The 144,179-nt window shown below is 39.0% G+C and overlaps 4 protein-coding genes and 1 long non-coding RNA gene across 9 annotated transcripts; 4 read left to right on the top strand and 1 right to left on the bottom strand.

The window, feature by feature from the left end:
• The first annotated feature begins 25,723 nt into the window (after window positions 1-25,723).
• LOC143850807 (cuscuta receptor 1-like) lies at window positions 25,724-52,654 on the top strand. Of its 4 annotated transcripts, none has more exons than XM_077360064.1 (8): window positions 25,724-26,219; window positions 26,504-26,581; window positions 26,799-26,939; window positions 35,833-35,985; window positions 37,177-37,329; window positions 41,657-41,803; window positions 42,186-42,338; window positions 48,678-49,302. In XM_077360064.1, the coding sequence occupies exons 1-8, from the start codon at window positions 25,847-25,849 to the stop codon at window positions 48,944-48,946; spliced, it is 1,467 nt and encodes a 488-aa protein (XP_077216179.1). In that variant the 5' UTR covers window positions 25,724-25,846; the 3' UTR covers window positions 48,947-49,302. The 4 variants fall into 4 exon arrangements, with proteins under 4 accessions (XP_077216179.1, XP_077216178.1, XP_077216180.1 ...); XM_077360063.1 differs by lacking the exon at window positions 48,678-49,302 and adding an exon at window positions 44,955-46,899 and having other exon boundaries at window positions 25,726-26,219; XM_077360065.1 differs by lacking the exon at window positions 48,678-49,302 and adding an exon at window positions 44,995-45,261 and having other exon boundaries at window positions 25,727-26,219.
• A 1,628-nt stretch (window positions 52,655-54,282) lies between these two features.
• LOC143851599 (replication protein A 70 kDa DNA-binding subunit B-like) lies at window positions 54,283-111,217 on the top strand. Of its 2 annotated transcripts, none has more exons than XM_077361074.1 (9): window positions 54,283-54,942; window positions 108,828-109,092; window positions 109,236-109,332; window positions 109,424-109,548; window positions 109,624-109,702; window positions 109,783-109,927; window positions 110,322-110,407; window positions 110,516-110,696; window positions 110,786-111,217. In XM_077361074.1, exons 1-7 carry the CDS (start codon window positions 54,715-54,717, stop codon window positions 110,334-110,336), a joined length of 954 nt encoding a protein of 317 aa, XP_077217189.1. In that variant the 5' UTR covers window positions 54,283-54,714; the 3' UTR covers window positions 110,337-110,407; window positions 110,516-110,696; window positions 110,786-111,217. The 2 variants fall into 2 exon arrangements, with proteins under 2 accessions (XP_077217189.1, XP_077217187.1); XM_077361072.1 differs by having other exon boundaries at window positions 110,012-110,407.
• A 12,009-nt stretch (window positions 111,218-123,226) lies between these two features.
• LOC143850603 (uncharacterized) lies at window positions 123,227-123,722 on the top strand. Its single transcript, XM_077359835.1, has 2 exons — window positions 123,227-123,600; window positions 123,686-123,722. The coding sequence occupies exons 1-2, from the start codon at window positions 123,227-123,229 to the stop codon at window positions 123,720-123,722; spliced, it is 411 nt and encodes a 136-aa protein (XP_077215950.1).
• A 3,926-nt stretch (window positions 123,723-127,648) lies between these two features.
• Window positions 127,649-134,454, top strand: LOC143851513 (uncharacterized). The gene is made up of 2 exons (XR_013236369.1): window positions 127,649-128,182; window positions 131,137-134,454. It is a non-coding gene; the product is annotated as an uncharacterized LOC143851513 (long non-coding RNA).
• Window positions 134,455-139,252: 4,798 nt separating this feature from the next.
• LOC143850602 (uncharacterized) lies at window positions 139,253-140,763 on the bottom strand. The gene is made up of 4 exons (XM_077359834.1): window positions 140,373-140,763; window positions 140,117-140,302; window positions 139,953-140,042; window positions 139,253-139,879 (listed from the first exon to the last, which is right to left on the bottom strand). The coding sequence occupies exons 1-4, from the start codon at window positions 140,430-140,432 to the stop codon at window positions 139,253-139,255; spliced, it is 963 nt and encodes a 320-aa protein (XP_077215949.1). The 5' UTR covers window positions 140,433-140,763.
• Between the last annotated feature and the right edge of the window lie 3,416 nt (window positions 140,764-144,179).

The raw sequence follows: 144,179 nt of genomic DNA, 5'->3' as shown, positions 1-144,179 counted from the left end.
TTTATATATATATATATATATATATATATATATATACACATATATATATATATATACACATATATAAAATATAGCTTCAGCTAAACAACTTAGGACATACCAATAGATTTTGTGGCTATGTTTGAGCCTGATCCGGTATAATTTTGTACCATATGATATTAGTCCAAATTAGATTCGACGGATCGAACTATTGTGCCTAGGTCTTGAACATTGAAGTTCGGACCTTTTAGATCCATCGGACCATCTAGTCCACCGACACTTCTACTAAATATGTGAAAATAGCATCCTAGAAGATAACGCCATATAAAGTATATCACCACGTTTCAGCGCATGCCATTATCTTTGCCAGATATTGTTTGGTTGTCATATTTATTAGTGACACTGAATGTATCCTCAATTTCAAGGTCATTTTCCCTATAAAACAAGCCCCCTTACCCTACTTCTATCTAAACCTTTTCTAGTTTCTTTGGATAGCCGCCATAACCAAACTCCAAACCAAGCTCTTTTTAGTATCGTCGTCCATTGCCATCAACGCCATAGAAGTTGAGATGCTATGGCAGGGCCATTCCATACGAGGTTCTTATAATGATAAAACTCCAGAAATAGTCCTTACCAAATAACATTATGGAATCAGAGATATAGGAAAACAAAACGTGGGGATGCTGCAAGCAAGCCTGAGATCTGGAGGTCTACTTCCATGCATGGTTGTCTCAACTGGCAACTCGATCAACTTGGAGGTAATCACAAAATATTCATCCATTATTTGTATTTTTATGCATATTTATATGTTTGTGTCTTGATGTACGCCCGTATGTTTGCTCATACATTTATGAGTGCATGTATGCAGAATTTTAGAAAGGGATTTTTACCTATAAATATTTCATTTATAAAATATACTCTGCTTAGCCATTCTAAAATATGATTTAGCCAAAAAATAATTTTTAGAAAAAAAAGTATTTCTACTAAGTATTTATTTATGTTCCATGCATTAGACATTGAACATGTTTTCTTCAACATGAACTTTTAAGTAACTCTAAAAAGGCAATGTTTTAGTCTGAAGAGTTTGTTGTTATATTCCTCTGATGTTTTTAATAATTTTTATTCAAAAAAATTGTGTACATATATGGGCCATGTGTCCAAGAGAAAAATAATCGGAGACCAACATCGATCAAAGCCTTGTCCTCTAATTATTATGGCTCAAATTGGAAATCTGCCAGACGAAATTTGGTCAGCGGCAGGACTCCACCTGGCATTGAACACATCTAATGGACATACTACTAATTAAACTTAACATTTAGTTGAAAATGTAATCCTCTATCTTTTTCTACTTTACCATTTCGACTTTTATTGGTAAGAAACTAGTGAGGGCATTTCAAGTTATTTTTTTGGAAAATTACTGAAAACCCTTTACATAAAAACATATCTACAAGAGTCTGCCCAAAATTTTCTTTATTACCAATAGCATAATATTGTGTCCTAAATAGTTTTTAAAATTTTTCTCTACCAATTTCAACCTTAATTATATTAGGGAAAACTACTAAAAACCGACTACATCACAACATATCTATAAGAATCTCCAAGTAATTTTCTTAATTACCAATAGCTTAATCTTGCACCTTAGATAGATTTTAATTTTTTTCTACCCATTTTATCCTTATATTACCTAATTAGATAATGTTTACTTTTCCTAAGAAGGGGCAAATTCTTAAATATCTCTCCCTATCAATAATCATTTGGAATATATATATATATATATATATATATATATATATATATATATATCTAAAAAAGATAAAAATGCAACGGGAAGGAAGAAACACCGCAAAGAGTCGTCTTTCTCCTCCTCAAAGTGTCGTCTTTGTCCGCTATTTCAGAACAGAGGCTCCTTTGAAAAAAGAGACTCTCCAAGGGGGGAATTGCTTAGTAAAAAAAGATAGCTAACCGGATACATAGGTCCCATAACCTTTTGAGTTGAAGGATTACTAAGGGGGGTGAATTTATTGTGAAGGGGGTGAATTTATCAGTGCCCTTTCACTTTCACCTTTATTTTCCAAACAAATTTCTATTTTGGAAGTGTTTTCTAGTCCTTTATGAGATGACCTAATTATTGTCAGTCCTACGCCACATGAAAATCAAATCCATAAGATAGATCAACTTTCGATCACCTATGATCGAAAAAATTCTTTATGGAAGTTGGAGCAGGCGGTTGTTTATGGATATTTTGGTTTTAGAAAGAATTCTTAAGAGGATAAGGACGATGACCTATGATGAAGAGAAGGCTTCTATCAATGACCCAACCCATAAAGAGATGTCGGGAGATCTTCTCCGTAAGCAATGGAAACTATTTAAGCTAAAGACCCAAGATTTCCCTTGGACACTTTATAGCCTCTGTGGGACAGACACGGTCAAAGACACCCACTCGCCATTGCATAAACATCCTTTCTTCAAACTAATCTTGAATGAAGAAAGAGTACCGAGGAGGCAGAATTGGGAAGCTAACAAGGTGGTGGGCATCCGGCTGGTGGTGGAAATGATTGCTAGCATAAAAATTCCTAGATTCTTTGATCGGGTTCCAGAGGATCTCCTGATTGAAATGCCAGATTTCCAAATCCAGCAGATCATGGAGGAGTTGGAGAAGTGCTCGGCATAGGTGAGTCGTCTAAAGATGAGTTGCTGCTATAATTTTATGAAAGTAGGGTGGTTTCCATAGCGTTTGCGACATTGTTAGAATCTTATGTCTTTTTGGTACCATAAGTACACGTGCGGAGGTTTAGAGGCAGTCTTTGTGTATTCGAGGTCATACTTTAGGATACCTTTTGTTCTGTACTTGGGACTCCTGGTCCCAACCCTTGTAAAGATGTTTGAAAGATTTAAAATAAATTGTCATTTTTCAAAAAAAAAAGAAAGAAGACTTTCGATCACCAGATAGATCAACATTATTGATCACATGCAGAAGGTACACGTGGGAGCCAAAAAAGCGATAGTTAGGAAAGATTCATCTTTTAGCGAGATAATAAATGCACCTTGTCACGCCTCGACCCCACTTTGTAAATATTGTTCGGTTCTTGGTCTTCTACCCTCCTCGGTTTTGTTTTCCAATAGCACTAACCGAATCCGACCCACTCCGCAGGGCCCGCCCCTTGGAGATATTGAAAAACGAATCCACACATGGAGAAGGAGAATCCACATATATAGCCTAAGAACATTCTCTCCCTTTCCGATGTGGGATCTTACACACCTCATTGTTATAAGAGGGACAGTCTTAGATCTCTATTTTGAAAAAAAAAGAGATGATGGTGGACATTGATCGAATGGAAAAGAGCGGAGCATGGGCCCACCGTTTTGCACTCATGCATAGCATGGGCCCCCGAATGCTAGTCTAATAAATGTTAGAATATATCAGATCCATTAAGATCTGACTGTTGGATTATCCGGTACTGATTAATTAATTATTTAGATTAAGAAACTTAGTTGATTAGGAGTACCTCGCCATAGTTCTTATCCTTATTACTTACCATATTTATCTATTAAATGCGTTATACAAGAACTCCTTATTGTCGATGAAAACCAACCAAAATTACTGAAAATATTCTTCCTTTACAATACACATATCAAAGGAGGGGAGTCTTTAGTGAAAATGAGGGCCTACATCATCACAAAGCACTCCGGTAAGAATGGAGGAAATCAAACCAGCAAATGGAAGCAGGTACAGAGTTTTTACATGGGTTGTTTTACTTCAAACCCACTTCTAGTTTTATATTAGATGTCACATAGAATGAATACCATTCGGAAGAGATTGGCGAAGAAGAAGTATCTGTGATTCTCCACTATGGCAACTAGGGGTCTATGGAAAGATAACACTTGCTCAACTTGTTTACAATGATAATTAGATAGATGGGCATTTCTCAATTTGAGCAAATGTCCATTTGAGCCATCTTTATACTTTAGTATAGACTAGAGTAAGTGAGATAATGATCCAAAAAGTAGGATTCAAAAATCATGTGATGATGCAAATTGATATTTTGTCAATTCTAAAATTATGTGAGGAAAGGAGCTATTGTTGGGTCTTTTTTAAAGTCCGACAAGGGGAGACCCACTAAGAGGGAGGGGCCTATGATTTCAACCTCGTCCCTAATTTGATATTACCACCACTATAACATGTGGGGCTCACCTCGTTCGTATCTCCACTTACTATGGGAGAGATTTCTAATCCACCAGATCAGAGAGAGTTCCCTTTGGCATAGAGCAGTGTCCCCCTGAAACAGAGTGGTGTCTCGCTCCATAAGTGGTTGCAGAGTGGGGTTCTCAACCAGCAATGGGGGTTAATCCCAAGAAGGCCACAAGGGGTTAATGCGACCCATGTCACGTTCGAACTAAGCCATTTCTAGTTGGCTCAGTTCTGTTGTGCAGCCCACTTTATAGGATGATACAAACTACTCGTTTGTTGGGCCAAAATACCCCGTAAATCAACTCTATAGGATGATCCTAACCCTCCGATCGAAAGACAGCCTCAATAGATCCTAACATTAACCGTAAGTTCACGGTCAATGTTACTAATGTTCAGTGTTGGAGACGAAGAAGGGGTGCGTTCGTGATGAAGATGGGTCGGATGAGAGTTTTCTGATCGAAGTAGAGGAGATGAAGGTTGATAAGCTTTGGGAACAGAAGTCACAAACTGTGAAGCTTAACAAAACAAAGACCAGTAAATAGCAAAAACAATACGAGAGGAAAACGGAGTCCAGGTAATCTCACCATGGCGCTGAGAGAGAGAGAGAGAGAGAGAGAGAGAGAGAGAGGAACTGGTTACTCGGTAACCGGCTACATAGGGTCCCCTTCAACGTTTTCTGTAAAAAAGACCCAAATAATAGCTCCTTTCCTCACATAATTTTGGAATTGACAAAATGTCAATTTGCATCATCACATAAGTTTTTAATCCTACTTTTTGGATCGTTCTCTCACTTACTTTAGTCTAAAGTATAAAGATGGCTCAAATGGACATTTGCTCTAATTGAGAAATTCCCATCTATCTTCTTATTGTTGTAAACAAGTTGAGCAAGGCTTATCTTTCCATCGGCCCAGAGTTGCCATAGGGGAAAATTACAGATATTACTTCGTCATCAATCTCTCCCAAATGGTATTCATTCTATGTTCCATCTCATATAAACCAGAAGTGGGTTTGAAGTAAAACAACCCATGCAAAAACTCTATACCTGCTTTCACTTGCTAGTTTGATTTCCTCCTTTCTTACCAGAGTGCTTGGTGATGATGTAGGCCTCCATTTTCACTAGAGACACCCCTCCTTTGATATGTGTATGATAAAGGAAGAAGATTTTGACTAATCTTGGTTGATTTTCATTGACAATAAGGAGTGCTTATATAAAGCATTCAATAGATAAAGACTATAAGTAATAAGGATAAGAACTAATGCGAGGTATTCCTACTTAACTAAGTTTCCTAATCTAAATAATTATCTAATCTACTAGCCAATAATCCAACGGTCAGATCTTAATGGATCTGATATATTCTAACATATATTATACTAGCATTTGGGGCCCATGCTATGCGTGAGTACACAAGGGTGGTTCCCATCCCATCACACCATCACCGTGCCATCCATTGAAATTCCAATCACATCACCTACCAATCCTTACCAAAGGAAGAAATAGAATCGAATAATCTACAATCTTTCCTTCCCGTTAATTCCCCCCGCCAATTGAGAGAGAGAGAGAGAGAGAGAGAGAGAGAGAGAGAGAGAGAGAGAGAGAGAGAGAGAGGATCGCCCAAGGTGACTTTGCAGATGTAAACTGATGCCCCCAACCCATCCATCACCTTGCCATCCATAGGTGTAAACGTGTTTCAAAAATTACGGACAGGCTGACTTTTTAGGGTAAAGCGTTCCCCCATAAAAAAAATTCTCTGAAAGAAGGCAAATGACACGAAAAAGAAAGCTGCTTAGTATATTCTCTAAACTGATAGGTCTTCTGCTGACGGACCACCTTTTACCATCCAAGCTTTCCCTTGACGCTGCAAAGCCCAAACGACAAATGGTAGTCCTCTTGCCACCATAAAATAGATCTAAATTTATGATATATTATTAGATAATCTTTCGATAGTCAGCAAACCACCTTTTTTACCTACCATAATTTTACCCGACGTCGTAATGGACAAGAAGAGACCTTTGTCAACAAATATAGCAGAGGCCCAGCCGTAGTAACATTTATTTGAAAAATTAAGACTAGAAAACGAGCATTGTAATCAAGACGGCTTCTAGCAAAACAGAATTTCGTTTAGAAAATAAAGACGATGCCCTAAGTTGTGACACATGCGGAAGTGAGCACGAATCACCACTAAATGGAAAAAAAACACTATATGGAAATGATCAAATTGTAGGTCTATTCCACTTTAGTCTTTACTTTTCAAATAAAATCCGGTTCTAAAAGTGCTTTCCTTTTAATCAATGTCCACCATCATCTTTCTCTTTTTCTCGGAACAGAGATCTAAGGAGCAACGTCCCTCGTATAACAATGAGGTGCATTTATTATCTCGTACAAGATAAATATTTCCTCGTGGATGGGATCAATAGTGTTGGTCCATCTTGTAATCACAGGTTGATCGGATGATCTTACTCTCCTCTTGATCCATGAAGCCTCATTTAATGTTATACGAATAAAAGCTAAATCAATGATTTTCTTTTGCTTTTATCTTATGGATATGATGAATAAATAGCTTTTCTCATAAACGACCAGAAAGCACTTTCAAAATGGAAATTTGTTTGAAAAAAAATGATGAAAGTGAAAATAATCGATAATTTGTTTTTCCCCATGTTTTTAGCCTTTGGTGGGCATTCGAGTTCACTTCCTTGTCTTCTTGGGCATGTGTCAAGGCTAGCCATGCTATACGGCTCAGAATGTTGGGCCACCAAGAAGCAACATGTGCATAAGATGAGTGTAGCGGAGATGCGAATGCTTAGATGGATGTGCAGCCACATAAGGTTAGATAGAATTAAAAAATAAGACATTAGTAAAAAGGTGGGGGTGGCGCCAACTGAGGAGAAGATGATGAAGCATCGCTTAAGATGGTTTAGACATATCCAATGTAGGCCTTTGGATGCTCCGATGAGAAGAAGAGACTCGTGCCAAATTGATGGAGTAAAAGAGGTAGGGGCAGACAAAAAACAACTTGGGTAGAAACAGTGAGGAAAGCATTGATAGCTAGGAACATAACATAGAACATGACCTTGGATATGATAGAATGGAAGAAAATGATCCACGTAGAAGAACCCAACTAGAACCAGGATTAGAGCCGGGTAGATTCCTTTTACCTTCTGCATGAAATTTTTCTAAAGGATTAATTTAGCCGACCCCAACTAGTTTGGGACAAAGGCTTTGTTGAGTTGAGTTGAGTTGAGTCCTCAAAAAGATCAAAGGTCTTGATTAGATATATATACCCATCATGGGACCAAAATTGAACATTTTAGATTTTCGGATAATTCGTCCAATCATACTCATGTAAAGAATATTTCTTAACTTGATTGAAGTTAAATATATTTTTTCAAAAGAAATAAAAGAGAGTGTTCCTACCGAAACCTCTGACAGCCTAACCGAGTGTGGAAGTGAGCAAATCCCTACAACCCACATAGCATAAAGGGAGTAGTAGTTCTCCACTAGTTAAGAGCTCAAAAGTGAATTGTCTAAGTGCTCTTCCTTTCAGGTTTGGGTGAGTGATGATGAATATGGGCCTGTTAAAAAGATCTATTTTTGTTTTTTGACTCAAACTGAATTCTTTAATATCTCTCTCTTTCTGCTTTCTCATTGCCTATCTCCTCGGTCAATTCCACCCAAATTCACTCATTTTCTTCTCCAAGATTTTGGTTGGTCCTTCATTTGTAGTAGAAATTTCAAATGCACTTATGTCCTCATCTTTTGATTCACCCAAATTCGTTCATTTTCTTCCGAAGCTTTTCATTGCTTGGACCTTCGTTCATAGTGGTAAATGCAAATAGGCTCTAACGGCTTATGAGAACACAGATGTCGACATAATTAATGCCTTGTGAGTCCAATAATCAGTTTTGGACCCACAATTAGTTCTCAAAATCCATACCTCAACTCAACTCAACTCAACTAAGCCTTTGTCCCAAACTAGTTGGTGTCGGCTAGTGAATCCTTTGGAAAATTTTCATGAAGAAGGAGAAAGAGTTTACCCGACTCAAATTGACTAAGTCTAATCCTGACACTAGTTGGGTTGGTCTACATGGATCATTTTCTTCCATTCTCTCCTATCCAAGGTCATGGTTTCTGTTATGTTCCTAGCCATCAAGTCTTTCCTTACTGTTTCTACCCAAGTTGTTGTCGGTCTGCCCCTTCCTCTATTTACTCCATCAATTTGGCACGAGTCACTTCTTCTCACTAGAGCATCCAAAGGCCAACATTAGATATGCCCAAACCATTTTAAGCGGTGCTCTCTCATCTTCTCCTCAATTGACGCCACCCAAACCTTTTTATGGATGTCTTTATATTTAATTCTATCTAACCATGTGTGGCCGCACATCCATCTAAGCATTCGAATCTTAGCTACACTCATCATATGCACATCTTACTTCTTGGTGGCTCAACATTCTGAGCCGTATGGCATGGCTAGCCTCACAGCTGTCTTATAAAAATTTCCCTTCAACTTGGTAGGTATTTTACAATCGCACAGAACTCCTGAAGCATGCTTCCACTTCAACCAACCTGCTCTTATTCTTTGGTTAACATCCTCTTCAATCTTTCCTTCCTTATGTAGGATTGAACCAAGATAGCTAAAGATAACCCTCTTGGGTACCTCCTGTCCAGTCATATTTACTACACCCTTGCCCTGCCTCCTTACATTACTAAGGTTGCACTCCATATACTCTGTCATAGTTCTACTTAGTCTAAAACCTTTGGATTCAAAAGTAGTTCTCCATAACTCTAACTTAGCATTAACTCCTGCTTTGGTTTCGTCAATTAATACTATGTCAACTGCAAATAACATACACCATGGCACCTCATCCTGGATACCCTCCGTAAGTTTATCCATAACTAGCGAAAAACGATAAGGGCTTAGAGCTGATCTTTGGTGCAGTCCTATCATAAATGGAAACTTGCTAGACGTGCCATCCGTAGTTTTGGGACTTGTTACTGCTACATCGTACATATCCTTAATCACATCAACATATTTAGTAGGCATTTTTTCCCTTTCAAGGACCCACCACATAACGCTCCTGGGAACCCTATCATACGCTTTATCCAAATCAAAGAAAACCATATGAAGGTCCTTTTTATTTTCTCTAAATCTCTCCATTAATCGCCTAATCAAGAAGATAGCTTCCATAGTCGATCGTCCAAGCATGAAGCCAAACTGATTCTCTGACACCTTAGTCTCTTTTCTTAGTCTATGCTCAATTACCCTCTCCCAAAGCTTCATGGTGTGACTCATTAGGTTAATTCCCCGGTAATTGGTGCAACTCTGAATATTTATTTTTATAAATAGGTATTAATATACTCTTCCTCCACTCATCAAGCATCTTCTTAGTCTTCAAAATATTATTAAATAATTTAGTTAACCAAACCAACCCCACATCACCCAAGCATCTCCTAGTCTGAAAAGGAATACCACCAGGTCCCATAGCCTTACCTAATTTCATATTTTTCATAGCTACTCTTACCTTTAATGTTTGGATCCAATGAGCAAACCTCCGGTTTGTATCATCAAAAGCGTTATCAATAAAGAGAAGATGCGGTCTAACCTATGTCATGGCTAAACTTGGTCACACAAAAATTGAATTGAATTTTGGTGGATGACATTAGGCAATTTATCAAAAAAAAAAAAAGCCATTCCACAGCTCGTTGAATGACCAAGTTAGTTGCAAAGAAGCATCGACCAACCCACTAAGAGAGATTTGCTAGGCAATTTCATAAAAAATCCATTTCGTGACTCACTTTTGAGAGAGAGAACAGCCACATAAAAGCACATTTTGTCTTATTCATTTAATTTATATGAGGCATTTGTACTCTCCTGTTCAGTCTAAAATGCCCAGGTGTAGTCAGTTAGTACAACCGTGTGTGGGGAGTGTGTATGTCTGTGAGTGATGTGAGGGCATGCCAACAAGGAGGTAAGAAATTGGAAACTCAATTCAAGGGTTCGGTGACCGAAATGTTTTCGTCCCTGAGATTGGATTTCAGGTGATTGAGATGAAGAGGGGAATAAAACTTTGTTCTTGGGCTCCTCTACCTTTACACAGATGGAAATGACATTTTCAGTACAGACACAATGCCAAATGAGGGGATGTCGACACACGCAGAATGTCAGCGACATGTCATTTGATCCTCTCTTTTCCAACTCCTCATCTTCCTTTCTCTTTCTCTGGTTAAGTTTTCATTTGATCCTCTCTTTTAGATCTCTCATCTGTTCCTTTTCTTCCCTTCAGAACCTCCCTGATCCTAATCTGACAAAAAGTCTGAAGGTTTTTGATGAATTCTTGAAGATCGCTAATGTAGCTTATTGCCCCCAAATCTTTTCCATCGTTCCAGATTCTTCTGCTATTACCCTGGGGCGTTATTGTCTGAAAGGTTCCTTAGATGAATATCGGGCATTTTCCCCCAACATGCTAAAGAAAAGCTTCCCATCGAGAAATCTGATTCTGCCACTCTTCATCAGTCTATGCGGTCATGGTCGCATTCGAAAAAAGGCTGGCCAGCATGACTGGATTGAATGGCATCAGTAAAAGCTGATTCTTGGAAAGTTCTTGTCATATATGAATCCATATATTTATTCAAGCTTCCAATACCTGAAAAGTAGTCCTTTTCCATCCGCGGCCTTATATTTCTAGAGTCGGACTATGAACTCTTTTCATTTCAAAGTTGGTCCAATGAGTCCAACTCTTCTCGATGTAACCGGTTTGACAGGTCTCCCCCCACATGTGAAGAATTCTCTGCGAGTTTTGATAATGCGGGAGAGACTTTTGGCTTAGAGCTCGACAAGGCCTCAATTTATTCCAGATTCATTACCATTTACCAAAAGTTTGATGGCAACATTTCTGACCAGGTGTATTTCCTCTTTCTCTTGATTGGGTGTGTAATTTTTTTTCTTTACACCAAATCCATTAAGGTTAGTAAAGCCATGTCAAAGTTAGCAAGAGCCATGTTTCATGGTCGTAAGCTAGCCTTAGCGCCTCTTGCCTTGTCGCCATATATCGTCATTCCCACGACTTTCTATCTACATGGTCTACTTATTTTCCAGGGCTTTGCCCACTCTTGAAAGATGTCACCTACCATTTCACTATTGGGTTCGAGTTCGCATTGCTAGAAGAGGACAAGAATCCTTACTTATTTAGGGATTGTCTCTTGTTTTCCTTCAATGTTGAATCCCGTTCAATGTTTGGTCCTTTAATCTCTGATCTGCCTGGTCCTTCCTGGTTTCGGCACTCGCTCAGTTTTGCTCTTGATATTGATCCAGACCTTCTGACCATCATATGGGCTTCTTATTTAATTTGTGGCTCGTCAATTTGGTTTGATTCAATCCATTCCTTTTCCAACAATTTACTCGACCAACTTGGACTTCTATGAGAGACAGATTCTCAATTCTCCAGCTGAGATGACTACATTTTCATCTATTTATGCTATGCTGAAACAAACTTTTCACTTTAGCCCTTCACAAAACTCTTTTTTTTTACAATATGAAGGATATTTTCATATATATCCACAAAACAACTTTTGTCTCCATTCACGAGGTGGCTGGTCTGATGTGCTACTGACCAGCCGCGAAAAGCCTTTAGTGATGGATCCTAGCAAATCCCTATATATATATATATATATATATATATATGTGTGTGTGTGTGTGTGTGTGTGTGTGTTATCAGCAGTGCTGTATTTTGATGAGGGCACTCCTCACTTTATTAAAAGTACGTATGGCCCGCACCATAGGATGATCCAAACTGTCCATTAGATGGGCCACGGCCTAAATAGGTTGTGCCCCAAAAATTATTTCCATAGGTTGATCCTAACCCTCCGATCTGTAGAGGGTTAGTATCAACCCTCTAACATTCAGATCGGAGGGTTAGGATCAACCTATGGAAATGATTTTTGGGGCACAACCTATTTTGGCCGTGGCCCATCTAATGGACGGTTTGGATCATCTTATGGTGCGGGCCATACCGTACTTTAAATAGAGTGAGGAGTGCCCCCATCAAAATACAGTAGTGCCGATAACATTTCCCTATATATATATATATATATGGGGAAAAGTGAATGTACTTGGTCGAGTAGATAAGCTTATCTACTCGACCGGGCAAAAAATAGTGGGGCCCGCATTGTTTGGGTGATCCTAACCACTCATTTGAAAGGCCCTTACCTAGATAGGGTGCCCACAAAAAATAGGATCCATTTGTGAACTAGAGCAAGTCCTTTCTGATCCTATGACATAATGGTGAATCCGGTTCAGTTTCAAATCTTTATATTATGTCCAGTGGCGTGTTTAGTATATTTGTGATCTGCTTTAGATTGCGTGATGTTTAGGTGTTCAAAAGACAGGACCATGTTGGTGTCTCGGTTATATTTCACATATATTCTTTTCTCTGTTAATAGGTTATAAATAGCTAATGATTTTTCTTTTGATAGAATTGGCGGAACATGCCATTTTATTTTGTGATCATTTGAAGAGCCAAATGAGAATTTCATTTCATCATGATTTCTTGAGGTCTTTGCTGTAGATTTCCTTTATAGCTGATTATAGTGTTTTGACTTTTTGCTTGATTCTCCTTTTGATTGTGGATGTTATGATAAGGGGTGTAGGATGAGAGTCATCTTTAAGATTAGAGTTTATGAACTCTATTAGAGATTAAACCAACAACATTTTTTTATTATTATTTCATAAATGTGATAGAAGCTGGTATTTTGACTTATAATTTTTCTTATTAAGTTCTTCCAGAATATACTAGAAGACAAAGCTTTGAACTTATGATTTTGTTTGAATTAAGCTACTGGAATGTATTGTTGTTTGTGTGATGTTTCAAATAAAAATTACCGAGATGGATATCTGAAAATGATAAGCTCTCTTTATTTCTATGGTAATTTTCCTAGTTTCAATTGAATATTGTAATACAAAATCCTTTATTTCATAATCTTTCACACATCCTATGGATATAAGATAAATGTTGATTAGTTGAGAATTTTCTTGATTACTTTAGGTTACCTTGTTTTTTACATGAGTTACTTTGATATGAAGGTATTCAATGCACGTATTTCTTCCCCTCCCAAAAAAAGGGTAGCATTTTCATGATATGTGATGAGTGAATAATATTCTTAATGCAATAGGTTATACAATTTTTTGTCTTATTAGTTCATCAAGCCTTGAAGTAAGGTTGAAATAAAACTAACTAAAAGTTCATGGTATACATATTGGGTCATATTCCTTTGTGATATATAGGCGAGTTCCAAGGTATTTGATGACTATTAAAGCATTGAGTTTTTTATTTCATTCAAGCTGTTAATATGTTTTGGGAAATGGCTTTCAATTGAGAATTGGTTGAGACCTCTTCCTCTGCTTCCTTGAGTGAATGGGCTAAAATTGATTCTTTGTTTGTATTCCTTTTTATTATTTCAATAGTTAACCACCGTAACTTTGGTCTTTGTAAAGCTGTCAAGATGAATAGAGAAGGTGTAAAATTTGTGTGCCTTGTTGATCCGTTTAACATACTACTTGTGGTGGCACGAAGTTTACAAGCTTCAATTGGTTGGAAGCAGTTATAGTTTTGATAAATACATGAAATTGGCTTGTTCTTAAATGGATATATACTTTATTACAGCAACTTTAGCACAGAATTTGCATGCTAACTGACCTGACTTTCACTTCGCACCAGGTGAAATGCCTAAAACATTAGCCATAATTAAGAGAGACATTTATAGAAATATTGGCTTGTGTTCTTGACTCCATATGTGTAGAGGACTACTTGAATGGAATTTAGGTTGCTTGAATGACAAATTCTTCAATTGGATAGATGGATAGATGATTTGGGAGGGTATATCTGACCTATTATATTCAATTTGTTCCATGATTGTTGTGAATTAAAATTATATGTGATTTCCTTTCTATTAACTTGTTCCAATTTAATCATCCATGGTATGTCATGATAATATGTTCATATTGTCTGTGTAAAGTCTTACCCTTCTTCATTCTATAGAAATGAATGGTTTAGACCATTGATTTTATTATATCTTATCGGCACTCTCTTTTGCAAACAGATTCTGTTCAATTAGAGTTAGTTCCATTTCATTTGTTTTGTAAAACTAGTTATCATTTGTCATTTTAGGTAGACGATGTTTACATTTTTTTTGAAATCTGTATAAATATTTAAACTTTAGGGGTCTGAGGAAAATGTGTCTATTTGATGATTATTGGTCAGTTGTACATTTCATTGAAATCATGTGTTTACTTTTCTTTAGGAACTTGAGGCATGTTTTGGGTGTTCCATGTATTTCATTTTCAGAAGGTTTTTCAAAAGAATATAAAGGCATGTGTATACTCATTGGATTGGATAACAGGTGGTAGTTATCAAAATAGAGCAATATTTACTTGAACTTTCATAATGATGTTATTATATCTTAGGCAATCATACGTAATCTGTTCATCTTTTTCAAGGTAATTGTATCCTTCCTCGGATTCTTAGTTGTCCTATGAAGTATACTTTGGTTTAGGATTTATCCAAAATATTTGTTAGTCTTTAGGATTCCAATTGGTTTAGGGCAATGAAAGAGTCATCTAAAGCCCCCTATAGGAGACATACTTTATCTCTATAAGAAGTTATTCTTTAGGAGACAAGCCTTGTCTCATTAGAAAAGTACCCACCTTTAAGTACCCACCTTTACGAGACTATCAAAGTCTCATAACTTGCACCCCTAATTAAGTTAAAGAAATCTTTTAGTTGCCCTATCCTATTTATCTTTGCAAGGGAAATGATAGGGATACTTGGAGCCCATCTCAGTGTCTAGGAGACTTGCCCAGTCTCACTAGCACCCTTCTTTGTCTCCTCTTCTTCTAGGAGACTTGCTTTAGTCTAATTAGCACTTCCTTTAGAGCTTATAGACTAGGAATCAACTCCATAGCATAGGAGTCTACCCTCTAGGTAGGAGTCGGTTCTTCAGTAGAATTATGTCCTACTGTCGTAGAGAGTTAGGATTTTGTCCTACTTTCATAGAGTCATAGGATTCTGTCCTACTGTCAAAGAGTCATAGAATTTTGTCATACCCTTGCAGAGTTTAGGAGTCTGTCTTACCTTTACAGAGTTTAGGAGTCTGTCCTTTCTTTTGGGAGTTTGTTCCATGATTCAAACGTGAATTCCCAAGATCTAGAGCTTAGCCTCAATATCCAACTCTAGAATTCGAAGGATGAGGAACAATGTAAGGGAAAAAAATCTAAACTAGGCCTCAAATTTTGGGATATGGATAGTTTTAGTCGATGTGGGACTAAACATTATATAATATATATGTAAAACAGAATCCTGGACGACGTGGGGGCATCACATGGCACCCCTTCTATACCCAGTTTCCTTTCTCCATAGAATTCACGATTAGAAAAAGTAGCTATTTTTTTGCCTAAATATCCTACGGGAATAAATACATGCAAATTGGTAGGGTTTAAGAAAATAGAAACAAAAGAGTCCTCCAGCTGTGGGATTTTAGGAAATAGAAAGAAAAAAAAAGTGACGATAGTATCCAGTTTCCATAGGGGTGAACCAACCTTTTCGGTATGTATATTGTGTAACACACAAATTAAGGTCCTCCAATTACAAACACGTTATTGGAGGCTATTTCTTAAGATTTAATTTAAGATTTTATCGCTAAGTTGCCATTTTAGTTGGTTTAATATAAAAGGCCCGTGCATCGCACGTTTCCACGACTAGTTCTACCTTAATTTCGAAATTGCATAATTTTGGAAAGTTATGCTAGAGTTTCAACCAACTTTTGAAATTGTAGTTTTGATAGTCATAGAGGACATAGGATTCTGTCCTACTGTCATAGAGTCATAGGATTTTGTCATACCCTTGCAAAGTTTAGGAGTTTGTCCTACCCTTGCAGAGTTTAGGAGTCTGTCCTATCCTTGCAAAGGTTAGGAGTCTGTCCTACCTTTACAGGGTTTAGGAGTCTGTCCTACCCTTATAAAGTATAGGAGTCTGTCCTTTCTTTTAGGAGTCTGTTCCATGATTCAAACGTGAACTCCCAAGATCTAGAGCTTAGCCTCAATATCCAACTCTAGAATTCGAAGGATGAGGAACAATGTAAGGGAAAAATATCTATACCAGTATATGGATCTTGCCCAAGGAATTGAAATTAGAAGGAAACTCAGTTTCCTAATGTCATAATGGAAATTTACTATGAAAACACGGCAAATATACTTAGAGATATAACTAAATATGGGCTTATTGTTGTAGTGACTACTCCGAAGATTTTTTTTTTCTACAATTCACAATCCAAAAATGGGGAAACATTTCTAAAGATCGAGTGTTATTTAACTCTGTTCCAGAAGAACGCAGGCACTTTCTGTCCTGGAAGGATGAAGGAATGCTCTTATACAATGAATTCTCTTGTACAATGTTCTGAATTTTATTGTAGATGGAATTTTCTTATATATCTAATTTTATTGATTTGAGTGCAATATATATGCCTCAAATTATGGTATATGGATAGTTTTAGTCGATGTGGGACTAAACATTACATAATATATATGTAAAACAGAATCCTGGACGACGTGGGGGAACCACATGGCACCCCTTCTATACCCAGTTTCCTTTCTCCATAGAATTCACGATTAGAAAAAGTAGCTATTTTTTTGCCTAAATATTCTACGAGAATAAATACATGCAAATTGGTAGGGTTTAAGAAAATAGAAACAAAAGAGTCCTCTAGCTGTGGGATTTTAGGAAATAGAAAGGAAAAAAAAGTGATGATAGTATCCAGTTTCCATAGGGGTGAACCAACCTTTGGGGTATGTGTATTGTGTAACACACAAATTAATGCCTCCCAATTACAAACACATTAGTGGAGGATATTTCTTAAGATTTAATTTAAGATTTTATCGCTAAGTTGCCATTTTAGTTGGTTTAGTATAAAGCACGGGTCCACAACTAGTTCTACCTTAATTTCGAAATTGCATAATTTTGGAAAGTTTTGCTATAGTTTCAACCAACTTTTGAAATTACAACTTGCAGTGATTAGAGTTTCTCACATGCAAGAGCTAGCCGTGAAATGGCTTTCCGCGAAATTGCCTATCCAAAAATACACTTTTGTCAACTAAATATGGATCTATGCTTCTTTTTTCTTTTTGGAACTACCATTTGTACGGTCTTAATAAGATGGTTTCGGTCATTGGCTCTATGTGCTTTTTTGGATGGTTACATGCCAAGGTGGGCCTATGGCCGTCTAGATTGACCGAGGTGAGCTGTAATGTTATTCTAATTTATAACACGTGTAATCTTCATAGTTTCCTTACATAATTATTTTGGGAAATTATATTTTCACCCCCTTTTTTCCCAAACTCTTTGTGCATTTAGGACTACTTTTTTTAAAACTAGAAGGGGTGTGGCCCAAGGACGAAAAGGGGGTGAAAATATCACTTCCTTTAAAAAATATGGGATACACCAAATGCCAGTTATTGGGACTATCACCCATGAATGTATGCTGAGAGGCAATATAAAAAGTGATGGGGTTGCTAGCAAGACGGGATCCGTGCTGGAAAAAAGCACAGGATCCTCTATCGTTACACGTACTCAAGAGACAAAAAGAGAGAGAGTGCATCCCCACAAATCGAAAAGAAAAAGGGTAAAAATATCCAAATCCTTCGGTTATTCTATCCCTTCTTTATTTTTGGCACAAGATCTCGTTTTGAAGTGTTTTCCAAGAGTGATTGAGATTGTCAAGTGGAGTGTGTAGCATGCCATAGAGAGATTATCTTGACTCTCTTGGTTTTCAGATCCCACATGGATAACTTTGAATTGTTAGCTGGATGGATAAGTAAAATACATTTCTAACATACATGCAACTTTATCTATTTCTTAAATAATTCAAAAATGATAATTAGTGGAACTATTTTCTATGAGGGTCTGTTTGGTTGCGTGGCATGGACTTGGAGAGTAGTGGAATAAGTAGTCAACATGGAGGAGACAAGCATTGGATTTGCCTGGAATTACCTCGAAGAATAGTCGTTGAAAGTTTTCGGTTGCGCAGCATAGTCTCGGAGAGTAGGGGAATAAGGAGGGGGTGTCATTACCAATGCAGTGAGAGAGAGAAAGCACTGCTCCCAAGAAATTTAAAGCGAAATTCGACCTTTTTGGGTGTGTTTGATTGCACAAAGCCAGGATAGTTTAGGGGTTTTACTTTGCATTTGGGTTCCACATCAGCAAAATCTCTTGTTTGGTTGCCAATGTAGCATCGAAATCTCAGGATACTACAAGACAAGATTCATAGGTCATTATTGCATGTCTAGTGACATGGCATCCATGTCCATCCTTATACCTTCCAAGCCATGTCTGATGACATGGCTCCATCTCCCCTCCTTATAACTTCCAAGCCAAATTTATCAAAAGGGTGGATTTTGGCTTGGAGAATAATGCCTTTTCTCTTTCTCTCTTTCTCTCTCTTTCCTTTTTATACTAGTAATGACACCCCTCCCACTTCTCTACAAGGTTGGCAACCAAGCACTACTTATCACTATTCTAGGAGGTAAATTCTAGGTAAATCAAATGTTTGTCTCCTCCCTACTGAGTAGTTATTGTTGGAGAAAATATGTCGGTGGTGATGGTGGGAAATAGAAAAGAAAGAGATACTTCAAAGCGCGCTGTCGCTTTCCTTAAGATAATATTCGCCCCCACTAGTTAGTGTGCAAGGGGTATCACAAATTTGCCTCAAACATACAATGAAGCCCGGTGTTATCTATATCTAATGTTTGTTGAAACTTTGCACTAAGCGGAAACAAACTCTAAATCACTTTTGGATAAACAAGTATTTGAGACACCGGTTACTGTTTCTGCAGAAAACAGTACACTAAAATGGATTTGTGAAAAGCAAGCAAAGAACAAAGTTGATAAACTTCCAAGAGAGTAAGTTTGGGTATGGATTTACTCAAACTCAACTCCCACAAGTGTAATTTTTGTATTTTATTCCAAAGGCTGTTATCTACTCTTTTAATAGAGTATTTGGCAACCTGTCTATTTGATTTGCACCCCTACAAGGGCACCTTTTAAAAGAAAGTTGAAATCTGGCTGTTAGATCGCGCAAATCCACGATTCTAAAGTCCAAAGCAATCTTGGAGTGATTATTAGTTTGTGTAAAACCTTCGTCCTCCCCTGTAACTGCTAGATCAATGATCCACGGTGCGGATTGCACGCTTTGTCTTTTGATCGTTGGGACGTGACGGGACATAATACAACAGTCCTCATCACACCTTATCACCCACTAGCCGTTACACCACGATCTGACGCTTTGGATCGTACCCGCTCAAGCACTAGCCATTGGAGCGTGTTGGACCAAAGATCGACCACCCATATGACCAAAACCATGGCCCAACCCGACCGAGTGAGACCTTGACCAATCCAATGGTTCATTCGGCCACCTACGCGACCGATCCATGGTCAGTCCGACCGATCAACTGATCTTTATCAGACGGCTCATATCAAATCTGGTAAATTTTAAGCGCTCCAGTCGCTCCTAACGATGATGCAAAGTGTGCCAAAAAAACGCCACTAGCACCCTACAGACCACGCCGTGCGTGCGGATAGTCGTTGCACCGTCTCGTGGGTCCACCCGTTGTGAAACAAAACAATAGCGAGAAGTGGATAACGCTATATATACCCTTTTCCAACTCTTTGAACTTGGAATGTGGGCCTATCCTCCCAAAGCACTTTTAACCTCTTTTCCAAAGTACCCACTTTTACAAACCAAATGCACTTTTCTATATAAAACCTTTTCAAAACACTTTTACTTTGAAAATACACTGACAGTTATACGACTAACCTGAAGCCAAGAGCCACATCTACGAGCAAAATTCTTGTATGTTACAATGCACAAGAATGTCATATCAACATACATGCAATAATTACCCAGGCGACTGTTAGGGAGTCTCCTAGGAATTCAATGCTATATTGGCCAAGGTTTTAAATTTTGGTTTCGGTATGCGTTTCGGCCCTCACCGAGATAGACCGAAATTTCAAAATTTCGACCGAAATCAAGTACACGATTAAAAAACTATATTTCATTCGGTACCAAATTTCAGCGAAATTACCGAACGGATGAAATTTCAGAAAAACCACTCACTTTTCAAAAGCCGTGTGCATTGTGCAACAAGGTTTATTCTTCCTTTTACTTTTAAAGGAGAGGTTGTGAATAGCAAAACTTGGGAGTGTTATTTCAATTAAAGAAGACTTATCTTCTATCTACAATCGTAAATGGTTCATCTTCCTCATTGCGACAACGAAGGAAGGATGGGGCTTTGACCTGGAAAACAAACGGTCAAATACTTTTGTTCGACGAGCCGATCGCCTACCACCACAAATTTTCTCGGAAGTCCATCGCCACCAAAACAGGACCAGATTTACACTAAGACCTCTGCCTATTTTGGGCGAAATTCCGGATTGAGGTTGCATGCGCAACCAAGAAGCAGATCCTATCCAACGGCTAAGGGCAATTGGTGGCACAACTGGCGGGGTTTAGATGGATCTTGTATAATCCATGCCTGGCTGTGGAAAATTGCAAACTATTATTGAAGATAAGGATCTAGGGATTCAGGGAACCGCCCCTCTGTAACAAAACCTGGCCTCATAAATGGTCAAATACATAGAAATACAGATTTTCTCCAACCGAAATAAAGTGGTCTCAGCTGAAATCTTGTAACGTTTCGGGTATTGGTGATTTCGATTTCGGGGCTGACTGAAATTTTGGATTTCGGTCGAAATTTAAAACCTTGATATTGCCAACAAAAAACGTAGAATTTTGCTGACATGACACCTAAATGCCAAGCACAATCCCTAAGCCTCCCCGGCTTTTGTGCAACCAAACTCACTCTGAATGTAAGGATGTGGAGATCGACGGGTACCATTCTTCCCTCGAGGGTCCCACAGACTGGAGTGAATGAGACCTAGTAATGAGTGATTGAGATGGTCATATGGAGTATCTGGCACGGCATAGACATTTGGTGGGGTGTTCTTTTCATGAAAGGAACATAATGGAAGAGAAATTATATGGTGCCCAACCGTCAAGTAGCGTCAAGGTGGTACTTCAAAAGTACTACCCTTGATCTTTGATCCAACAACAGCCTCTTAAAAAGTGGGCTGTTGTTGGATCAAAGATCAAGGGCGGTGCATTTTTTACGCTACTTGACAGTCGGGCAACATATAAAAACTCATAATGGAAACTGAGGAAAAAGAAAGTAGATGGGTGAGAGAGAGAGAGAGAGAGAGAGAGAGAGAGAGCAACCATGCTCTTTGAAATTGAGAAAAGTAATAAGAATAAAAAGTCGAACCGACCCCACTCCTCCCTAACTACAATCGCTAAACGGCCTAAAAAATCAAATTGTAAGGTAAACAAAATAATTATACTTTCTTCATCATATCCAAAATATCTCTTGGATTTTAGATCCTGTGGAGACTACTTTAAGTAATGTGGGCCTGTTATCAATGAATGTAAGGAGAGACTTATTTACCAGTGATTGTATATACTCTCTTCATCATACCCAAAATATCTCTTGGATTTTAGATCCCGTGGAGACTACTTTGAGTCATGTGGGCCTGCTATCAATTAATGTAAGGAGAGAGTTACTAACAAGTGATTGTGATGGTCATGTGGCGTATATGACACGACATCGACTATTAAATTTTAATTGTTTTAGTCTCTATCAAGAAGACTTGTTTTTCGCTAGTAGACATTAAAAACAGTCTGACCTGCACTCCACACTAGACACAACCTTCTCAATTACTCATCATCTTCCCTCCAAGGATGATAGGTCCCACAAATTAAGATTTTGGATCATCTGGGAGATGATAAATTCGCACCCCTGGCAGACTATAACGCTTTTTTACGTGTAACAGGGGTGCGAATTTATCATCGCCCTTCTCTTATCCTTTTCATAGGAGTGAGAGTCGTCCACAGGAGATGTCCTTTCATTTTCAGTTGTGTCCCATATGCTTTTACTAGTCATAAGCCATCAACGAGGGAATACTTGCTAAATATTTTATAAAATAGTACTTATTAAATTTTATTGAGTCGTCCGCAGGAGATGTCCTTTCATTTTCAGTTGTGTCCCATATGCTTTTACTAGTCATAAGCCATCAATGAGGGAATACTTGTTAAATATTTTATAAAATAGTACTTATTGAATTTATTAAAAGTTAAAATTTAACCATAAGGAATTAAAAAACCTAAAATACCTTTCACTTTAAGTTTTGTCATTTCGTCTCTTCCCTTTTATCTTCGAGTTTGAGATAAAGATCTGCTACATCTGCTTGGCCCCATCCTGCTAGCTGGCACTTGTTTTTGCTCTGCCACAAACAGTGGAGGAGCCAGGATTTATACATAAGGAGGGCAAAATAAGATAATATATTTAATCAAAAGCACAAAAATAACAAATAGTGGTAACTAGGACAAATTTCAACAATCAAATTCTTTAGTCCTCAGAAATACAAAAAATAAAAGAAAAAAGAAAAAATCTGCCCTTACCTTCTTCTTCCTCTTCTTCACTTCTTAGATGAGAGTGCGAGGGGCGAAGTTCAATCGAACGGCTTGGGAGTTGCCGAGTTGGGACAGTGGGAGTGGGAGGGGCAAGTAGTTTCCAAAGAAAGGAAAAAATAACTGTGTTTTTTTAGTGTGAAGCTCAAGTTAGGGTTTACTTTAGGGCAGTGATATTTTCCCAACTCCCCCCTCCTCATGGATAAAATCACCCCCCTTGATTCCTTGACATTTTCCTTTAAGTTTCAGAGGTAAAGGAAAACGTCAAAAGTGGAGAATTTATCCTCGTGGAGTGAACCAATCTCACGATTATCATTGCCCTTACTTTATTTTTATATTTTGCTACTTTTCAACTGTTGTTTTCTAGAAAGGCATAGAAAAACTTTTCCAAAACTTTTAAAACATGTACTTTATTTAGTTTTTTATTTGGAAAAATTACATTTACTCCCCCTCTAGTTTCTGACACGTCCACTTCTACCCCTATAGTTTAAAACGTGACAAATACACTGTATAAGGTAGGCCCCCTCGGTTGACGATTCATCCACAGATTGAAGGGTTAGGATGATCCAATGGAGCTGATTTTTTGGGCGCACCCTATCTATGTCGGGGCCCATCAAATGAATGATTTGGATCATCCAAACAATGTGGGCACACTGTATTTTTGGTAGTGTTTGGATTCGGGTATGGGCCCACATTGTTTGGATAATCCAAAGCGTTCATTTGATGGACCTTGACATAGATAGGGTGTGCCCAAAAAATCAGCTCCATCGGATCATCCTAACCCTTCAATCCGTGGACGAACCGTCAACTAAGGGGGCCTACCTTATACAAATTGAAACTACATGGGGTGTAGTTGTCACGTTTTAAACTATAGGGGTAGAAGTGGATGTGTCAGAAACTAGAGGGGGTGTAAATGTAATTTTCCATTTTTTTTCAACTCATGGGGGCAGCTACCCCTTATTACATACGTGGCTCCGCCCCTGGCCCCATACAAATCTTGTGTAACTCAACAAATCGGAAATTTAATATGAAAACATAGTTCTAAATTTTAAATATGATGTTTGTTCTTGATATGAGTCTTTTTCAAAAAAGTTGGTCCTGCTCTGTTAAAAGATCCAAACCCTTCATTTGGATTACCATAACATAAATATGTTATGCCTAGCTCAATAATCATCTCCACGGGGTGATCATAACCCCGGATCAACAGAACAACGACATTACAGAAAATGATACAGATCGGAGGGTTAGGATCATCCTAAGGGGATGAATTTTGGGGCAGAGCCTATTTACATTAAGGATCAATTTGTTTTGCCATAAAATGGGCGTAAAAATTTACAGTCGTGAATTGTTTACTTTAAAATTTTGCACCTTATTTGTTTTTAGCTATGCATAACTCGTTATCCCCTTTTGAAAAATGCCCAAAGCAACTCTCTCACATAGAAATGACAAAAATACTCATATCTAATAAAAATAACCAAAGTACAGCTCGTTAAAAAAATGTAAAACCAGGTGGGTTGACCTCATTATCAAAACACTGTCGTGGAGATATCAGTCCCCTCATTTTTAAATATGCAATTTGTAAGAAGGCTATTGATTTTGGCACTACTGTGTTTTGATATTCGCACTAAGTTACTTTGTCTTTTATTTCATAATTTGCTTCTATATCATTTTTTGAAATTGTGATAACCTTAGACAGCTGGTTGGATAGTAAAAGACAATCTGAGTTAGTGAAATTATCAAAACATGGTGTGCAAATTTCAGGAGCCTATAAAAATTATTGAATGTACAACAACAAAGTCTGTATCATATCACATACTTAAAGAGACGTTATTTGGATTGTGTAAGAGGGTAAACTTTTAATACAATTTGATCGACTTTAATTTTAACAATCAACTTTTGGGTTTTGCATACAGACATGTATGTGTAATCCAAACCATTCGATCTGATAGATTCATGGATCTGAAAATTAATGTTTTAATTTTTCTCCGCTCAACTCTAAACAACGATGCATGGATCACCAAGGCAATTTGAGAGGACAAGATGGGGCCCACCCTAATGGATGGTCTAGATTAATCAAAGGTGGAACTCACCCCCATGCACTTTTCCCAACCGAAATCTTTCTTGCATGCATGTATTACAATATGTATATGCCATCCACCTTGTTCAATCTGGACCATTGGACCAAATCATGATGGCCGGTTTGGATTGCAGGAATTTTAAGAAAAATGAGAGGAGACACTTATCCAATTTTTCCTTCTTTTCCATTGTTTGATTTTATATGGAAAAAAAAAAAAAAAAACTTGAACCCGTTCAAGTTTTAGTGAAAAACAAACTTTCAATTTATGAGGGTACTCTTCTAAATTAGCCGTAGCCATATCATTTTCCACTATTTTCCTGAAAGGAAAGAATTCCTGCAATCCGAACACAGCCTATATTCAAACAATCCTAACGGTCCCTTTTTTGGATAATCTATTGGCAGGGTTTAATAGTTTGGATCATTGTCAGCTCTATAGTTTTTTTTTACAATCTAGATTACCAATAGTAGCATACCTACGTCTTCACCTATTCTTTTAAATAATTAAAAATTAAATAAAGATTACACAAAATAATAACGCATGGGACCTACCATCCTTTCAATGTAAGGTGAAGAAATTATTGAGTGATTGAGATGGTCGTCTAGAGTGTATACCACGTAATGGATGTATTCTCTTGACTCTCATGTTAGATGGATAGAGAAAGAGATGACCTTTCCTGTCACAGTTGTGGTGATTGAGATGGTCGTCTAGAGTGTCTACCACGTAATGGTCGTCTAGAGTGTCTACCACGTAATGGATGTATTCTCTTGACTCTCATGTTAGAGGGATAGAGAAAGAGATGACCTTTCCTGTCAGAGTTGTGGGTCTCACTCTTTATGAGATGTCACAATTAGTACGCATTTTTTCTTTATTTATGAGCTGAGCTTCTACTTTAGACATTTTGGACGGTCGATTTATGAATGGGGAGGTGGCGGGAAGACTTTGGATCCACCTTCCACCTTTCCTTCTCTACATATATCTATGTTTAAGCATAGAGTGAAACTACAACCGAGCTTTTAGTTTGGAGAAAAACTTGTTAAAAATATGAGGGGTTTACACGCGTATAGTATTGTTGGGGTGTTGTTGTTTGTGAGTGTGTGTTGCTGCTTTTACGGGGGCCAAGCATGTTTGGAGGACGAGAGAAAAGCTCTCTTACAATTGAAAGACTCCATCAATGACTATTCAAATAATGCTACTTATTCTAGCTTGGAAGATTGGGTTGGAGAGGATTACTGTCAATGGGTGGGTGTATCATGCTCTAATTCTTCATCTCACGTGATAGGAATCGACCTTTACGGCTTAAGGGATCCTTCGTTTGGAGTGTGGTATCCTAACGCTACTCTGTTTGCTCAATTCAAAGAATTGGAGTCACTAGGTTTGATTTATAATCAGATCGGTGGATGGGTTATGGGAGAAGGTAATGCTCGTTTCCTCCAATTTTATAAAATCCTTCCTCAAATTGCATAAAAACCCTCAAGCAATTCAAAGATATTGATAGATGTTTAGCAAATCAGGTTTTTATTTTAGTTCAACAAATACCTAAAATGGATTCACCGTCTATTTATTTTTCTGGAATTTGAAAACAGCGGTATCCAACAATCATTACCGGCATGAGGCCCATATATTTTTTAGTATTATTATAAAGGGGGAGGAAATATAGTCATCAGCACATCACTCTCTCATCGTCTTTCCTTTTTGCAGGGTTCATTCAAATGAAAAACTTAAAGGAGTTGTCTCTTTGGGGCAATATGCTCAACCAAAGCAGCAAATCCTTGTCAGGTATCGAGTCTAGATCGAATTTTACAAACTCACACACATACAAAAATTCAAATAAATATTTAGTGGAATAATAGTCGATAGAATCATATTCTAACAACATGCCTTGGATGGAAATTGAATCACGTTTATGATTTGTATGAAACATCTTCTCTTCTTTTCTTCTTAGTTTTCTCATTTGTAAAAAGCTTTTTCACTATAATTTGCCCATTTCTTGCAGGATTATGTGGTTTGAAAAACCTACAATATTTGGATCTTAGCTACAACAATCTTGAGGCACTTCCATCGTGTCTGCTGAGCAATCTCTCTGCATTGGAAGGCTTGTCCTTATATTGGAATCACCTGAAAGGAGACTTACCTGGTATTCTGCATTTTTTCCATTTCATTTCTGTGTTTGTTGAAGCAGTGTGAAAAACCAAAGAGTAAATTTTCCATTTAGAATTAGTGATGTGGAACAGGTGAGTAGGAAACGGGTCTTAAGCTGAATAACTTTGATCTCTATGGACTGAGGTGTTTTAGGCAAAATTCAAGTTTAAACAACACACTCTATCTTGGAACAATGTTATGAATGAGGATTTATCAATAACAACTCAAAACCGATCGGCTGAAAAGAAAGACTTAAAACAGAACGTTAACTCAAACTCATTAAAGAACATGTTTCTAATTTTCTTAGCCTATAGATCGCTTAGGAAAAATGATCAGATCTGATCACTATGGATGCAGAACTGATTTAGTAGGTGAAAGCTATGGAGATTCCTTAATTTCTCTTCACACTCGTCATTTGAATATAGAGATAACATGAGATGGGAAAGACCCTTGCAGATTCAAAGTTGACTTGAAAGAAAAATTTTACAAGATTGGGACTGATTGAATTCAAAGAAATTCAAGATAAAGGAGATGAAATGGAGCACCTTACTCGGAAGGGATCTCTCACTACTTTTCCTCGGAGGGATTCTTCCACTCCTTAGAGCTTGACGCTCTACCCAACTCTTACCAAAACTTGCAATCTTACCTACGACAAATGAAACTCCTCTCCTCTATTTATAGAGGGAGAGAAGTCTACTAGAAGCTGCTGCCATCTTGTGACAGCTCAAGCCAGCTGGCTTGCTAAGGTGGCATGCCACATAGCTTCTTGTAAGGCTCCCAATCATGTGGTCCCTTCTTGCCCAAATGGCCCCCCTTCTCTAAGCTCCCAATTGAGTTACCCATGGTGCATTCTTGTGCTTTCAAAGCAGTCCCAATTCTTCATGACATCCTCTAGTTGCCACATGGCTGGTAATGTGGCAAACTTGTGGCCTCCAAAGCCTTTCAACCGATTATGCCCTACCATCCTTTCTACCCTATATTGCATCTCATATTACAGCAATGGCATTACTACATTTAACAAAAAAAAAAAAACTTAGCTATGCAACGTTGCGCAGGAGGATATTTTTCACACCCCATGTTTAATATTTCCACACCCCCTGTTTCCTCTTTATTTTAGGGCGTTGCGCAGGAACCTCCTGCGCAACGTTGCGCAACCAAGTTTTGTTCACCCCCTGTACACACAAAGGAAAGTAAAAATATGACTATTGTATGCTAAAAAGAAACCCGCACTCCTCGAACTCTCCCCCTTCAAAAGAGCATTCCCTCAAGCTCGCATCTTTCTCCAGGTAGACTCGACACAGGTTCTAGGTCTTTAGGGATTCCGTCCCCTTTGTTCGGCCAAGGAGGCAATGAATCCAATTCCCAGGTCAAAGACAAAGCTTTCTTTAGCAAGGCCCTTCGCCAGGGGCCGATCCGTGTCAACACCTTGCCTCGTTGCCAATGGTGTATCGTACCACCAGGCTACTTCTGATGGTGCCTTGGCTTTATCTCCATCTTGAATTTCAAGTAAGTTTTATGCCCCAAGGCTATCCTCATGAATCAAATGTTTCTGCCTTAATGATCTATCATGATCTAGAAAAGGATGGTGAAAGAAAAGCTCTATTAAGTCAAAATGGTCCCTTGTCATCTCAAAATCTAGGCCATCAACTGCCTACACCTCTGGGCACAATATGGTCGTCATTTGCAAATGCCATCGACTCTTCATCATCCTCTATGAAGTGTTCCTTGTATACACAACGTCAGACTGACAATCCTCCCAAATCTCAACTTGTGTACCACAATCCTCACAAATCTCACTTTGTGTGTCAAACTCCCCTGTCTCCACACAAGAATCTATCATCAACCTGCTCATATACACGCATCAATCGATGTAGATTGCCACTTTTAGATCAAATTGTCATGCTAGTTCCCAAAGGTTAGCGGAAAACTCTGAAGATCTGATCTTCAAGATTTGGATCTAAATGCAAAGCTTTCAAGAACAGTGATGAAGTTCGATCTACTCACTCTCCAGAAATGAGTTTTAGAATTCTGGTTAGGCTGAGGCTTCGCTATCACTATATCCTTTGTGAAATTAATGCTCTCGAATCTCTATACTGCTGCTCAGATTCTTCTAACCAAGGACTTTTGATTCTTTAGGATTCAGTTGTGTTTCAGTGTGGAAGCTGCAAAGCAATCTCAGTTTTGCAAGCTCCAGGTTAAAAGAAACTCCTCCAATGATTGTTCCTTAGTAAACTTGATTTGGCGCCTGACTCTGGAAAAATTGGGGCTTGATGATATATGGAATTGGGCTAGAAATCTATGGAAAATTCCGTCCCTAGCTAAACCGGGCATTCTTGGTCCTAATAAGATTCCCTTTATGTTTGAAAGTGGGGATATGGCTTTAAGGATTTTGAAGCTAGAAAAAAAGGCACACTGCACTTTCCTCCACTCTCTACCAGAGTGCAGCCTGGAACACAGTCAAGGGGAAAGGACAGTCTGGGTCAACTTCATCGGGATTCCCCTTCATGCATGGGCAACCTCGACAGTGGAGGCTTTGGGCAGCCTATTTGGGAAGGTCCTGGAAGTTAGAATAGAAGGAAGCCATGGTCAAGGTATGACCTTTGCGTCAGTGCATATCCTCACCTATGATTGGCACCTAATCAAACCTTTTGTCCATATCCGAATACATAATATCTATTTCAAGATAGGAGTAGAAATCTAGGCTCCTTTGCCCCCAAGTCACAGAAGCAGAGTATAAAAACACATTTATAAGCCCAAGAAATCTTCGGCCATGGTCTCCTCTTCCTTGGTAGATCCTCCCTTGGGGCCTTGCCTGGGAACTCTTAATCAGCCGCCGGCCGTTCTCAGTGATCTTGGGGTCTGTCCATCGGGTCAGTGGAAGCAGACCCTGGTCCAGAAATCAGTCATTGATGGCGATCTCGACCGGAACAGTGTTGGTGGACCCTCCGTAATCCAACTGGGCCGCTCTGATGTGTCAGACCCGTACAATTTGCACAGGCAGTTTTCAAATTTGAGATTTCAAATTCTCGAGTCTATTCGGAATGGGTCTTCTGAGGTAATTCCATTAGAAAATGGTTGTTTTCCTGGTGACATTGACCCATCACTATCAAAATCATCCTAGAAAGTCACTTATAGGAAGAAAGTGGATACTATCCCTAAGGAACCTGCTCCACCTACTGTAGATATTTCTGGGAAGCAGGGTCATTATGGCAGAAGAAATGTTAGGCACCGAACCTCGACTCATCTGAGTTGTGTAAATTCAGTCGCTAATAAAAAAGCAGAAAAGGTGCTTCGCATCCTTGCAAGGGTATTATTGGGCGTAAGTCGGCCTCAATTACAACTCTTTGAACATTTGAGACGTGCAAATTCTTGGAACAAATTTTTGGTCAACAAGCCTGGAAGAGAATTTTAACTTCTCCTTCTTTTAAGGCCTAGGGTATTTTAAGCATTCTGAGACATGGCGCTCTCAGGACGGAAATTATATGAAATTAGTAGTATCTAGACTTTGTATGGGGAAGCGTTTCTCTTGGATGAACCTAAGTACTTTTTGCACGGCGGCAGCTGGTATCATCCCCACCTACATTAATTGGGAGGCGGTAATTTCCTCGATAATGAGACCCTCTCCTATACCTTAGCAAGGAAGAAAACCAGGGTTGTATCTTTTGCTTCTACACGTTATGCATAAATTGTGGGGCCCATTTTTTGGCAGTTATGGGCTGTAGAGTATCCAACATAGTCTCTTGGGTTTCAAAGGAAAAGTAGAGGATCTCTTATTAGAAAGGACGGGAAAATGGAGCCAAGGCTGTCTACCACCCTGGAAGTTCTCACTTTCAAAAGGAGGAGGATGGAGATTATAGATTGCTCTTTGTGGATTGAGAGTCTATAGATGGTTAAACTCTGGAGGTATAATGAAAGCAAAGCCTCTACTGAATCACCCACTATTAGAGAGATTGCCAAACGCATTATCAAAAGACAATGGCATCAATTTAAGGAAGATTATATGCAAAATATTGAGGAGCTCTTTCCACTAACGGGCACTCGCAATGTCAAGGAAATTTGTTTGCCGATTTACAAACTCCCCTTCTTCAAGACCCGTTTGGAGGATGAGAAAATGGACCGGCAATACAGTTGAGAGGCGGATCGTCTTCTGTGCATCAGAAAGCTTGAAGAACTTATTGCTCTAAAATCGGATCTGATGGAGGAAGTTCCCACCGCATAGTTTGCCACTGTTTTCTTTTCCAAGGAAAAGGAATTGGAAAATGAAGTGGAGTTTCTATTGAGGGAACTTAGAAAGTGTATATAGGATAGGGAGTGTTTTAAGCCAATATAGATATAGTTAGGTTTCGGTGAATTGGCCTCATTTTGAAGCTTGGATGTTTTGAGAAAGTAAGGAGGAGAAAAGTCTCTGATGAAGGGGATTCTCAGGTGTTGTGGATGCAGAGTATGGAAGATTTCGGGTCATACTTTGCAGGCATTTTAATAGAATTTTGGAGAATATTGCACACCTGCAAGTATCTACGTAAGGGTTCAAGGAAGGGTTCTCATGATCTTCATTGAAGATCACAAAGATGTTGGTTGTTTCAACAAGGTTTCTCTATGAAGATCTTCTGAGTAGATAGCAGAAATTACATCTTTATTCTGTTTTATATGGGGATTTAGAGTGGACAGTAATGGGGGAAATGAACTGAATCTTTCTGTTAGGGACTGGGAGTATCTCATAGGTTCTCATACGATGTAATTTCATGCGGGACTCCTGGTCCCTCTCTTATGTAATTCTCGTATGATCTACCAATATATTTTGTCATCTTTCAAAAAACAGAGTGCCGGTGGTACTTTGTTTCTGTGTTCTTGTAGAATATAAGAAACAAGAGTTGAATCCTACAAGATCAAGTGGATTTGTTGTTTTGTAGAGATGTGAGAAGATAATAAGTATAGGATCCACAATACTTGTTGTTAACAGTTAGCACTCTGTATTCCATTAAGACGAATGATCAGTTTTCCCAAAGACGAATGAACTGCCATGAAGTAGTTTAACAACACAGTGGTTTCATTGCCTCCTAGATGACTCCTTTCTCCATTTCAATTCTGTTCAAGGAAGGCTTTCGAAATTTCATGAAAAACATGAATAGATTCATCCATTTTCTATTTGGATCTATTAGATCTTTATGAGGAAAGATCTCAGAGATGAAGTCCAGCAATGAAGGCAGAGAGGACCGAATTGATTGCACGTCCAGAACAAAGCGAAAAAGAACACTCAAGGATGTGGAATCAAACAAAGCGAAAAAGAACACTCAAGGATGTGGAATCAAACAGCGAGGCTCTCCTCCAATTGCTAAATCTCAATAACTCTAAGTCTCATGAAAACAAAGAGAATTCCTCAAGTATCCTAATAAGCTGCAGTTCGTGTGATGGGGATAGTTTTCCTGGTATGATCCAAGGAAAGAAAACAATGGAGGCAGAGCAATGTGTGATGCTCTGTTTTTTTATTCTGCGAATAAATTCAATGGAAAACTATAAAACTCTCAATGGACGGAATATGATCGACCAAAGAAGAAGGTCTTTGTCACTCATTGACGTGCTTGTCATGAGGCTTTCCATTTGAGTTGCTTGTGGAGTAATCTCATATTGACCTGAACTTAATCCACAATGCTAACAAGCAAATCATTAGATTATAAATTTCAATCAATTTGGGTTTGGGATCAATCAAAACAAGGGTGATCGTTGAACCATCGGGCTTACAAAATTTTCGCAAATTTGGTGGACTTTTCGATAATTTATGTGGAAATTTTGGTGGACATCTTTAAAATTTCAATGAGAATATTTAAAATTTGGGTGGAAATCTTGTAAATAAGCATGAAAATGAAATTTCGGAATTTCAGCGAAATTTCCGGGTAAAATAAATGACTCATTGTGAATTTTGTTTCTGTCTTGGCCGAAATCTGAAATTTCGGCCGAAATTTAAAACCATGCCGCTAGTCTGATGTCTTGGAAAGCAGCCCTCACTTGCGCTTTGTTAGATTCCTTGATACCAAAAGGCCGAGAGAAGGCTCGCTTAGTATACGCTTTGTTAGATTTCTTGATACCAAAAGGCCCAGAGAAGGCTCACTTAGTATCACCAATCTTGTATCTAATAAGGTCTCTGATGCCAGTTGGAACCGGGTTGCCAAAGCTAGAACCATTGAAATTTAGCTTCAAACAACCGGGGTGTGGGTGACATTTTAAGTATTTTTCATAGAAGTGATATAGAAATTTGTGTTAGTATCTAAGTCAAATAAAAAATGTGGAAAATTGATAATACCTCTTGCAATGATGATCATATTGACATTGCTTTATGATATGTGCTACTATTGAAAATGCTCCTATCTTCGAGTATTGTTGATCACTGGAATGATTTTGCAATATAGCCAAGTCGTGATGGTCAGATCAATAAAATCTTTGGCCTTACCTTTGGTATATCAAAGAAAAATCATTAGAAATCCTGAGATCTGAATATCTCTTGCTCCCATCAATCAGAAACCTATATTAATAAAAGAGATTAGGGTTAATCCTCCCAGTGAAACACAACTTCCTTCTTAAAGTTGAACTTCTAATAGATTTAATCTTTAATTTATCTAAAATCCATTTTAGCAAAAATCCTAAACACGGATTACTAAAAAATCTAAGTGGCAATGTCGGCTACCCTATTAGATCTCATGAGAGATTATTCCAGGATTCTCCCAGTGGTCCATATTGACACTTCTATGTTCTGGGTAAAAAAAGACCGGGCTTTGGACACTTTAAAATTTTGAAGTATGGGCATACATCATTTCCTTTAACAAATAATCTCTTTACTCTAGTCTTTTAGGGAAAATATACATTCATGTAAAGAGAACTAAATATATAGATCATGGCAGCAAATACCCAAATAATGAGCATTACATTCCATATATCACAGAAATAATGATTTCCTTTTATGTGTACTTAATGTGGTGCACTCTTTAGATGAGACTAACTAATATCCATTCCATTCCAACTTTATTTTGTGCTCGTGGTTAATCTTCCTTTGACTATATCCAAATGTATACACTTTACCTATGATACGAATCACCAAATTTAGTTTCAACATTAAATTTAAAAGTGTCTCGTAATCGTGATCAAACACTAAGGCCCTGTTTGTTTTAGATTTTGAGAATGGATTGTTAGTTCAAAACTGATTACTGGACTAAAAAATAAATGTAATTTTGAGTCCAATAATCAGTTTGGGACTCACGAACGATTCTTAAAATCCAAAACAAACAGGGCCCAAATGAACTAATCAATCCCATATGCTCTACATGCCTCTTATGTGATATGTATGGAAGCATTTTTTGTCACTTGGTATGCAACTATCATCACAATGTATATGTGCTTAACAGCCACCGAATGATCCCTAATGTTCACTCTAACAATATGATACTATACGTAATTATGCCTACTTTCATTGTCACCCTTCTTTCTTCTTAGAGAGGAAACCTACTGTAGAATTATCCCAATAAATAATATATAGCCTAGAGATATGAGTGCACGACTCCAAGCCTTGTGATAAAATTCTGCAACCATATAGCCCGTATCGCAGTCTTGTAGCATGGAACAAACTCTACCTCCATACTACAAGAAAAGATCTGACACTAATGCTTCATGTTTTCTATGAGATGAGATTTCCCTCCTTACACATAAGTAGGAGGACATACCCTAAAGTAGACTTCATATAATCGAGGTATTCAATTTATAAGAGAAAATTAGCAGGTTAGCCTTTTGTGACTGATCCTTAAAGAGAAAATTGCTCAAACAAAACCTCAAATGAGTCTTATGATCAAGCCTAGGGTCAACATCATGTCATACATAGGGACAAAGGTGTGGAATCAAGATCATTGATCTGGTGAAACATGATGAGGAAAACCCATACGGTTCTAGTCTCGCACCTAATGGACATCCCATTCACCCAATTAACTGCTATAAATAATTAAAAAGCTTTAGCTTCTGATAGGGAAAACCTTAACGAAGCCTAATACTCAAGTGCTAGTATCATTTAATCAAGGTTGGGCAAACAATAATGGGCCAGGTTTGTGTTCGCCAGTTAGTTAACGAAACAGATCACGTCCACAGGGCACAAGTGGCGGGCCCAGGATGTGAGCCTAGGAAGTGATATGTCTTCATGGATGCGAAGATTTGATAATGACTATTTATCTCGTAGACTATGAAAATATAATAATACAAAGTTAACCTTTTTTTATTGGAAACCTTAAAACGAGGGTTGGTTAAAGATCCTAGTATCATGTCTCCTGGCAAAAGTAACAAATTTTCCTTCAATTGTCTATTTGGTTTGAGCTAAAACAACATACTTTTGGTTTAAGGTGGGGTCCATTTTTTGGCTATCCATGTCATTCAACTCATGCTCATATGTTGGTAGATCAATGCTATTAAAAGGAATTTTATTCTTGGACAAATTATGCAAAAAAAGAAGAAAAAGGGAATAAAAGGGGAAGAAATGGAAAGTGGTTCCATTGGCCCACACATAATCAAAACTACTATTGAGGCATTTTATGTTAAACTTGGGGGCATTGATGCATGCAGGCATCATCGCAGGGAAGTTGGTGGTCATGAGAGTCACACCTTTGATTGATCTAATCCGTTTATTTCGTTAGCATTGCTTTGGATCTCCAAAAACCCAAGTGTCACTCCAAACGAACACTCCTAACATCTCACAATGTGTCTATCCAAAAGAAAACAAGGCCTAAGAATCATTTTTTAGCTTTTTTCTTATAAGTAATATAGAAATTTGATTTTTTTCCTTTGCATTGAAAGGAATTTGGTTTTTGGTAATAAATGAAATGTGCTCATACTTTTTTGTCTTCATCATTTTCTTGTAGGTTTATGCAGCTTGAAAAGACTGAAGACTCTAGATCTCACGCATAACCAACTTCATGATCGAAGTCTTCCATCATGTCTAGGAAACCTTTCGTCCCTGGAAGATTTAGATTTATCAATTAATAATCTTAGAAACCCAATTGGCATCTCAACAGGTACGGAGTGGCAATAGTATTTTTCTCATCCGAAATGTATGGAAGCCTAACTAATATCCGTTCCATTCCAACTTTAATTTGTGCTCGTGGTTAATCTTCCTTTGACTATATCCAAATGTGTGCACTTTACATATGATACGAATCACCAAATTTAGTTTCAACATTTTTTTTTAATGTTAGTTTCAACATTAAATTTAAAAGTCTCTTGTAATCGCGATCAAACACTAAGGTCCTGTTTGTTTTAGATTTTGAGAATGGATTGTGAGTTCAAAACTGATTACTGGACTAAAAATTAAAAGTAATTTTCAGTCCAATAATCAGTTTCGGACTCACAAACGATTCTTAAAATCCAAAACAAACAAGGCCTAAATGAACTTATCAATCCCATATGCTCTACATGCCCCTTATGTGATATGTATGGAAGCCTTTTTTATCACTTGGTATGCAACTATCATCACAATGTATATGTGCTTAACAGCCACCTGATGATCCCTAATGTTCTCTCTAACAATATGATACTATACGTAATTATGCCTACTTTCATTGTCACCCTTCTTTCTTCTTAGAGAGAAAACCTACTGTAGAATTATCCCATTAAATAACATATAGCCTAGAGATATAAGTGCACGACTCCATGCCTTGTGATAAATTCTGCAACCATAGTGCCCGTATCGCAGTCTTGTAGCACGGAACAAACTCTGCCTCCATACTACAAGAAAAGATCTGACATTAATGCTTCATTTTTCTATGAGATGAGATTTTCCCCCTTCCACATAAGTAGGAGGACATACCCTAAAGTAAACTTCATATAATCCAGGTATTGTTTTTATAAGAGAAAATTAGCAGGTTAGCCTTTTGTGACTAATCCTTAAACAAAATATCGCTAAAAAAAAACCTCAAATGAGTCATACGATCAAGCCTAGGGTCAACATCATGTCATTCATAGGGACAAGGGTGTGGAATCAAGAGGTTCTTTTCATGTCACACCTTTGATTGTCTAATCCGTTTATTACATCCACATTGCTTTAGATCTCCGAAAACCCAAGTGTCACTCCAAACGTACACTCTAGCATCTCACACCGTGTCTATCCAAAAGAAAACAAGGCCTAAGAACCACTTTGGTAAGGAATTTGCTTTTTGGTAATAAATGAAATGTGCTCATATTTTTTTGTCTTCATCATTTTCTTGTAGGTTTATGCAGCTTGAAGAGACTCAAGAGTCTAAATCTCTTGGGAAACCAACTTGATGATCGAAGTCTTCCATCATGTCTAGGAAACCTTTCGTCCCTGGAAGTTTTAATATTATCATCTAATAATCTTAGGAATCCACTTGGCATGTCAACAGGTACGGAGTGGCAATAGTATTTTCTCATCCGAAATGATGATGGTTAAATTAGTTTTTCTCTTCACTTTCACTTATCTCATAATTTCAATGATAAGATGATGCATATAATACGCTTTTGGTATAGGCCTTAGGGTATGTATGGATCTTCAGCAGTTGCACTTTTTTTCAATTTTCAAAAGGCAACTGATCACGGCACAAACTTGTTTTGACAATAGAGCAAACTCATCTTGTCCGCATGGATGGGAAGATCATATAATGACTGTCATAGGCCTATGAAAAATATAATAATTAAACGTTAACCTTTTTTTTCTTTTTGGAGAAACCATAAAAACGAGGATTGATTGATCAATAGGCTAGCATCATGTCTCTTGGCAAAAGTAACAAATTTTCCTTCCTTCAATTTTTAAAATAACACAAATACACATTAGATTAATTGTCTATTCGGTTTTAACAAAAACAACATATTTTTGTTGCAAGGTGGGGTCCATTGTTTGTTGGAAAGTTGCATTATTTTCCATCCACCGTAGCTTGCTTGGGTGGGAAGGCAAGAGGCAAAAAGAAAATCTACTTTTTTAGATTTTGGGGAAAACCTAAATACCAAAAGAGAGTGGGTTTTCTCTTGTGAGAAGGAAAGCAATAGAGGACGAGCGAGAGGCTTGGGGTGTGACGGCTATCCTAAGGGAGAGAGAGAAAAAGAGAGATAAGAAGAAGGAAGAAAAGGGTTTTTTCTTGGGTTTCTTTTTGGGTTCCTCTTGGGTTTTCTTTCGGGTTTTCTCGGATTTCCCTTGTATACGATCTTGGGTTTGAGAAGCGAGGAAAGAGTTGAGGGTTTTGGGTTTTGAGATTAATCCATTCTAATCCTTGTATTTTGTTTTTTCTCATAGTGGAAGATTGTGTTTCTTGCCCGTGGAGTAGGCTTGGCCGAACCACGTAAAATCTCGATTTTCATCTTGTGGCTTGTTTGGTTTATTTTACTTTTCTGTTTAATTTGTGCACGATCGGATCGGATTGCCCGGCGGATTTTCTTAACAAGTGGTATCAGAGCTCAGGTTGAGCAATCGTCGAGAGCGGGTGGAGTGATCGTGAGTGTCGTGGTTGGATCACGGTTAGAGCAATTTTTGGGGTAGAAAGATTGTCTACGAAAGATTCTTATTCGAGGTGAAGCGCTACACCGAGAAGTCAAAGTAATCTGAGATGATGGTAAAATTAAGTTCTACTCAGTTCAACATCGACAGATTTGAAGGAAATTGCAGTTTCACCATATGGCAGATGAGGGTGAAGGACATTCTAGTTCAACAGGGCCGTGCTAAGGCGTTGAAGGGAAATGATGGAAAGCCGGAGAAGATGACGGATGCAGAGTGGGAAGACATTGAGTCGAAGGCGGTCAGCACGATTCGACTCTGGCTGGCAGATAGCGTTATGTTTAACATTATGGAAGAAGAAGATGGGCCTAAATTATGGGAGAAGTTGGAAAAGCTTTATATGTCAAAAAGCTTGGCTAATCGGTTGTATCTGAAGCGACAATTGTATGGGTTGAAGATGTAGAAAGGCATGGATCTTCTGGAACACATTACGGTATTCAACGGGCTTGTGGGTCAACTCCACAAGGTTGATGAAAAGTTGAAGGAAGAAGACAAGGGCCTATTACTTCTTACTTCACTTCCTGATTCGTATGACAACTTGGTGACGACTTTATTGTATGGCAATGAAACGATAAAGTTGGAGCAAGTCACGTCGTCGCTCTTATCGAATGAGATGCGAAAGAATCATGTTCTTAGTGGAAGTGAAGAACACGGGTTGGTTGTTCATGATGGGAATCAAAGAGGAAGGTCGTCTGACAGGGGATCAGAAAAATGCAGGTCAAGAACTAGGGTCGGCGGAAAGGGTGTGCAATGTTACCATTGCAAGGAATATGGCCACATCAAGCAGGATTGTCCGAAGCGAGCTGACCAGGGGGACAATGGTCGTACAAGTATGGCGGTAGCGGTAACGGATGAGCAGGGTGAAGTGTTTGGAGACATTCTCACAGTCTCCTCAGGTAATCACACTTCTCATGATGAGTGGATTTTAGATTCAAGTTGCTCTGTTCATGTATGCTCCAGGAGGGAATATGTTGATACATTCTAGGAGACAAGGGCGGGTGTAGTGTCCTTGGGTGACAAGTTTACTTGTGACGTCATAGGAGTTGGAACGGTGAAGATCAAAATATTTGATGGAGTAGTTCGTACTTTGGGTGGTGTGACGTATGTTCCAAAGCTACGGAAGAATCTAGTATCTCTTGGCTGATTGGATTCCAGGGGTTGTAGTTTTTTAGCTGCAGGTGGAGCCATGAAAATCACACGCGGCTGTATGATTCTAATGAAAGGAGAGAAGTGTGGTGGATTATATCGTCTGGTGGGGACACGGTGACTAGTGTTCCTAAGATCTCGATGGTTAGTGGGAAACAGAGTGGTAACGCTTGCAAGCGTAGGGACTCTTTCGCAGTTGGTGCAGAGATGGGTTTCCAGGTTGCAGACGATTGTAAGAGGATGACAGTACCTGCGTTAGGGAGGATGGATCGAGATCCCTCTCTAAGGTTGACTGGGTGAGTCAACGGGTTGGCAGCTACACATGTGCATTGGCCATGTTGATCGAATCGGGAGGAGTCAGAACCATGGTGATTCGAGGGTGTGTAGTTGGTACTTCAGAAGGCCAATGGTGGTTTGCAGTAATAGCAGACCAGTGACAACATCAACAAAAAATCTTCAGGTGGCTGGGAAATAAGCCAAGGTGGAGATTGTTGGAAAGTTGCCTTATTTCCGACCCACCGTAGCTTGCTTGGGTGAGAAGGCAAGAGGCAAAAAGGAAAGCTATTTTTTTAGGTTTTGGGGAAAACCTAAATACCAAAAGAGAGTGGGTTATCTCTTGTGAGAATGAAAGCAAGAGAGGATGAGGGAGAGGCTTGGGGTGTGACGGCTACCCTAAGGGAGAGAGAGAAAAAGAGAGATAAGAAGAAGGAAGAAAAGGGTTTTTTCTTGAGTTCCCCTTGGGTTTTCTTTCGGGTTTTCTCGGATTTCTCGTGTACGATCTTGGGTTTGAGAAGCGAGGAAAGGGTTGCTGGTTTTGCGTTTTGAGTTTAATCCCCTGTAATCCTTGTATTTTGTTTTTTCTCATAGTGGAAGATCGTGTTTCTTGCCCATGGAGTAGGCTTGGCCGAACCACGTAAAATCTCGGTGTTCATTTTGTGGCTTGTTTGGTTTATTTACTTTTCCATTTAATTTGTGCACGATCGGATCGGATTGCCCGGCGGATTTTCTCAACAGTTTGGTTATCCAAGCCATTCAACTCATGCTCATATGCTGGTGGATCAATGCCATACAAAAAAGTTTTGTTTTTCTTGGATAAATTAGGCAAAAAAAGAGAAAAAGAAAAGGGAATAAATGGGGAAGAAATGGAAAGTGGGTCCATTGGTACGGCGATCAGAGGGTTAGGCCAAAACCGAAAGATTTTGGGTTCGATGGAGATCCAGGAACAAGGTGAACCGCAAGGAATCCTAGATCAATCACGGAGACCTCTCAAACGCAATTATATGTCCAAAACGACATTATTCCAAGTCAACAAAACTTAAATCTTAGGGTTTTTAAAGATTTTTTGGATGGGATCTTAGCTTGGATCACGATTTTCGGCCTCCAAGAATGGTCTCTCCACTTTCTCCCACACAAACACGTTCCTTTAGGGCACACGAACACACTCTTTTAGGGCTGTTGCACGATTAGATAAGGTTAAACTTTGGAAAAACAACCCAAAAGTTGTATTTTTAGGTGTTTAATATGAATTCCTAAACTAGGTTTTGCAGATAGACAAAAACACCCTCTTAAAGCTTTAGCTTTTATTAGAGAGGCATCAAAGAGGGCGAATTTATCACCGCCCTTTCTAATGTGATCAGAACCTTATGGGCCACCCCGTGAGGAAGTACAAGGTTAATGGTTATAATCACATTCATGGTCATGGCCCTTTTGGATTGCAGTAATTTTCTTAAAAAGTTTGGAAAAGAAATTTTTTATAAAATTTCTTCCTTTTCCATTGATTGATCAAGATTGGGAAAATGATAAAAGAGCCACTTTTGTGGCTGTCTGCTAAATCAACAGAATTGATGATGTCCACATGGCACAAGTGGGTCCAAAAAGTAATCGTAGGAAAAATAATAATCTAAGGGTGATTTTTCTAGCAATTTTCATATAAGTAATATAAAACATTGAGATTTTTCCCTTGCAGCGAGAGCAATTTATTGTTTTGTAATAAATGAAATGGGTTTTGGGTTTTTATGTCTTGATAATTTTTCTTGTAGGTTTATGTTTCTTGAATAGACTCACGCAACTAGAACTCGGATATAACAATCTTCGGAGTCTTCCATCATGTCTAGGCAACCTCTCCTCCCTTCAAACCCTGGATTTATCAACGAATAATCTGACATTCACATTTGCCGTCTCAACAGGTACGGGGCAATAGCAATCCCTCACCCAAACTGATGATGTGTGGAGTATGTTTTGACAGGATTTTATTATTTTTCTGTCATAGTACCCGCTTTAAGAAAAGTAAACTATACATTTATTTTAAAGAAAATAGCATCTGATCAAGATTGGGAAAATGATAAAGAGCCCATTTTTGTGGCTGTCAGCTAAATCAACAGAATTGATCAACTCCACATGGCCCAGAAAGTGATCAATAGGAAAAATATCTAAGGGTGATTTTTTTAGCATTTTTGATATAAGTAATATAAAGCTTTGAGATTTCTCCCTTGCATTGAGAGCAATTTATTGTTTAGTAATAAATGAAATGGGTTTTGGGTTTTTATGTCTTGATCATTTTTCTTGTAGGTTTATGTGGCTTGAAGAGACTCACGGAACTATATGTCCCCAATAACAGTCTTCACGATCAAAGTCTTCCATCATGTCTAGGCAACCTTTCCTCCCTTCAATCCCTGGATTTATCAGAGAATAATCTGACATTCACATTTGGCATCTCACCAGGTACGGGGCAGTAGCATTTCCTCACCCAAAATGATGATGTGTGAAGTATTTTTTACAGGATTTTGTTATTTTTCTGACATAATACTTCGCGCTTTAAGAAAAGTAAACTATACAGAGACAACCAATACAATGACTGGGCCATATCTTGTAGGTATATCATCTCCACATGTTTACAGGACTAATTATGTTATTACTTTAAGCGGTCATGCTTGGCCCTAGACCGGTCTGGATGAACTTCCTCCAGCCCCTCTAATAGCAAGGGTTGTGGAAATATCAAATCCATGTCTGAAAAAAAATAAACATGGCATTGATATTTACACACCCCTTGCTATTAGAGGGGCTGGAGGAAGTTCCTCCAGACCGGTCTGGAGCCAAGTTTTGTTCCATGGTTAGGATCAAGCTTAGGGTCAACATTAAGTTCTACATATGGTCAGGGGTGTAATCAAGACCGTTGATCAAGTGGACCATCATGAGGCAACCCGTATTGTCCAAGTCTTATGCCTAATGATATCCCATTCGTCAGATCAAGGCCTACAAATATCAAAGCTTTAGCTTCTTTTAACATAATCCTTAAAACAAGGCTTGATTGGTTAGTATCACCATATTTATTTAGCATCTTTCTTGTGAAAAAATAATAAAAAAGTTGAAAAAGGATGCGGAACTTCTTTCACGATTTTCTCAAACATAACGGAATGTTTTATCATTTTCCTAACAAGAGGGATATTTTTGTCTTAAAAAATAGTTATGACTGTAACGTTACACACATGACAAAGCATGATAACCTCCCTACATATTATTGTTATGTTATTCTACGTACTACACAGGCCTTTCTAGAAGTGTCTTTTTGACCTTTTTTTTTTTTTTTTTGAACTATGTGAAAATTTATTCCAAGCAGCCACAAAAAACACAAATAAACACCAACACAAGAAATCTTATGAAACTATGAGGGGAGAAAATAAAAAAACTCTAAAGTTGCATGATCTCCTTACAAGATGGAACGGGACATGGTGACCCTTCACGCGATCAAGTATCTCAAGTTCTCAACATTGAACTCTGAAATTCTCCATGGAGAGGGAGATCTACCATCCAGCCCATCGAGCCACCTGATAACAATTAGGGAGTCAAAGTTATCTTTTACCCTTTTTTGGCATGCTAATTGGATCCAAAATTTATAATTTTTTACAAAACCCGTCGAATCACATGTGCAACCTGAATAGGTTTAAAGGGAACACAGACAGTCTTACAGGATTGTGTCCATCTATCCCAACTAGTGCAAGAGTCCTTTTGTTCCCAACTGGCTAGCCGACATAGTTGTAAACAGTTTCTAAACAACCACTAGTCACCGAGAAACCAACCCTTGCCTTCATCAATAGCAGTCATCATAGGAAGATGGGCACCCTCTGCAGACATGGGATGATAGTCGGACTCCAACGTCTCCTTGTACTTTCTATTGATGCCAGAATCCAGACTCGAGACTAAGGTGTTACTTCGAAATGAACGAGGTTACGAACACCCTTTCTTGGCTCAAGTATCAATTTTCCTTCCATTAGTCAAATAACACACACAATTTCACAAAGGGAGGTCCGCAAACTCCGTAGCGGATGCTTTGGCAAAGACCGGAGTAAACCGTAACGATACCATTATTGGGGACACGGCTCTGGTGGGGGACCATACGTACATTGTAAACATTATCCTGAATATTGGGTAAATTTGTAATACTTAGTGTTTTGGGGACGTCTCATCCCCAGCACTTGTGTTTTGGGTATTAGTAAAATTCATTACCTTTTCAAAAAAAAGTCAAATAAAACAAATACACTTAGGCCACATTTGGATACCTCATGTTTTTGTATTTGGATTTGGATTTGAGTTTGGATACAAAATACATCAATCATCCTCATGCTCATGTTGTATGAATTCGATTGAGAGAGTTAGAGAAGGAGGGAGGGACGTGTGGCGCTTCTGCAGCAAGGTCGAGGAGCAGCGAGGGTGAAGGTAACTGCCACAAATATTGATTTCCAAATAAAGTCTTGCAGAACAGATTTGAAAATCGGATATTTTCACTGTTGCAGCTTTTTAAGAAATCTAAGGATCCGATCCAATTCCAAATCTCAACTGCAAATGTGAGAAATCCAAATCTAAATCTCATGGGTATCGAAATTTGGCCATAGGTCAATTGCCTTCATTGTAAGGCAGGGTCCATTGTTTGGCTATCCAATCCATTCAACAAAATATATAAAAAATATTTTTTATGGAGAAGATAAGCAAAAAAATGAAAAAGGGAAGAAATAGCGAATGGGACCCCGCCTTGGAGATTTGATGTATGAGGGCATCATCCAGAGGAAGTTAGTGGTCTTGAGGGTCCCACCTTTGATTGATCTTATCCATACATTTGATAGGTCTTACATTGAGTCAAGGTGTGAGAATATTATTTCCCAAAATATGACTATTTACATTTACACTAATAAATTGGAAAAAAGAAAAATAAAATTTTGTGAGAAACTTATTTTTCAACGAAGAATTTTATCTTGCCTCATAATCATACAATGGGGCCTCCTCATTATCATTTTGCGACATCAATCTAATTTTGTCACCATTTTCTCTCTCTTATTCTTACAGGGATTTGCAAACTAAAGAACTTAAGTTACTTGAATCTCAGGAGCAATTCAATTGAGGGTGGTATTCATCCATGTATGGAAGGCATGCATAACCTGCAAGAGCTTTATCTCTCTGACAATCGCTTTACAGGGAAGATTCCTTCATTCATTTTCAACAACCTAATGAAGATAAACATTATTGATCTTTCAAATAATCAGTTCATGGGTGTGTTCTCATTTTCTTGTTTTGCCAACCTCTCGCAGCTTTCAAATGTTGACCTTTCAAACAATATGCAATTAGTGGTCGAAACCCAACACCCAGCTTGGGTTCCTACTTTTCAACTCAGGTACTTGAGTTTAGAAAATTGCAGACTCAACCAACTGAGCACTCATACCATTCCTAGCTTCATCTCAACTCAGCTTAATTTATACCATTTAAATTTGGGTCATAACTCTCTTAAAGGGACCATCCCATCTTGGCTATTGTACAATACATCAGGCGAGACCTTGTTGTTGAGTGGTAACTTGTTCGAAGGCTTAATTCCTCAGTCTACCCACAATACTACATCATCTGTCAATTTTCTAGATATCTCTGAGAACAATCTGTCTGAGCCACTTCCAACAAACATCGGCACACTCTTCCCTCAATTGAATTACTTCAACCTATCCAAAAATATTTTGCAAGGTAGGATCCCATCATCCATGGGTCAAATAAAACATTTACAGGTATTGGATCTATCTAGCAACAACCTTTCGGGAGAAATGCCACATCAACTCAGCAAAAACTGTGCTCAACTGGTTTACCTAAACGTATCAAGTAATAGATTGCAAGGAGACGTTCTCCCAATTGATGCTATCTTGACACGATTGCAATATTTACTTGTCAGCAACAATAACTTCACTGGAATAATTCCATCTAGCCTGTTAAATAGCCCTGACCTGATGATTCTTGATATGCAAAAAAATACCCTATCTGATACTATTCCTAGTTGGTTATTCTCCCTACCAAAATTGGTATCAATTCTTTTAGGGCATAATTACTTTCGAGGACACATTCCAATACAACTGTGTCAACTAAGTAACCTCCATACCTTGGATCTCTCCAACAATTTTTTTTCTGGAAATATACCTTCTTGTCTCACCAACATAAGTTCATGGAAGAAAACAGATCAAATCCAAATTTCTTATGTTTATATGAATGTTACAACCTTTCATCCTAGGCCTTCAACTTCTTTCACCACAAAGGGTGTAACTTACTTTTACATGGGCCTTCCTTTTAGCTTGATGACTGGAATTGATTTGTCCATGAATCAATTGGAGGGTGATATTCCATTTCAAATAGGAGACTTGGGACAGCTTTACTCATTAAATCTTTCCAACAACCTGCTAACTGGCTATCTTCCACAATCCTTTCAAAACCTAAAAAGCTTGGAGAGTTTGGATCTTTCTCACAACAAGTTAGTTGGGAGAATCCCTTATGAATTATCTCAACTGGATTCACTTGGTGCTTTCTCCGTCGCCTACAACAACCTATCAGGTAAGATCCCTTATGAGAAAGCCCTTACCACATTTGGTAACGATAGCTACGTGGGAAATCCAAATCTTTGTGGACCACCACTAGAAAGAAATTGCTCCTTGGAAATCCCTTCACAACCTCCTAGAGATGAGGAAAAAAATTCTAGGGTTCATGATAATCCTGTGATTTTCTACTCATTCGTGGGAATGTCATATGGTTTGGGATTTTGGGGAGTCATCGGCTTTCTCATCCTCAACAAAAATGGGAGGCATAAATACTTCAGAGTTATGGATGCATATATTGACCGGTCAATTGAGAAGCTCTCAGAATTCCGTAGTTACTTGAAAATTTGTTGTTTCAAATAATGGTACAATTTTCCTTTAGTTGTAATGCAAAATGATTGTTAGAACTAATAATAAGCTTTATCTTGAGTTTTAAGTTAATAATTTGATATTTTTGAAATGAATGGCTTATGACCACAAAGATCAAACCGCTCACCCAAAGCAAGATCACTCCATATCAACAATTATATGGTTGGGATGGCACAAAAAAAAAACTGCTTGAACTTTTAATAAATTATTGTTAGATAATCATCACCTGCATTGTGAGGATCTCCCAGATTGTGTTGGTTGTTCCTAGCAATCTCTTTAGACTAGAACATCCTCTTAGAGTGATACCTGAGATATCTTCACTATATATATAGACATTTTACTAAGTAATTACTCAAAGTTTTTGAATTCTGGATGAATGGTAGTTTAAAAACTATTGACCCAGGAGGCGTGTCTCACGGTTCGAAAGACCATTTTATCATCTTCTTCTCATATAATTCTTCCTATATTTTCATCTCCTGCAATTGTGTTTGTTGCACCACCGACTACCAATGAAATCCGGAAGTGGAAGAAGAGGAGGAAATAGTAATATGTAGCTAATGGGTGCATATATCTAGTCCTAGACAATAAACAATTGACATTTAGTTTTTTTGTTTTAAAGTAGAAATTTTGAAAAAATAAAATTTGGTACTTTCTTTTGATAGGGCTTTATAAACCTTGTAAAAATTTCTTTTGATAGAGCTCAATTTCCTCATATAAAATTTTTTCAAGTATGAAGAAAAGATCACTGTGTAAAATAGGGCTTTAGAAACCTTGTTCTCATCATGTTCCACAAATTGCCAAATCCAATGTGGATGTTGTGTGTCAGATATATCGACTGATTATATATGGCACATCATACACACTAAAGAGAGATAATATATGGTGAAAACATGGCCCCATGTATGATCTATCATCACACTCAAAAGTAGCTTCATATCACATAATACATATCTATAACAAAAAATATGGAATACCTTGCTCAAAACCTTCTACTATATAGTTAATCCATATAACACAAACTCATCAAGATATATATCATTTACCTTAGTCATTGGAATATAGAAAAGGGAGATGATAAATTCGCACACCCTATAGGATGATTCGCACCCATTTAAGGTGAATTGACATCAAAAAGTGTCAAAAAGCATAAACAAGCATCGGCCTTTAATGCTTTTTGACGTCAATTCACGTTAAAGGGTTTGAATAATCCTACAGGGGGTGTGAATTTATCATCATCCCATAGTAAATCCATAAAATATGGCAAAATGGTTGAGGTCAAACTGTTAACTACCTATAGCCATCATAATATAGTATATCCACAACTGCACAAGATAACCTAGAGGCCGGCAGTTCAATCCCAGCTTACCTATCGAAAAAAGGAAAGTAATAAGCTTTGCTTGCTTATGAAAGCTTTCTAAAACTTCCAGAAGACTTCAAGCTCTTGCTAGCAGACTTGAAATCCTTTAGGCCCTATTTAGATGGCAAGAATTTTGAGGAAAAGTTTGGAAAGGAAAAATATTTCAAAGATTTCCTACTTGTTTTACACATGAAAAAGCTAATTGGAACCACCACTATTCAAATTTTATTAAGAGGAACTTACAATTTATAATAATATCCTTCCAAATTAACCATAATCATATCATTTCCATCTAAATTGTGGAAAGAAGAAAATTTTCCAAGAAAGTTTTTTCCATCTGAAATTTTTTTCTTGCAATTCAAACAAGGCCTTAAGGTAGACCTAAAAAGGAATCTTAATGACTAGCTTAATACATTCCCAAGGAGGACTTCAAGGCACCTAAAAAATACAACACTTGCAAAAGACTGGCATAAGTCTGCTAACTAATGCTTGTTGTTGAAGGGTCAGAAATGCTACACGCTCTAACACCAGACAGTATTACTAAAGGGATATTCCGAATCAAACCATATGAAATGAAGAATCCTGATCCTGGAGAGCTCAAGATTAATATCAAAGGAGCTGGAATTGGTGGAATTCTTCAAGACGATGAAAGAATGATTCTTGGTTTATTCTCCATTGAAGTCGTGCAAGAACAGTTTTTTGGACAAGGGCTCTCATCCATTTTCATGGGAGTGAAAATGGTGCAAAATTGGGGAACCCCAAATCTATAGATTGGAGCTGATTAATTATTTGTAGTAGATGTAATTATGGGGAAAATCCAAGCCCCCATGGAAAATATCCCAATGATAACCCACATTCGAGAAATCATCAACACTTTCAGAGCATGGTGCATAACTCACGTGTCGACGGAAGCAAACTCAGCCACAGACTTCCTCTCAAAGTGAGGTTGCCCATGCAAGGGAGAAGATATCCATCTTCGCCTCATCCCTCCAATACTCATGGAAATAATCCAGTCAAATAGGGAAAGAAAATTGTACTCTTGTTTGTAATTTGTTCTCTAGTTTCATCTGTTCTTCTTGTATTCTTTCCTTCTATTCAATGCACTGGTAGGGGTTCCGCCAAACCCCAGCTCACCCATAAAAAAAAATCTAGTTACAATTCATTGTGGCTATCCATTCCTTATCCAGTATGGTTTTCTTAGTGTGGAGATCCACACCTAAGACATACTTTCATTGTAGTTATCCACACTAGCACATATGATAGCCATCCTCACTAGCTTAGCTTTTCTCACTGAATCCATCCGCACTTTATAAAATACTAAGTGTAGGTGTTCACACTATCGTAAATGTTCGGTGTGATTATCCATACTAATAACATTTTAAGTATAACTATTCACTATAGTACATATTTTCATTATGATTATTCACATTTATGGGGTTTTCTTTTTTAAATGTAGTTTTCTACACTTATAGTGAAAATTTTACTGCCTATAAGGTCCTACTTGTAATTGAAAATGAGCATGAGCTTTAGGATTATACTAATAAACAGTGGAAATGAAGTAATTGATCGCAAGAAAGTAATGTAAGAATCAAATGGTAAAGAAGTGGCTTATCGACTGAGTTGAGGCATGAATATGAATCTGCTATCCATAAGGCAAATATTGCCCTCATAAATGACTAATCGATAGTACATATGGGATCTCCAATGTATGTCTCCAGGATACAACGACTCCGCTCCAGGATTGTGCATTCACACAGCCTGGATGCCTTGAGAAAATGATTATGTTTGCCATGATAAAAAAAATACAACAGAAAAGGGACCAAACTTTACAGGAGAAGAAGGGAGAGAACAAACATATTCTAAAATAACTTTTACGTATTCTCGATCGAATATTTCAAAAAGTTAAAGAGACGCAATTAATGAAAAGTTATGTTGAAAACTGTTTTGAAATGTTTTCATAACGATAGCTTATGCTAAACTAACCTAGCCTGGCCCGGCCCGGCTCGGAAAACTCGCTACTCAAGCCCCGGAATGATATTCCAAATCAAAGTAATTGAAAACATGCTACCCAAGCCCCGGAAAATGCACTACCCTTGGAGACGATGTGCCCCCTTCTGCATTGGGTTGATCGGCGTTCAGCTCCCAAGATACAACGATCCATTGGGTCTCTTCCGAAATCGATCTGTAGGGATGCGGGTAGAACTCACCCTTAAAAGCTAGCCATTAAGGAGAGGGTGCCCATTCCCTTATAAAGCCCATCCACATCTATTACACTTCTGATGTGGGATCTTTGGTTTCACGTGGATCCCCCAACAATCTCCCCCTCCATGTGGAGACAACGTGGGAACTACGAGATCTTCCCGGAGGGATATTTTACCATTCTCGGAGGCATACTGGGGTTATTGAGATCTTCCCTGAGGGTTTTCCGTCCTCAGAGGCTCACCAAGGTTACCACGGCCTAGCATTGATACCACTGGTTGTTTGACATGGTATCAGATGCAAGGGTTCCGAGTTCAAACCTTCTTGATAACAAAAATCCATATGCAATGGCCAAATCCAAAAGAGAGGACACATGTGCCACATGTAGGCCAACCCAACCCTAAAAGAGGGGCCACAAGTGAGGGGTGTGTTAAAGTATAAAAGATTAAATAATGCCTTCTCCAGCCTCTTAAGCTTTTGAAGCAACTGGTTGTTTGACACGATCCCTCGAACTCGTCACCACCTGTGTCACAAAAGATGATAAAAGATGTAACCAAAAATAACTCAATGGAGTTTCTGGAGAAGAAAACAGATAGCTTTTATAGAGATGAAGAGACCTCACCAGAAAGTGGTCCTTCTCCCATTTTGAGATTGTCGAAAGAGAGATTTTGTAGGGAAGAACAGACATGAAACATCTCCACCCCTCCTAAAAGCCCTCTTAACGTTTCCACTTTCCCACATTTATAGGTTTTAATGTCTCCCACCGTTTCAACCCATAAAAAGTAGGTAGTAAATAAATTCTTTTGATTTCTTTAAACATTGAGAAACATTAAAACCAAAATGTCACAGAAATCTAGCATGTAAACGAAGCAGAAGTGGGTCTTGATAAATGTCTTTAAAAGGGAGAATAAAAGGGAAATGATAAATGCACCCCTTTTCATCCCTTGGGACACCCGGCTAGAGTGTATCTATGACTACAAAGGGACTGATGTACTTCATATTTAAGGAATGAAGTGACCTGATTGCCACGCACAATGCAACTGGGTGTCTTAAGCGATGGAAAGGGGCGCATTTATCATTTCCCGAATAAAAGTGTCTTTCATTTTAGCATTTTCCATTCCCATTTAGGCCTTGTTTGGATAGCAAATTTTTTTCGGAAAAGTATGGAAAGGAAAAATATTTCAAAAAATTCCAAATTTTTTTTTACACAAACCAGCCCTATTCAATTTTTACGGGGCCCTCAATTTCTGATAGTATCCCTCTAAATTAACCAAACAGGGTCATAGAAAAGAAACGAATTGAAGAAAAAATTTTCATTCGGAAATATTTTTATTGCAATCCAAACAGGGTTTCAATGCTGGGCATCTTTCGCATGTGTATTTATTTTCGATTGAGCAGGATTTGGTGAAGTTTTATTTCATTTACTTACATTTGCCTTGTACTTTCCTAAATGAAGTGTTCTTTACCTACATGTATCAGAATATGTAGGTCCTACCCATATCATTTAATTTGGACCATGTAACAGATCAATACACTCACAAAATCTTAACTATTTATAAAAAGGCGGCCCATTGCACGAGGCTGCCGCTATTGCGGGGTCTGGGTAGGGCTAGATGTATGCAGCCTTACCCCTGCTTTGCAGAGAGGCTGTTTCCGTGACTCGAACCTGTGACCACTAATGGAGCAACCTTACCATTGGACCAAGAATCTTAACTATTTCTGCAAATGTATTTTTTCATCATTATTTCTTCTGTTCTTTTCTTGATCATTAATGTCCAGGATCTGGACCTGATGTACGATGATTAGCTGTGTGTTTTCTGCATGGTTGTAGATCAAGGTGGGCCTATGATGATTTGATGAGTGATTGAGAAGATGGTGTTGTATATATGAGAGATTTTCCCCACTTTTGTAGTTTCCTTTGGATCCCATGCCTGCAACATTGCCTCATGTCGGATGGGGATCAAAATGGTGGATTGGAAATGACCTTTTGTGTCCTTAAATGGGAAGTGATATATTCACCCCCTTTTCTTCCTCGGGCCACCCCTCTAGTGTATTTATGACTACTCTTTTCAACAGGGGTGGCCAGTGAAGAAAAAGGGGCTAGATATAATTTCCCTTCAAAAAGAGAATGTGGAATACACAATTGCTAATTAGTGGGACCACCACCCACGAATGTAAGGTGGGAAACTTGGTGGGTAGTGTGATTCAGATGGTCATCTGCAGTGTATAACACGACATAGATATGGATAATTGAAATGGAGATTAAGAGACCTTTCATTGAAATTGTTGGTAATCTTTTGGAGTATATATGGGAAATGATACTTTTTCCATTCTTTTCTAATATTTTCACCCATTTTCGTTTATCTTTTCCTAAAAAAGATGGCATTTCCAAACTTTGTTTGATTTTTGAAGGAAACAAAAGGAAGGAACAAAAATGCAAGAAAACCGAGTAAGAAATATGCCACCAAACCAATACTCAATTCGTGGTAGAGTAATTGTATTGTCAATGTGTTTCATTTGGGCACACCTCATTGTGTGACAATGGGGCATGCCCCACTAGGACATAGTGGGTGCCAACTTAGGTTGATCTAAATCGCCCATTTCATGTTGTGACAAATTGTAACGGTGGATGAACAAAGTGACTCTTTAGAACAAAGAATCATAATAGGAGAGAAAGAGAGGTAGGCAAGGCACAGCGAAACTTTCTCTTATAGATTCTTTTTCTCCACTTATGAAGGTGGCTACACAAAAACAAGTCCCAAGAAAATTGTTGGGGTTCCACGCAAAAGCAAAATAGTCCCACATCGGTTAAGTAAGATGGATGGGGATGGGTTATAAGGAATGGGTACCCTCCCTCTAACAGCTAGCTTTTAGGGGCGAGTTCTACCCTGTTAAATTCCCTACAGATGGTTTGCTTCCGAGGGCGGGAATGTCCCTCGGAGAAGATCTCTGAAACCCCAGTTTGCCTTGAGGGCGGGAATGTCCCTCGAGGAAGATCTCGGAAACCCCGGTGTAATATCTTGTGGTTCCCACGTTGCCACCACATGGACGGGCGAGATTGTCCACCTTGCTTCCGCGTGGACAGGGAGTTGTTGGGGTTCCACGCAAAAGCAAAATAGTCCCACATCGGTTAAGTAAGATGGATGGGGATAGGTTATAAGGGAATGGGCACCCTCCTTCTAACAGCTAGCTTTTAGGGGCGAGTTCTACCCGGTTAAATTCCCTAAAAAAATAATGCATACGCCAAGAAGGTCTACACCCTGAATTCAAGACAAGTATGCCCTTACATATAGGAAAAGAGCAGAGTTAAAGGGGAGAAAGTTATCTTAAAATTGAGACCGCAAGATATGAAGGCACCACGTCAAATGAAAAGTACCCTTTCATTTTAAAACAATACTTTTTTCTCAACCTAAAGTGTCTTCTAGTTGGAAACATCATTTCACACAGAGAAATGTCTCTTTCAAATTTCTCATTGAAAAATCTCATTTTTCTATTTTAAAAAATAAAATAATTTAAAAATATCCAACATTTCAAAGGCACACCAATCATGCATTATATCTTAATAATATGTGTTTTATGTCTTTGACCCATTGATCATGAGATGAAAATCACGAGATGACCAACATGATCTATGTACCTTTTGGATTGTTTGTAGATTAAGGTGGGCCACAATAATTTAATGGTCTAGATTTACCAAAGATGGGTCGTGTGGGGTGTAATGAGTTTATGGCCGACTCTTTTGACTTGTAGTTTCCTAATGATCCCCTGCTGACATCTTTGACCCGTGTTGAAACGATATTAGAAAATAATTATTAGAAAGGTTGATCACCTTTCCCTTTCCTGACCCTCTCTTGTATTTCTTTTGACCTTTTGATGGATTAGGATTAGTGGTGCTATTCACATTGAAGACTTTAGAGGTGTGGTTACGAAAGACACCCCGTGTCACACGATTTTAGAATACCATGGGAGTTGTCTCTAGTAGTAGAAAGAGAGATTGGTTTGGAAATCAAACTAAAGTTGGGTTTCTTCTTTTGTGTAAGCTGAGCTTCTTCTTTGAAGTTTGGACAGTGGAGGCCAGTTAGTCTGAGTGGAAGATTTTGAAATTTCGATCATCATTCCACCTTTCTTTCTCTACATATATCTATGTTATGGTCGGAGGGTGATTAAAGTTGATCTTTTAGTTGGAGTTTTGGGTTTGGGCATAAAGCTGTTAAAATCATGAGTAATTTATGTGCATGTAGTATTGGGGTGGTGGTACTGATTGTGAGTTTTTGTTGCTGTTTTTATGGGTCCCAAGCTTGTCTAGAGAAAGAGAGAACAGCCCTTTTACAATTAAAAGATGATATCTTATTTTGTGACGGGAGATTGGGTTGGAGAGGATTGTTGTCAATGGAAAGGTATATCATGTGCTTCTTCTTCTTCTCTTGTGACTAAAATCGATATTTCATTTGCGAGAGGGGAAGCACTGGAAGCATGGTATCCAAATGCTACTCTGTTTGCCCAATTCAACACATGGAATTGCTTGATTTGGCGTGGAATCAGATTGGTGGATGGGTTATGCCAGAAGGTAATATTTGTTTTCTCTAATTCTACAGTATCATTTCTTATGTAATTCAAATATATTAATTGAGATTCAGCAAATCAAGTTATTTTTTGGCTCAACTAAGATAAAAAAATGGATGAAACCGATATTTTTTGTCTTGGATTCTTTTAGGCCCTCTTTGGATTGCAAGAAAACCGGTTATGATGGAATGACTAATGTTGTGCAAACAACATTTGTCACCGTTGACAGACATTCCGCATAGTTAAAGCGTAGGTGTGTGTGTGGGTGTGTGTGTGATAGGGGAGATAAGTAGTAGTGATCTGCACCCTTCATCTACAAAATGAATAGCCTACCTTTTAGGTCATGGAGGGGATATTTTACTAGAACTATCTACATGATGTGCACAAGCAACATTCTGCCTGTTACAATCTCAAATCAGTTTGCAGCGTGATTGATCTTCTTAGAGGGAAGATCAGCCTCTTGACGCACTTCGAAGTCCTCATCTTGACCCACATTGAGGGAAGGGTCACACCACCTTTGTGCTTAAACACACAATTTTTGGGATAAATTTCTCCATTCATTTAAGAAAGAGTACTTACGTGTTATTTATAGAAAACCCACTTGACCACTTCCTCTAAAACTCCTACCCAAGTCAATCTAGATAACTCTTATCTCTAGGACTCCTATCCATACCAAACAACTAGAGAGAAAATTCCAAGAGCTATAAAAAATATAAAATAATTTATTTTACCCTAAGTGAGACCTATCTAAGCACGTAACATTCCACCGCCTTGAAATCAACATTGTCTTCAAGGTTGGGGATTAAGAGCTTGCCAATTAGTGAAAAACGAGATCTTGTGCAAAACTGTTTTGAAATCCTTCTCTCTTCTCCTTTTAGTATTCCCCTCCCCTCTTGTCTTCTTCTTCTTGCAATTAGTCACCATTTGGTATGTCATCATCATCGGCTGAGGCATCTCCATTTATATATTGATCTCATTGTGTCATTCATCAAAGCTTCTCTATTGTATTTTTTTGGAATGATTGAAATGTTGATGGACGGACGATTGTGGGTGAAGATCTTCTTGAAGGGTTGAGAAATTTGAGCAAAACAATAGAGTTTTCGATGACGACATTGTTGGAATTGACAAAGCTGGTAATCATCGACGCCTTTCTTTTGTGTTTTTTTTTTCTCTTTTTTCTTCTATCTGATCTCTCTCTCTCTCTCTCTCTCTCTCTCTCTCTCTTTTTCTTTTCTTCTTTTGTTTATTTTTTTTGTGGAAGCCCTCTTGACATTGCTCCTTGTGCATAAAGTAAACTCTTCGCTCTGCTTATTCAGACATGGAGGTTCCTCCAGCTTTAGACCGAATGTCGATGCCATTCAATCGCAATTGGCATTTAGTAAAGCCAGATGCCTTTTGATCTCTCTCATTGTCTGCTCTCAATTATTCATTGTTGCTCAGATTTGTTTCTACTTGAGGCCGCAAGATCGTGCTGCTCTAATACCAATTGTTATGAACCCAAATTAGTTTGCAATGTGATTGATTTTCTCAGAGGGAAGATCAGCCTCTTGACCCACTATGAGGGAATTGTTAGTCTTCCTCCTGCTCGTTATTTATAGAAAATGCAGTTGACCACTTCCTCTAAAACTCCTACCCAAGCCAATATAGATAACCCTTATCTCTAAGTTTCCTATCCATACCAAACAGCTAGAGAGAAAATTCCAAGAGTTATAAAAAATATAAACTAATTTATTCTACCCTAAGTGGAACCTATCTAAGCACGTAACACTACTAATGAATAAAAATTCAGAAGAGAAATCAAATCTCGGCTTGTAGATCTGAAAATCCACAACAGGTTGAGGTAACAAACAGTCCACTTGAGGTAATAAATATTTTTTGTAAGCCCAAGGGTCTACTCTCCTATCTTGTTTTGATGATTCTAAACATAATTGATTATGTTCTTGAATACTAATCAATTTTTCTTGAAGTGTTGTGATAAGATAGGGTCATCATAGAAGGAACCATCACATCACTTGGTCATGCTTGAAGATGTACCACACAAGAGTCTAAGGAGCTAGAGACCACATGGGACAACTCACCTTGGAAGAACAATCAATGTGGAGCTCACCTCAACACACTTAAGCAAAGTAAGCACACCATAGAAGATCTATGAAGACCAAGACCAAAGAGGAGCGTAACCATATTTAGACTTGTTGTACATCCTCTCTCTTTGATTTCTAAGTCAAGGCAAAATCTTTCAAATGTATTTTTCAAAACTAACCACACTCCCCGTATTAAAATTAATTGGTTAAGTGAATGGTTATGTGGTGGACCAACATGCTGGGATCCTCATAACATTCCAAATTATCATAAGATTTGAGTTCCAAAAGCCCAAAGTCAAATAGCAACAAAAACAGAAAAGTCTGCTGATTTTAAGCTTCTCGGAGCTTCGAGCTCGGAACTCCGAGAAAGTGTCCAGGGACTATATTTCATACTCTGGACAATTTCTCGAAAAATTCTCGGAGTTCCGAGAAATTGTCCAGTAGTATTTTTCATCTTCTACTCACTCTCTCGGAACTCCGAGAACGTCGCAACAGCAAAAAAAAGAGCCTTTGGGTTTCAAATTAAAAATTAATTTTTAGTGTCTTTTGATACTCACACCCCCAAACGGTCATATATTCTCAAAGGGCTATAAATACACATTCAAGAGGATCATCTACCTCTCTTGAATGATTTGAAAAACATCCTTAAGCATTCAAAGAACTTGCAAACCCCTTTGAGCTTGAGCCTTTGTTTTTCTTCTCCACCAAACTTGCCTTGCACTTGCACTTGCAAATCATTAGAGTTTGGATTTAGGGCTTTCATTGTAACCTATTGTGGAGAGCACTCAAGAGGACTTCATTGTGCATCAAGCTTTCAAGAGAAGCCAAGCAATCTTCATCTTCTATTCATTGTAAAGGTGGCTAGGGCATCCTATTTTTAATACCCTAAGGAGTAACGCTTAGAACTCAGGGAAGAAGGAGAGTCGGTATAAAGGTGTCAAGGGCATCCTCATTTAATACCCCTTGGGAGTGTAATCGCCTTGGAGTCGGGCATCGTAGAGGTCTCACATAGTGAAAATCCTTGAGGACGATCTCAAGAAGTGTAGAGTAGGGCTTTGCCCGAACCACTATACATCGATGTGTTCCTTCCTTGTCTTGCATTTTTATTTTTGTTTGGTTTGGCATTTCCTTTTGATTTGATATTATTTGAACTAACCAAAATCTAATCAAGAGAAGAAAAAATCAAATTAGGTTTAATACTTGAATTTTAAAATTGTATAAATTTTTGATAAAACCAATTCACCCCCCTCTTTGTTCTATAGACTCTTATTTCAATTGGTATCAAAGCCTCGTCTCTACTTTGTTTAAAACCCTAACCAGTCTAGAGAAAAGATTCTAAAAATGGCAAACTACCCTGAACACCATGAAGGATACTCAAACACTAGGCCACCTTATTTTGATGGAACAAATTATGAATTTTGGAAAACCAAAATGAAAATCTTTTAACCCAAGATTACCAAATGTGGAGAGCCATTCATAATGGATATACCTTGCTCACTAGAAATCTAAATGAATGGACCGAAGCCGAACAACAAGCCTCAAACTACAATGCCAAAGCCATGAATTCTTTAATTTGTGCTTTGTCACCCGGAGAATTCAATAGAGTTTCAAACTTGAATTCTGCTAAGAAAATTTGGGACACCTTAGAAGTTACCATTGAGGGAACTAACCAAGTTAAGGAATCTAAAATGAATCATCTATTTAGGCAATATGAACTTTTTCAAATGACACCCGATGAAACCATTGCCGACATGTACACTAGATTCACTAACTTAGTAAATGGACTAAGGAGACTTGGAAAATAATTTTCAAATAGAGATTTAGTGACCAAAATCCTTAAATCCCTACATTTATCATGAGAATCCAAAACCTCCGCAATCACCGAAGCCAAGGACATGAACACATTAAACCTAGCTGAACTAATAGGGTCCTTGATAACCCATGAGATGATTTTCAAACCAAAAGCACCCGAAATTGAAAAAGGAAAAGGTGTTGCTTTTGCTTGCAATATAGGTGATGATGAAGAGACAAAGGAAGACATGGAAGATGAGGTAGCTCTCCTAACAAGAAGGATCAAGTTCTTGCAAAGGAATATGGGAGGCATGAGAAATAGAATGGCCAATCCTCCATTCAAGAAGAAAGAAGAGCTCGGTAATGGATTATCTCAACCCCGATGCTACGGATGCAAGAAACTTAGACACATTCACTCGGATTGTCCACTCAACAATGAGCCTACTCCAAACAATCGTTTCAAGAGGAGAGAAGGCAAGAAAGGAATACCGCCACATGGGATGAGGACAATGAAAGTGAAGGTGAGCCGGATGATGGAGAAGATTGCTTGATAGCAAAAAATGTATGCTTCATGGCTTCAACAAATGACAATCAAGAGGTAAGTACTTTAAATGATGTTATTATTTTAAAAGAAGTTCTTGATTCCTTGCAAAGTGCACATGATGAACTTGAAATTGAACTTGATAAAATGCATCTCTTGAAAATTCTCTTTCTAGCATGACAAAAGAATTTGGTTGGTTAAAGAAAGATCATGAGTTTTTTAGATGATGAAAATGAAAAATGTAAAGTTGAAATTCATGATTTAAATGCTACCATCAAGATTAGATTAGGGGCTTGAACTTAAAATTGAATATCTTTTTATTGTTATTTAAATATCCCCTCTTCTGTTGAATAAAAACTCTAAATAGGGGGAGTTCTATGTTTGTCTTTTTCCTTGGAAAAGGGGGAGCTTAAAATTGAAAATTTTATCCCTTTGATTTTCTTTTTCCCCATCTTTTTTATAGATGCCAAAGGGGGAGAAAAATCTAGTGTAAGGAAATATATATGTGCTTTTATTGGAAAATCTCTTGTGCTTGTCATCATCAAAAAGAGGGAGATTGTAAGCCCAATGGTTCCCACCTTGGCATTCCCATCTTCTTTTGATGATTCCAATACACAAGTGATTTTATATCACTAATGTGTTTGAATGTCTAAGTTGTAGATCATAATTATGCTAAGACAAGATTGCTTGGATTGAGGCCAAGAAGCTCTCATTGGACCACATTCGGAAGACCAAAGACATCAAAGATCCAAGAAGCATGAAGACTTGAAGCATTACAAGTGAAGACCATTTTAAGTCATTTTTAGATTGTATTGATCCAATCCTAGCTTAAGTTTAAGAGGCATAAATTAAGTAAATAAACACACACCCTAATTGTTTAAGTGATTGACCTTGTGGTGTTCCAACACTTTGGAACCCTCATTTACAATCCCAACTTGGTGTAAAGTTAGAAGCCCAAATGAATAAAGAAACAGAATTGAAAATCTGCTGAAAATAGGCTTCTCAGAACTCCGAGATATTTCTCGGAGCTCCGAGCTCGGAACTCCGAGAAATATCCTCGGAGCTCCGAGATTTGGTCCAGTAGCTTTTTTCCAAATTCTGTTTGTATTCCCGGAACTCCGAGAGAAATTCTCGGAACTCCGAGAACACTATAACAAGAAGAAATTTGTGACCGTTGGGAACTTTGCCAAAATTACGACTATGCCCCTCAAACGGTCATATTTGGTTTTTCTATATATATGGGCATTCTCTACTTCCCAATTATCAATCCTAACACTCTAAAAACCTATTGGAATATCTTAAGAGTGAATCAAGCTTGTTTATGCCTCTCATCCTCTAGATTTAGGATTTGGATCATTAGGCTCAAATTTGTACATCTTCTACAAATCTTGTAAACCCTTGTGAGGGATTTTTTGTTCTTTCTTTCTTATTCAAAAGATTGTATTCGGGCGAGTGTTCGGAGAAGCGGAGCCCACTCTCCGTGGTGAGGATTGCCACCAAGGTTAAAGGCATTCGGAATTGTAATCGACACCGATCTTCGCTGAAGTTAAGAAGATCAAATAGTGAAGCCATCAATGGGTTTGGTTGGTGGAGTGGAGTAGGCCTCGCGTTTGGAGGACTGAACCACTATAAATCTCGGGTGCACTCTCTCTTAATCTCTTGCTTTACATTTGCATTGCACTTAGGATTTAACTTGTGAGCTTAAATTTCATCTTTGATCTCTTAATCTTCAAATTTGGGTTAGAAGTTTTCAAAAGGTTAAAACTTGTTAGGAACCTAATTTTTCCTCCTCATTAGTTGCCGTACTCGGGCCTACCCTTGGAATTTCACTTTTCTCTAGACCGGTTAGGATTTTAGACAAAGTAGAGACGAGGCTTTGATACCAATTGAAATATGGGTCTATGGAACCAAGAGGGGGGTGAATTGGTTTTATCAAGTTTTATCAAAAACCTATACCATTTTAAAATTCAAGTATTAAACTTAGTTTGATTTTTTTCTTCTCTTGATTAGATTTTGGTTAGTTCAAATAATATAATGTCAAATCAAAAGGAAATGCAAAACCAAATAAAAAATGAAAGTGCAAGACAAGGAAGGAACACACCAATGTATAGTGGTTCGGGCAAAGCCCTACTCCACTCTTCTTGAGATCGTCCTCAAGGATTTCCACTATGTGAGACCTCCACGATGCCCGGCTTCGAGGCGATTACACTCCCAAGGGGTAATAAATGAGGATGCCCTTGACACCTTTACACCGACTCTCCTTCGTCGCCGAGTTCTAAGCGTTACTCCTTAGGGTATTAAAAATAGGATGCCCTAGCCACCTTTACAATGAATAGAAGATGAAGATTGCTTGGCTTCTCTTGAAAGCTTGATGCACAATGAAGTCCCCATGACTGCTCTCCACAATAGGTTGCAAATGAAAGCCCTAAATCCAAACTCTAATGATTTGTAAGTGCAAGGCAAGTTTGGTGGAGAAGAAAAACAAAGACTCAAGCTAAAAGGGGTTTGCAAGTTCTTTGAATGCTTAAGGATGTTTTTCAAATTATTCAAGAGAGATAGATAATCCTCTTGAATGTGTATTTATAGCCCTTGAGAAGATATGACCGTTTGGGGGTGTGAGTATCAAAAGACACCAAAAAGATAATTTTTAATTTGAAACCCAATGACACTTTTTTGTGTTGTCGCGACGTTCTCGGAGTTCCGAGAACCATTCTCGAAGCTCCGAGAAATTCTCGTAGTTCCGAGAAAAATTCTTGGAGTTCCGAGAGAATGGCCAGAAGTTGGAAAATACTACTGGACCATTTCTCGGAGTTCCGAGAATAAATTCTCCGAGCTCCGAGAAATTGTCCAGAGTATGAAATATACTCCCTGGACACTTTCTCGGAGTTCCGAGGGAACTCTCGGAGTTCCGAGCTCGGAGTTCCGAGAAGCCTAAAATCAGCAGACTTGACTTTGGGCTTTTGGAACTCAAATCTTATGATAATTTGGAATGTTATGAGGGTCCCAACATGTTGGTCCACCACATAACCATTCACTTAACCAATTAATTTTAATACGGGGAGTGTGGTTTGTTTTGAAATATACATTTGAAAGATTTTGCCTTGACTTAGAAATCAAAGAGAGAGGATGTACAACAAGTCTAAATATGGTTACGCTCATCTTTGGTCTTGGTCTTCATAGATCTTCTATGGTGTGCTTGCATTGCTTGAGTGTGTTGAGGTGAGCTCCACATTGATTGTTCTTCTAATGTGAGTTGTCTCTTGTGGTCTCTAGCTCCTTTGACTCTTGTGTGGTACATCTTCAAGCATGACCAAGTGATGTGATGGTTCCTTCTATGATCACCCTACCTTATCACAACACTTCAAGGAAAATTGATTAGAATTCAAGAACATAATCAATTATGTTTAGAATCATCAAAACAAGATAGGAGAGTAGACCCTTGGGCTTACAAGGTTCAAGGCAAAGGAAAGCAAAACAGAAAGAAAAGAAAAGAACAAGAGTTTGAATACCCACTAGGTTGAAAACCCGAGAGGGCAGTCTAGATAAAGTCATGTACTTGCTAAGTCAATAACCAAAGGAGTCGACTTATGCAAAATTAGGGTAGCGGTCTGATGGATTGAAAAATTGAAGAGGCAATCCAATCAGAGGCAAAGACTTCCCACAAAGAGTTGAGGAGATGCAAAAGAAGTTTCTCACTTATGAAAAATTCCAGATTGTATGTAGTGTGAATGAAAGTTGAGACAAGTAGTTTGCAAGACTGAAAGCCTGGAAGACATTAGTTGTGACTTCCTGTAATGAGGAGACTCGAAGAGATGGATAAACAATCACGATACAGGGCAAGATTTTGAAATCCGAGCAGTGTCTACAGGACTTACTTTGACACCTTTCTAAACTAGGGGCATTGAAACTGAGTAATCCAAAGGGGGTAATAACCATGACGGAAATCCTGATGGAGGAAATTAGATCTTCTTGACATGGTCTTCGAGATTACTTTGAGAGTGGTTGACCTTTCCATTTAATAATAACACATTTTATGTAAGGGTGAATCAAAAGTGAGTCAAGTCTCTTGAATAATGTCAATTTTCTTTGATAATCGAGTCTTTTTGAATAATGTCAATTTTCTTTGATCGAGTCTTTGGAAATTTGTTCCTCGTTTGTATCATTTTTTCTCTCAATGTCCAAAGTGTTTGGCACTGGAAGAGCGAGAGTACACATTTGAAATGTGAAGAGAATTAAAGTAGATCCTGGTTTGAGAATCAAAGAGGAGCAGGAAACTTTTATTCATACTTGCCTGAGCCATCAAAGTCTCAAGCAGTGAGCAAAAGAAAGAATTCTTAGATTCAACCCTTGTGGAGATGGTTTTACCACTATGCCAAAGAAAGAACCCATGCAAACTCAAAATTTTTCAACTTACCCTGGTTCTGCTTTCCTAAGACTTTGCCATGGAAGCACATCATACTAGGCGCATCTTTTATGACTCGCGTCATAAAAGATATTAAACATTGATAACTGGGACAGCTATTCTTTGCAAATAGAAACCAGAGAAAGCTTGAACATACTCTTTGAGTTGAATTCCTTGATCAAATTATCTTTTTAGAGTCAAAGTTTATGAAACTTCAATTCCTAGCCAGAATCTACTCGTACAATCTTCAAACCTCAGCAAAATGCTTTTCACCTGTTAAAGAGAGTCAACACCTGAAAATCTCATCAATCTACTTGAGTTTTGCTTTCAGCAAAGATCATGCATTCCTAGTTATTCTCAGTAAGAGATGACTGACCCATTAGTGACATCGATCAAAGATGGTAAATTATTCATTCCTTTTGAAGGTTTTTAATAAGGATAGAAATAGATAGCTCTGTGTTTCAGAGTCTGACTTTTTCATCCATCATTTCTTTAGAGTTTTAATAAGGATAGTAATTGACAGATCCTGTGTATCACGGTCTGGATTTTTCTTCTGTTGTTTTGAAATTTTTTTTAATAAGGATAGAAGTTGACATATCCCGTGTTACAAGGTCTGGCCTTTTCTTCCATTATTTTCAACAAGTTTTTAATAAGGATAGAAATTGACAGATCCCGTGTATCACGGTCTGGCTTTTTCTTCTGTTGTTTTGAAAGTTTTTTTTAATAAGGATAGAAATTGACAGATCCAGTGTTACACGGCCTGGCCTTTTCTTCCATTATTTTCAACAAGTTTTAATAAGGATAGAAATTGACAGATCCCGTGTATCACGGTCTGGCTTTTTCTTCTGTTGTTTTGAAAGTTTTTTTAATAAGGATAGAAATTGACAAATCCCGTGTTACACGGTCCTTTCTTTCCTTCCATTGTCTTCAACAAGTTTTAATTAGGAAAGAAATTGACAGATTCCGTGTTACACGATCTGGCCTTTTCTTCCATTCTTTTGAAAGTTTTTAGTTAGGATAGAAATTGATGGCTCCGTGTTTCACGGTTTGGTTTCTTCCTCCATCGTTTTGAAAAGTTTTAATAAGGAAAAATTTACTATATTCCGTGTTGCACAGTTTGATCATTTCTTCCATCATTTAAAAAAAAAACCTTTGGTTTACACTTTTTTTGATAAAATTTTAATACAGATATATATAAAAAAAAACTCTTTGAGTGATTAGTGTATACTTGTTGGATTAGTACTCTTTGAGTGTTTGGTTTTTGTTTGCTTTGGCAAATTTTCAATACAATGATAAATATAAAAAAAACTCTTTGAGTATTTGGTTTTGTACTTATTTTGGACAAGTCTCAATGATATAATAATAAAAGGAGACACTTTGAGTGTTTAGTTTATAGGTGTTATGGTAAAGTTTCAAAAAAAAAAGGAAAAAAAAAGAACTCTTTGAATGTTTGGTTTTATACCTGCTTTGGCGAAAGTTTTTCATACAAAGGATATATACTCTTTGAGTCTTTGGCCCCATACTTGTTTTGGTGAAAGTATTTCATACAATATATATATATATATATATATATATATATATATATATATATATATATATATATATATATAGTCTTTGAGTGCTTTGGTTTGTAATTGTTTTGATGAAGTCTAAAAAAAAAAGAAACGAAAAAAACTCTTTGAGTGAGTGATTTATTCTTGATTAGTTTGTTCTGTTTGGTTTGTGCTCTTTGAGCGATTGTTGTGTTTCCATGGATATATTCTTGGTTTTTTAAAAAAATGTGTTTTCTCGCTGTCGATTCCAGGATTAAAACTCGATATATCTCCGTGGCTCCTAGCTTTGCTATGTTACAGCCATTTTCCCCCCTCCTTGACCTCTAACTTTGTTATGTTAGGTGTATTCTGGCTGTCGATTCCAGGATAAAAACTCGATATATCTCCGTGGCTCCTAGTTTTGCTATGTTATAGCCATTTTTCTTCCCTCCTTGACTTCTAACTTTGTTATGTCAAGTGTTTTCTGGCTGTCGATTCCAGGATAAAAACTCGATACATCTCCTTGGCTCCTAGCTTTACTATGTTATAGCCATTTTCCCCCTCCTTGACCTCTAACTTTGTTATGTTAGGTATTTTCTGGCTGTTGATTCCAGAATAAAAACTCGATATATCTCCGTGGCTCATAGCTTCGCTATGTTATAGCTATTTTTCCTCCCTCCTTGACTTCTAACTTTATTATGTCATGTGTGTTCTGGCTGTCGATTCCAGGATAAAAACTCAATATATCATCATTCCATTAAATCTCCGTGGCTCCTAGCTTTATTATGTTATAGCCATTTTTCCTCCCTCCTTGACCTCTAACTTTGTTATGTCAGGTGTGTTCTGGCTGTCGATTCCAGGATAAAAATTCAACAGTAAAGTGATAAAAAAGAACTCTTTGAGTGTTTGGATTTGTGCTTGTCTTAGACAAGTTACAATGTGGTTTCTAAAAGGTTTCTAAAAAGGAAAAACTCTTTGAGTGTTTGGATTTGTGCTTGTCTTAGACAAGTTACAATGTGGTTTCCAAAAGGTTTCTAAAAAGAAAAAAACTCTTTGAGTGTTTGGATTTGTGCTTGTCTTAGACAAGTTACGATGATGTTTCTAAAAAGGTTTCTAAAAAGGAAAAACTCTTTGAGTGTTTGGATTTGTGCTTATCTTAGACAAGTTACAGTGTGGTTTCTAAAAAAAATAAAAATTCTTTGAGTGTTTGGATTTGTGCTTGTCTTAGACAAGTTATAGTGTGGTTTCTAAAAGGTTTCTAAAAATAAAAAACTCTTTGAGTGTTTGGATTTGTGCTTGTCTAAGACAAGTTACAATGTGGTTTCTAAAAGGTTTCTAAAAAGAAAAAAACTCTTTGAGTGTTTGGATTTGTGCTTGTCTTAGACAAGTGTGGAACCCGATCCGAGAGAGGCCGGGGGACGTGCCCCCACTCAAGTCTCAGGAGATCGTCCACGTGAAGGAGAGCCCCGCCAAGGAACTCTCGAAAGAGTGCCCCTCACAGCATGAGCGGCGATGTGAAGTGAGATACCTCTCGATTCGGGGACCAGCCCGGATTCGAGACGCACCTCGAATAAAGAAAGAGTCGCCATCCAAGGAAGTGGGCCCTGGATCCCATGCTGTGCTCTGTTGCAACAGATAACCAGAGATATAAAATAGGGTTCGTGCCTGATGACGAATGGGGAAGGGATTAGGCGCCCCCAATTCGCCCAAGTGCTAGCACCTGGTCTCTTATGCCATTTATTATTAATTTTGAAGAGTTTTTGGGCGAAAATCATGCGAAATGGGAACGAATATCTCCAAGATAACGTCTAGCTAATCATGCATGTCTCGGAGATGAATAAGAAGCACACACAAAAGAAATGAAAGATATGTCGCCTAAGAATAGCTAGGTTATGAGTGACATGCCTAATTGGTGTCTAAGTTCGGGTGGACAAGCACATGCATGTTACAGCTAAAGGTATAAGATCTGTACATAAAAATAAGAAAACACAGCAAAACACACAACACAACACGACTCGACAAGACAAATCCTAAAATTCTAATGCAGGACTTGACTCGGACCAGGATGGCCATCCATCCTAGCTGCACTACGTATCCCGGCCTCGGGAAGAATCAGAGCCAACGTAGTTCGGTGTCCTATGCTAAACTACAATGCCTAAACCTCTAGGACCGCTATCCTAGACTCGATCAACTAGACTCGACTAGTTTTTAAAGCTTTTTGTGCGATTGGTTAAATTCAAGTGGATTGTGATTTTTACGACTCTCTATATGTCCTAACTAATGCAGGTTGTTTAGCCTTAAGCTAATGCAGGTGGGCCCTACATCCTATGTGTATCTAGGCTGTGCAACATAAAGAAAACCATGGGCTGACTATATGCTTCCTAGTCTAGCCATCGGTTCGACTAAGTGTCTGACCGATCGACTCGAGGCCTCCTAACTCTAGGGACACTCACACGACATGACACACCACATCAATACAAATCAAGACCGACTCCTAACTCTAAAACACCCTAAATATCTAGGACAGACTCCTAACTCTAGGGGAAGATCTTTTTGAAAAGGTTTTGAAGTTTTTTGTATTTTTGGGAGGTTTTGAAGTTATGAAAAATGGTGAAAGTTGTGAGAAATATTTACAAAAATGGTGACTGAAAATGGTGAAAGGGTGTAAAAATGGTGACTGAACTCAGGGTGCCAGCAGCACGCCTGAGCTGCCTACGTACCCCTCAGCTAGGGATCAAGCCATCCGTAGTTCGGAACGATTTTCCTAACTACACTCTAATGACTCGAGATTTTTGAGATTTTTGATTTTTCAGATGTTTTTGATTTTTTCGACACAAGAGGACAAAATCCTATCATCACAAGGGGATGACAGACTCTTGATATCCCGCAAAGGTTGGACAGCATCCTATGCTTTGCGAGGGGAATGAACAGAATAACAACTCTGCAAGGGTTGGACAGCATCCTATACCTTGCAGGAACGGAAAAAATTCACGTGATTTGATGAGGGGATGGACAGAATCCTAACCCCTATGATGATAGGACGGACTCCTGAAAGACTGAAGGACTGACTCCTATGCTGAAGACTGACTCTGAAAGATGGAAGGACGGAATCCTAAATTTTATGAAGGGATAGGACAGAATCCTAAACTCTACAAGGGTAGGACAGACTCCTAAACTCTCTAGGACAGACTCTAAAGAGGAAGAAATCCCTTAACCTGCGAAAACTCTAAGGCAGGAAGGGAAGGGGTTGGCTCAAGAAGCATTCCGTCATAGCCTGTCTCCCTGAGGATAAGCTTTTCTACGAAACAAAGCATGTCTCTCTAAAAGAATGTGACTTTGCTTACCTGAGACATAGCTTGTCTCCCTAAATTGGGGCTCTAGATGACAACGTTTAAGGGTTTCCAAAAGACTGGGCAAGTCTTGAAACAAATGAGGGGAGGTCTACTCGGACTAAGAGAGTCCCCTAAGGATGGGCTTGGGCTAACGCCTTCATCGCCCTTGCAAGGATAAAAAGATTAGGCAACTGACAGACCAAGTTGGTCTTCAACTGTAAAAAGGATTTTATAAAATGAGGCTCAATGGAATTTAAAAAGTCTAGACATGATTTAGAAGTGATTCTAGAAGTTTAGATGTCTAGGTTGACATATAAAACGGGTTCCACTCATTTAGGATAAAAAATATATATATGTATATATATTGAAAGCACTATGCACAACATGCAATTTTCGCAAATAAGGCTCTAAAATATAAAGTGAATGATGAAAATTGATCAATATATGATTTGTGACTTGATAGCATGCTCATCATATCCCAATACAAGCATTAGAATCAATATAGGCTCAAACAATCTAAAAAAAAAGAAAAGGTGAAATTTTCACCCAACATGTAATTTTCACCACAAATGGTCAAAAATACCAAACAAATCATGGGAATGATTCAATATATGATTTAAAACTTGCTACCAGGCTCTAAACATCCAAAACAATCATTAAAATTGAATTGAGCTCAAGTTATTCATGATTTTCAAGAAATAGCACAATTATGACATATAGTGTGAAAAATGCAACTTTGCACTGACTTTTAGACCCCCCAAACATCAAAACCATCAAAAACTCTACTGATCAAAATTGTAGATCTCAGCATAAGAAACATTCTCTCAGTTGACCATTTCGCTTGGATCTGGCCAGAAGCGGCCGGAAAATGGCCTCTTCCGATCCATCGCCATTAAAAGACATATTAGCACTTTTACTGAAAGTTCGGGCTCAGTTTTGACACTTAAAACATCGTTTCTGGAAACATTCACTCATTGACAAAGTATTAGAAAATCTTGTGAAGAACACTTTTTCTTTGTATGGTTTCGGACGAAACAGACCTGGAATAGCCTAAAAATGGCCCACAAGCTGCTGTTGCAGAAATGACAGTTTTTTCAGAAAGTCCGAAGCTTGTAAGTATTTTTTGACATATTAAAAAGCCTTTTATGGAAACATTTGCTCAAGAAGACAGTTTTAGGAAATATTATAGCGAACACTTTTCCAGCTGACAATTTCGAACAATTCTGAGCAAAAGCAGCCCAAAAATTACTCGACATGATAATTTCTAAAAAACTTGGACCGAAAACATCATTATGAACTGAAAACTTTAAACGAGCATAACTCTCTCGTCTTTTGGCGAAATTTGGGCCGCCATATGTCGAACTGACCGGCTCGCCGAGATCTACAAGATTGAAATGTATATTTTTGAAAGTTTTGAGCATTTGAGGTCAAAAACTGAAAATTTCGGAACTGGACAGTGTAAGGATCACCATACCTAGGAGAATACACACATACACTCACTCACACTCACATACACACACGCACACGCACACACACATGTATACGCATAGACCTATGTTCACAGACATACACAACTCACTCACACACACAGACATACATACATCAGCCACTGAGAAAAACGAATTGCTAAATGCATGCAAAACCATTCCACAATTCTCAATTAAAGGCAAAGCATGAGACCCGAAACTCATTTGACAACACCGTGGAAATCACAAAGTGAATCACTCAAGGACAAGCACAATATAATTTTCTAGATGGACCAACCTTGATTTTGATTTTCAGTTCAAGCACAATGGAAAGGAGATACAATACTTGTCAGTTTAAGATAATGAAGATGAAGCATAATGAAGACGAGCCATAACATGTTAAGACAGGGGCTGAAATGTGCTTAAAAATGTGACTGAAATGTGCTTAGGAATGTGCATAAAACCGAGGCTGAACTATGGGACAGATTCGTGCCAAAACTGGGATTGAAACATGGAATGAATTTATGCCAAAACAGGGGCAGCAACATGGACTGAACTGAGGACAGAATTTGTGCTAAAACAGGGGTGAATTGTGAACAGATTTTTGTGCTAAACATGGCTGAATATAGGGACAGATTTGTGCTAAAACTGGGGCAGCAACAAGGACTGGACCATGGACAGAAACGTACCTGAAACAGGGGCAGCAATGAGGAGTGGACCATGGACAGAAACATACCTGAAACAGGGGCAGCAATGAGGAGTGGACCATGGACAGAAACATACCTGAAACAGGGGCATCAATGGGGCTGAAATGGGGACAGAATCGGTGTTGAAACAGGGGCAGCAGTGGGGCTGACATGGGGGTTTCTGAAAAATGGAGGTGGGTTTGGGAGTGGCTGTCGGAGATGGGGGTGGTGATGGGGGTTTGGATGGTGGAAGATAGAGGGGATAGAATGGGGGGAGATGGTGGCTTGGATTTCGGTGGGTTGGTGGCCGGGAGTGGGTTTGGCCTCGCCGGATTCCGGCTGGCCGTGGTGGTGGAGAGGGTGAAGATGGGGGTGGCGGCTCGGTGGAGGAGGATGGGCGGCTGTGGAGGTGGATGATGGTGGAGGTGGAATCGCAGAGGTGTTGGCGAAATGGGTTTGGAGAAGGTGGTGGTTCGGTGGTGTTTTTTTTGTTTTTTTTTTATGGGTTTTGATGTGGTGGCTGTGGAGGAGGGTGGTTTGGGTTTTGGGTTTGGAGGGAGGTGAGGGTGGAGATGGAGGAGGATTTTCGAAGTGGTGGGTGGTGGTGGCTGGAGGTGGCGGTGGCTGGTGGAGAGAAAAAAAATAAATAAGACGAAGGAGGTGGTCGGTGGTGGTGGAAAAAAAATGGGTTTTGATGTGGTGGCTGTGGAGGATGGTGGTTTGGGTTTTGGGTTTGGAGGGAGGTGAGGGTGGAGATGGAGGAGGATTTTCGAAGTGGTGGGTGGTGGTGGCTGGAGGTGGTGGTGGCTGGTGGAGAGAAAAACAGAAATAAGACGAAGGAGGTGGTCGGTGGTGGTGGAAAAATAATGGGTTTCGGTAGAGGGTTTTGTAGGGAGGGAGATGGAGGTGGGGATTGTGGGTGAAAGGGGAAGATGGAGGTGGAGATTGAAAGGTGGCCGGTGGTGGTGGCTCAAGATAGGCTTGCCGGATTCCGGCAAGCTCGCCGGAGAAGATGGTGGTGACTTTTTTTTTTTTTTTTTTGAAATGGGTTTTGCTGATGGAGGCTAGGGTTCGAGTTTGCAGAGGTGGAGGTGGCTAGCAATGGTGGTGCCGGTGGAGGAGGAAATGGTGGAGGAGGAAGATGGAGAGGTTGTGGACTTGCCGGATTCCGGCAAGCTCGCCGGAGAAGGCGGCGGCTGTGGTTTTTTTTTTCTTTTTTTTCTTTTCTTGAAAATGGATGAGCTCCTCCCCCTTCATGCAAGAACTCCCCTTTGCTATATACTTAGGGTTAAAACCCTAAGTCTAATCCTAGCCATCTATGTGGTATCTTCCCTTCCTTGGGTGATCCCCACCCTTGATCTACTCCTTTGCCTTCACAAACCCTAGAAAATCTCTTTCTCACCTCATCCTATCCACACCTTTTTCCTTGTTGATCCTATGGCTTAGATTCATTGCTTCTCAAGCAAGCAATGTGAACATCCAAGAATACCCTCAAAGATGGGTTGATTTCCCCTTTGCCCAAACCCCTATTTTGGAGAATGACATGCTTGGCCCCCCCTTTTTTGCTCTAGACAGACCCATCTAGTGTATTTTAGCTACTCTATCTTTACAGGGGGTGGCTCGGGTAGTAACAGGGGGCGGAATAAAAATCTTTTTTTTTTTCTTTTTTTTTTTTTGATTGGCCTATGATAAGCCAGTATTGGCACACCCATGCCCTGCTAATTCATACTCCCTTTTACATTTCTTTAAACTACGCCCGGTTCGAGCTCGAGACACGGGTTGGGATTTTGTTCAAACATTGGAGGGTCAAGGTACAGTCAAAATGGGGTGTCTACAGATGCCCCTCTTTGGCAGAGCGTGCTTGTCGCGCGAATGTCAAAGCTGAACAGACAACACATTTTGATTGGCCCAAAATCAGAGGGTTTTTTTTTTTTTTTTTTTAATTTTGGAATTTTTTTTTTTTTTTTTTTTTGAAAATTATACTCACAAAGATAACATGGTGAAATAGCCTTTCCCCGGACGCTGACTCTACAAACGCTGGTGAGATAGCCTCTCTTGAACTCGTAACTCAATTATGGATATATGGATGAGATGGCCTCTCAAGGGATAGTGAGACAGAGACAGACTCTCACCAATTGCAGAATGGAATGATTAGACAACATCTAATTAAGCCACTCAGGGATTTGGAGATTGTAAAGCGGAATGATTGGACAGCATCATGATCAAACCTGATTAGGGATCCGAGAAGACGGCATCTTGACAAATGAACGCAGCGAATTGATTAGACAGCATCATGATCAAACCTGGATCGAGATCTGAGAAGACAGCATCTTGACAGATGAACGAAGCGGAATGATTAGACAGTTATCATGATCAAACCTGGATTGGGATCTGAGAAGACAGCATCTTGACAGATGAACGAAGCGGAATGATTAGACAGTTATCATGATCAAACCTAAATTGGGATCTGAGAAGACGGCATCTTGACAGATGAACAGGGCGGAATGATTAGACAGCATCATGATCAAACCTGAATCGGGATCTGAGAAGACAGCATCTTGACAGATGAACACAGCGGAATGATTAGACAGTTATCATGATCAAACCTGGATTGAGATCTGAGAAGACAGCATCTCGACAGATGAACGAAGCGGAATGATTAGACAGTTATCATGATCAAACCTGGATTGAGATCTGAGAAGACAGCATCTTGACAGACGAACGTTGCGGAATGATTAGACAGTTATCATGATCAAACCTGAATTGGGATCTGAGAAGACAGCATCTTGACAGATGAACGAAGCGGAATGATTAGACAGTTATCATGATCCAACCTGGGATCTGAGAAGACAGCATCTTGACAGATGAACGAAGCGGAATGATTAGACAGTTATCATGATCAAACCGGGATTGAGATCTGAGAAGACAGCATCTTGACAGACGAACGTTGCGGAATGATTAGACAGTTATCATGATCAAACCTGAATTGGGATCTGAGAAGACAGCATCTTGACAGATGAACGAAGCGGAATGATTAGACAGTTATCATGATCAAACCTGGGATCTGAGAAGACAGCATCTTGACAGATGAACGAAGCGGAATGATTAGACAGTTATCATGATCAAACCGGGATTGAGATCTGAGAAGACAGCATCTTGACAGACGAACGTTGCGGAATGATTAGACAGTTATCATGATCAAACCTGAATTGGGATCTGAGAAGACAGCATCTTGACAGATGAACACAGCAGAATGATTAGACAGTTATCATGATCAAACCGGGATTGGGATCTGAGAAGACAGCATCTTGACAGATGAACGAAGCGGAATGATTAGACAGTTATCATGATCAAACCTGGGATCTGAGAAGACAGCATCTTGACAGATGAACGAAGCGGAATGATTAGACAGTTATCATGATCAAACCGGGATTGAGATCTGAGAAGACAGCATCTTGACAGACGAACGTTGCGGAATGATTAGACAGTTATCATGATCAAACCTGAATTGGGATCTGAGAAGACAGCATCTTGACAGATGAACACAGCAGAATGATTAGACAGTTATCATGATCAAACCGGGATTGGGATCTGAGAAGACAGCATCTTGACAGATGAACGAAGCGGAATGATTAGACAGTTATCATGATCAAACCGGGATTGAGATCTGAGAAGACAGCATCTTGACAGACGAACGTTGCGGAATGATTAGACAGTTATCATGATCAAACCTGAATTGGGATCTGAGGAGACAGCATCTTGACAGATGAACACAGCAGAATGATTAGACAGCATCATGATCAAACCTGAATCGGGATCTGAGAAGACAGCATCTTGACAGATGAACACAGCGGAATGATTAGACAGCATCATGATCAAACCTGAATCGGGATCTGAAAAGACAGCATCTTGACAGATTGACAACAGCGGAATGGGTGCTCTAAGGGAGACTTTAGTGAGGTGCTCTCAGGGAGACTTTGGTTGGGTGCTCTCAGGGAGACTTTGGTGAGGTGCTCTCAGGGAGACTTTAGTGAGGTGCTCTCAGGGAGACTTTAGTTGGATGCTCTCAGGGAGACTTTGGTGGGTGCTCTCAGGGAGACTTTAGTGAGGTGCTCTCAGGGAGACTTTGGTTGGGTGCTCTCAGGGAGACTTTGGTGGGTGCTCTCAGGGAGACTTTAGTGAGGTGCTCTCAGGGAGACTTTGGTTGGATGCTCTCAGGGAGACTTTAGTGCGGTGCTCTCAGGGAGACTTTAGTTGGGTGCTCTCAGAGAGACTTTGGTTGGGTGCTCTCAGGGAGACTTTAGTTGGGTGCTCTCAGGGAGACTTTGGTTGGATGCTCTCAGGGAGACTTTAGTGAGGTGCTCTCAGGGAGACTTTGGTTGGATGGATATTTCTTTTGATTTTGATTGATTGATTTATTGATTCAGATTGATTCCTTTGAAATTTATTTTGTCTCTTGCCGAGAAAATGGGAGTGCGAGTTCTTTACTGAGGACCAGGCTCACATGATCTGCTGAGGTTCTGAGTATTGACCACTTCTTCTAAGAGAACTGAATTCTGCTGGAGATTGAAGGCTGCGTGAGCACATTCTAGACTTCGCTAGGGAAACTGATTTTCTTGGAGAATTGACTCTTCTGAATAGTGGAATCAACTGAGGAGTTTAGAGGTTTGGCTTGAGATGTGCTCGTACCCCTCTTATCTTAACTTGCTGGAGGCCTTATTACTGATTGCCTTTGTGTGCTTGACATCTTTTATGACGCGAGTCATAAAAGATGCCCCTAGTATATTGTGTTTCCATGACAGGAGTTTTAAGGAGGCAGGACAATGATGGTTGAAGAAAAGATGTTTCATTTCATGAAGGCTTGAGGTTGCACAGTTTTTTTTTTTGTATGGAGAGAGTAGGACAATCACCATGATGGCCGAGTCTGAGAATCCCTTCTTTCGTATTGCTAACTTTTGGAGGCTTAAGGTCTCTGGTAGGTTTGAATAAGATGTCTCTCGCCCCTTCTGATACCTAAACCAGGATTTACTCTGAATTTTCTTTGCATTTTGGAAGACACGCTCCCATTCTTCCAGCACCCGACAGTTTGGACTTTGCAAGGAAAGGGAACACAAATATGAAGGAGGAACAGATTTCCAAGGACTCAATCAAAGAAGACTCTTTTTGCTTTAAGGACTCGACTCGCTTTCGACTCACTCTTGGATCTGATGTGTTATTTTTCAAGGGTATGGCTTAGCCACTCTTAGAGTATTTCGAAGACCATGTCAAGAGGCACTACTCTCCTCTTTCGGTGTTTCCGTCATGGTTATTATCCCTTTCGGATTGCTCGGTTTCAATGCCCCTAGTTTAGAGGAATGTTAAAGTAATCTTGCTGGCACTACTTGGACTCCGAGATTTTGCCCTGGTTGAAGACTGTTTCTCCATCTTGATGATTCGCTTTTTCGTTGGAAGTCATTGCCATTGACCAGATTGCCTTTTCAGGTTTTCAATCTGACGGACCGCTTGCCCTAACTTTTGCCTGGTTCGCCCTTTCGGGTTTTCAATCCAGCGGGCTTGATACCCTAATTTTTGCCTAAGCCGACTTTTCAGTTGTCAACTTAGCGGGTGAATGACCCTAAATTTTGCCTAGACCGCCCTCTCGGGTTTTCAGCCTAGCGGGTCTTCAGACTCCATCGTTTTTTTTTTTGACTTTGAACCTCTGCTTGTTCACCAGAAGGACTTTCTAGGCGGGATTGGGTTCAAAAGGGTTGGATATTTCCTTTGGATTTCAAAGTTTCAACCGAACCTGGATTGGTCAGGTTGCCTAAGTACCCCAAAAATGGAGGATCAGGTCCGCGTAGTTTGCTGGGGTTTGGAACACAATGATTTGGCTTTAAGCTCAAAAGTTGAAAGGGAATAATTTGATTTTTATTCCAAAGGTTGAAAGGGAATAATTTGACTTTTATTCCAAAGGTTGAAAGGGAATAATTTGATTTTTATCCCAAAGGTTGACCGAACCTGAATTGATCAGGTTGCCTACGTACCCCCGAAGAGTTGGGGATCAGGTCAGACGTAGTTCGGGCTGGATTTCCTCTGGTTTGCGGGTGTTTGAAAAGAATGTTTGATTTTGTTGAGGCTCAAAGGTGTTTGCAAAAGGATTTTTCAAACTTGGGATTTTTGGCGTTTAAAGCGCAGGCGTCCAAGGATGGCCTTCTGGTGTTTTGGCATACAAGCTTTTTGAATGGCTAAGGTTCAATGGCTTTGAACTTTTTTCTCTCTTTCCTCTTTTTTTTTTTTTTTGAGGAGTCTGGCGGCATTTCCTGGCAAGACTTCATCTGCACTGTGCGAGCTAGACTGATTGAATTCCCACTTTGTCTTTGAGATCTCGCACTGATATTCGGGATTCTACGACTCTGGGTCTTCTCTAAATGCTGAAGATGATTTTGAAATTTTCAATCTATTTATCAGCTTTGCTTTTTGAGATTCTGACGTTCTTGAGGAGTTGACGTGGGGCATGCTCCCCTCTCCTTTCTTCTCTGGATTCTATCTTTTTTTTTATTGGATGTCGGGGAGGCCCCTACTCCTTGAATGTTCTAACTTGAAATTCCATCGGGATGTATAGCCCAAGTATTCTTTTTGGGGTTCATGTTCTATGCTCATGACTTTGTTGTCCGAAAGTCTTCTCTCAATTTTTCATTAACTTCACTTGATGTCTGGTATTCTTCGTTTGAAATTTTCACTTTTTCGACCCGATGTCTGAAGCTGAGGGTGACTTACGTTGAACAGTGCCAAGGCATGCTTCTGGTTTATCCTCATAGGACCAAGCAACACTTATTTGAACCCTCTAAATAGGTTTATCGATTCTTTGCGCTCTTCGGGAGATTTTGCCAATCCTTATTTCTCGAGTTTCGGATTTGGATACCACTATCCACGGTATCGATTTCATCTTCGAGTGGCTTTGCTCGACGCTCTTCCCCTCGTTTGATCAGCTTTCAAATCTCGAGGAGAATTTCATCGGCATCCTCGTCTGAGGAGGGTGTCTTAATTTGTTTATTAACATTAGATCCAAGAGTGAACATATACAAGAATAATGACGACACTGGAATCAAATGTTCGTTGCATTGAATGTTTGAAGTACATACATTGATTTTTGACGCGCCACGATAGGCTCTCCATCAAATTCAACAAAAGATTGGACATTGGTTCACAATGAGAGAGACCAATAAACACAACGTACGTAGAATTGATATTGACATGGTTAGGCTTACCAACTTTGACAGGAGGGTTGGTATACACTCTTCCAAACAAATTTTAAAGATGAGACACTTCATCGGAGGCAACGGATTGGCGCTGAAAGTTCAAGGACAACGTGCCTTCATTGATAATGATTGGAGAGAGCAATCCTGGAGTTAGAATCTCAGAAGAGAGGGCCTCTTTGGTTTCTGTTGATCCAGCTCAAATTGTTCTTTAGCACCTGACAATGGCAAGGCTTTCTCTGGTATAATGTTTTCAAGGAGTTCAAGCGCTGACATTTTTCTTTTTCCTTCTCAATCATTTCCAGCCCAGAGGTGGTACAGGTAAAGGTGGCGAGATCAATGAAGGGTTGAAAGGGTAGAGTGGTTCCCATGGTGGGTGAAAGAGGTGCAACATGGTTAAGTGCAGGGTTCTCGGAAGCATTTGAGTTCAAGAAGAATGAGGGTTTCCCTGTCTATCAGGTCATGGATGTCATCACCATCTCTCTCATTTCTCTCAAGACGAGACTTTCAGCATACTCAGCCATCTGGGCAATGTGAGAGGAAAAAGGTATAGCGGGCTAGACCAAGCGAGTTTAGAGATGAAAGCTTTTTGGGGTTGATGGTAGACGAGTGACTAAGACTCCTGTCATGGACATCATAAACACTAGGCTCAATGAGAATTAATCCCATAGCAATGTAATGTGCAAGTTGAGACAAAAGGTAGCGCCAACACATCCTTCCCTTGGATCAAAATCCGACAGCTTAACGGTTGTACATGAAGATGTGGTACGACAAGTACATGGTTTGTCAACAAGCCTAAAAGGATGATGACCACACTCAAGGTATTTGGAGAAAATTCGGCAGCATAACGGCTATACCAGGAGATGTGGTAAGGTAAGCACATGGTTTGTCAATGAACCCAAAAGGATAATGATTACGCTCAAGGGTTCTAAAAAAAATTGGCAGCATGACGGCTATACTAGGAGGGTCTCAGCAACTAAACATGAAGAGTATGCCGTCATGGTCAAGATAAAGCAGGGTTCTCAGCAAGAACACACACTCCGATAATGATAGTGGTAAGATAGACTCACAATCAACATGTGGAACATGGTCTGATCAGGATCAATCAAAGGATCAGGCTCATGGGCGATAGATCATGGCCAAAAGAGCCAAGCATCTGATGATAATCCATAGAATGGAGAGAGAGGAATAATTGATTAGATTATGAAGGAAAACTGAACTAGGAAGTAAACCCTAATCTAATAACAAATATGTATACATATATATACATCCTAACCAGGGGCACCAACCCTAGTCTAGTCTAACGGAGCCAAGGAGGTCTCGACTCGTGACAGACTGATGAGTGTACTAGGACCGCGCTGTAGCCACGCAAGGTGAGCTACCCTAGTCTACAAATTGGACAAGGCTCCTAACTCTAGGCTTCACATGTGTAAGCAACACATGTTCGTCCTCATATGAATGCAATATAGATGTATATAAGCACGGGTACTTCCTAGTTGGTTTTCACTAAGCCAGTAAGTATATACATAATATATAAAACAAAGTAGGGCCCAGGCATTTCTGCAGGGTACTATGCTTATGACCATACCCTTGATGTATAACGCCAGCACACCCAGCATTATACAGAGTATGTTCATTGCTCATCGGCTGCTGTAGAACACCAGCACACCCAGTGTCTACGGCTGCAGCTCCGGCGCATAGCTCGGAAATAGATACAACGGCTCCCATCTGGTGCGCGTCATATCTATTCCCTGAGGCCAATAATGAAAATAATGAAAGAAGTAAAGAATATGATAATGCATGATGTGCAGTGTGTGAATCCCTTGTTTTATTTACGCACCTACTTGGTGCCCCTGGATTTCTAACGATAAAGTTCCCGTTTAGCTTGGTTTTGACCCAAATTTCTTCAAAATTAATTAAAATGGCATTTTTACAGAGTTAGGCAATGTTTCAAGAATTTCCCCAGCAGAGTCGCCAGTCTGTGGAACCCGATCCGAGAGAGGCCGGGGGACGTGCCCCCACTCAAGTCTCAGGAGATCGTCCACGTGAAGGAGAGCCCCGCCAAGGAACTCTCGAAAGAGTGCCCCTCACAGCATGAGCGGCGATGTGAAGTGAGATACCTCTCGATTCGGGGACCAGCCCGGATTCGAGACGCACCTCGAATAAAGAAAGAGTCGCCATCCAAGGAAGTGGGCCCTGGATCCCATGCTGTGCTCTGTTGCAACAGATAACCAGAGATATAAAATAGGGTTCGTGCCTGATGACGAATGGGGAAGGGATTAGGCGCCCCCAATTCGCCCAAGTGCTAGCACCTGGTCTCTTATGCCATTTATTATTAATTTTGAAGAGTTTTTGGGCGAAAATCATGCGAAATGGGAACGAATATCTCCAAGATAACGTCTAGCTAATCATGCATGTCTCGGAGATGAATAAGAAGCACACACAAAAGAAATGAAAGATATGTCGCCTAAGAATAGCTAGGTTATGAGTGACATGCCTAATTGGTGTCTAAGTTCGGGTGGACAAGCACATGCATGTTACAGCTAAAGGTATAAGATCTGTACATAAAAATAAGAAAACACAGCAAAACACACAACACAACACGACTCGACAAGACAAATCCTAAAATTCTAATGCAGGACTTGACTCGGACCAGGATGGCCATCCATCCTAGCTGCACTACGTATCCCGGCCTCGGGAAGAATCAGAGCCAACGTAGTTCGGTGTCCTATGCTAAACTACAATGCCTAAACCTCTAGGACCGCTATCCTAGACTCGATCAACTAGACTCGACTAGTTTTTAAAGCTTTTTGTGCGATTGGTTAAATTCAAGTGGATTGTGATTTTTACGACTCTCTATATGTCCTAACTAATGCAGGTTGTTTAGCCTTAAGCTAATGCAGGTGGGCCCTACATCCTATGTGTATCTAGGCTGTGCAACATAAAGAAAACCATGGGCTGACTATATGCTTCCTAGTCTAGCCATCGGTTCGACTAAGTGTCTGACCGATCGACTCGAGGCCTCCTAACTCTAGGGACACTCACACGACATGACACACCACATCAATACAAATCAAGACCGACTCCTAACTCTAAAACACCCTAAATATCTAGGACAGACTCCTAACTCTAGGGGAAGATCTTTTTGAAAAGGTTTTGAAGTTTTTTGTATTTTTGGGAGGTTTTGAAGTTATGAAAAATGGTGAAAGTTGTGAGAAATATTTACAAAAATGGTGACTGAAAATGGTGAAAGGGTGTAAAAATGGTGACTGAACTCAGGGTGCCAGCAGCACGCCTGAGCTGCCTACGTACCCCTCAGCTAGGGATCAAGCCATCCGTAGTTCGGAACGATTTTCCTAACTACACTCTAATGACTCGAGATTTTTGAGATTTTTGATTTTTCAGATGTTTTTGATTTTTTCGACACAAGAGGACAAAATCCTATCATCACAAGGGGATGACAGACTCTTGATATCCCGCAAAGGTTGGACAGCATCCTATGCTTTGCGAGGGGAATGAACAGAATAACAACTCTGCAAGGGTTGGACAGCATCCTATACCTTGCAGGAACGGAAAAAATTCACGTGATTTGATGAGGGGATGGACAGAATCCTAACCCCTATGATGATAGGACGGACTCCTGAAAGACTGAAGGACTGACTCCTATGCTGAAGACTGACTCTGAAAGATGGAAGGACGGAATCCTAAATTTTATGAAGGGATAGGACAGAATCCTAAACTCTACAAGGGTAGGACAGACTCCTAAACTCTCTAGGACAGACTCTAAAGAGGAAGAAATCCCTTAACCTGCGAAAACTCTAAGGCAGGAAGGGAAGGGGTTGGCTCAAGAAGCATTCCGTCATAGCCTGTCTCCCTGAGGATAAGCTTTTCTACGAAACAAAGCATGTCTCTCTAAAAGAATGTGACTTTGCTTACCTGAGACATAGCTTGTCTCCCTAAATTGGGGCTCTAGATGACAACGTTTAAGGGTTTCCAAAAGACTGGGCAAGTCTTGAAACAAATGAGGGGAGGTCTACTCGGACTAAGAGAGTCCCCTAAGGATGGGCTTGGGCTAACGCCTTCATCGCCCTTGCAAGGATAAAAAGATTAGGCAACTGACAGACCAAGTTGGTCTTCAACTGTAAAAAGGATTTTATAAAATGAGGCTCAATGGAATTTAAAAAGTCTAGACATGATTTAGAAGTGATTCTAGAAGTTTAGATGTCTAGGTTGACATATAAAACGGGTTCCACTCATTTAGGATAAAAAATATATATATGTATATATATTGAAAGCACTATGCACAACATGCAATTTTCGCAAATAAGGCTCTAAAATATAAAGTGAATGATGAAAATTGATCAATATATGATTTGTGACTTGATAGCATGCTCATCATATCCCAATACAAGCATTAGAATCAATATAGGCTCAAACAATCTAAAAAAAAAAGAAAAGGTGAAATTTTCACCCAACATGTAATTTTCACCACAAATGGTCAAAAATACCAAACAAATCATGGGAATGATTCAATATATGATTTAAAACTTGCTACCAGGCTCTAAACATCCAAAACAATCATTAAAATTGAATTGAGCTCAAGTTATTCATGATTTTCAAGAAATAGCACAATTATGACATATAGTGTGAAAAATGCAACTTTGCACTGACTTTTAGACCCCCCAAACATCAAAACCATCAAAAACTCTACTGATCAAAATTGTAGATCTCAGCATAAGAAACATTCTCTCAGTTGACCATTTCGCTTGGATCTGGCCAGAAGCGGCCGGAAAATGGCCTCTTCCGATCCATCGCCATTAAAAGACATATTAGCACTTTTACTGAAAGTTCGGGCTCAGTTTTGACACTTAAAACATCGTTTCTGGAAACATTCACTCATTGACAAAGTATTAGAAAATCTTGTGAAGAACACTTTTTCTTTGTATGGTTTCGGACGAAACAGACCTGGAATAGCCTAAAAATGGCCCACAAGCTGCTGTTGCAGAAATGACAGTTTTTTCAGAAAGTCCGAAGCTTGTAAGTATTTTTTGACATATTAAAAAGCCTTTTATGGAAACATTTGCTCAAGAAGACAGTTTTAGGAAATATTATAGCGAACACTTTTCCAGCTGACAATTTCGAACAATTCTGAGCAAAAGCAGCCCAAAAATTACTCGACATGATAATTTCTAAAAAACTTGGACCGAAAACATCATTATGAACTGAAAACTTTAAACGAGCATAACTCTCTCGTCTTTTGGCGAAATTTGGGCCGCCATATGTCGAACTGACCGGCTCGCCGAGATCTACAAGATTGAAATGTATATTTTTGAAAGTTTTGAGCATTTGAGGTCAAAAACTGAAAATTTCGGAACTGGACAGTGTAAGGATCACCATACCTAGGAGAATACACACATACACTCACTCACACTCACATACACACACGCACACGCACACACACATGTATACGCATAGACCTATGTTCACAGACATACACAACTCACTCACACACACAGACATACATACATCAGCCACTGAGAAAAACGAATTGCTAAATGCATGCAAAACCATTCCACAATTCTCAATTAAAGGCAAAGCATGAGACCCGAAACTCATTTGACAACACCGTGGAAATCACAAAGTGAATCACTCAAGGACAAGCACAATATAATTTTCTAGATGGACCAACCTTGATTTTGATTTTCAGTTCAAGCACAATGGAAAGGAGATACAATACTTGTCAGTTTAAGATAATGAAGATGAAGCATAATGAAGACGAGCCATAACATGTTAAGACAGGGGCTGAAATGTGCTTAAAAATGTGACTGAAATGTGCTTAGGAATGTGCATAAAACCGAGGCTGAACTATGGGACAGATTCGTGCCAAAACTGGGATTGAAACATGGAATGAATTTATGCCAAAACAGGGGCAGCAACATGGACTGAACTGAGGACAGAATTTGTGCTAAAACAGGGGTGAATTGTGAACAGATTTTTGTGCTAAACATGGCTGAATATAGGGACAGATTTGTGCTAAAACTGGGGCAGCAACAAGGACTGGACCATGGACAGAAACGTACCTGAAACAGGGGCAGCAATGAGGAGTGGACCATGGACAGAAACATACCTGAAACAGGGGCAGCAATGAGGAGTGGACCATGGACAGAAACATACCTGAAACAGGGGCATCAATGGGGCTGAAATGGGGACAGAATCGGTGTTGAAACAGGGGCAGCAGTGGGGCTGACATGGGGGTTTCTGAAAAATGGAGGTGGGTTTGGGAGTGGCTGTCGGAGATGGGGGTGGTGATGGGGGTTTGGATGGTGGAAGATAGAGGGGATAGAATGGGGGGAGATGGTGGCTTGGATTTCGGTGGGTTGGTGGCCGGGAGTGGGTTTGGCCTCGCCGGATTCCGGCTGGCCGTGGTGGTGGAGAGGGTGAAGATGGGGGTGGCGGCTCGGTGGAGGAGGATGGGCGGCTGTGGAGGTGGATGATGGTGGAGGTGGAATCGCAGAGGTGTTGGCGAAATGGGTTTGGAGAAGGTGGTGGTTCGGTGGTGTTTTTTTTGTTTTTTTTTTATGGGTTTTGATGTGGTGGCTGTGGAGGAGGGTGGTTTGGGTTTTGGGTTTGGAGGGAGGTGAGGGTGGAGATGGAGGAGGATTTTCGAAGTGGTGGGTGGTGGTGGCTGGAGGTGGCGGTGGCTGGTGGAGAGAAAAAAAATAAATAAGACGAAGGAGGTGGTCGGTGGTGGTGGAAAAAAAATGGGTTTTGATGTGGTGGCTGTGGAGGATGGTGGTTTGGGTTTTGGGTTTGGAGGGAGGTGAGGGTGGAGATGGAGGAGGATTTTCGAAGTGGTGGGTGGTGGTGGCTGGAGGTGGTGGTGGCTGGTGGAGAGAAAAACAGAAATAAGACGAAGGAGGTGGTCGGTGGTGGTGGAAAAATAATGGGTTTCGGTAGAGGGTTTTGTAGGGAGGGAGATGGAGGTGGGGATTGTGGGTGAAAGGGGAAGATGGAGGTGGAGATTGAAAGGTGGCCGGTGGTGGTGGCTCAAGATAGGCTTGCCGGATTCCGGCAAGCTCGCCGGAGAAGATGGTGGTGACTTTTTTTTTTTTTTTTTTGAAATGGGTTTTGCTGATGGAGGCTAGGGTTCGAGTTTGCAGAGGTGGAGGTGGCTAGCAATGGTGGTGCCGGTGGAGGAGGAAATGGTGGAGGAGGAAGATGGAGAGGTTGTGGACTTGCCGGATTCCGGCAAGCTCGCCGGAGAAGGCGGCGGCTGTGGTTTTTTTTTTCTTTTTTTTCTTTTCTTGAAAATGGATGAGCTCCTCCCCCTTCATGCAAGAACTCCCCTTTGCTATATACTTAGGGTTAAAACCCTAAGTCTAATCCTAGCCATCTATGTGGTATCTTCCCTTCCTTGGGTGATCCCCACCCTTGATCTACTCCTTTGCCTTCACAAACCCTAGAAAATCTCTTTCTCACCTCATCCTATCCACACCTTTTTCCTTGTTGATCCTATGGCTTAGATTCATTGCTTCTCAAGCAAGCAATGTGAACATCCAAGAATACCCTCAAAGATGGGTTGATTTCCCCTTTGCCCAAACCCCTATTTTGGAGAATGACATGCTTGGCCCCCCCTTTTTTGCTCTAGACAGACCCATCTAGTGTATTTTAGCTACTCTATCTTTACAGGGGGTGGCTCGGGTAGTAACAGGGGGCGGAATAAAAATCTTTTTTTTTTTCTTTTTTTTTTTTTGATTGGCCTATGATAAGCCAGTATTGGCACACCCATGCCCTGCTAATTCATACTCCCTTTTACATTTCTTTAAACTACGCCCGGTTCGAGCTCGAGACACGGGTTGGGATTTTGTTCAAACATTGGAGGGTCAAGGTACAGTCAAAATGGGGTGTCTACAACAAGTTACAGTAGGGTTTCTAAAAATGAAAAACTATTTGAGTGTTTGGATTTGTGCTTGTCTTAGACAAGTTACAATGTGGTTTCTAAAAGGTTTCTAAAAAAAAAGCTCTTTGGGTGTTTGGATTTCTGCTTGTCTTGGACAAGTTTCAATACAATGTGGATAATAAAAAGGCAAAAACTCTTTGAGTGTTTGGTTTTGTACTTGTTTTGGACAAGTATTCATACAGTGGTCTTTAGCCTAATTGACAATAAAGAAAAAAAAACACTTTAAGTGTTTGGGTTTGTGCTTGTCATGGACAAGTGTTATTGCAATGTTTTAAATAAATAAATAAAAAAAAACTCTTTGAGTGATCGGTTTGTTCTTGTTGGAATGATTGGATTGTTTGTTTGGTTTGTGCTCTTTGAGCAATTGTTGTGTTTGCTTTGGTATGGCTTTATTTTAAAAAAAATGTGTTTTGTATTAGCTTGTGTTAATAATAGTCCTTGTGGACTGCTTTAGATAGTTGAGTTGTGAGCGTTAGAGAGAGGCTATCTCTTTGAAATGTAATGAATTTTCACTTTGAGAGTTAGTGAGAGGCTATCTCCCTATTGCTTGCAGTTTAAAGTCTTGTTAAGAGTCATTTTGTGGCTTTACTCTTGTGAATATTATTTTTTAGAACTAAACACCCAAAAATTTGCTTTGCTTCATTTTTCGGGTCGATCAAAATGTGCTGTCTGTTCAGCTTTGACTTTCGCGTGACAAGCACGCTCTGCCAAAGAGGGGCATCTGTAGACACCCCATTTTGACTGAACCCCTAATTGCTTTGATTGAATGAAAACCCCATCAAATCAGTGATCTAGAGCCCTTATTAGGAGACACACTTTGTTTCATCAGGCCATTCTCCTTAGAGACAAGCCTTTGATGTTTAGATCTTACTCCTTAGGGAGTATACCATGATTTTAGTATAGAATTAGCATATAAGAGGCATGCCTTGCATGATTAATAGAACCCTCTCTAAATTGTACCCTAACTTGTACTCCCTATTAGTTGGAGACCGACTTGGTCTGTTAGTCACGTGTACCCTTCTTATTCATTGCAAGGGCAATGATGAGGTTACTTGGAGCCCACCTTTGTGTCTAGGAGACTTTCCCAGTCTCACTTGCACCCTTGTTTATTAGAGAGTCTTTGACTTATTTGTTTCATTTTTTGTAGCGTTATTAGAGGCCCCCTCATAGAGTATTAGATATGTTTTGACTTGAACTCCTTTTTAGTGTTGATTGTTTAGGAGTCTATTCCATAGACTATTAGTTTGTCTTCTAGCTTAGGAGTTTCTCCTCTAGAGTTATTGTCACTCCCCTTAGAGACTTGTTTATTCTGATTAGAGCTTTGCATGTTTGGAATATTAGATCATTTCATTATCTTTGACATTAGCTTACCAGGTTTAGGGGTTTCACCTGTTAGCCCTAGGATTTGGCCCTAGGATGTTGCTTTGTGTATTCCCTTTGGATCTTGGACTAAAAGGGTGAAAGCATTTTAAAATCATTTCAAAACTCAAAAAAACATCAAAAATTCAAAAATAAAAATAATAAATAACACTTAAAATTTTTAAAAATCCAAAAACATTGAAAACATTTAAAAGTCCAAAAACATTTGAAAACTTCAAAAACATTTGAAAAGTTAAATTTTTAGGAGCATGGTAGGAGAGTTTGTTTCCGAACTATGTTGGCTTGATCCTCTTCCACGAGGTACATAGGCAGCTTAGGATTTTCGTCCCAAGTCCAGTCAAACCCTTGTAAATAAAACTTTCAAACTTTGTAAATAGATTTTAAACCCTTTCAAAAAGATCTTCCTCTAGAGTTAGGAGTTTGTCCTAGATGGAGAGTTTTAGAGTTAGGAGTTTGTCCTTGATATGTTGTGTGCTTTGTGTGTGTTTGTTTAGTATTTTGAGTTTGTATTAGAGTTAGGAGTTTGTCCTAACTAGGAGGATACTCTTCGCCGACTGATGACTAGAGTATGATGCGTTAGTGATCCCATTGTTTTCCTTAGGACACATGGCCTAGTGCACATAGGATTTAGGAACCACCTGCATTAATTCATGATAAAAAATTGCATGTAGTTAGGACATATAGGAAGTCCTAAAATTCACACTTCACTTTAGCCTAAATAACGTTCTAAAAACTTTGAAAATCAGTCTGGTCTTTTAGGTTGAGTCTAGTTTAGTGGTCTAAATGTCTTAGGCATCATAGTTTAGAATAGGCGCGAAGAACTACGTTGCCTTGATTCTCGTGGAGGCGGGGATACGTAGGCGGCTTTGGAGTCTTAGGGTTTGTTGTGTCGTGTATAGTATCGAGTCGTGTTGTATGTTTTGTTGTGTTTTCTTACCTTCCCGTGCAGACCTTATACCTTTAGCTGTAACATGCATGTGTTTGTCCACCAGAACTTAGACACCCATTAGGCATGACACTCATAACCTAGCAATGCTTAGGTGACACTTCTTTCATTTATTTTGTATGTGCTTATTATCCCCGAGTCATGCATGATTAGGTAGACGTCTTCTCGGAGATATTTCGTTCCCATTTCACAGGATTTTTGGCCAAAACTCTTCAAAGTTAATAAATAAATGGCATAAGAGACCAAGTGTTCGCACTCGGACGAATTGGGGATGCTCTTTGGACCTTCTCCATTCGTAATCAGGCACGAGCCCATATATATTTCTGGTTATCCATTGTACGGAGGATTTGTTTTGGGGTTCCATGGCCTATCCATGGATGGCGACTCTGAGTTATTTTAGGTACGTCTTGGTTTCGAGCCCTGGCTCCGGATCAAGAGGTATCTCATTCATTTTGTATCACCACTCGTGCTATGTTGTGAGGGTGGCACCTGTTTCTCTTTCACATGTGGAGATCTTTGAGGATTGTAGGGACTCGTTCCTCGGCACTATTTCCTCGGGATCGGGGTCCACAGTTTCCCTTTCATGTCTTGCCCCTTTGCGTATCTGTTGGAGTCATCTCTCAAGGGTTTCACAAAGTTCATCTCTCTTTTCGTTCCTGTGTTGGCCATTGCATGAACTTGATTGATTTTCATTTGAGCTAGCTCACCCATGTCGTGGTAGTCATTATACCCCTTTGTATAAGAGTATAAGATGAGTTGGTGTGATTATTCATACAAGATTATTCATCCCAGATGCCACACAACCATGCTTGGATAATGGTACTAAGCTGACCTATTGTCTCGTGGGAGAATGAAATAGCCACTTCCATACTTTAATAGGGTCCATGGAGCGTTTCAGCTATAGTGTTCAATTGACTTGCAAAACTCTTGAAAATTATAACATCCTCATTATGGCCACTTGAACACTAAATGATGAGATGTTTTTGTGTATTCTACTAAGGTATGACAATGCTGATACCATTGCTTTCTCCTACAGTAAGTTGTCACTACCACAACAAAAAAAAAAAGTACATGCATGCTGTCCAGTTCTGAATTTTCCACTTTTTCGACCTCAAATGCTCAAAACTTCCAAAAACAAACATCTCAATCTTGTAGATCTCGTCGAGCCGATCAGTTCGACATATGGCGGCCCAAATTTGGCCAAACAATGAGAGAGATATGCTCTTTTTAAGTTTCAGTCATTCAATGTGTTAATTTTCTCCGTTTTTGAAAATTTATTGTGTCGAGTAACTTCTAGGCCGCTTCTGGACGGATTCGGTCGGAGCCGTAGAAGATAAAGTTGTTCATTATGAGATTTTCTAAAACTTTATCAATGTGTACACTTTTCCAGAAACAATGTCTGGTGTGTCAAAAATCATTTTTTAAATTTCAGTTTTCTGGAAAAACTGTATTTGTTGTAATAGCAGATTGTCGGCTATTTTTGGGGCGCTTCTTGCCGGATCTGACCGGAGCCGTAGAAGACAAACTTGTTCCTTGAATGATTTCCTAAAACGTTTTACTTGAGAAAATTTTCCAGAAACGATGTTTTGACTATCGAAGCTGAGCGCGAACTTTCAGCTGAAACACTAATATGTCTTTTAATGGCGATGGATCGGAAGCGGTCATTTTCCGGCCACTTTTGGCCGGATCCAGATGAAGTTTTCAATTGAGAGAATGATGTATGCAAAGAAATGATTTAATCATGATCAAACCTGAATAAAACATGTTGAAAATATCTAAAATAGGCTGAAATTAAGCACAAAAAAATGTTAGGACCATGTCTCATTCCGTCTTTGAGATCCATTGCTTACATCTCTTGCCTCTCGGTTGCATCATTGCCCATTGACTACATCTTTTGCACACATCATCATTTTTTCTTTAATCCTTCCTTCATTGTAAGGGCGATGAAGGCGTTAGTCCAAGCCCATCCTTAGGGGACTTGCTCGGTCCTAGTAGCACTCCCCTCTTTTGTTTAGTAGACTTTCTTAGTCTTTTAGATACCTTTACACATTAGTTACCCTTCCCATTAGGAGACATACCTTGTCTCATGAGGCATGTTCTCTTTTGGAAACAAGCCTCGTTGTTTAGAGCTTATCTCTTAAGGAGTATACCTTGGATTTAGTATAGAGTTAACCCTTAGGAGGCATGACTTGTCTCATGTATAGAACCCTTTCTAAGTTGTACCCCAACTTGTTCCCCCTACTAGTTGGAGACCAACTTGGTCTGTTAATTGCCTTATCCTTATTTATCATTGCAAGGGCAATGATAGGGATACTTGGAGCCTACCTCTGTGTCTAGGAGACTTGTCCAGTTTCACTAGCACATTTGTTTATGTCCTCTGTGTTTATTAGTCATACCTTGACTTATTTGCATTTCTCTTAAAGTGATAGAGAGTCTTTGACTCATTTGCCCCTTTAGTGTTACTTGGTTTAGAAGTTTATCCTTAGTGACTGACTTAGTCTTGTTAGAGTTTGACCTGTTTCGGATTCTATTCTTTTTCATTTTATCTGTGACTTTAGCTCACTTTTTTGTGGTTTATTCCTGTGTCTTTAACACTAGTTTGCTTGTTCAGGATTTTCCCTTTAGCTTTAGGGCTTTGCCCTAGTTTAGTGTTGTGCTTGTTCCCTTTGGTCTTTGATCAAAAGAGTGAAAACTTTTTTAAAAAACTTAAAAACATTTAAAAATCAAAACAACAAAAACATTTGAAAATTTGAAAAACTATAAAAATCATTTAAAGTGTTAAGTTTTAGGAGTAATTAGGAGAGTTTGTTTTCGAACTACATTGGTTTGATTCTCTTCCACGAGGTACGTAGGCAGCTTGGGATTTTTATCCCAAGTCCAGCCAAACTTTGTAAATAAACAATTTAAACCTTTCAAAAGCATAAAAATATTTCATAACTTTCTCGATAAACATTGTTTTCAAAAAGCTCTTCCTCTAGAGTTAGGAATTTATCTTAGATAGAGTGTTTTGGTTGTTATGTGTTTGTGTTAGAGTTAAGAGTTTGTCCTAGCTAGGAACTCCTCCGTCCGGTCAGTTAGCGATCCACATCGCCGACTGATGACTAGAATAGGATGTGTTAATCTCCCATTATTTTTCTTATGACATACAGCCTAGTTACACATACGATATATGAACCATTTTCATTAACTTAAGGTTAAAAAACTTACATTTAGTTAGGGCATATAGGGGGTCCTAAAATTCACAATCCAATTAAATTTGAATATCGCTCAAGAAGCTTTAAAACTAGTTCGGTCTTTTAGGTCAAGTCTAGGATAGAGATCTAGATGTCTTAGGTATCATAGTTTAGAATATGAGCGAAGAACTACGTTGCCATGATTCTCGTGGAGGCGGGGATACGTAGGCAGCTTTGGATGAATGGCAGACCATCCGAAGAATCGGGCTACAATATTTAGAGTCTAGGGTTTGTTGTGTTGTGTTTTGTGTGGTATCGAGTCGTGTTGTATGTTTTGTTGTGTTTTCTTACTTTCCTATACAGACCTTATACCTTTAGCTATAGCATGCATGTGTTTGTCCACCAGAACTTAGACACCCATTAGGCATGATACTCATAACTTAGCCATGTTTAGGTGACATTTCTTTTATTTATTTTGTATGTGCTTATTATCACCGGGTCATGCATGTTTAGGTAGACGTTTTTCTTGGGGATATTTGTTCCCATTTCACATGATTTTTGCCCAAAACTATTCAAAGTTAATAATAAATGGCATAAGAGACCAAGTGCTTGCACTTGAGCGGATTGAGATGCTCTTCGGACCTTCCTCATCCATAATCAGGCACGGACCCATATATATTTCTGGTTATCCATTACACAGAGGATTTTGTTTTTGGGTTCCATGGCCTATCCATGGATGGCGACTCTGAGTTATTTTAGGTATGTCTTGGTTTCGAGCCTTGGCTTCGGATCAAGAGGTATCTCATTCATTTACCGCCACTTGTGCTATGCTATGAAGGTGGCACCTGTTTCGAGAGTTTCTTGGTAGAGCTCTCCTTCAAGTGGATGATCCAAAGGACTGACGGGGGACTCGTTCCTCGCCGCCTCCTCAGGATCGGGGTCCACACCGACTCAAATAACTCTAGAAAAAATAAAACCGACTTGCATAGGCTAGTGTGGGCCCCACATGATTGAATTAGTTTTCCAACACGCCCCCTTAACTCAAACTATGTGGGGTGTTTGTACTCCCATCATATGACGAAATTTCTTGAACTTTTCTTCTGGCAGTGCTTTAGTGAATATATCCGCCACTTGATCTTCAGTGTTGTAATGCTTCAAATCAACTTCTCCTTTAGCTGTGACTTCTCTAATGAAATTGTGACGAATCTCAATGTGATTCATTCTCCCTTGATGAATTGGATTCATCGTCAACGTAATTGTGGATTTGTTGTCACAAAAGATCCACGTTCGTCCTTCAAAACACGCAAAATTATTCGTAGCCAAATTACTTGACAAGTTGTAGTTGTAGCAGCAATATACTCGGCTTCCGTGCTTGAGAGAGTCGTAGTGAGTTACTTCTTAGATGCCCAAGCTATGACACCCGATCCAAGACTAAAACAATAACCCGTTGTGCTTTTTCGATCATCAATGAAACCTGCCTAATCACTATCAGAAAAACAAATCAATTTATTGTTAGTGACTTTTGAGTACACAACACCAAAATTGATTGTGCCTTGAATGTATCTCATAATTCTCTTTACTGCCCTAAGATGATGCTTGCTTGGACTATGCATAAACCTGGAAATAATGCTAACTGCAAACATAATATCTGGCCTTGTATGAGTTAGATAAATCAAACCACCAACAATGCTTCTAAAATTCTTCTCATCTGCCTTTTCAACCCCATCTGGCAAAGTAAGTTTCTCATTAGTATTCATAGGTGTTTTTGCAGGTGCACAATTTACCATTCCAATTTTTTTCAATAAATCCAAAGCATACTTTTTCTGACATATGAAAATCCCATTAAATCCTTGAATTACTTCAATTCCAAGAAAATAATGCAATAGACCCAAATCTGACATTTTAAAAAATTTCAACGTGTTCTCTTTAAATTCCTTAACCATATCATGAGAACTCCCAGTGTATATCATGTCATCCACATATAAACAAACTATTAGGATATTATCACCATGAATTTTAACATAAAGGGTTGGTTCACTAGCACTCTTTTGGAATGAGCTTTCAAGAAAATACCTGTCAATTTTACTATACCATGCTCTTGGCACTTGTTTAAGCTCATATAGTGCTTGCTTCAATTTGTACACTTTATGCTCCATGCCTTTGCTTTCAAAACCTTGAGGTTGTTTCACATACACTTCTTCCTCAAGTTCTCCATTAAGAAAGGCTGATTTGACATCAAGCTGAAAAACTTGCCAATTCTTTTGAGATGCTAAAGCCAAAACAGTTCTAACAGTATCCATTCTAGCAACAGGTGCAAATGTTTCAAAGTAATCAATACCTGGCTTTTGGACATAACCTTTTGCAACTAACCGAGCTTTGTGTCTTTGGAGAGAACCATCGGCATTGAACTTTGACTTGTAGATCCACTTAAGTCCAATTGCTTCTTTGTTTGGTGGCAAATCCACCAATGTCCAAGTGTTGTTCTTTGTAATTGCATCAATCTCTTTTTTCATTGCATCATACCATTCTTTCTTTTTCACTACATCAACAAAACTAGAAGGCTCCATTGCAAAACAGGCAAACTCACATGAATCATAAATATCAGCAAGACTTCTCATTCTCATAGGACAGGAATCACCAGATGAACTTGGTGACTCATCAAAATTTGGTAAACAAACATTAAGAGAAGGAGTTTCACTTGATGTGTTTTCATTTAGAACACATAAGGGGGCTTCCACTTCAGTTTACCAATTCCAAGCTTCTTTTTCATTAAAAATAACATCACGACTTATGATCAATTTTTTGGAAATTGGATCATAAAGTCGGTACCCTTTGGTCTCCACACTATAGCCAATAAAAATACACTTCTTACTTTTATCATCTAACTTTTGTCTTTTTTCATATGGAACAAAAGGATGGCTATAGAACGAAAAATTTTATAATGACTCACATTGGGTTTTCTTCCACTCCAAGCCCATATGGAGTTTTTCCTCGAATTGCTTTTGTAGGAGCGCGATTGCATAGGTATACTGTCATGGCTACTGCTTCAACACAATGATCATTAGGCAACCCTTTGTCTTTTAGCATGCTCCTTGCCGCCTCAACAAAGGTTCTATTTTTCCGTTCTGCGACTCCATTCTGCTGTGGGGTATAGCTCGCTGTCAACTGTCTTTTGATTCCACTTTCTTTATAGAAATCCTGAAATTCTTTGGAAATAAATTCACCACCACGGTCAGTACGAAGAGTAATAATAAAATGACCACTTTGATTTTCGAATAGTGTCTTGAACTGTTTGAAGATGGAGAAAGCCTCATCTTTTTGTTTCAGAAAATAAACCTATGTCATCCTTGAGTAATCATCAACAAATAGAATGAAATATTTATTCCCACTCAAAGATAAAGTTTGCATAGGGCCACAAATATCAGCATGTATAAGCATCAAAAGCTTATATGCCCTCCAAGACATACCACTTGAAAATTGTTCACAGTGTTGTTTTCATAAAACACAAGCTTCACACACTTTGCCACCATATTTTAAAGAATCGATACCAACAGTCACATTCAATTTTTGCAACAAAGACAATCCACCAAAATTCAAATGTCCATATCTTCTATGCCATAACATAGAGTCATCACTACTCGCACTAAAAGCATTGAATACTAGTTTTGAAAACACTAGTGGAAACATCTTGTTTTCTGTCATCTTAATAGACAAAACTAGTTTCATACTTTTCTTATCATAAAGTTGACATTCTCCTTCATCAAAAATAGCACGATACCCCTTTTTATCAATTGGCTCAAACTTAGCAAATTTTGAGCCAACCCAGGAACATACATAACATCTTAAATTTGTTTCTTGCCAACCATCATAGAAACTACGATGGGACCAATTCCATAGGCACTAACATGATTGTTATCACCCATCCTTACTCGTGGTTTGACCGTTTCATCTATTTCGAGAAAATAATCTTTGTTCCCAGTCATGTGGTTACTACAACCACTATCTAAATACCATATTTCATCATTCAATTCAAAATTGGCAGAAGACATGATAAAAATACGTTATCTTCTTTTTCAATTTTTTCATCACTTTTCTCTTCATGATAATTTGCTTGTTCCCTAACCTTTTGATGACAATTTTTTTCAATATGACCATACTTTTTGCAATAAAAATATTGTGGTAAATTTCTATTTTGATTTCCACTATCTTTATACCAACAATCCTTATCAGAATGGTTTGATCTTTTGCAAATAGAACAAAATAAAGAAGTAGATCCATGGTTACCTCCACCTTGATTTTTTTGATAACCATTGAATTGGCCTCTACCTCTTCCTCTGCCGTGGAATCCACCACATCCACGACATGAATTCGACGTATTTTTGTTAATTTTTTATGAGTAAGCGTGTTTGGTTATATTCTGGAGAAAGGGGTATTTTGGTCATTTCCTATAAATATGGTTGTTGTAGGATTTTTTTTGGGCGATGATATTTCCACTCCCACCGGAAAGAAGCTAGCAATAATCATTACTTACTAAAGTTTTGGAGGGAAATTACGGACAATGGGTACCTGTATATGAAAATTACGGACAAAACTACAAAGAAGAGGTTTCGAAATATGACAATTACGAAAAAACTACTTTTCCTTACTAATTTTTTTAGGATATTACGAATTCCGCACACCTTGAAAAATATTTACGAATTCTAGGCCCCTTAAGAGGAACAACATATTATGGAACCTCTATAGATTGGAGGGCTAGGATCAGCCTATGGAAATTATTTTACGGGCACAACCTATTAATGTTGTGTTCCATCACATGGATGGTTTGGAACAACCTATGATGTGGTCCGTACAGTTCTTTGTCGGCCCGTGCATCGCACGCGATTTTTTACTAGTATATTATATAGCAGAAGAGAAAATGAGAGAATTATTTGAATTTTTCCCAAAGTTCTATTAGAATTACACATCACTTTTTTTGACTTTTTTTAACAAAGGCACCCATTCAACCCACAAATTTTCAATCCTACCCCTCCTTTATGCTTTTTAACAAAGGCACCCATTAAAGCCAGATAATTTCAATCCTACCCCCTCCTTTACGTTTTGTAATAATAAAAAGTGGAAAAAGTCAACATAGTGACGTTTTTTCTTTGCAAAAATACGGATTGGGTGCATATGTTACATAATACTACGGATTTTTGTGAACATATTACATAATATTACGAATTCTGAACACCTTTACAAATATTGACGAATTGCGGGCACCTTGAGAGGAACAACAATTGCGGGCACAACCTATTGATGTTGTGTTCCATCACATGGATGCTTTGAATCAACCTATGATGTGGTCCGTAGAGTTGCCTCCTTTATGCTTTTGCAATTATGGAAACTTCTATAGATTGGAGGGCTAGGATCAGCCTATGGAAATTATTTTACGGGCACAACCTATTAATGTTGTGTTCCATCACATGGATGGTTTGGAACAACCTATGATGTGGTCTGTACAGTTCTTTGTCGGGCACGGGATTTTTTACTAGTATACTATATAGCAAGGAGAGAATTATTTGAATTTCTCCCAAAATTCTATGAGAATTACACATCACTTTTTTTGACTATTTTTAACAAAGGCACCCATTCAACCCACATATTTTCAATCCTACCTCCTCCTTTATGCTTTTTAACAAAGGCACCCATTAAAGCCACATAATTTCAATCCTACCCCCCTCCTTTATGCTTTTTTAATTATAGAAACTTCTATAGATTGGAGGGCTAGGATCAGCCTATGGAAATGATTTCACGGGCACAACCTATTGATGTTGTGTTCCATCACATGGACGGTTTGGATCAACCTATGATGTGGTCCGTGCAGTTCTTTGTCGGCCCGTGTATCGCACGGAGTTTTTTACTAGTATATATATATATATATGTGAGAAAACGGTTCCTACACATGTGTAGAGAGTTCTCTACACACTAGCTTAAAATACAGTGGGGGCCCACATTGTTTGGGTGATCCAAGCCATCAATTTGAAAGGCCCTCACATAGATAGGGTGTCTACAAAAAATCAGATCCATAGGATCATCCCAACCCTACGATTTGTGGAGGTAAAATGGATGTCTTTAAACCTTCACAAATTAGTCCATTTTTTGCCTCCACAGTTTGAATGGTTAGGATGATCCTATGGATCTGATTTTTTGTGGACACCCTATCTATGTGAGGGCCTTAAAAATGAATGGTTTGGATCACCCAAATAATGTGCCCCCTACTGTATTTTAAGCTAGTGTGTAGATAACCTATCTACACATATGTCTAGGAACCGTTCTCTCTCTCTCTCTCTCTCTCTCTCTCTCTATATATATATATATATATATATATATATATATATATATATATATATATATATATATATATATGAGGAAAGTGTTTCTGCTAACGTTAGTAGCTAAGCTTAGCTGCTAAAGTTAGCTTAAACATGGTCGGCCCACATTGTTGGGGGGATCCAAAGCATTCATTTGGAAGGCCATTTCAAGGATAGGGTGTCCACCAAAAATCAGCTACATTGGATCATCTTAGGGTGTCCATCTGTGGGGTGAAAAAATGGGCAGATTAGTGGACAAATAGTATCTGTTCATTTTCACCCCCACAAATGGACATCCTATGATGATCCAATGAAGCTGATTTTTGGTACACACCCCATCCTTGATGGGGCCTTTCAAATAAATGCTTATGATCACCCCAACAATGTGGCCCCATCCTTGTTTTATGCTAACGTTAGCAGCTGAGCTAGCTGCTAATGTTAGCAGAAACACTTTCCTCTCTCTCTCTCTCTCTCTCTCTCTCTCTGTGTGTGTGTGTGTGTATGTGTGAGAAAACGGTTTCTACACACAAGTGTAGATAAGTTATCAACACACTAACTTAAAACAGAGTGGAGGTCATATTGTTTGGGTGATCCAAACCATTCATTTGATTGGCCCTCACATAGATAGGGTGTCCACAAAAAATCAGCTCCATAGGATCATCCCAACCCTACGATTTGTGGAGGTAAAATGGACGTGTATAAACCTTCACAAATCTGTCCATTTTTTGCCTCCACGGTTTCGAAGGGTTAGGATGATCCTATGGAGCTGTTTTTTTGTGGACACCCTATCTATGTGAGGGCCAATCAAATGAATGGTTTGGATCACTCAAACAATGTGGGCCTCCACTGTATTTTAAGCTAGTGTGTAGATAAACCATTTCTCTCTCTTTATATATATATATATATATAGAGAGAGAGAGAGAGAGTACATATATATATATAGAGAGAGAGAGAGAGGAAATGGTTTGTGTTCAGCTGCACAAATAAGCTATCTGTGCATGACTGCGCAAACCATAGTGGAGGCCACATTTTTTGGGGGATCCAAAGCATTCATTTGGAAGGCCCTTCCAGCCCTTTAGGATCATCCTAACCCAATCAAAGTTGGAGGGGAAAATGGACAGACATTGTTTCCACCCATTTTTTCCCTCCACATATGGTAGGGTTAGGATGATCCTAAAGGGCTGATTTCTGGTACACACCCTATCCATGGAAGGGCCTTCCAAATGAGTGCTTTGGATCCCCCAAAAAATGTGGCCCCCCATCCTTTGTGCAGCCATGGACTGATAGCTTATCTGTGCAACTGCACACAAACCATTTCCTCAATATATATACATGGAAGGGCCTTCCAAATGAGTGCTTTGGATCCCCCAACAAATGTGGCCCCCCATGCTTTGTGCAGCCATGGACAGTGTCTGTGCAACTGCACACAAACCATTTCCTCAATATATATATATATATATATATATATATATATATATATATATATATATAGAGAGAGAGAGAGAGAGAGAGAGAGAGTGGTTTCTACACACAAGTGTAGATAAGCTATCTACACACTAGCTTAAAATACAGTGGAGCCCACATTGTTTGGCTGATCCAAAGCATTCATTTGATGGGCCCTCACATAGATAGGGTATGCCCAAAAAATCAGCTCCATAGGATCATCCTAACCCTTCGAACCGTGGAGGCAAAAAATGGACAGATTTGTGAAGGTTGATACACGTCCATTTTACCTCCACAAATCATAGGGTTGGGATGATCCTATGGAGCTGATTTTTTGTGGACACCCTATCTATGTGAGGGCCAATCAAATGAATGGTTTGGATCACCCATACAATATGCCATCCATATTATTTTAAGCTAGTGTGTAGATAACTTATCTACACTTGTGTGAAGAAACCGTTTTCTCTCTCTCTCTCTCTCTCTCTCTCTATATATATATATATATATATATATATATATATATATATATATATATATATATATATATACAGAGAGGAAAGTGTTGGTGAGCTTAAGCTCACCAAACTTATGGTGAGCTTAAGCGCCCAATCACATTGGGGCCTACTTTGTTAGGATGATCCAAAGCATTCATTTGAAAGGACCTTACATAGATGGGGTGTGTACCAAAAATCAGCTCCATAGGATCATCCTAACCCATCCATTTGTGGAGGTCAAAATGGACAGACATTATTTGTCCACAAATCTGCCCATTTTTGTCCTCCACAAATGGAGGGGTTAGGATGATCCTATGGAGCTGATTTTTGGTCCACACCCTATCTATGATAGGGCCTTACAAATGAATGGTTTGGATCACCACAGAAAATGTGGGACCCATGTGATTGGGGCGCTTAAGCTCACCAACACTTTCCTCATATATATATATATATATATATATATATATATATATATATATATATATATATATATATATATATAAAGAGAAAAGTGCATAATTGGCTTATAAAGCCTCCCATTGGTCACTTTTTGTGGACCCAGAAAGGTGGACCTGCTAAACGAACTAATGGGAGGCTTTTTAAGCCACTTAAGCGTAGGGAAGCTCCCTGCGCAGTTGCGCAGGAACACTTTCCTCATATATTATATATAATATATCTACTACAATGAGCCGGGATGAAGTTAGAGCTTTTTCCATTTTTTATATTTCATACTTGGAATTTTCTGGGCATTTTTTGTCGCTTCTTTCCCGTCCTAACCTCAAAACATATTCTGATTTCCTTATTTACCCCTGCAAATAATGTAATTTCCTTTCCTGCGCTCTTATTCTTATCCCACTTTACTGTCAGAGATATTTCTTCTTCCTTCCAATAGAGATATACATCTACTTTCTTCTTCTTTCTCTACATCCCTCCAAAAAACAAACGCCTTATGTTTGGGTCTCTCCATCAAGGTTTCTTCTCCCTCTTTCACATGCTTTTATTTCTTTTCTCAGTGTTTTTTCTTCTCCAATAGAAATCCCCCATCTAAGAAGCAATCTTAGAGACAAATATATCTGCAAATTTTAGGCCTTTAATTGCTTTTGGATTTCCGGTGATTTTTAGCTTGATTGAGGTACAGAATTTTACAATCTTTACAGCTGTTTTTGTTTTAGGGTTTGCTTTTATTTTTAAGGGTTTACAATCTTGATTTAGGTCAAGTTTTTACATATCTTGAAATATGGTTCGTAAAATAAAGAATTTCTGGGCGTTTATTTCTTTAGGTTTGCTTCTGTTTTTTTAGCTTTATCTAGGTCAAGTTTTTGTAAATCTTCAGATCGGCTTACCAACTGGATTTTAGGCTTTTGTTTTTTACATTGTATTATTAGAAATAAGTTTTGCTTTTCTAATATGTTCTGATTTTATATATGGTTTTTCATCTCCTTTGTTTCTTATTTTTCCTCAAAAAAGGGCTGAAAGTTGGTGCCAATTTTAGCTTTATCTAGGTAAGGCTTTTTGAAATCTTCAAATCTGCTTAATAACTGGATTTTGGGCTTTTTTTCTATTGTATGATTAGAAATGAGTTTTGTTTTGTAATTTTTTCTAATCATATATGGTTTTTTACCTCTTTTGTTCTTATTTCTTATGTTTTCCTCACAAAAGGACTGAAAGTTGGGGTTAAAGGGTACATTGGATGCCTCAAGGGAATGGGTTTTCAAGGTTTTATGTTGGGCAATCTCTTTTGAGGAGTTAAAAATACCCTTTGTTCTCCTCTATGTTAAAGGATGTTCTTTCCATTGTATGAATAAAAAAGATTTTTCTTTTTGTAATGTTTTCTGAATATATATGGTTTTAAACCTCCTTTGTTTCTTATTTTTCCTCACATAAGGGCTGAAAGTTGGGATTAAAGGGTACATAGGATGCTCCATTATTTTTTCCCAATCACTTAATTTTCAAAATTTATTTGTCCATCTTTGCAGGTTGGAAATTACTCTTCCTATGCATCTGAGGGTCCAAATGTGGGGCATCCTATCTCTGAAATAGCTACTTTTGACACTTATAGGTGACTATATTACATTCTATTTGAATAAATGTATATTAACTATATATATAGTTCACAGTTTTAATATCATAATTTCTACTCCTATTTATATTTTTTCGTCTTTTCTACTATTTTACGGAATTGTTCCATTACAGATTTGGCACATGCCTAATGGAATTATCATTTATTAAAAATTTCATTAAAGCCTAGAAATAAATTTTTACCTACGACTTTTCTTATATGTAACTACTACAATTTAGCTTCTCAACTATGCGGAGAGCTTACATACTACCTCAATAGTGTCTCCTCTTTCATAGCAGATCATGGATATTGATTTCATACTTATTTCGAAACAGATTGTTATATTGAGGCATATTGTTACTGGTTCATTATCCCCTTTACAATGGACACACACGGTTATACATGTCAGTATATTTAGACTCCATAGGTGTAATGTATATTATATTTGCTGACTTTACTTATTATTACCTGTTACATGAAAATTTGAGTATCTACTGTTATAGATATTGCTCGGGAAAAATACGTTACGAAAATGGCTCGGCAACATAGAATTAGATATTTGCGTATGTGTAGACACCCTCATTTTGTTACACTTTAACCAACAATAACCTAATATATTGATCCGTGGAATTTCATTGGTAAAGTATGCATCCTCAAATTTTTTGAAAACCGAAATGATAAAGAGATGTACCTGGTGAGATGATTAGATCCGAAAAATTGAAAAATACCCTGATTGGTGAATTTAGTGTGTTAAATCCATGTGAGAGCCCCTCTATCATGGATTTATATGTTTTAGGTCATTAATATCTCGATCTGACTTTACGGATCATCAATTGGGACAAAATAAGCTAGGGTCACTTCACAGCCCGGGACCTGATTCGATTCCGAGACCCGATTTTCGTAAATCGTTAGATCAAGGGCAGATCTTAACCTTGGTGTCTTTCCTTACTAAGAATTTGTGATCATTTAGTCAAAATAGGATCGATCAAGGTTAATCTCAAATTCAAATTAAACATTGTGTCACTTAATTGAGCAAAAATCCAGTGAAAAATCACGGATCAATGTGGGTGAACGAGAGCCGTCGAAATAATTTAACCAAATTATCAACAACAGTGCTTTCAGTACTTTAATTGTTGTCAAAATTCATATTTCAAAGGTTAGGATCATTCATCAAAAATTGATTAAGTTGGTTGGATCAATCGAATCGTCAATTTGATCAACGGTTGGAAAAACGATTCGCTGTTAAAAACCGACGGCTCGCATTGGTCATAAATTCTAAAAATAATATTTCTATGGCAACATTGGGCTTAAATGAAAGAGGAAAAATCAACGATTTTAATGGCGAAAGAATTATCGAAATCGGACTTCAAAATCTCCTGAAAACCACGTTTTTTGATTTTTACATTCAAAATATTTGAAAAATCTTTTACAAGATTCTAGGAGATTTGGAGGCATCATCTCGTCCATTCTTTCGATCGAAATTGATCTCAACTACCCAATCTTATTCCATATCATTGCAAAGATTTCAGGATATTTGGAGACCCGATCTCGCCCGTTCTTTCGATCACATGGAGATTGCAATTAATCGCAACCATCCAAATCGTTGCCATTCTCTACAAAGGCAACCAAATTGGACATTTCCCTTACCTTGAAATTTGCTTCCAAAATCTACAAAGATTCCAAGGACAAATGGCATCATCTTGGACCTTGAATTGTTCTTAAATCTTTAGTACTTGATCCTGGCCGCATAAGTGCCTGCCATTTTTAACATAGCCATGGCTTAAATGGAAGATGCCAAAGAAGAGGGAGAATATTCTAGAAAAATCCGATCTTGGCCATTATTTCCCCTTCCTTTTTCCATCACTCAATCTCCACCCTACACCTCTAGGCCCTAAAGATGGCAACCTGGCTCATCCCTCACCTATAAATACCCATGCTCTCTTCTTTCAGAAAAGGAGAAAAAAAGATGAAGAAGACTCAAAGAAAACTACTAGAGAAATCCTCCATATCCCCGCATTCAAATCTTGTCCTATTCAAAGGATACCCAAAATCTCCATCACAGGTAGGTGCACTATTCTCAGATTTTTTCAGGATTATTTGATATTTTTTTATGTATTTTTACACGATTTTTAGCATTTAATTGAATTTAATTCAATATTATATGTGTGTGCTCAAAATCACGATCTACATGAGTGTTTCAATTCCGATTCGTCCCAAAATTTAATACATTGATCTATTTAAATAGACTAAAATAATCATCGGATTGGATCGCACATTGAATCAAATGATTTCGAAAATTTGAGTGATGAGTGGAATTTTATTTAAAATAATGGCTGAGAAATTACAAAATTCTAAAAAATAGCCATCTCAGGATGATCTATTTTTTGGAATTTAAAATTTTTCTTGTGTTCATCATATCAGAACAAGATTAAAGAATGTTTTGCGGAGTCGTAATTTCCTCGAAAATCGTGTTTTAAAAATGGAAAACTCTTCAAAAATATCTTTTCGACGAAGAAAAATAAAATATATACTAAATGGATTCCAAAATTAATGAAATTTGGTGAGAAAATAATATGGCACTGATACATTCTACCATGAATTTTTAAGAATTTTTGGATTCTGTTTGATATATTATTTAATGCTTTCTTTGAAACTTATCAGATTTTGTGAGAATTTTTACTGACATCAGATCACCATTAAAATTCACAACATTTTTACAGTAGTCTTATATTTCATATTTCTTGCTTCTGTAAAAGTTTCAATTTATTTGGATCTTGTTTCCTATGGGATGTAATGTTAATTTATAATCTGGTCCAAAATTTGAAATATCCGAAATTGATAGTAAATAATTCCTAAAATTCATGAACATCTCACAGCATACTATTTTTACTTATATCTTATTACTGTATAAATTTCATTGAATTTAGATTTCTATTTCTAGTAGTTTCTGTGTTATTTTTGCAATCTGGTAAATTAATTGTTAAATCAAAATTAAATATGAGCTTAATGTAAAAATCTGTAAAAATCTTCCAGTAAGCTACATCTCATTATATCTTGCTGCTGTAGAAGTTTCAACTCATTTCGAATTCGTTTGCAACAGTTTCACTTGTAAAATCACTCATATGGTATAAAACTGATAAAATCCACTGAAAAACGAAAATTAATTAAAAATCATCTTAAAGCTTATAAAGAGCCTTAAAATTCTGTCACACGTTCATTCCTAAATCCATTGAAACAAAAAATTTAGGATCTTTAGATTTCCCTGGAAAATGGTCAGTGCATCCATAATCGTATCCCTATTGCACTCGATCTTTGACAATTTGAACATTTAAGCTATAGCATGTTGTTGGCTCCGAGGTTACTGTCCATGGAAATCCTGAGATATGCCAGGCAATAAGATGCTATAACTTAAGTATTAAATTGCACAAGGAAAGAGCACACGATTCCCTTCCTTTGATGTTATTCTAGGCCGAAATTGGTGAACCCTAGAGCCATTGGTAATCCTTAAATGTCCAGAAACTGAAAATCTTTGAAATCTGAAATTCATTAACTTCAAGAACTTGAATCGATTTGTCTCGAGTCTTTCGGAACCACTGGATTATGGTTTCCGATATAAGAACCATTAGAGCCCAATTTAGGAACACTGGTGTCAGGTCGTGTCCTAGGTTTTAGGAAGTCCTAGAGTTAGGAGTCCAGCCTCATCACGGACACTTGCTATGGATAGTAACCGTACCATAGGTCTAGTTACACTAGTCGCCCAATCTTTCCCTAGGACAAGCCTAGTAAACTAGGATGTAGGCTAACCTGCATTAGTCTAAGGAATAACTTGCATTTAGATAAGAATCATATAGCATCTTAGATGAAATCCTAGGATAATAAAATCCTCAACTTGAATTAAATAACTTCTCTTAAAACTGTTGAAACAGTCAATCCAGTCTAGATCGGTGTCTTAGTTGAGTTAGGCATAAGTAGCTTAGCTTAGGTGCACCGAACTACGTCGACTCTGATCCCAGTGAGGCTTGGGTACGTAGGCAGCTTGGATGTCTGATGGCATACCAATCGCGAGTCGGCTCCACAACAAATGTGGGGTTTTGTATATTTATTTTATTATGAATTCTTAATTAAAATATGTAGGATTTCCTTGAAATTAGAATTTTAGGAGAACTTTCACTTAGATTGAATCCAGACAAATTAAGAAATCAAGATACACATTTAGGATTCATATTGAAATTAAATTTTAGGATGCATGTCACTTAGTTCGCACACTAACAAAGAGTTGAATGAGCCATTTAAAATGAATTTAAAAGAGTTAACTTTTGAAATTGAAGACCGATTATCGGGCAGGAATGCTGCATGTGGTGGATAACTCCCCATACCTTCAATTCTTGTAACCAGGTAGCGAGTCTAGATTTCTGGTTAATTATGGGTCCTAGATCCCACATCTAGGTGGCGACTCTGTCAGTCTCTTTTGTGTGGAATTCGGATTGCCTTAGTGATCCCAAGTTCACATAAAAGATGAATTAAAATCAATACTAAAAATGCACACGCCAATCGCGTGGGTACGAGAGACCAAGAGAGAGCGTGGCGGCTCGCGCCCCACCCCTCTCGCGGGATCGGGTCCCACAGTATGAAGAGACATAACCGATTAAATTCTCATTTGCCTTCGTCAAATTACATCAACTACAACGTAGCAAGTTCTGGGGCTATTGCGCCTACCACTGGTAGTTTCATAACATATGGTTGCCATAATACTAATCAAACCGGAAGGACTAATTCTTCTCTATTGCGTATGAAGAGCTGTGCTCTTCTAAATTTCAATTCGCCTTCAATAGATCATGTCTCCAATATAGCATCAAAATCTTAAGCTATCAGTGTTGGAGTGTCGACTGACTTGGCCTCCTCCATTGATGTTGATATTCGACCGTCTCCGCAACATATTATTCCAGCAATCACAATACGATCTTATCCCGATGGTTAGGTTGTGCCTGATTGTGGGATTCATTATTTGACTTTTACTTACCAATTAAATATGTTTGGTAAACCGTTTTGATGTATAATTTCCAGATATTCCTGCACATCGTATAGATGATATCGATCACTTCATGGGGTTCAATTTTTGCCCCTTCAATGACATCGTATTGAGAAGTCTCAAAGGGATTCGTTGCCACAATATACTTTAGGAATTGACATACCTCAAAATTTTCATCAAGGTTAGCATTTGGCCAAGTCTAATGTTCATTAATTAAGGGTTAAATATGTTGCATGTACGTCTTAATTGCACTTTTCCGAGACTCTACATCGCAGACCGCACAAAGGGAATTTCGAGATTATAACGGATTTATAGAAACGTGGGATTTCGGCCCTCCAAATACAACATGCCAATTCTGTGGAGCATTAATGTGGAATCAAGAAAGATTTTCTAAGCTTGGTCGTGTCCCAAGATTTTTCATGTGTTGTCATGATGGCAGGATTCAGTTGCCGATGCTTAGTGAGGCACCAAATTACTTGGAGGACTTGCATAAGGGAATATATGATAACAATCGTATGTGCTTTAGGGAGCTTATCCGTGCTTATAATTCGATGTATAGCTTCACTTCCACAAGCGGTACGATTGATCACAGTATTGTTGATGGTCGTAGTCCGTACTCTTTTAGGATTTCAGGTTCTAACTACCACAAGATTGGGTCATTGTTACCAAATCCTAATTGCAAACTGATGTTTGCACAGCTATACGTGTGAGCGACTGGTGATGAGGCCAGAAATAGGATGGATGATGTTCACGTTAACAATGCTCGGTTTTCCATACAAGGATGTCGTTGCTGGTTTAAGAAAATGCTTGACACTACCAATCCATATGTACGAACTTTTAGATATGGGAGGGATTTCTTGGCTAATGGTGCCACTGTTGACCTGCGTATTCGAATAATAGAACAGAGATCAAGAGATGCTAGGCAATATAATCTACCTACTGCGTCAGAGGTCGCCGCACTAATGGTTGGTGATGGGTCTGAGATTGTTGAGCGTTGTGACATTATTCTTTGCCCGTTGGCAGTAGAACGTACTTAAGTGCTGATGCAGCAGTTAACAAGGATACTCATTCCTCATCTGCTGATTTCATGACTATCATCTGCTGATTTCATGACTACACCTGAGTATCTACATTCCTTGAATTTTCCAGGAATTCCTAAGCATTGTTTGGAGTTAAAGGTCGGTCTTCCTGTGATGTTACTACGTAACCTAAATGCTTCTATCAGACTTTCCAATGGAACACGATTGGTTGTAGTTAGCTTAGAGGGACGGACTATTAGCGCAAGGATTATTACAGGGGCTAACAAAGGTGACATCCACTGCATTCCAAGAATTGTATTGTCCACACCCCCCTGTGAATTTCCTTTCATATTCAAAAGGAGACAATTTCCTTTGAAGATTGCTTTTGCAATGACGATAAATTAAAGCCAAGGTCAGACTTTAACCATGGTTGGGATATACCTACCAAAGCCTGTTTTTAGTCATGGACAACTTTATATTGCTTTATCACGTGTCACTTCTCAATTTGGTGTACGATTGTTACTTGGCAATAAAGAACATCCTAGGCGAGGATACACGCGAAATGTTGTTTTCAAGGAAGTTTTACTATGGCTTTAATATATGGTATACATATTACTCTTAATCTATCCATTCTTATAAACTTGCATGCCAAGTTCCTCTTTTATTACCAGATATAATTAATTGATTTTTTTTCAGCAGGATGGAAGGTCGTTCTTATCCACCATTCGCATTTATAAATCCCTCTCAGACCAACTGGAATATTAAATGTCGTGTCAAGCATATCTACGACATTTACAATTTTGATAATCCTCGCAGCAAGGGCCATCTTGTGAAAATAGTTTTAACTGATGAAAGAGTGCAATTCATTTCCTCAGCAATGAATGTTTACTTTTTATGATTCAATTATACATGTTTCCTTTATTCACTATTACTTCAATTTATAGTGATCGATATTTCTTTATTCTACCAGGAAGAGGAGATCCTGCTACTTCTTTTTTATGAAAATATTGAAAGGTACAGAAGAATGTTTAGTGAAGGTGGTGGTTATTATATAAACAATGTGGTTGTTAAACCTAACACTCAGTGTTGCCCAATTACCAATCATCAATACCATTTGCGACCAATGAGATTTACTACCGTTCTTCCATTTGATGGAGACACGATGCCTATCAGTTGGAAATTCCCTTCCTTGAAAAATTTGTGTCAAACCACATCTTCAACAACTGACTTATGTGGTATGTATTATAATTTCATTCTTATGTGTATTTAAACAACATAACCTCTAAACTCATTTATTTATAAATATTGCTTCATGTGTGCTTTTAAGCAATGCACATAAATATTGTTATTATATTTGACTTTTGTTGTTTTGTGGAAGATATTCTCGGCATTTTGGTTTCCGTCTCCAAAATTCAGACCATTAAGACACACAACAATTTCACTTTCAAGAAAGAGTTGGTCTTGATAGATGATAGGTACTTTGTTTTGGCTCCCTTTATTCATATTATGATCATACTATTTCATTCAAATTAAAAATCTTAACCCCAATTACCTTATTAATACCAGTAATCATCCGGTCATTTTGACCTTATGGGCTCTTAAGGCTCATTCCGTGACAGAAGACATGGTTCACCTACGCATATTCCATACCGTATTGATGGTCAAGGCTGTCAATGTTGTTCAATATCAAGGTATATCTAGACTTACTATTACATTTTCTTTTCCTTTCTAACATATAACGATAAACCAATAATAATTTCTTATAGGTGGCTCTTTATCAAGCACGGGATACACAACTATAACAGTCAATCCAATCAATGTTGGTGCAGAGAGACTAGTAGCTTGGTATTCGATTTCCACATTCCTTTTAGATTTTATACAATCCTTTTTCACATATATTATACTCATACGTTTGTTCTACGTAGGTTGGAAGGAAATGCAAGTGCTCGCTCATTACTTATGAGAATACAATCATCTTCTTCACCATCAATCGTCACTTCTGTCTTACCGCTGGACAAAAGAGTCAACATCATTGAGTTCTATCAGCATATGCAACGTGATGCATTAATGGTAACCCAAATAAACACACTAATTTCTAAGAAATATACAATTTCTTGATTTTTTTTATTAACTTAACTGTGTCTAAGATTGTAGCCTACATATTATTGGATCACCGCAACATTAGCTCAAATTCGAATTGGTCAGTTGCATTGCTACAATGCATGTGCAGCATGCAAACACAAAATTGTACCCTCAGATAATACAAATAAGTGTACCTTCTGTGGGTATGCTTGCGATTCAATAAGTGTACCTTAGTTACCCGGTTCAATTGTCTTCTTACTAACTGTCCATTTATACATGGTTTTGGTACATATATACATATTATCGTATAGTTGAATGTCTACATTAGCATTTCACATATTATTCAGCTACACAATTAAGGCAGAGGTTGTCAATGATACAGGAAGCATGGATTTGAGATTATTTATTGATGAAGCAGAGCATGTATTGAGCCTCACAGCAATGGAGTTTAGAACACAGGTTATTGAGGTAAATTCTGATTATAATGTGCAATTATTTTATAATCAAATCTTTTGTAGGAAATACATTTGTAAATCATTTACTAATTTACCCACTTCCGTGTAATTTTTCGTAAAGGGTGATGATATAGGTCATTTCAATCGGATATTCTCTCCACGATTATGGAAAAAATATGTCTTCATTCTATCAAATCTTAAAGGCAAATTCATGATAACTGATACTTCAGACGTCATAGTGCATTCGATCATTGACGTAGATTACTCAGAAGAGAGTCATGCACTCCTTCACTTAATTGATGGTATTATCAATACAGTTAACATTTCATTATTCCGTAAGGTTTTGTACGTACACATTATATGCTAATAGAATAATTTCACTTCTTTTTAGCTGCAGCACCTGAAGTGGAAACTGGTCATTCTCCAATTGAATCGGTCATTGAATCAGTCACAATGCATTCCTCACTACCAAATTCAAGCACTCTTTCTCACGATGCACACTCTTCCTCATCAGTAACTGGAGTGGGCACTCATCATTCCCTAATTGAAACAATCACAGCGAATTCTTCACCGGCAAGTTCAAACAGTCATTCGAATGATGAACATTCTCCAAGAAAGCTACATACAGATGGTCCCTTGCTAATTTCAGTTGCTAACACAGAAGGTACCATTACACATATGTTAAAGTCAAATGCAATCTTACTTAAATCATATTGCTTACAATTTGCATTATTATTTATTTAGGGTGATGATATTCTCACCCCCTTGCATTACATGAACGCTCTCCTTACAACCTGATTTGACGTGAAAATATCATCTCCCTTTATTTATTCTAATTTTCAATATTTCAACACAATTTATATTTACTATTACATTTAACACATTCATATAATTAAATATTACATTGTTATAGGAGAAGTTTTGTCCTCTGCGGAAGTGAGAAGCAAGGAAAAATATTACGAATCACATAGGGAACAAGATTCTCTATGCATGGTAGTTAATTCACCGCATTTTGTTACCCTATTTTTTAGTAGTTATATTAGTTGCCAATATTAAGATCAATTACGTCTTCTTTTTTCAAAGGAACAAGATATCACATCACTTTATACTTACGGAAAGCATACAGCGGTTGAATCAAGCATCACAAAATCTGATGCTTCACGAAAAGGAACAAGAGATGATGAATTGCATTTAGAAAATGCTTCTGAAGAAGGTATAAACTTAAAGATTTTACTATCAAAGACTTTAATATCACGTACAGGGACAGTCATACTATTAATCATTTCACTGCCACAGGAAAAATTGTAGCCTCTATGGAAATTAAAGATAAGGAAAATAGTCCTGACATGCAGGAGGAAACAGAATCTCTATGCACAAGAGTTGAATTCGCAACCTATCTGCTCCTATTCTTTAATACAGATATCAGTTTCCGACATTTACCAACACTCCATCTTTGTTTTATTTTCAGGACGAAGATGTCAGATCTAATGAGCTCAGTTTGGAAAAAGTTACATAGCTTTCTTATCACTTTAGAGTGGAAAATTAGATGACTAGCCTTTCTGTTTGTAAAACATGTTAATATTACATGTAAATTCACTATGTATGTGTGCTTTTGAATACTATGTAAATTTTAACTACAACTTTGTAAAAAAAGTTAACTCATGTCTGTATCTTCAGCTCATCTTAAACTATAGATGTAACTTATTTTAAGTTCCCCACTTTCATATAATTATTGATGGAAGCATGAACAACAGCTGAAACCAAACAGGTACTTATCAATGCTTTGAATATCATTATTAGGTCGTATAATATATCGATTTTAATTGAGTGCAAATTATGATGTATTCTCCTTCTCGTCACTTTTTCCTCTGTTTCATTATGTTTCTCTTCTTCCCTCTTTTTTTGAACAAATTTACTCTGTTCGATTTGCTTCCTTTTTTTCCCCCAGGTTGCCAAAGTATGGATCTCATAACCACTGCTAATGAGAAGGTCAACAACATTTAGCATTCCTCTTATATGCATGTACTCCTTCACTCTTGGCTAATATTTCATTTAGGTTATTTATTTGAACCACATATCATGAATCAATCATGGTATCAAACTCACAGTTGGTGTGAAGGAGACCATTACCCCCTTAGTCCCTGTTTCATTAAAAGAAATTATTTTTAAAATACATTACCAACTGCACTATATTAAAATAGAACCTTCTTTTCAAATTCGTATGTGTCATGCCTGTATCAATAATACTAATAGGAAGCTTAGAGAAGAGAGATTTAGACACCTCTTTTTTTTTCTTTTTTTCCAATTTTGTAACAGGGTGGAGGATAGGGAAAATGTCTCACCGGAAATTTCAGCATTCTAGGCACGGGTCTTTAAGATTAACATGTTCTGCTTCTGCTGCCTATCTTATCTTTTGATGTTTTTCCTGTGATAATCTTTTGTTTTTTGGCCTGTGCCCGGTAGCATGTGACTCACAAACGCAGCTACATTGTGGATTCATTATCAGGTAAAATAGAATGCCATTTTTGTCATTAAGGAGCAGATTGAACTTAGAAAAGCTAAACCTATGGCCAGTTTTCTTTTCTTAATGGAGCTCTTTTTCAACGACCGAGTGATTTTGATGAAGTTCAAAAATTCCAATTAAAATATAGAGGGTTAAGTATTATTATTATCTTTTAATTCTTTACCCCTTCATAGAAAAATTTGAAAATCAATAAATCAAAAGATATGATAAGTTTTTGCTTTGGTTGTGTTATATCATGTCAAGTTTTCTCATGAACTCTCACATATGACAATGCCCAGGATATGTGGGCGTAGGTAATCTTCCATGATTTAAGGGTTAGGATTTCTTTTTCCCGTTTTGTTTCTCTCCATTGGAGCTAGGGTTAGGGTATTTTTATAGGGTTAAGCTTCTTATGTTTTTTTTCCTCCAATTTTTATTATTCATTAAAAAATTTCTTTTACAAAATTGGTTTTAAAAATAGTCTGACATTAAAATTACTCTCTTACCCAAACCCTCTTCTTTTTCTTCTGGAAGTAAGCTTTTTGCAATTTTGATAAGTTGGTCTAATTTCTAGGCTGACATTGGATATTTGTGTGTGTGTGTGTCTTTACTATTACTTCAACCAATTTACTATCTCAATTGCAGGCAAATCAATCGAAGATGGGGCCATGCATTCTACAGTTTCCATGGCCAATGATGGTTGATCTATGTATGAAACCTCAGTACTTGAACCTCATATGATGCCTATGGTATGTTTTGTTCATGTCTTTTTGGTGGACTTAATGAAATAATATCTATTATGGATATATGATGCTCTATGTCTTTTCAATTTTCAGGTTGATAGTAGTTTAGGAAGGTTTTCTATCCGAAATCCCTTTTTCAATGGTTCACTTAATGTATGTCTTTTAAAAGTTAATTTATTTATTCCTTCAGGTTCTTCACCTCATTACAACAACTTGCAACTTCTATAAAACATCTTCAAATTCAAGTTTGAATGGATGTTGTATGTCTAAATTGGGTATTACTCAATCTTGTAAGAACCAATCAATGTCAAAGATTACAACCAATCAATTGCAAGGATTAAAACAGACCAATGTCAAGAATTCCTTCATTTTTTTTTACAATGTTTAAATAAATATGCAATATGACAATGTCTATGCTATTACACATTTCCAGCTTCCATCTTTTTTATGCTTTAAAAAGGGCTGACAAAATATTTTCAATGTATCGAAGTAGATTCTCTTGCGAGTTGAAGAACTGTTGTGTTGATTTTAAGGCCATGTTTGTTTTGAGTTGTGATTCATAATGGGTTCTCAAAACGCAGAACAGATGGAGCCTAATTGGAACTTCTTTGTCGCAAGATGAAGGATTTTGCAAATAGGGCTTCAAGGAAGATTCTAACTCGCATCTATGGGAAGCCTCACGACGCCAGTTAATGTGCCAACCCCCTATGTGTTGTAACATGGCTGTTTCTAAGGGCATCATTTGTTCTTCTTTTAAGTCTCTTGCACACCATCCATGTAGACATCATTTATTGAAGGAAGTGGAATTGCCAAAGTGGATTCGCCATGGTGCTGATTATTTCTATTACAATATTCATGTCTAACTATAAGCATTTGTGGTATGGTGTGAATATTATGTTTGACAGTTAAGATGTTACTATAAGCATTTCCAGTTCTCCGGAGATTTCCTCTACGGATTTATCAGAGTGAGAAAGGGTTTTTTCTCCTGGTTGTTTTATAAAAATCCTCTTTCGTGTCCTTTCTCTATTTTATCTGCTCCTCTTTCGTTTCCCGTGTATATATTATATGAGAATAAGGTTTAGGCGCTCGAGTAATTACGATTGTTTCTATTGGTTCGTACAACGTGGGGCCGCTGAAAGAGGTACATGTTAAAAATATTCCGAAAAAGACAGTCGAGCCCTCGCTTCCTTCACGCGAGTCAAAGAAAAGACAACCGAGTCCCTCATAAAAGATCATTATGATTACAAAAACTAGGTATTTTTCCGGGCAGTGATATTCCCTCCTCCCCCCCCCCCCCGGGCCCGCCCTCCCTCTGATGGCTAGTTTCCCCCCTTTTAACAGAAATTGTTAACTTTTATGCCTTTGGAGTTAACGGTTGCTTCTCTACCCCTTCATAAAAGTTAACGAAAACTGTTAGGGGGGGAGGGGGCGGAATAGCCATCAGAGGGGGTGGAAATATCACTGCCCTATTTTTCTCGTCTCTCTCCCTTGTTTCTCTCTCTCTGGTTCTCATCTCTCTCCCTCGCTTCTCTCTCTCTGGTTTTGGGTGAAAAAAATCACCATCTACTTCAACTCAAGGTCTCTCTCTTAGGTATGTATATTTTTTTTTGCTTTTTTCCTTTTCGTTTTCATCACCATTTTTTCTGTTTTTTCCAGATCTTCTCTGCAATGAAAAGGATAGCAACATATCTTCTCTTTTCTATTTGTTCTTGGCTTAGGGTTTTTTGAAATAGTGATTCGATTTCCAAAAAATAGAGTTGTTTTACATTGGGAGCTTTTCAAATCTATTTAGGGTTTTTTTTTAGAGTTTTTAGCATACAGATTTATATCTATTTTGTGTCTTTTTCGGTGAGCTAGGGTTAAGGAAATTATTTTGAGATGAAAAAAACCCAATGATAGCAGATTGTATGTATTTCATGCTTTAGGAATATGAAGATGTGTGTTTCTTTTCTATTGTTCTTTAAAATTAGTGAAATTATTTGCTACTGGTGAGATATTTGTGGGGTGATTGTCATTAGATTCTCTATGATGCATTTGGCAATTATTTTCTTTTTTAGATGGCCAGAAGTTAATAATGCACCTGTTACTGTTAATACAATTAATCTGAGATTACTGAAAATCCCAAAACTTATCAAAGCTGTTTGGGCAGATCCTTGAACCAGTTGGTTTCCTCCAAAGAGATCGAGCCTTGGGTCAACGTCTTGTGGTTCCTTGGATTAAAAGTCGAAAACCAGATTTTTTGGGTTGGCAATTGCGTTATTATAAAGAGTATGGTAGCAGACATGGAGCTGTGTAGAGGAGCATGCCACTCGTGCACTGTACTATCATGGTATCCGAGCACATTTTTTTTTTTTTTCATTAATCCATTTTGAAAGGCTCTTGCTTGCCACAATCTTCTTTTGGATCTTTAGCTCAAATGGAAGAGCACTTGGGAAACATGGCCTAATGTTTCTCAAGAGTATGGTGGTTTGAATCCACCAAGATCCTTAATCACTTCCGTTAATATGGTATTAAAAGGCAGTATCTCATATTACAACAAGCGATTGGGATTTTCAGCTTCTCTCTCATACTCATTAGAGGTAATGGTTGTTGCAATGGTTGGTGACGAAGTTAAGAAACCAGCACTCTGCTCTGTATATTAATAATATGACAGTTTGTGTAATGGCAACCTAATTTCTAGTCATTGTAATTGGTATAGCAGAATTCTGCTACACATGTGCATTTTGTTCTCTTTATGAATGCTATGGAAACAAGGATGCGAAATTTTGACACATAAGTTTACGGATTTGAGTGCTTTTGTTAAGATGGCTCTCCAGGTCTAATTCAATTGGATTGGCTTTCAATTGAGCCTTGGGAAACAGACTGCTCATTTTAGGCTGCGATTACCAAACAAGAAAACCCCAAAAACTTTCATGCAATACATGAAAATGTATTTGGCACTTCATTCTTTGGTGCATGCTAAACACAGTAGGTCCAAAGATGTATCTTGCATAGACTAATATTGCACAGGAAATCATATCCAACCAGCCAAGAAGATGATTATATTTTATCCCATTAAAGGGAATTGATCTCATTTACATATATTTCATAATCCCAAAAATCCACATGACCTGTATACTCTGAAACTAAACCCAAAAATACAGATTATTGATCAGGAAAAAGTTGTACTCCAAAAATACATAATCCAAAAAAGTGTACTCCGACCAAAAAAAGTGTGCTCCAACAATACATCACATTCCAACACTAGCAAAAAAATGGCTTTTATAGCGTAGCAGAGGCTTGGAATAGCTTTGAAATAGCCTTCAGATAGGTAGACAGATTATTGATTCACCCCCAGCAGAATTCGAGCTTCATGATCCATCACAATACATTATCCACAACCTGCATGGAGGGAAAAAAAATCAGTGATTGATTCGTAGCTGAAAAAAAAATCAAGAACTAGTTGAAAATTCCAATGATTGATTCAAAGCTGCAAAACAGACAAAGGTAGGCCCTATAGCTACACAAATCTATTTCTTTGTAAGTAGCAACTAGAGAAACCAGCAAAGACTAGCCTCGAGAACCCATAAACACATAAAACACATAAACAAACCCCAACCATTGTAAAATTACTATTTGAAGAAGTGCTAAAAATAAAAAAAAACACTCTCCAATGTATGCACTTTAGAATGTTATAATAGAATGGCCAGAAAGATCTGATTTGCTTATACCATTTCAGGGCAAAAAAAAAACTAACCCTAATCACAAAGCAAAAAACTGAGATTTGCAGAGAAACCCCTCCAAAACCTAAAGCAAAAAAAAAAAACCTAACCCTAACCCCTAAAAAAAAAAAAAACACTGACAAAGAAATAGAAAGACAAACCCCTAGAGTAGATTTGCAGAGGTAGCGATTTCCAGAGAACTATAAAGCAAGGAAAACATACCTTAAATCAACGAACTAGAGAGCAAAGAGATCGAGCCTTGAGGTCGATTGAGCGAGGGTCAGGGACGTCGAACCAGAGAAGGGAGAGAGAGAAGCGAGGAAGAGAGCGAGAACCAGAGAAGAGGGAAAAAATCCCAACTTTTTTTTATCGTATACGAGGGACTTGAATGTCCTTTCTTTTCCTCACGTCAAATAAACGAGGGCTCGACTGTCTTTTTCTTAATTTGCTTTAAATTATAGGGAAAATGACCAAATAGAAGGGGTTTCTTCTAACTATGACATTTCAAGAGGGCTGTTTTCTAAATCACCAATCAAGAGTGCATATGACTAAAATGCCCTTGACTCTCTCTCTCTCTCTCTCTCTCTCTCTCTCTCTCTCTCTCTCTCTCTCTCTTTCCCCCTATCAAATCACCTATTTGAAATGATTACATTTAGGAGAAAACAAATCCCAAAACCCACCTTTTTCCCTCTTCTTCTTCTTCCTCCCACCTACCAAAAAAACGTACGTATGAAAAACCCAAAAACCTCCATTTTTGAAACCCAAAAACCTCCATTGTTAGATGCCAAAAGCTCCATTATAATGCTAAAAACCTCATTTTTAGATGTGAAAGCCTTCCTAACCCTTCATTGCATTGCACAACGCTTCCATTTTCAACAAATATTGGAAAAAAACGTTATTAGATTTGGAAATCTTAAAAATCTTCACTATAAACCACCATTCCATTGCAGAAAGCTTCCATTGAATGGAAAGATGTGTATTTTTACCCCTCTCCCTTCTCTTTCCATTATAAGGCATGTTTATAAACTTGAATGAAAGTTTTTCATGTTAAACTACTGTCTTCCATTGGAGAAAGCCTTCAATCACTATTTAATCTTATTTAAATTACTTTAAACACTTTATAATTGTTGTTATTTTACTGTAATCCACTAATTTCTTAAGTTAAACCAGTATTTCACTACCATAAACCAGTACTCAAGTGGGTGTTTATAAGTGGTTTATATAGGTTCTTTGGGTAAGATTCCTCCGTAGTGGTTTATAATCGTAAGTAGTGGTTTATTAAGGGTTACCAGTGGTTTAGAGTGTTTATAATTGGTTTATAAGGATTAACAATGGTTTAAAATATTTATAAATGATTTATACAGGGTAAGAAGTAGTTTATAGTGTTTATAAGTGGTTTATATAGGCTTATCAGTGGTTTAGAGTGTTTACAACTGGTTTATATAGGGTAAACAGTGGTTTATATAAGCCTATCAGTGGTTTAGACTGTTTATAAGTGGTTTATGTAGGCTTATCAGTGGTTTAGAGTACTTATACATGGTTTATACAGGGTAAGAAGTATTTTATACTGTTTATAAGTGGTTTATATAGGTTTATCAGTGGTTTAAGTTTTTACAACTGCTTTATATAAGGTAAACAGTAGTTTATATAGGCCTATCAGTGGTTTAGACTGTTTATAAGTGGTTTATATAGGCTTATCAGTGGTTTAGAGTGTTTATAGATGGTTTATACAGGATAAGAAGTAGTTTATAGTGTTTATAAGTGGTTTATATAGGTTTATCAGTGGTTTAGAGTTTTTACAACTGCTTTATATAAGGTAAACAGTGGTTTATATAAGCCTATCAGTAGTTTATATAAGCCTATCAGTGGTTTAGACTGTTTATAAGTGGTTTATGTAGGCTTATCAGTGGTTTAGAATGTTTATACAGGGTAAGAAGTAGTTTATACTGTTTATAAGTGGTTTATATAGGTTTATCAGTAGTTTAGAGTTTTTACAACTGGTTTATATAGGGTAAACAGTGGTTTATATAAGCCTATCAGTGGTTTAGACTGTTTATAAGTGGTTTATGTAGGCTTATCAGTGGTTTAGAATGTTTATACATGGTTTATACAAGGTAAGAAGTAGTTTATAGTGTTTATAAGTGGTTTATATAGGTTTATCAGTGGTTTAGAGTTTTTACAACTGGTTTATATAAGGTAAACAGTGGTTTATATAAGTCTATCAGTGGTTTAGACTGTTTATAAGTGGTTTATGTAGGCTTATCAGTGGTTTAGAGTGTTTATACATGGTTTATACAGGGTAAGAAGTAGTTTATACTGTTTATAAGTGGTTTATATAGGTTTATCAGTGGTTTAGAGTTTTTACAACTTCTTTATATAAGGTAAACAGTGGTTTATATAAGCCTATCAGTGGTTTATATAAGCCTATCAGTGGTTTAGACTGTTTATAAGTGGTTTATGTAGGCTTATCAGTGGTTTAGAGTGTTTATACATGGTTTATACAGGGTAAGAAGTAGTTTATACTGTTTATAAGTGGTTTATATAGGTTTATCAGTGGTTTAGAGTTTTTACAACTGGTTTATATAGGGTAAACAGTGGTTTATATAAGCCTATCAGTGGTTTAGACTGTTTATAAGTGGTTTATGTAGGCTTATCAGTGGTTTAGAATGTTTATACATGGTTTATACAAGGTAAGAAGTAGTTTATAGTAGTTATAAGTGGTTTATATAGGTTTATCAGTGGTTTAGAGTTTTTACAACTGGTTTATATAAGGTAAACAGTGGTTTATATAAGCCTATTAGTGGTTTAGACTGTTTATAAGTGGTTTATGTAGGCTTATCAGTGGTTTAGAGTGTTTATACATGGTTTATACAGGGTAAGAAGTAGTTTATACTGTTTATAAGTGGTTTATATAGGTTTATCAGTGGTTTAGAGTTTTTACAACTGGTTTATATAGGGTAAACAGTGGTTTATATAACCCTATCAGTGGTTTAGAGTGTTTATAAGTAGTTTATATAGAGTTACCAGTGGTTTAAGAGTGTTTATAAGTTGTTTATTTAGGATAACCATTGGTTTAAAGTGTTTATAAGTGGTTTATATTGGCTTAACAGTGGTTTATATTGGCTTAACAGTGGTTTATAGTATTTCTAATTGCTTTATATGGGGTAAGTAGTGGTTCATATTTCCTTGTCATGACTTAGTAGGTCTTAGTAGTGGTTTATGTTGTTTTATGGAGACTTAGCAATGGTTGAAGTTGTGCATAATTCAAACATGGGTGCTTTACTTGTTAATTGGAATGGTTTTTTTTGAATTGGTTATTTTGACAATGGTTTAATTTTGTGTAAACAGGAGAACAGTAGAACGAAGAGCTTCTTTTATCTTACACGTCGACGGCTTTGTAAAGGATGCAGTATCATTTGAATACGTAGGAGGGAAGAAGTTGCCATTAATTGTGGGTCAGAAAATAAAATTTAGAGAATTTGACACTCTAATTCACAGGAAAATTGGGACTAATCGAAGTAATGTTTCTTTATCCATCAAGTGTCGATATATTTTAGACCCATATCAGATCATCTAATACGATATTCGAGATGATAACGACCTTGATCTGGTGATGATGCTTTTTGATAGTACGGTTATTAATTCTCTGAGCTTGTATGTAACTAAAGAGTACAATTTTGGAGGAAACAATTCTCCTCACCCTACGGATGTCGGTCTGCTGTATCGGTGTGGAGATCCTCCTGATGAAGGAAGATGTGGTGATGGATATACGAGTGATAGGTAAAATAGTTGATTGTTTACAATCCATCTGTGAAATTGCCTTCCCTTTATTGTTACTCACCTTTGCGCAGATGTCACGCCAACTTAAGTGAAGTTTATGAAGATCATATTTCTTACCGGAATGTTGGTGTCGCAATGATCCCTACCTCATTTGCAGACGCTTTGAGGCCGAAAATTAATTATGTCCCTGCATTACCGAGTCCATCGGTCGTTGCTCGAGAAGGAAAAAAAAGAAGACATAGCAGTAGTCATAACATACATCGGTAAATTATAGTAGAGAGCAATTGTTGAGTGCTATTCATATTCCTTCCTTTCATTTATGAATCGATTATTTTATCTCTAATTGCTACCCGATGTGCAGCTACGAAGTGGACTTGAATCAGGATTTTGATGATCCCAATTTTAATGAGACCGACACCACTGAGACCGAGTTTGAGACAACCCACCCAAGCCAATACGATGAGTTGTCTAGGAATTTTGGAGGTGATGTTCATGCTAATGAATTGATTAGACCGAACGATGGTAGTAATAACGATGATGATGACTTTGGTGATGATGAAGAGGACTTCAGTGACGGTGAGGACATGGGTGATGAGCAGGATGAACCTACTAATTATCTAGCCAATGCTTTGGGAAATACGTATGAAAGGCAGCCGATGGAAGCAGATGAAATGGTTGTAGGGGCTGATGAAGTAAATGAGATTGTGCGACTTTAGGAGTTCACGGTTGGGGCAATGTTCTCAAATCTTAAAGTCTTTGAAAAGAAAGTCAGAGACTATGCAATCCAGCATCATTTTGTGTTTGTCCCACAGGAGAAAAATCCCACAAAGTGTGGCGTTAGATGCAAGGAGCGTAGTTGCCCGTGGCGTATCACAGGGACCACTTACACAGATTATGTTAAGGTAAAAACATTTATCCCCCAGCACACATGCTCAGGCACAGTGAAAGGGAACGATCATCCCATGGCCACTGCAAAATGGGCTGCTGAAAATTGTGTAGCCTTATTCCCCCGACCAGAAGACGTCAAGGCTACTTTGATAAGAGAGTACATCAAGGTCCAGTGGGGTATAACATTGTCCTATCGAAAAACCCACATGGCGAAGGAGCTTATACACAAAATTAAGTGCGGAAATGCCGAGGCGTCTTACCGCATCCTGCCTGCGTATACTGAGGAGTTGGTAAGAAGGAATCCTGGCACAATAATACGGTTGTGCCGATCCGGAGAGTTACGGCCAAGAGGGGATGATACTTTCGCCCGTTTATTTTGGTCATTTGGCCCTAGCATACGTGCATTCAACCGAACAGTTAGGCCCCTCGCCCTAATTAACGGGACCCATTTGCGGGGGAAGTACAGGGGGACTCTACTAGCCGCAACTGGGATAGACGGCAACGGTGGGTTATTCCCGCTAGCATTTGCAGTAGTTGAGGCTGAGACGTATGAAAGCTGGGTATGGTTTCTGCATTTGTTCTGTCATAATTTCATTTCAGCGGGTCGAGATGTCATCACGATTGGGTCGGACCGGATGAAGGGGTTGCCTAGAGCCGTAACTGAAGCTTTGCCCAAGTCACACCATAGCTATTGCATCCATCACCTCAGTGCCAACTTCCATTCAACCTTTAAAAATGAAAAGCTCCGAAAACTCTTTATGACAGCTGCATATTCCCTAAGGGAGGGTGCTTTTAAGGATGCGATGGAGAGTATTAAAAGTCAGAGTAAAAGAGCACACCAATGGATATCGGACATTCCTAAAGAAAATTGGGCGAGCGCATATTTTGAAGGATGCAGATACAATGTGTTGACAACTAACGCAGCTGAGTGCTTCAATGCCGTTTTAAAGGGAGCAAGGGAGTTGCCAATTGCAGCACTTGTCGAACACACAAGATGGAAAGTTTGCGACTTCTTTCAGTTCCGTCAGAAGACATGTAGCAAATGGACGACTCGTTTGACACCAAAAGCGGAATCCTGGTTGGCGGAAGCACGTAAAGAAGCAGGTGCCTATACGCCGTAGCAGTGTAGTTGGACCGAATTTCAAGTAACGTCCAGGTATCACGTTGACCAGGTGGACTTAGCTAAGCAAACATGTACGTGTCGTATGTTCCAAACGATGGGAATTCCGTGCGGGCATGCGATAGCAGCCATGGGACTAAACCACCAAGATCCATACTGTTACTGCCAGGATTGGTATCTGGCTGATGCATATCGGAAGACTTATGATGGAGTAGTTTATCCCACGTTAGATCGATCGCAATGGCCAGATCCTTCCCATACTTTGCCGTTGGTATTGCCCCCAAAAGTAAGACGACAGCCAGGGCGACCAAAAAAAGTCAGAGTGGAGAGAGGACTGGAAAGAGGAGTGCATCATAAGTGCGGTACCTGCGGGCAACTTGGACATAATAAGAGATCGTGCAAGAATCCTCCCATCGTAAATCGTCAGCAAAACGAGGCTCCAATCGGGCCTTCCGCACCAATGGAGAACAGGTATGATCAATCTAACATGTTTTTTTTACTAGTCCTCGATACAACCCGTGCTGGCATTAATCGATTCGTGCAAATTTTATTGCAGGCCTGGTCTATCCTGCCTGCCTCCGTTTTTTCTGTAAGTATGAATTGCAGGCCCGGCATTTTTTGGAATACATAAACATATTTTGGAATAATTGTATGTTTTTTTGGAGTACATGTATGTTTTCTGTAATGGGGTGCTATAATTAATGAGAAATTTCTTTTTTACGAAGCAAAGGAGCACTTAGAATTGTCAAAACCTGAAAGCGACTGATCATAGAATCTACCTATCAGGTGCTTGGCCAGCATACGAACTACATTATCCAAATTATCATCCAAGAAGATAAGCTTAATACATCATATGTCAGTATATATAAAGCGTCTGAGCAAAAAAGTATCCATCATCATCAGAGAACTGAAGCCATCTACTGCTCTGGAGGTGGTGGTGGAGGATATGAGGAACTGGTAGGCTGCTGACCCCACTGACCACCGGAGAGGTACTGGTAATAGGTGGTCCACTGTTCATCAATGTGTGTAGTAAGAGTCTGAAAGCGACTAGCCATCTCCGTGTCAACGTGAGTAGTGAGCGCCTGGAAGCGACTGGCCATCTCCGTGTCAACGTGAGTAGTGAGCGTTTCGAAGCGACTGGTCATCTCCCTGTCAACGTGAGTATTGAGCTTCTCAAACTGAGAAGCCATGGATAGCTGAAGGGTCTCCTGCATAGCGGTGAAATCCTGAGATGCCCGTGGTGCCACAGGTGCCTCAGTATCCTGATCCGCCTCTTCTTCTTCTTCTTCTTCTTCTTCTTCTTCCTCTCCTTCTTCTTCTCCTTCTTCGTCTTCTTCTCCAGCTGCAACTTCAACTACTTCTTTGTTTAGAGCCATGCGCCGGAAAGACTTATCATCAAATGGAGCGGTAGGAATGATGGTCGCCTCACTATCCAGAGCAATGCCAAAGTTGCGGAAGATACACGTAAGGAGCATGCCATATGGCAAGGAGGCTCTGGACCGCTTAAGTGTTTGGAACATAAAACGGAAGATGATATAGGGTAGGCAAACCTTGCGACGCTCAAGAATACAATAGATGAGGTAGGCCTCTAAGGGCCTTAGAGCATCGGTCATGCCCCCGCGAGGGGTGAAGTTGCTGAACATGAAGTTGTGAAGCATCTTAGCTTCAGGAATGAGATGGGAGGCTTTCACTATCATGTTGGATCTATAACTCCGGGTAATCCGACCATACACAGTGTCGTGATCAAGATCATTAAGTGAATGGATCCCATTTCCAGGCCAAAAGTAATGCTCAAAACCATTGGGACTAATCTCAAGCATCTCAGTAAGTTCATGATAATTGAGTCGAATCGTTGTTTTCTTGACGCGAGACTCAATTTCGAAGTACGTAGGACTGATTGTGAGATTGGCATAGAAAAGACGTACCAATCTAGGATAGATAAGCTCATCAAGATGAAGAAATTGTGTCCATCCAAGAGCGTCAAACCGAGCTTTAAGGTCGAAGTGTTTGAGGACGTCGGGCTCTATGAAGCGTCCGGTGCGGACACCACGATTAGCCATTTTCGGCCATGCCTTCTTCGCTTGTGCAGAGGAGAAGTAGGAATTTGGAATAAGCTCTGGTTCGGAAGCCGGAGCCGTAGCTTTCTTAGACCGCTTCCTCGAGGGTCCTTCATCGTCCTGGCTTTGGGTAGAACCTCTGATTTGGACATTTTTGGTTCGAGGCATCTTGAGAACAGTTAGGGAATAAGAGAAGTTGTAATGGAGGGTAAAATGGAAGATGGGAAACCTTAGATTTCTGAAAATGGAGATTATGAAAGAAAATGGAAGAGAAATTGATTATAATGGAAGAGATGACAAAGAAAATGAGGAATGTGGAAGAAAAAGAAGAGAAAATGGAAGGAGAAGGAGTGTGAATGGAAGAAAATTGACAAAAGGAGGAGGAAATTGAGGAATAGGAAGAGAAATTGGGGGTTTTAGCAGGGATGACGCATTTTATGGGTTTTTGGGTAAAAAACAGGGTTGTGGAGGATGAAGATGATAAATTAGGGTTAGATTTGAACGGATTGTAAGGGAGAATGGTTAATGGAGTTAGGGTTTGGAAACGGTTTTCAGAGAGAACGGAAAACGAAGGGAGATTAGAAGAGGGAAATGAAAAAAAAAAGCACGTTCGAGGGTTTAAAAGGGGTTACATAAGTGTCGGAATTCTAAGACTATGTCTCGGAATTCCGAAAGTTTTTTAAAAACCATCAGACTCGCTGTGGAATTCCGAGACATAATTCTCGGAGTTCCGACCACATAGGTTTTACATTTTCCAAAAATTCGAAGTTTACTGCGGAATTCCGAGAAAAAACTCTCGGAATTCCGACCAGGATTGTGAAAAAACCATAAATTTACATATACTTTCTACGGAATTCCGAAAATAATTCTCGGAATTCCGAGAAATTTTTTGTTTTTGCTGCGGAATTCCGAGTAAATGTCGGAGTTCCGACCAGTACTAAATTATTTTTTTCTAACATAAATATCATATGTACCCTATTGTGCTATGTTGGATTTGTTTGACCACCTCCATTATGTCCATTATTTTGGAGCCTTTTCCATCCATCCTATCCCCATGAAAACAAAAAAAATTGAATTTGTTTCGAATAGTGTATCTCACTGCAAGCAGCATATGTGAACTCATGACCATGCGCGACAATCAAATCCTAACCCAACCAATTATTAGATGCCAAGGTCATGAAAGTTACATTCGATTTGAACCTGCATTGGAGTTGGAAAATGGAAGAGACTGTCTGATCCTTACACAATGGACAAATTTACACACATTACAATTTGGAACTGAAGAAATGGAATAAGTGGTCTGACAATCACCATAATACATTACAATTTACAGACATTACAATTTCGAAATGATATGTCTCGAGAGCGTCGACCTGCAACAACACCACCACAGCCCCTACAAGTTGACAGTCGTGCCACACCGGCCATCTAAAAAATCCTCCAGTAGTTGTCTTCTCATGACCGTGATCTCTGCCTGACTGAACTTTGGCGGCACATCACTTACCAGGCAATCCATCTCCTTCAGCACAAACAACCCACAATCATTGCTGCAAAAGAAGAAGACATCATCAACCAAGCTCGTGGAGCGCAAATAAGAGGCACAATGAATTTAAGTTTCCTAACCCCTGATTCTAATGAAATTTAGTACCTGTTTCTCTGTATGGGCCTCTTCTCAAGTTCTTCCACTAGAAACTTACTTACGTCCACCTTCCACTTTTCTAAGTATAGCCCCTCCAGGTATCGAACCTATGAAACAATCATTACAGGGTAACAGTTTTATATACTTACAAATTTAACGAAGGAAGGTGAGACTCGAACTCACCAATGGTCGAACCTCTGTCCAGTACTTAACATCTTTCAAGGAGTTGTAGATGTAGAACTTTTCGTCCACCATATCAAGGACCAGAAGAATCCAATGCTGAGGGACATGCACAGGGAAGAGGACTCTTTTTAGGGTATCCGGCGGGCATTGATTCAAGCGGCAAACGTACTTCTCAACGGAGTCGGGGCCGGCGTAGCCCTTGTCAGTTATACAATCCTACAGAAGCAATACAAGCAAAGTGATTCGTGACCAAAACACATTCAAAGCTTCCTAAAAAATTATAAAATGAAAGTTTGGGAATGAAAAACGATTTATTCTTACGTAGAGGTAGGTGCTGATGGAAACACGGGCTCTTTCTCCAGGTTTTCTATTCCGTTCATCCCGGACGTTCAGATACTCGCCGTATACGTTCATAAGCTACGTAAGATAACATATAGATATTAGAGACGAATATCACTACTGAAAGAAGTCAGTATTAGAAAAAATAACCAAAACACTTACCGGAGAAGTTAACCACGCTACGGGGTCGTTAAGTGTAGACACCCCATTTTGTTTTGTTTTAATCAACAAATAAATTAGTGTGTTAAATCCATGTGAGAACCCCCTCTATCATTGATTTATATGTTTTAGGTCATTAATATCTTGATCTGACTTTACGGATCATCAATCGGGACAAAATAAGCTAGGGTCACTTCATAGCCCGGACCCTGATTCCATTCCGAGACCCGATTTCCGTAAATCGTTAGATCAATGACAGATCTTGACCTGGGTCTCACCATCCAAAACCACCTAACCTCTCCTCTCATCCTAACCATCCAAACCTCACCTAACCTCACCTAACCTCTCCTCTCATCCTAACCACCCAAACCTCACCTAACCTCACCTAACCTCACCTAACCTCACCTAACCTCACCTAACCTCACCTAACCTCCTATCCCATTCTCCTATAAATACCCTCTCATCCCACCATCCAAAGAAAAAGAAGAAAAAGAACCCCTCTCTTAGAAAATTCATCCCTCTCCCTCATCTCTTCAAGGGTTCGGCCATCCTTGCCGGATCGGGTGATTTTATACGTTGGGTGATATATATCAAAAGCAGTCATTATCAAGCAAGGAATCATCTTCAAGGAATTACCATCAAAGAAAAATCAAACACAAAGTGGGTTTCCAAAGAGGTAGGCATTTATTTCAATTCTATGTAGGGTCTGTTTTCATGCATATCTTTTACTTTAAAAGAAAAACCATGTTAGGAAGCATGTAGGGTCTGTTTTCCCCCTGGTTAGCCTCTGGTTAGACCCTGGTTGCACCCAGGTTCGCTGCTGGTTGCACCCAGGTTCGATGCTGGTTGCACCCTGGTTCCCTACTGATTCGCACCCTGGTTCCCTGCTGGTTGCACCCTGGTTCCCTACTGGTTCGCACCCTGCTTCCCTGCTGGTTGCACCCTGGTTCCCTACTGGTTCGCACCCTAGTTCGATATTGGTTCGCACCCTGGTTCCCTGCTGGTTCGCACTCTGGTTAGACCCTGGTTGCACCCAGGTTCGCTGCTGGTTGCACCCAGGTTCCCTGCTGGTTGCACCCTGGTTCCCCTGCTGGTTCGCACCCTGGTTCCCTGCTGGTTCGCACCCTGGTTCCCTGCTGGTTCGCACCCTGGTGCACCCTGGTCCGCACCCTGGTTTGTACCCTGCTTCCTCCTAGTTAGACCATGGCTAGTCTCGGGTTTGCTCCTAACTTAGACCCGACTCACTTGACCCTAACCATTAACCCAATCCAACCAAGTCATATCCCAACACAATCCGAGTCGCATGTCTGAATCCATTTGGCCAAATCTCATAAGCCCGCCCACTTTGAATTCCGAAAATTCAAACCCTTGATGATTCCAATATGCTCAATTCTTTGATGCAAATTCCCAATTCCAAAATCCCATTGCTATATCAATGTTTTTGAATCTCAAGTCCAATGCTCAAATACAAACCCGATTCCTGATCCAAATACCAAACCTGTTTTCCAAAATCCAAGCAACCTCCCCAGCGGAACTACGTGTGGCTTGATCCCCATCGCGGGGTACGTAGGCAATTTGGCACTCCCAAGTTCAGTCGCACCTTTCTCTATCTTTCTCATTCCCTCACACTATTTCATCATCTCTTCCATCCCTTTTTTCACTAACCTCGAGAATTTAAATCGATTTGTCTTGTGTCTTTCAGAACCGTTGGATCACGGTTTCCGTCGTAAGGACCCTTAGAGCCCAATTTAGGAACACCGGTGTCGTGTCGTGTCCTAAGTTTTAGGGAGTCCTAGAGTTAGGAGTCCGGCCTCATCACGGACGCTTGCTATGTATAGCAACCGTGCCATAGGTCTAGTTACACTAGTCACCCAATCTTTCCCTAGGACAAGCCTAGTAAACTAGGATGTAAGGCAAACCTGCATTAGTCTAAGGGACCATTTGCATTTAGATGAGAATCATATAGCATCTTAGATGAAATCCTAAGATAATAAAATCTTCAACTTGAATTAAATAACTTCTCCTAAAACTGTTGAAACAGTCAATCCCGTCTAGGTCGGTGTCTTAGTTGAGTTAGGCATATGTAACTTAGCTTAGGTGCACCGAACTACGTCGACTCTGATCCCAGTGAGGCTTGGGTACGTAGGCAGCTTGGATGTCTGATGGCATACCACCCGCGAGTCGGCACCACAAACAAATTGTGGTGTTTTGTATATTAATTTTCTTGTAAATGCTTAATCAAATCACTTAGGACTTTCCATGAAATTAGAATTTTAGGAGAACTTTCACTTAGATTGAATCCAGACAAATTAATAAATCAAGATACACATTTAGGATTCACATTGAAATTAGATCATAGGATGCATGTCACTTAGTTCGCACATTAACATAGAGTTGAATGAGCCATTTAAAATAAATTTAAAAGAGTTAGCTTTTGGAATCGAAGACCGATTATCGGGCAAGAATGGTGCATGTGGTGGATAACTCCCCATACCTTCCATTCTCGTAACCAGGTAGCGAGTCTAGATTTCTGGTTAATTACGGGTCCTAGATCCCACATCTAGGTGGCGACTCTGTCAGTCTCTTTCGTGTGGAATTCGGATTGCCTTAGTGATCCCAAGTTCACAGGAAAGATTAATTCAAATCAATAATAAAATGCACACGCCAATCGCGTGGATACGAGAGACCAAGAGAGAGAGAGCGGCGGCTCGCGCCCCACACCCCTCTCGCGGGATCAGGGTACCACAGTCTGGCGACTCTGCTGGGGATCACCTAACTTCATTAAAATTCCAAAAGATAATTCATTTGAATTTAATTTAACTGGCTCATAAGAACTCTATCTCTTGTATACTTGTCAGATTAGTTTGTCTTGTTTTATTTTCTCATCACATTTTACTCAAACTTAATCTAACAAAACCTGAAGGCATCATAGATCGCGCGAACTTATTGCACACACTTACATCACTTGCATCTAAACCCTTGCATCTCACGTGCACACACGTCCTATTTTAGGAACCCGGAGTGTTATCTAGCATGGTTGACTGGGATTTCATCACCTGGTGCCTCTGTGCTAGAGAAGCATTCCACCCTTAGCCTGGTACCTTTATGGTACGTAAACGGATCTCTTGTTCACGTACTGATACGCCGGACACTGGTACAGTATATCGAGCAGGGATTCGCGCTAAGGGAACTCTTGGCCTTACCCCTAGATTAACCCACACATGCATGTAGTATACGAACACATGTGCATCACGTGTGTGAGCCTAGTTTAGGATATCCTACCCATTGGTGTCTAGATTAGGCCGTGGTCCATCTTCCAATGGTCACGATCGGTCCTTATATACACGAACAAAGTCATGAGTCGAGATTCTCTCTCCACTCCGATAGATTAGGATTAAGGTTGATGCCTTCAGGTAACACTGATAAAATGTGAAAAAAAAAAAAAAAAAAAAATTCCCTTTGAGTTAGGATATAAATCCCATCATTTCCAAAGATCTCATAGGATTAGTCATTCATGATCTATCCGTTGAAAGCAATCTTATGCTATCTCATCTAATCTTTTGATCGTGCGTCTTTCGTTCTTCTGTCATACGATTCGATCGTATCTTCATGCCATCCCCTAACTGGCAGATGCAGAATCTCACAATTTTCGATTATGCGTTCTCATGATCTGATCATGCCTGGTCCAGATAATCCAATCTTGCTTGTACCCCTGGTCTGTTCCTCCTCTAGGGGCTACCTTTTTCAAGATTATTTTGCTAAGTCCTTCAGAGTTCACTCTCAGAATCCTTGAGCTAGGGGCATTTCCCTATGCGAATCAGTCATCATTGTCCAAAATTGAAAGTATCAGCCATGATGATGTTCAGAACGAACCAGCCTTCGCCGAGCCTTCAACGCCAAACAGTTGCAGCAGTTAAAGTTTTAGTCACTTACTATTTTATGTTGAGTCAGTCATCATGGTCAGTATAATTGTTGAGTCCGGTCTTACAGTTAAAGGTCAATGCCTAGTCCAGGCAAGTTATCTTCTGTTTCCCTTTCTTATTTAGAGTTGTGAATCCTGAGCATGTTCAGGATAGGTCGTCTGATGTAATAGCTTTTCTTTAAATAAAATTTCAGTCAGTTCCAAAAAGTTCACTTGTGTCTGTTCTTAAGTGTGCTTCTGATCTTAAAATAAGACTCCCTCTTCAAATGAGGACAAAATTGACGAAACTCCACTTGAGTCACAGCAATTACTTGAACGAGAGGAGGAGCGCCAATCCCAACCTTTCAAAGATGAAATTGAAATGATAAACACTGGCACTGAAACTTTGATTCAGTGAATGCCGATTGAAAATACATTACCCTCTAAAGAGTGTGAAGAATTGATAAAATTATTTCAAGAATAAGAAGATTGTCTAGAAAAGCTACAACCGATACCAGGGGCAAGACATAGATGGAAAGCTCAAAGAAAATGAAGAAAGTGAGAAGATATATGCTATACAAGGGGCATAGAGTGGAAACAACTTTCATATTTCCAATCAATGACCTTGGTTCTCAAATTCATAGCAAAAAGCCAACAAATTCAAGATGAAAAGTTCAAGAGCAAACAATGAAAAGTGATCATCAGATATCGAGAGTACGAATCCATAGATGGAGGATGTCAAAGAACAAGTTTCGCTCTATGAAAGTCGAAAGCACACTTTAGAATCTTGGAAGAAGAAGATCCATTATCTCTTACCTGGAAATGCCGTCAAACTCCGTAAAAAAAAAAAAAAAAAAACAAAACAAAACAAAAAAGAAAAAAATAATCAGTACCAGACGGACTCTAGCCAATCTGAACATCGGAAGGCCCCCTTTGGCCGAATAAATCCCAAAATCAGAACCAATGTCAAAAGAATACCGGTTTGCAAACCCTTCGAGCCTGAATAAAATTTTCTTGAAAACCCATCAAACCAGGGGCATTTCCCCGAACTACGCGAGACCTGATCCCTACACTGGGGTACGTAGGCAACTCGGTTGAACCGAGTTCGGTCGATTCAAAAAAAAAGAAATACAATCGTTCCCGAAAAAAAAAGGGACAAGTTCCAAAAGAAAAGAAATTCAATCGTTCCCAAAAAAAAAAAGGGACAAGTTCCAAAAAAAAAAAAGAAATTCAATCGTTCCCGAAAAAAAAGGGACAAGTTCCAAAAGAGGAGAAGTCAATCATTCTAGAATGAAAGAAAAAAAAAGAAAAATCAATTAACCTTCAAACAATTTATCTTCAAACTAGGGGCATTCGCCTTGACCTACACACGACCTGATTCCTACCTTGGGATATGTAGGCAACCTGTTCACAGGTTCGGTCGAAATCTTTGTTGAGCCTTAAGCCATTCTTTGAAAAACCCTATCCTACCTATAAAGTCCTTCCGGTGTTCAGAACTAATGAGCTAGATCCCGAGACACAATAAAAAAAAATGATGAATAAGAAAAAGAACGGAGTTTGAAGATCTGCTAGACTGAAAACCTGAAAGGGCGGTCTAGGCAAAATTTAAGATCATTCCCCTGCTAAGTTGAAAACCCAAAAGGGAGGCTTAGGCAAAAGCTAAGGGGATAGCCTGCTGGATCGAAAACCTAGAAAGGTGGTTCAGGCAAAAGTTAAGGCTAGCACGGTCCGCCAAGTCAAAAACCCTGAAGAGGTGACTTGGTCATGGTAAGAGAATCAGTATAAGAAGGCTACAGCCGGTATCAGGACTGAAGATCAATTGAAGTTCAAACAAATTCAAGTGACATCCTCAAAACTGGGGGCATTGGAGCTAAGCAATCCTAGGAGTTGTAATTAAATCATTGAGGCATTACTGTTTTAAGGAAAAAGTCCAGTGTTTACCAATTGAAAAAAATATTCCTTGAAAGGATAGACTTACCAAATAAAACGTTAACTAAGTCAGAAGCATTACTGTGTCTGTCAGTGTAGTTAATCAATCGTTGTTATTCTATGTTCACTCCTTTAGAGCTGCTCAATCCTTTGAGTAGTGCCTTTCATCTAAGTTTTCTCTTTAGAAAGAGTCAATTGTCGTTCCTATGTCCAAATGATGTAACTGTCTTGGTGAAGGAGGCCAGGCCTAGGCAGCTCCCTGCAATTATACCTGAAAGAGCTCGAGAATTTAGTCAAACAACTTCATTTCAAAGAAGATCAGCTCAGAAAAATTCAGAAGTAGAAACATCAGAAAGCCCAGCTTCCGTAAAAAGATCATACCCCAGGAAGGCAACTTAAGCTTGGAAGAACCTCAGATGCAATGGTGGTTGAGCCAATTTCTCAGAAAGATGAACCATTCAAATTCATAATTCCCTTCCGGTTAGTTATCCTGGTCAAGAAATGTTTATCTAAACACCTGTCAAGAAGCAGATCCCGCTTTTCCATGTTAATATCCAAGAGAGTCGTTGTTCTAAATTACCAATCTCAAATGTCTTGTTCAAGGTTTCAGTTATCAAAATCCCCAGAAGACAAGACCAGCAGTCTCTTTGAGAAAAATCTTGTTGAAGTTTCATAAAAATGTTCCTAATCCATTCTTGCTAGTAATGGTTCTTCGTTCCAAAGGTTTGCCGTTTCATCATTCGTCAAAGTCCTAGTTTCCAACATCTTTGTCGGGCACGATCCATAATATCCCCGATTTCATTGAGTTCAAAAAAATAAAAAATTCATCAAATCCAATCTTACGTCAAATTCAAGTTCATGGAAAATCTCTAAATTCTTCGAGCCCGTTTGTGAACGGTACCTCTTTTCTCGAGCCCATTTGCAAATGGCCTCGTCTTCTCCTTGAGCCCGTTTATGAACGGTGCCTCATCTCTCGAGTCCATTTGTGAATGGTTTCGTCTTCTCCTTGAGCCCATTTGTGAACGGTGCCTCATTTTCTGAGTTCATTTATGAATGGTCTCATGTCCTCCTTGAGCCCGTTTGTGGACGGTGCCTCATTTCTCAAAAAAAATCAAAAATTCATCAAATCCAATCCCCAATTCAAAAAATCCAATCCTACGTCAAATTCAAATTCATAAAAATCTCTAAATTTTTCATTGTTGAATTCATCAATCAAAGCTATCTTGTGTCGTCGAGCCCGTTTGTGAACGGTGCCTCATTTCTCGAGCCCATTTGTGAATGGTCTCGTCTTCTCCTTGAGCCCGTTTGCGGACGGTACCTCATTTCCCAAAAATAAAAATTCATCAAATCCAATCCCCGATTCAAACAAATCCAATCTTACGTCAAATTCAAGTTCATGAAAAATCTCATGTCCTCTTTGAGCCCTTCTGTGAAAGGTGCCTCATTTCTCGAGGCCATTTGTGAATGGTCTCGTCTTTTCCTTGAGCCCGTTTGCGGACGGTACCTCATTTCTCAAAAATAAAAAAAAAATTCATCAAATCCAATCCCCGATTCAAACAAATCCAATCTTACGTCAAATTCAAGTTCATGAAAAATCTCATGTCCTCTTTGAGCCCTTTTGTGAAAGGTGCATCATTTCTCGAGTCCATTTGTGAATGGTCTCGTCTTCTCCTTGAACCCGTTTGTGAACAGGTTTCTCATTCTCTGAGTCCATTTGTGAATGGTCTCATGTCCTCTTTGAGCCCGTTTGTGAACGGTGCCTCTTTTCTCGAGGCCATTTGTGAATGGTCTCATCTTCTTCTTGAGCCCATTTGCGGACGGTACCTCATTTTCCAAAAAAAAAAAAAATTATCAAATCCAAATCCTTAATTAAATAAAAAATAAAAAATCCAATCCTACGTCAAATTCAAGTTCATAAAAAATCTCTAAATTCTTCGAGCCCGTTTGTGAACGGGGCCGCCTCATTTCTCGAGTCCATTTGTGAATGGTCTCGTCTTCTTCTTGAACCCGTTTGTGAACGGTGTCTCATTTTTTGAGTCCATTTGTGAATGGTCTCATGTCCTCCTTGAGCCCGTTTGTGAATGGTGCCTCATTTCTCTAGTCCATTGGTGAATGGTCTCGTCTTCTCCTTGAACCCGTTTGTGAACGGTGTCTCATTTTCTGAGTCCATTTGTGAATGGTCTCATGTCCTCTTTGAGCCCTCTTGTGAAAGGTGCCTCATTTCTCGAGTCCATTTGTGAATGGTCTCGTCTTCTCCTTGAACCCGTTTGTGAACGGTGCCTCATTTCTCGAATCCATTTGTGAATGGTCTCGTCTTCTCCTTGAGCCCGTTTGTGAACGGTGCCTCATTTCTCGAGTCCATTTGTGAATGGTCTCGTCTTCTCCTTGAGCCCGTTTGTGAATGGTGCCCCATTTCTCGAGTCCATTTGTGAATGGTCTTGTCTTATCCTTGAGTCCGTTTGTGAATGGTGCCTCTTTTCTCGAATCCATTTGTGAATGGTATCGTCCTCCTTGAGCCCGTTTGTGAACGGTGCCTCATTTCTCGAGTCCATTTGTGAATGGTCTTGTCTTCTCCTTGAGCCCGTTTGTGAACGGTGCCTCATTTCTCGAGTCCATTTGTGAATGGTCTTGTCTTCTCCTTGAGCCCGTTTGTGAACGGTGCCTCATTTCTCGAGTCCATCTGTGAATGGTTTTCTATCCTCCTTGAGGCCGTTTGTGAACGGTGCCTCATTATCCAAGTCCATTTGGGAATGCTTCTTATCCTCGTTGAACCCGCTTGTGAGCGGCGTCTCATCTCCTTCTAAAAACTGTTTGAGAGCGATCTTTGTCCTTTCCCTTCAGAATCCATTCGAAAATGATATCTCATTCTCTAATTGCCCGTTTGTGAACGGCGCCGCATCGAGTTTTTTTTATTATTCAAGTTCTAGGGTTTCATCTAAGGTTTTGCATTATGTTAAGGTGCGTTGTGTCTAGAGAGTCCTTTGTCGATTAAAGCTACGCAAAATGGTTCTGTCATTTTTAACTTTGGTATTCAATGACTACGTCATCTCTACCAAAGAGGGGCATCTGTAGACACCCCATTTTGTTTTGTTTTAATCAACAAATAAATTAGTGTGTTAAATCCATGTGAGAACCCCCTCTATCATTGATTTATATGTTTTAGGTCATTAATATCTTGATCTGACTTTACGGATCATCAATCGGGACAAAATAAGCTAGGGTCACTTCATAGCCCGGACCCTGATTCCATTCCGAGACCCGATTTCCGTAAATCGTTAGATCAATGACAGATCTTGACCTGGGTCTCACCATCCAAAACCACCTAACCTCTCCTCTCATCCTAACCATCCAAACCTCACCTAACCTCACCTAACCTCTCCTCTCATCCTAACCACCCAAACCTCACCTAACCTCACCTAACCTTACCTAACCTCACCTAACCTCACCTAACCTCACCTAACCTCCTATCCCATTCTCCTATAAATACCCTCTCATCCCACCATCCAAAGAAAAAGAAGAAAAAGAACCCCTCTCTTAGAAAATTCATCCCTCTCCCTCATCTCTTCAAGGGTTCGGCCATCCTTGCCGGATCGGGTGATTTTATACGTTGGGTGATATATATCAAAAGCAGTCATTATCAAGCAAGGAATCATCTTCAAGGAATTACCATCAAAGAAAAATCAAACACAAAGTGGGTTTCCAAAGAGGTAGGCATTTATTTCAATTCTATGTAGGGTCTGTTTTCATGCATATCTTTTACTTTAAAAGAAAAACCATGTTAGGAAGCATGTAGGGTCTGTTTTCCCCCTGGTTAGCCTCTGGTTAGACCCTGGTTGCACCCAGGTTCGCTGCTGGTTGCACCAGGTTCGATGCTGGTTGCACCCTGGTTCCCTACTGATTCGCACCCTGGTTCCCTGCTGGTTGCACCCTGGTTCCCTACTGGTTCGCACCCTGGTTCCCTACTGGTTCGCACCCTGCTTCCCTGCTGGTTGCACCCTGGTTCCCTACTGGTTCGCACCCTGGTTCGATATTGGTTCGCACCCTGGTTCCCTGCTGGTTCGCACTCTGGTTAGACCCTGGTTGCACCCAGGTTCGCTGCTGGTTGCACCCAGGTTCCCTGCTGGTTGCACCCTGGTTCCCCTGCTGGTTCGCACCCTGGTTCCCTGCTGGTTCGCACCCTGGTTCCCTGCTGGTTCGCACCCTGGTGCACCCTGGTCCGCACCCTGGTTTGTACCCTGCTTCCTCCTAGTTAGACCATGGCTAGTCTCGGGTTTGCTCCTAACTTAGACCCGACTCACTTGACCCTAACCATTAACCCAATCCAACCAAGTCATATCCCAACACAATCCGAGTCGCATGTCTGAATCCATTTGGCCGAATCTCATAAGCCCGCCCACTTTGAATTCCGAAAATTCAAACCCTTGATGATTCCAATATGCTCAATTCTTTGATGCAAATTCCCAATTCCAAAATCCCATTGCTATATCAATGTTTTTGAATCTCAAGTCCAATGCTCAAATACAAACCCGATTCCTGATCCAAATACCAAACCTGTTTTCCAAAATCCAAGCAACCTCCCCAGCGGAACTACGTGTGGCTTGATCCCCATCGCGGGGTACGTAGGCAATTTGGCACTCCCAAGTTCAGTCGCACCTTTCTCTATCTTTCTCATTCCCTCACACTATTTCATCATCTCTTCCATCCCTTTTTTCACTAACCTCGAGAATTTAAATCGATTTGTCTTGTGTCTTTCAGAACCGTTGGATCACGGTTTCCGTCGTAAGGACCCTTAGAGCCCAATTTAGGAACACCGGTGTCGTGTCGTGTCCTAAGTTTTAGGGAGTCCTAGAGTTAGGAGTCCGGCCTCATCACGGACGCTTGCTATGTATAGCAACCGTGCCATAGGTCTAGTTACACTAGTCACCCAATCTTTCCCTAGGACAAGCCTAGTAAACTAGGATGTAAGGCAAACCTGCATTAGTCTAAGGGACCATTTGCATTTAGATGAGAATCATATAGCATCTTAGATGAAATCCTAAGATAATAAAATCTTCAACTTGAATTAAATAACTTCTCCTAAAACTGTTGAAACAGTCAATCCCGTCTAGGTCGGTGTCTTAGTTGAGTTAGGCATATGTAACTTAGCTTAGGTGCACCGAACTACGTCGACTCTGATCCCAGTGAGGCTTGGGTACGTAGGCAGCTTGGATGTCTGATGGCATACCACCCGCGAGTCGGCACCACAAACAAATTGTGGTGTTTTGTATATTAATTTTCTTGTAAATGCTTAATCAAATCACTTAGGACTTTCCATGAAATTAGAATTTTAGGAGAACTTTCACTTAGATTGAATCCAGACAAATTAATAAATCAAGATACACATTTAGGATTCACATTGAAATTAGATCATAGGATGCATGTCACTTAGTTCGCACATTAACATAGAGTTGAATGAGCCATTTAAAATAAATTTAAAAGAGTTAGCTTTTGGAATCGAAGACCGATTATCGGGCAAGAATGGTGCATGTGGTGGATAACTCCCCATACCTTCCATTCTCGTAACCAGGTAGCGAGTCTAGATTTCTGGTTAATTACGGGTCCTAGATCCCACATCTAGGTGGCGACTCTGTCAGTCTCTTTCGTGTGGAATTCGGATTGCCTTAGTGATCCCAAGTTCACAGGAAAGATTAATTCAAATCAATAATAAAATGCACACGCCAATCGCGTGGATACGAGAGACCAAGAGAGAGAGAGCGGCGGCTCGCGCCCCACACCCCTCTCGCGGGATCAGGGTACCAAGTCTTCCGCACACATGTACTCGTTGTTGATCTGTATGACTCGGTGGCTGCAAAACTCCGAATTGTTTAGCATTTACAAAGGGTAGATAACTATATTACAGAAGAGCTTCAATCCAATTTACCTTTTGGAAAGTGCAAGAAGCGGTCCGAGCAACCAATGGTTTTGCGGCTCTGTCACCGTCTGTTTATTGTTCGTCTTCTTACGCCCAATACCTCTATACGGCGAACTAGTGTATTGAGAGGCTTTCTTCCTTCTTAAACCCAACTTCACTACTCTCTCAATACTCCAAACTTTCGGACCCATAGGTTTTACTGGAGTGTCGTGGATGGAAATTACTACCGGCTCTATTCCCTCCCGTCGGTCTTGGCTTCCAAACATGACCAACTGCTGGTCGTCCCCTCCATCCAGACCTTCACCTTCAACCACCTCCGGTGTATCCTGGCTGGGAATGATGACCAACTGTCGGTCATCCCCTCCTTTCATCACCTCCCCCCCTCCTTCATCTCCATCCTGGCCTTCGGCCTCCTGCTCCCCTTCAGCCTCCTGGTCCCCTTCAGCCAGCTTCCTCTTCAACTCAGCTACTTCATCTTCCAACTCAGCTACTTGATCTTCAAGTTGTCTTAACCTCCCCACTATGAAATTTAATTCAGCCCTGCTTATAGGCTTCTCTTCTCCATCCACTTTATTCTTTTCCTTATCAGTTTCTTTTTTTGTCCATCTTCTTCTCTTAACAGCTACGTTGCTCTGCAAAACGTAAATGTGAAGTTAATAACATATGAAATATATAGTTATTGAAAATGAACTATAAAGACCGTACCAGTAGACTCAGGGACGCTATCGTTTCTTCCTCTGAAATGTGAATGTCTTGGAGACGATCCTTGTCTCCAACACCTTTTCTCTTATAAACCTACGAAGATTAAAGGAAATTTAGATAACTTGAATACAATGACCCTATGTAAGCAAGAGAGTGATGTTCCTTACCACTGATATCGGAGTAGAACGTTTTGCGATCAACACATTGTCGACATCTAAGACATCATCTTCTACGATGGACTGCCGCTGTCCCTCTTCTCGAGGAAGAAGAGGATCGTCGAGATTGTCTACATCATATGCTACGATGGATAAGAGACTCTCTTCTTCAGGAATAGGTAGTAAGCACTTCAGAACCTGAAATCGAATAGTTCATTTCGGTTAGAATAAGTGAGACCTAGAGGAGTACAGAAGCTTTACGTCTCACCTCCTTCTTCTTTAGCTTCCTATCACGGATCAGGGTAATGAGGGTTGTCTGCTCCTTCATCCGTGTATCGATCCTCGCGGTCCACTTCAATAGGCGTGGACGCGCATCTGGAACTGAAGGTTCCCAGAGGGTAGTATGCTCGAATAGCCACACCTGGAATGAAGACGTACGATGATTAGAGAACAAAAATTTAACTTACATATCACTTATATGGTACATACTATATGTACTCTTTACCTGTAGCAGAATAGCACAACCGTTGATATATCCCATCCCCTTCTTCGAATATGAATCCAATGACTCTATGAGGAAGTCATAGACAGGGTATGCCCAACCAATTCTTCTGATGGTCTCTGCTTCTAAGTAGGGGAAAATGCAGGATTTCGTCTTGTGATCCGTGGCGTCGGCATATGCAAAAAGCACAGAGCAGCAGAGGAGTAGCAAGACATGTCTGACTGTCGCCTGGATTTATAAAATCTCGTCCGACATGGACTCTGCCCTAATAACCGTCGCAATCTCAGTGAATCTTGCCGTTGGACTGCCAAACCTCCAACCTTCGACCTCTTCCGTCGAATGCCAGTCTATCCTTATTCTATCCCCTTTAAGGCTTAGACCTAATGCTAATGCTACATCCTTAACCTCAAAGGGGACTACGATGCCGCCTACTCTAAATGCCCTGGACTTGGGTATCCAGGATCGCACGAGGGTGGTCAAAATTGCCTTGTGCAATTTTACACCTTCTAGGTTAAGCAAGCCTCCAAATGGGCTTCTACTTAGGATATCAGTATGTACATTCCTCAACTGCAGGGACTTGAAGAAGTCGTAAAACTTGGAGGGGCAGCATCTTGACATAACATAAGACGGCTGGAAAATAAAGCATTATTAGATATATAGCACATTACCAGAAATACAACACTTAAAAGAATAACAGGAGGCATTACCATGATTTCACGAGATGATTACTATATGCAAAAGATGAATATGAATCCAAATAATCAGATGTGGACCTGTTCAAACACAATGTGAGGAAACAAATTAACAAATATCCATTTAATTTCTTAGAAGCCTATTAGGGTGTTGAGCAAATCTCTAAGGAGAATTAAACCCCTAATTTATCTATTAAACCACTGTTAACATGAAAAATTAGGGGTTTAAACACCTGATTGCTCGCAAACTCAAACCCAATATACCACTGAAATGTCTATTCTATTTTTTAATAGCCTAGTAGGGTGCTGACCAAATCACTACGGAGAATAAATCCCTAATTTATCAATTAAATCACTGTTAACATAAAAAAGTAAGGGTTTAAACAACTGATTTGTAACAAATTCAGCCCCTATAGAGCAATGACATGTCCATTCATTTTATTACAAGCCTATTAGGGTGTTGAGCAAATCACTATGGAGAATAAACGCGTCATTTCTCAATTAAACCACTAATTTCTCCTAAATTAGGTTTTTAAACCACCAATAGTTAGTTCAAACACCTTATTTGTCAATTAAACGACTGATTTCTCACAAATTAGGTGTTTCAACAAATAATTTCTCAGAAATTAGGAGTTTAAACCACCGATTTCTCAGAAATTAGGTGTTTAAACCACTGCTTTCTAACAAATTAGGGGATTATAACCATCAAAAGTTACTTCAAATCCCTCATTTATCAATTAAATCACTGAGATTGGTTTAAACCACTGATTTTTCATAACCCTAACTGAGAAAACGACTAAATCACTGACTTATCAAAACCCTAAATGACAAAACCACATAGAGACTGAAAGGGAGAGAGTGACAGTGAGAGAGATGGGTTACCAACCTGTGAGATTTGCCGCTGAGATTTGCCGCTCAGATTTACCTAGAGAGAGATACAGAGAGGCCGAGAGAGAGAGAGAGAGAGAGAGAGAGAGAGACGGAGAGATGGAGAGACTTGCCAGAATTTCTCCGCCAACGCTCGTATTTGCAGCGAGAGAGAGAGAGAGAGAGAGAGAGAGAGAGAGTAAACAGTGGAAAGTAAAAAGTAAAAAAAAAAATCAAGAGAGTAAAAACAGAGGGAGAGAAAGAGAGTAAAGTTAAAACCGTGTTTTTTAACTAAGGGTATTTCCGTCCCATGGTCATCCAAACCAGTCAACATCACTTCTGTTTGGTGATTTAGAAAACAGCCCTTTTGAAATGTCATTCTCAGTAGAAACTGCTTCTATTTGGTCATTTACCCTAAATTATACGTGTTTCAGCGGCCCCACGTAGTACGAACCAATAGAAACAACTTAATTACTCGAGAGCAGATATCCCGTATACGCTCGAGCACAGAATATATAATATATAATATGAGAAAAGTGTTTCTAAGCACGTGCTTAGGGAGCCCCATTAAGTAGAAGTGGCTTAAAAGCCACCGATTGGTCGCTTTTTGTGGACCCCGCAGAGTGGACCCGCCAAACAAACCAATAGGTGGCTTTTTAAGCCACTTGTGCTTAGGGAGCTCCCTAGGCACGTGCTTAGAAACACCTCTCTCTCTCTCTCTCTATATATATATATATATATATATATATATATATATTAGAAAAGGGTTGCTGCGCTAAAGCGCAGCTAAGCCTAGCTGTGCTCGAGCACAGAAACAAGCGGGTGGGGCCATTAGGAGGGTGATCCTAACCATTCATTTGGAAAGCCCCATCATGGATAGGAGGCCTACAAAAAATCAGCTCCATTGGATCAGGCCAAAAATGGACAGATATTGTTTGTCCACAAATCTGTCCATTTTTTGCCCCACAAATGGACACCCTAAGGTGATCCAATGGAGCTGATTTTTCGTGGACACCGTACCCATGAAAGGGTCCATCAAGTGAATGCTTTGGATCCCACCCAAAATGTGGCCCCACCCTGTTTCTGTGCTTGAGCGCAGACTCTCTCTCTCTCTCTCTCTCTCTCTCTCTCTCTATATATATATATATATATATATATATATATATATATATATATATATGAGGAAAATGATTGTGAGCTTGAAGCTCATATAGCTTATATGAGCTTGAGGGCCCAAACACATGGGTCCCACATTTTTTGTGGTGATCCAAACCATTCATTTGCAAGGCCCCATCATAGATAGGGTGTGTACCAAAAATCAGCTCCATTGGATCATCCTAACCCCTCCAAAAGCGGAGGGCAAAAATGGGCAGATTTGTGGCAAACGGTGTCTGTCTATTTTGCCCTCCACTTTTGGATGGGTTAGGATGATCCTATGGAGCTGATTTTTTGTACATACCCTATCTATGTAAGGACCTTTCAAATGAATGCTTCGGATCATCCTAACAATGTGGGCCCACATGTGTTTGGGCCCTCAAGCTCATATATGCTATATGAGCTTCAAGCTCGGGCCGAGCTTGGGTGGGCCTGAGGTGCTCAAGCTCAGACCATGTCTATACAACGAGCTTCGGGCCAAGTTCGGGCCTGACTAAATTAGAAAATTTGCTTGCCCAAACTCAGCCCAAACTCCACAACGGGCTTCGGGCCGAGTTCGGGCTTGCCCATCACCTCTTATTTTCTGCACGAGAAAAGACTAAGGCAAGCATTGAAAAGCCAATTTCATAGAAAGCCATTAAACTTGTTGGCTTTGGCATGTGAGAAAAGCCACACCGATTGATTTTTTGCCAGATTTTGTCTTATTCATTTAATAAATCTGAGGTCGAACTATAGCCTATAGGATATGATGATCCAAACCGTTCATATGGAGTAGGCTGAAGAGGGGCCCAATTTGTATACTTCAACGGTTTGGAACATCATATTAAGTGGGCTAAAGAGGGGCAAAATAAAGAAAGAA

Source organism: Tasmannia lanceolata, unplaced genomic scaffold (assembly GCF_043159265.1).
Source record: "Tasmannia lanceolata isolate RefF3 unplaced genomic scaffold, GAP_Taslan_0.1 ptg000018l, whole genome shotgun sequence".
NCBI classification, from domain to species: Eukaryota; Viridiplantae; Streptophyta; class Magnoliopsida; order Canellales; family Winteraceae; genus Tasmannia; species Tasmannia lanceolata.
This window is presented reverse-complemented; position numbering and strand designations above follow the sequence as displayed.

Excerpts from the sequence above, each read along its gene's own strand:
- LOC143850807 (XM_077360063.1), top strand. The coding sequence starts at position 25,847 with ATGAGGGGTTTACACGCGTATAGTATTGTTGGGGTGTTGTTGTTTGTG. Across the intron at positions 26,582-26,798 it reads AAGCAGCAAATCCTTGTCAG|GATTATGTGGTTTGAAAAAC; the intron begins GTATCGAGTCTA and ends CATTTCTTGCAG. Across the intron at positions 37,330-41,656 it reads TCCACTTGGCATGTCAACAG|GTTTATGTTTCTTGAATAGA; the intron begins GTACGGAGTGGC and ends TTTTTCTTGTAG.
- LOC143851599 (XM_077361072.1), top strand. The coding sequence starts at position 54,715 with ATGATATCTTATTTTGTGACGGGAGATTGGGTTGGAGAGGATTGTTGT. Across the intron at positions 54,943-108,827 it reads TGGATGGGTTATGCCAGAAG|GAAGAGGAGATCCTGCTACT; the intron begins GTAATATTTGTT and ends TTATTCTACCAG. Across the intron at positions 109,333-109,423 it reads TTGGTCTTGATAGATGATAG|TAATCATCCGGTCATTTTGA; the intron begins GTACTTTGTTTT and ends TATTAATACCAG.
- LOC143850603 (XM_077359835.1), top strand. The coding sequence starts at position 123,227 with ATGGGAATTCCGTGCGGGCATGCGATAGCAGCCATGGGACTAAACCAC. Across the intron at positions 123,601-123,685 it reads TCCGCACCAATGGAGAACAG|GCCTGGTCTATCCTGCCTGC; the intron begins GTATGATCAATC and ends ATTTTATTGCAG.
- LOC143850602 (XM_077359834.1), bottom strand. The coding sequence starts at position 140,432 with ATGAAGGAGCAGACAACCCTCATTACCCTGATCCGTGATAGGAAGCTA. Across the intron at positions 140,043-140,116 it reads GTTCTACTCCGATATCAGTG|GTTTATAAGAGAAAAGGTGT; the intron begins GTAAGGAACATC and ends TAATCTTCGTAG. Across the intron at positions 139,880-139,952 it reads TAGCGTCCCTGAGTCTACTG|AGCAACGTAGCTGTTAAGAG; the intron begins GTACGGTCTTTA and ends TACGTTTTGCAG.